The sequence below is a fragment of the Melanostigma gelatinosum genome (assembly GCF_949748355.1).
Source record: "Melanostigma gelatinosum genome assembly, chromosome: 9".
NCBI classification, from domain to species: Eukaryota; Metazoa; Chordata; class Actinopteri; order Perciformes; family Zoarcidae; genus Melanostigma; species Melanostigma gelatinosum.
This window is the reverse complement of record NC_136642.1, coordinates 24158022-24302200: the sequence shown is the minus strand read 5'-3', so window position 1 is coordinate 24302200 and position 144179 is coordinate 24158022. Positions and strand designations below refer to the sequence as shown.

The following is a 144179-nucleotide window of genomic DNA, read 5'->3' as shown; positions in this document are numbered from 1 at the left end:
GAAAAAGAACAGCAATCAACAACCGTTTCAAAACGCATGAAACCAGACTGAATGTGTCAAATAACTCGGTGACCAGACAGAATCCTATTTGTGTTTGTTAGTTCTCTGTAACTCTGAGCAGAGTATGTACTGACCCAGCATCTGCTTCTGTTCCTGAGGAGGGGCAGCAGCCAGCATGGAGGCAGTCAGGGGCTCTTGTCCTTGGACATGGACAGCAGGCTGGAGAAGGAAGGAAATATTTGAGTTTAGGGACATATTCAGACCAACTGTAAAAATGACCGAATGCAAAACTACCACTGCATAATTATCAGAATCTATTTCCACTATTTCTATGAATGACTGAAAGGTGAGTGCTGGGTATTGTGAATATTGTATTGACTTCTGTACACATTGACCATGTGCGCACACACAGTAGTCAGAAATGCAGATAGTCCAAAAGCACATTTCTTATCAAATTCCCAGTCGTTTATGAATGAAACTATGTAGACTTTCAGTGCCTTACACCAAGGCAACGATGGTCAAATCAGTACATACCTGCTGCATGGGGACCTGTGGCTGGGACGCCATGTGCTGCTGGGGGTTGCGCACACCAGCGGCATACTTGTACTGGGGCATAGCTCGCACTGGGGCGGCAGTGGCTGACGCACCGGTAGGGCGTTGGCCGAGGGCCTGGGTGGCTGAGGAGAGGAAGGTGAGAAGGGCACTTCGTCAAAGCTACGTCGGTGATTAACAGAGGAACAAAACACAGCGGTTTCTGTGCTCAGAGCTGAAATACTTACGCATGCGCTGGGACGCCATCATGCGTGGGACCTGCGCGTTGGGGGTCGCGGTGGGACGGATGGTGTTGAAGGTCTGGGGCCGGGGAGCTGATGGGCGCATGGCATTGGGCATGTTTTGGAAGTCTGAAGGAAGCGGAACAGCATTAGAGATCCATGCGAGAGTAGTCATGACTCAGCACTTTCAATGTTAATAGAGGGTGCTTGTTACCAATTCAGTGACAGCATCACGTTGGCCGTTCTGTTCACTGGATACAAAGTTTCTACTTACGTTGAGGCCGCACGCCTTGAGTGGCCCAACGAGGGCTGGGCCGAAGCTGCGCCAGCTGGTTGGCGGAGTAGTACGCGGCACGGTTCTGGGCCTGAGCCGGGAGGAGAGAAACGATTCATCATTACATGATCTGTTACAGCCACGGTACTGACACATTTACCCTCAACCAACAGAAGTGGTTAACACCAGTGTAACACAGTGCACCTGTACATTTAACTACCAACAATCAGGTATGCTTAGTTGTCAGGCACAGGGGGTGGGAGACTCACCTGAGGTATAGCCGCCATGAAATAGCCTGAGGGTGGGGCAGGCTGATATGGGTTGAGGACAGGGTTGGGCACAGCACGGACTGTGGCCATCCTCTGCATGTACTGGTTGGTTAGATGGGCTTGACGCTCCTCCTTACGCTGGGCCAGGGCCACATACAGTGGCTTTGTGGCAACAATACGTCCGTTCATTTCTGTAACGGCCTTTGTTGCCTCTTCCGGGGAAGAGAAACACACAAAGCCAAAGCCTTTGCTGCGGCCCCCCTCCATCATTACCTTAGCGCTAGTTATGGTTCCGAATGGAGAGAATTCTTTACGTAGGCGCTCGTCGTCCAGGCCATCATCCAGGTTTTTCACATACAGATTGACACCCTGGTGTATGGAAAACAAAGTAATGCATCAAGAATGAGTCAAATCAGCAGAGTCTTGTAGAGCCAGCAACCATTGTATCCAATGACAAACAAGTTAAAATTAGGTTTTAGAAGGCTACAAAACGTTACGCAACTTTAATTCTCGATCCTTTGCACCAACTTTACTGCTCATCACAATTTGAACTACTGGGCCTGTTGGTAGACACACCCCCTACATGGGTATCTTCACACTGACTGGTAGGGGGGGCATCAGGACCCAGAATGCATATTTCGGTTATTTGCTAAAATGCTAAAACCATGTAATGTGTCGAATGAAATTGCTACGCCAGAGTGGAAGGCAAACAAACCTGGTATCTCGTCATGCGATCCTGTTTCATCTGCTCAAATTTACGCTTGAGCTCATTCTGCCGCTCTCCTTTCTTCTGTGCGCGGCCCACATACACTTGTCTGCCATTAAGGTCTTTGCCGTTCATGTCGTCCACAGCCTGCAATGAAATAAGCAATAGACGTAACGGAAGATATGGTTGTATTGATTTATACTCACTCATAGCAGAGGTACAGTGACAGGTTAATTTTCCAATTATTAAAAAGATATATATTATGTCCCCTGAGAAAAGAACCACGAGTTGATCCTCACCTTTTGTGCATCCTCGTGTCTCTCGAAGCTGACAAAGCCAAATCCCTTGGATTTGCCACTCTCGTCAGTCATAACCCGGATGCTAAGGGCAGGTCCTACAACAGAATAGCCCATCAGCACATATTATAAAATTGGACCAATTAACACCGGCAACCTACTTAATTGTAAGCATGCCACTCTCTGAAACAGTATCATTGTCTTACCATATTTATTAAACATCTCCCTTAGCTTCTCGTCATCCATGTCCTCCCCAAAGTTCTTGATGTAAACATTGGTAAACTCTCTGGCGCGTGCCCCGAGCTCAGCCTCCCTCTCTTTGCGAGACTTAAAGCGGCCAACAAATCTGTTGGTTAAATGATGTAAAATATTATTATTTACATCACACATCAGTACATACCAAGACAAGACTTGGCTTAACCGCTCAATTACCATGGTTTTCAAATGACTTTGGCTGGAATATCAACGGAAAACCCAGAGCTTTTGGAAAAACTGTTCGCTGTAATAGTCTTTTTTGGCAACAAAAAGTAGTGTGGAACACCCAAAGCTCTTGTATAGCTGCAGTGTGTTTAGATCTTAAACCAGTCAAGAAGTAAAGCACTAATATTATCATTTACCCCAGGAGAGCAAAAAATGTATTATTCAGGAGGATGCATTTCAGGTTAACGGCAATGAACGACTAAACAAGTTGTAACACGGGCATTTGCACCAAGTGAACACGGTAAGCAGTGTAGACTGCAGGAAAAATGTGACAGCAATCACAGAAATCTTTCTTATGGATCAGGCTGCTTCAAACCACGCTTCCCCTGGTGTCATTTCACAAAGAAACACTATGAAATGAATTACAGAATACTAGGATTGTACACTACTTTAAAAACAAATAACTATTATTTTGGATAGTATTTCACAACTACACTTGCACAGATTTAAAGGTTCCCTGCGTCTAACACTGAAAGATGTTCAAAACTTGCCACTGCTCTTTAGGGAGATTGTCATTATTCACTTGGTTGTATGAAAACAGAAAGGTCAGTAGGCAGGATTGGAGATGGGTTTGAGGACAAGATGCAGTTATACACAAACTTGATTAGATATAAAAGTCACGTTCATACGACACTCCAAAAAATACTTATCTAAACAAGTGTAATTGTAGTCCCACTTACACTTTTCTGTCATTGAGCAACATGCCATTCATTTTCTCAATGGCCCGCTCAGCAGCCTCGTGGGTCTCAAAGTGCACAAAGCCGTAACCCTTTGAGCCATTTTCATCACAAACCACCTTGGAAAGGGGAGATTTGAGCATGTCAAAACAATCCCAAACACCATGCATTTAAAAACACCACAGACACACAGCATCAGTTTCAATCTGTAGTCATGCAAACTAGTGTTCTGTATGTAAAGCACTCAAACACAAACGCAGAGGTGGACACAGTGAATGGTGCCCTGCCTACCTTGCAGGACAGGATGTTTCCAAAGGCAGAGAAGGTGTCATAGAGGGCTTTGTTGTCAATGGACTTGTCCAGGTTCTTGATGAAGATGTTGCCCACTCCGCTCTTCCTCAAGGAGGGGTCCCGCTGAGACCACATGATGCGGAGGGGCCTGCCTTTGATCACATCAAAGTTCATGGTGTCCAGGGCTCGCTCAGCTGGAAAACAGGACACAACATTTTAAGACTGGACACTAGGTTCATATGTCTTGTCTGATCGGTTTAACTGCTATCACTTGTGTACCTCTATAGAAACTAAAAACAAGACCAATGCATGCTCATAAGATAACGACATCTGATATCATGATTACTAAAACAATTCTGCTTATTGCAACAGAGATACCAGGCCATAGCATGTCTAGTTCGTGAAAAAAATATGCAAGTCAAGATGGTGCCACATCCCATTTGCTAATATTAGCTGTGTGCTATAAAAACTTAGAGTAAACCTACCATCAGCGGGCTGCTGGAAGTTGACATAGGCATAGCCGAGCGACCGACGGGTGATCATGTCTCTGCACACCCGAATGGAGAGGATGGGCCCGGCCGGGCTGAACTTCTCGTACAGCATGGCCTCCGTAACGTCTGGGTGCAGGTCTCCCACATAGAGGGAAGCCATTGGGTAGCTCGGCGCGCTGGGATTCATGGTGGACGACGTGTGCTCGCAGGCAGTACAACTGGAAGGTTATATTAACTCGATATATTGTTGACAACAGTCAGCAAATATACGCCTCTTGTATGAAGAGATTCCTGTGCCTGGTCTCTTCAACAACGTGTTACAAATTAACAGCGCAGACACATGTACTAGCTGTCTAACCAGTTAGCAACGTGGGCTAGTTAGCTTGATTAGCAAAATGTCGGAGCGTGGCCTAACCGATATGGCTCGCGGACTTCACAATTTTGAACCGGTACTCTACCTCAGTCAGTTATACAACTTAATTATCAGTAGTAAACGAAGCAAATGTTCTCGTTTACTCGAATGACAAAGCCCTTAAAGGGAGAAATAAGCGGTTGACAATATAACTGGCTGACGGTAATCACCCACGCTTCCAACAATGAGGCTAACTGCTTGGCTTGCTAACGTTTCTTCTCGTTTTCGTCTTTCGTTCTTTTTGAAGACTTCTTCGCGTTGCTTGGGTTGGCAAATGAAATCCTGCTTCACCGATTTTTTTTTTCTTATAAAAATATGTCTGCGTGTGCTCTCTAGCTTTTGGTTTGTTTCATAATAATAAAATGTGTGCCGAGACTAGCTCCGGAGCACACCCTACGCAGACGGATTACGAGAATGAAAGGAAGGTCGGTGGAGGTTGTTTCGCGATTCTAGTCGAAACCACGACGCTTGTACCACCAAGGCTGACGTCACACTTATCGCGATATTTCACACCAGCTTTCCTTTAGCAGGCGATTTTCTATCTATTCACTTGACATGTACAGTCCCCAGCTCTATTTGGAACACGTAAGGAATGTGTCGATGGTCAGCTATTCAACAGCCTGAGCCATAACTTGTTTTTGAAACTACTCGATGCACCAATTATATTTCCCTGAGTCAGCGAAACAGTGATGCTCTGCTGTGACCCCGCTAGCTTCAGAAATAGCATAAACTGGCCATTTAATTATCTACATGTCTAGACACGCGTAAGGGGATGATATTGGACAGAGCTTGATAATTCCTTGATAATATAAATTCATCAATTTGATTATCCAGCACATTTTTAATGCTTCGGCGTCTCTCAGTATTTTTCATGTCTGAAATAAAAGTGGATGCACTTTTGGGCATCCTCCCATATACTGTACGTCCCTGGACACTCCAATGTGTTCATACTACTACTTTTAACCAGGTAATGAAATGGTTCACCTGAAGCATTTATCTCGAATTGATGCCTAATGTTCATACATTTTCATCTATTGTTGATTAACCCAACTAACTACGTATTATAGTATAAGTAAATAAATATTTGTCAACGCCCTAGAAATAAGTAGGGCAATAAAATGTCAGACAAATTTCCCTCTGCTGGGCGCGCTCCCGCGAGGGGTCACGCGCGTCTCAGCCAGTCGGCACACCTACAGGCGGCTTCAAAGAGCGAAAGCTAAAAGCTACACACAAAATGCTACATTGACAGCATTTTTTTCGTTTGCAATACTGACGATTCCGACAGGCACTACCAATAAACGCATATCCTATAGATATTTTTTGCATTACCTACAGGGTACAGTTGAATGTTACCTTGATTACTCGTGTGCAAAGTGAGCACAAACTGTTCTCCGCAGATGTGCCAACGACTATGTTTCACTCTCGGGGATGGTTGAGGAGATGGCTCTGCACTGCATCATCCCACTGCAGTGGCCTCCTCCCACATTGTCATGGCAATAAGGGCAGCAAAACCCACAGCTGTGTAATAGTAAATGGCGTTTTTGTTTCCCTTCCTTCAGCTGTGCATTCAAGCATGGCATTGAAGAAAGCTTGCTGGCTTCTTGATTTTGGAACATGACAGATGATGCTCGAACCCCATGAAATGGTTGTTCAACACTTCTGCTGCCTTTATTGATTAGCTTAGCATTTTGGAGGTTTACAGGAGTAAACCTTCTGCGTCGCCTGTCTCCAAAGGGCCAGTGTATTCAAACATGGCCCTTGTGCTTGTAGTGTAATTCTTGTATTTTCCCTTTCTAAGGAAACCTTCAGGTTCTCCCATGTTGCAGTTTGAGGACACGTCACAATGGACATTTACCACAGCAACGTTAGGAGACGCTGAATCAAACTAGTGCATAATTAGGACACTGGCTCTCCGGTCTTACAGTCTCCGTGTGACTCACTTATTCTTGCGATTCACACATGGAGCATCTCTCGTACAAAGGCGGCTGACTTTACCATCCAAATATAGCAACAGTCGTGGCTTTTGAGGCAAAATCACTCGAGACGAAAGTCATTCACGTGAGTTACAAATTACTTTAGATAACTCAAGACTACCAGTACATCACACAAGGTTGAAACTTTTAAATTATTATTTTTTTATTCCACTTACATGAAATTACACATTTCCCCCCCAAATAACATTATGCTGGGGTGTTCTGTATGAAAATTCCAAAGACATGAACAAAGCTAGCCCGCCCGACCACAACCATCCTTACATATCCACAAACTAATTCTTAACATGCAGTTGAGGCAAGTATTGAAAGAAAAAAGACAAATCAAAAAAAAAAAAAAAATCTTAATTTGATAGAGCAGTAACTAGATAAGCACATGGGATTTCTTCTTAACGGCTGTGCTCATAAAAAGCAAGCTTGTGTGCTCTTTTGTTCAATATTTTCTATACCTCGTAATCGATACATAGAAATACAAAAGCAGGTCACCTGAAAACAAACAAAAAAATAATAATAATAGAGTAGTAAGTTGAGCAACTGACAGTAAATGGAATGTAACCGGTGCTCCAAGAAAACCTCACACCTCCACCGTCTTCACCGCCGCCGCCATTCCTCCTGCCAAGCACAGACCAACAGCTGCTGTCCTACTGTGAGCAGCCAACTCCTCATTGTGAAACCAGATTTATCATCGAGACACTGTGTTAATACAGAACATGGCCGTGAACATGAATAGGACACAGTACAACTTTTTTATGACTCTAAAAGCTCAACCAAGCTGCATGTTTCATGAGCTGAGAACTTGTCCTCTTACCCACCACCTCAATAATGCAACAACCCTATTGCTCCCACACACAAAAAAAGAAAAAAAAGAAAAAGAAGAAAAGGTCAGCAGACAAGCAACCAAACACTTTATCGTTCCACATGGACCCTCCCGCCACGCAATTCAAAACTTACCCTCCCCATCCCCTTTCCCCACAGTTACTACAAAAGAAGGAATAGTAAACCGGCAGGAATGAGATGAGTGTTGAGAGAACTAAATAGAAAAGAGATGGAGAGATTTGGACGACAATGATAATAAGGTGGTCTCAGTGTTGATGGACATGTTGAAGATGAACCGGGATGATGGCAGGTAGACAGGGACGACTGTGGGGGTCTGGCTCATTCTCCGGTCTCCACTTGATCCTCTGCCTCCTGCTGGTTATCAGAGGTCCACAGCTGAGAAAAGAGGACAAGCAGGAGAAAGAGGCAGCGAGAGGGAGAAGTGGGGAAAGGAAAATAGTGCAACATCCGTTAACACCGCATCTATTCAAAATACTTTGCATGTCAAAAAAAAGAAAGGGCGGGGGGAGACTTACTGTCAAGTTGTCTCTCAGTAGCTGCATGATTAGCGTACTGTCTTTGTATGAATCTTCACTCAGTGAATCGAGCTCTGAAATGGCCTCATCAAACGCCTGAAGGATTAAAAACACTTATAACGGCTGGAACAGTGATGTGGTCTAAACAAGCTGTACGTGGGTAGAATGTAAATATCAACTTAGTTTTTACAGTTTTAGTGCAGTCTGTATTTAAACAGTTCTGCAATCCATTTCGACATGTTAAATACATCAGCACTACATTGAGAAGCTTAATATCTTCAAGTGTGAGGAGAGTTATATGGTGTTGTGAACCTACATCTTTAGCCAGCTTGCAGGCCTTGTCAGGTGAGTTGAGGATCTCATAGTAGAAAACAGAGAAATTGAGGGCAAGACCAAGACGGATTGGGTGCGTGGGCTGCATTTTGTCTTTGCTGATCTCAAAGGCGGCTTGGTAGGCGTTCTTTGAGTTCTCCATGTTGGCTGAGAGGAAAAAAAGGAACATAAGAACAACATAAGAGCCGAGGAACATACAAACTGACAATTTAATTAAACTTTGTTTCAGACTGTAGGGAAAAAAAAAAGAGTTACTGGTTTATTATGAACACCTCAATAAAACAGCCCAACAATAAATCCTACCATAAGATTTGGTTCAGTTCTCACACTATTTTGTCCTTCCCATTATAATCAATTAAAGTAAGAAAGTTATATCAACATCTCACTGAAAGTTAAAACAAAACTTACAGTAACTGATGACTAATACTATAGACGGCCACACCTCTCTGCGGCATGAACAAGGGCCTCCATTTCAGTTTGTGTGGAGTGTAGAGCACCAAGGAGACGGCTCGCTGGAAACTTCAACACAAGATTTTCTGAAGGCCCAAATAAAGTTCCCCAGAACATGTTAAAGAAAGCTAAGTTGTACATACTGTCTTATTGTGGCTAACGTGGTGGTGCTGTTGGAAGCTGGTCTTCACAGTGAAGGAGGTCTTATTAAAGCAGATGCAGGAGGTCCAAAAACAGAGACTCCTGTAATTCACGCCTTGTTTTCAGAAATCAGCAGCTTGTCAGCTTAGGTTAGCATAAAGCAGAGGTAGCCAACACTGTGCCCGCGGGCGCCTGGTTCGCCCGCGAGGACCATGCGAGTCGCCCGCGAGGCATGTTCTAAAAATAGCACATCACTGTTCTTTTTTTAATCAAAAACACTTGCATTAATGTAATATGACAATATCTAATATAACATTTTAAAAATGAAAATAGTTTATGTATATATGAACTCTGACCTTTTCTGAAGTCAAAGTTCAATATTGTGCGCATGTCAAATGGCCATCTCACTCTTTGCTGAGACAAGGAAGTGGGCACAGCTACGATGGGAAGCTACGAAGCTAGATGTGGTTCTTACCCCCCAAACTAAAGAAAACATGGCAGACAAGCGAAAGAAAACATACTACTTCCACAATGATTGGGAGGAAGAGTTCTTTTTTACGACAGTGAAAGACAAATGTGTGTCTCATTTGCGGGGCAACTGTAAAGCGGCACAATGTGGAGAGACACTTCAGTACGTGTCACAATAGCTTCCATGCTAACTACCCACCTGGCAGCGCACTACGGAAAGAAAAAGTGCGTGACTTAAGGCAGCTTTGGGCAAACAGTCTTTTTTCACGGGGCCGGTGATAAAATCACAAAAACAGAAGCTTCGTTTAGAGCTGCACATTTGTTGATGAAGAACAAGAAACCCTTTTCGGACGGGGAGGTCTTGAAAGAAGCAATGATAGTTGCAAACACTGTGCTCAAAGACGAGAAGAATGGTCCCGATGCCATCTCCGCTCTCTCTGATGTGCAACTGGGGGAGAGTACGATGGTAAGAAGAGTGTCGGCTATATCCGAAAACTTAACGGAGCAACTGGACCGGGATCTGGTTCAGTGCAGGTGGTTTAGCATCCGGTGCGACGAGTCCGTGGACAGCACCAGTACAGCTGATGATGTTCATCTGAATGGTGTTCGACAATTTCGCCACAAAAGAAGAAGTCCTGACACTTCTGCCCCTGAAGACAACGAGGGGAATTGACATCTACAACGCGGTGAAGAGTTTGTGGAGAAAAAGGTCCCGTTAGAAAAGCTGGTGTCGGTGACAACAGACTGGGCTCCCGCCATGACGGGCCGGCATGGAGGCTTCATTGCACAATGTAAAGGTGACCCAGACTTCCCAAAATGTATCCATTACCACTGCATCATTCATCCTACAGATTTGGTGATTAGTACTAATGTGATAGGATTCATTTAAAAAAGTGAAACAGTTGATTTTTTTTAATCTTACATAACCGATCATTTGTATAAACATGGGCCAGAGTTCACGATTTGTTCAAAAATGTTAGTCCTCTGACTTTCAAATGTTGAAAGAGATTAACAAATAAATGTTGCATGTTTAAATATATCGGTTTCCTACCATCCTTGTGGAAATAATTGTGAGGAATAATTAACATAAACGTGATCAGACAGTCTCTTCACATATTATTATTATTATTAAAAGGTGATCTGTGCAATTTTGTTATTCAGGAAGTTTGTATCAAACAAGTAGCCCTTCGTACTGCTCAGTACCCTTAAAGTAGCTCTCTGCTTCAAAAAGGTTGGTGACCCCTGGCATAAAGACTGGAAACAGCTAGCATGGCTCTGTACAGTAACAATGTCCAGCTACTGGCAGCTTTAAAGATCACCAATTTACACTTTGAATCCATGCACACACAAAAAAAAAGGATGCCTCTTTGAGAGATGTCAGAGTTAGACAGTGTTACTGCCTGTAGACCGTCTGATTACTACTTTGAGTTTGTAATCGGATGTACAGTGCCTTGAATTATTATTATTTATTAAACGTATGTAGTCACTTGTGTATCCTTCCGCTAAGTCCATCACTGTCGTCTCATGCGAGCCGTTTGACAACATATACCGCCGGACAACATTTTGAGTAACAAAAGGAAATTACCTTTTGTTTTTGGTAATAAATAAATTCTCGTTTTGTCGCGATAACAAAGCCTGCTTTCTCTTTTTAAGAAAACATTAAAAAACAATTTGAAACGTGTCCATTTGGAGTTTCCATAAAAGATGTAGTCATGCTCATCTAAAAGACTAAAATGAATCAACCCCCCAAAAAATCCTATGGGCTCAAGCTGGTGACCACGGACCAGTCTCTTACTGCGATACTGTTTGAGAACCAACAGTGAGGAGCCAATGTCAGAAAGCTTGTACCAAAACTAAGTGTTCATTTTAGAATATCTAATACATCTTTTTTTGACTGGGCTAGAAGTTGTACACATCAGATCTTTAGAGAGGAAAACATGGACACGCATATATAATGATAATCAAATAAATCCACCCACACACAGATGGTATAAAAGAGATTAACACAGAGCTTACTCTTCCTCTCGTCTCCTGTAGCCACCTCAGCCAAGTAGCGATAGTAGTCTCCTTTCATTTTCAAATAGAAGACTTGGCTCTCTGCTTCAACGGCGTTTACAATAAGATAAGTGTCCAAGAGAAGCTGTGGCAAGAAAAACAAACAAAACATGTATTGTAGACTGGTAGAAGGGAACAGACCACAGAAGATGTTGTCAACTAATGTACATAGTTCTTTACAAGTGGGGCTGGCAGACCCCTGAAATCAGCAGAGTTGATTTGTATACTTGGGTACAACTGCTATAAAATATGCACACAATTCATTAACAAAAAAGGCAATACACAGATTTCTACAAGGATCATTTGACCCATCACTTATCCACGGACAAAAGCAGTCATTTCATTCCATTAAAATAAATCATCACGGCCAACATTCCTCAGACCTAAATGAGGGTAGAGCTGGCTACCTCCTGCAGCCTTGGACCGTGAGCCCGAGACTTCGCCGTAGCTACATCACAGATCATGTGATGGTGGAGAGTGGGAAAGGGTGGAGGAGGATGAGTGTATGGAAGAAAGATGGTGGGGTGGAGAAAGATGGGAGAAAGCTAGGCTGCTGAACTCTTGATGAGCTTTTGCTGAGGAAGTAAGTCACTCAGAGCCAGCGTGGCTCTTCCAACACGAGCATGCCGCACTTGACAACATCTCCCTATTGCCACCCTAACCGCTAGCTGGCAGGGGGAACAGCGCACCTTATTGTCATAAGAGTGTACCATAACATGAGACCAGCTTGATAGTGTTAATCTACTATGCTAATGCACTATGGGACAAATGGGGTTAAACACTGGTTTTCCAGAAACATGAAGGAAGACGTAATTCAAAGTGCAGATTTGATCTTTTCATGGTTTAACTGTGGATTTTTAATGAAGTTTCCATGTGACCATTTTCATGTCGTTTCTCCAACCACAACAAAACGTGTGCCATAAAGAGTGATAAGAAAGCAGAAAAACAGAATTCCCCATGGCACTAAGTTATAGGTTCTTTTTACGACTTTCAGAACATCAATATATCAGAAAACAACTATTTGCTATTTAAAGACATAGTAGAGTAACGTCGTCCTGAGCAGGGAATAAAGTACCTCCCTCTGTGTAACCCGGGCTTCTCTGTGCTTTGTTTATGTGGCCGGTACGGCTGCGTATGCCAATCCCTGTTTGTGTCCGACTGGCTAGCTAATGGCTGCAGCTCTGCAGTACACTCAGTGGTTACTGCTAATAATGCTGTCGGCAAACTTTATATAATGGCCAAATGGTAAAGATAAAATGTCCTGGTCCGTCAAGTGATGGGCCCAAAAATACTTCAATAGACGGGAAATAAAGAAATCTGTAACTCAATGGATTTTTCTGGACAGAGGGCTGGGTTAACAAAAACGCCCATAATGCAGAAGATGCAGATATTCTCATCAGAGTACTAAACTCTTAAGTGACCTTTTTTTGCTCCATGTGCAACCTCCATAGGAATAAACAATGTGCTGCCTTCAATGCAGTTTACAGTTCTCTTTACACGTGCATGCTCTCTGGTATGTACAGCAACATGAACACTGATGCTAGATTACATAGCACCATACTTTTCGGACTATAAGCCGCTACTTTTTACCCCACGCTTTGAGGCGTCGTCTTATAGTCCAGTGCGATTTATATACGGATTTTTCCGTAGCTTTTCTCCGCCACAACCGTAGCGTTTCTCCGCCACAACAACCGCAACTTCCGGTTCAGGTCTAACACAACATTTACTAGCTCCCGACAGAACAGTTGCTACCAGCAACCCCTCTGCTACCAGCTGTTACTGACAGGGTCGCTACAATATGGATGAAGTACCTTTGACCAACCTCTCACTAGGACTGTTAACAAAAAAGGTTGAACTGCAAGATGCTTTTAACAGTACATGTCCGATTCGCTAGCTTCTAAGCTAATTTTAACATTACCACCAATGGGGAAATGCTAACCACGATTAGCATTAGCGAATATATAATATATCTTCGTACATCTTTTCATGCAGACATACTTGCATTGCAGACTAAGGTCTCTCACGGCTACCAAACGAAAAGCAATGAGGCAATAACTGTTGTTGCTCATAGCTCTGAATAGCTGTTGTGCTAGCAGCAACTGGCCAAGCCAGTTAGCCGTAAATGCTATGCAGAGCTACGAGCAACGTAGACACGCTGCATGAGAAGAGCAACTTTTTCTCAAGTCTGCCAGTGGATCCTAACAGCGTGGAGCAGTGTGAAAGAATCCACCATCACCAACGGGTTCCGAAAGGCTGGACTGCTGCGAGATGAGGGGGACAGCGCAATGCGGAGGACAGCGCAAGCTCAGGGGCGGATTTGCCTCGGGAGCAAAGTGACACTCAGGGTGCAGACCGGACTGAGTGCAACGAAGCAATTCTGAGGCTGTTTATTTCCGACACTGAAGAAGAGGACTTAAATGGTTTTAGTGCACAGGAGGACGATGGTGACAGCGATCAATAGCGATCCTGTGTCGATCCAGCCACTTTCCGGCTCGGATCAGAGGGATTACCGGTACCGTAAGCCACTTCCCGGCTTGGACCTGTGCGGAGCGCGTGGAGACGCCTCCTAGTTGACTTCTTACCGTTTTTTCCAGTTCTACAAAACTTGTTCAAGAGTTTTTTTTGTGTGGGTGTTTTTGAGTGAGAGAAATAAATCATCTTGGTTTGCAATATAACTGCTGTCCTGAGTCTGCATTTGGGTCCTTGAACACACCACATCATGAACCGGTAGGTATGTCTGTATGAAGCATGAAAAGATATACGGTACAAAGGTGGATACAAAGATATATTATATTCTCTAACGCTAATCGCTAATGCTAATCGCGGGTAGCATTTCGGCTTATAGTCCGATGTGGCTTATATAAGTAAATATTCAGTTTTCATCTCAAAATTAGAGGGTGGGGCCTATATACCAGTGCTACTTATAGTCCGGAAAGTATGGTAAGTTCTGTTAGCAATACAAAACATTACTTAAAAACAGCATTAAAGTGCATATTGAGTGTGTTAGTCTCCTTTGATCGGACTGTATAGCACATAGAAAAAAGTGTCAATCCATACGACCAGACTATATCACTTTCACACCAAAGCAAAAATCCAGAGAATATCCGTGTTTGCTATTGGTTTGAACCACCAACTTGCTGCAATGACGTTTGATAGGGTGATTAAGTAGGCAGGCATGGGCTCTTTTTTGTCTTCATGCAACTACTTCCAGAAGTTGCGCAACAAAGTGCTATAACATGAATACCATGGAGACTAAAGGTATGCGTTTGTTCCTTTCTATGGCAGCTGGTTTTCATGCTGCCTGTGATTATGGAATTTAAGAACAAGAACAAACATGTCTTTAGACTTGTTCAGACGACACCTTGCACGAACTAGTTTGCTTCAGGTATACCACAGCCTTATCCCTGTCCTACACTCCTCCTACTCTGCCCTATTTACCCTCATCCCGCTCTATTTCGGTCCCCATAAGGCTGCCCGGCCGTAGTGGAGGTCAGCGAGCCAGAGCGCTGGTAGCTCAGCTGCAGCCATTATAGGATTAGGACACGCTGAGTCACCAGACAGATACTTCACAAGCTGAGAGAAGAAGAGTAGCAGAGGTTGGACAGATTCATGGCTCGAAATTCCATGTGCATATGGATGGTCGTGCACGTAGAATATGAACTCTGCATGCAATTTTCAGCTCCATATGCACTAGTGCACGTAACTTGGTACAGAAAATACATTGTGCAGGGCTGTCAACTCTTACGCATTGACCGGGAGACTCTCAGAAATGACACTTCACACTTGCTCATGCCAATGAAAAATGTTTACACAATAACGAACTAATTTCTGACTGATAACATTGTGGCGCAAATAGGTGACATGCAGCACAACACAAACCCAGGGTTTTGGAGAGCGTCTCATTCGTGCTGTTGTGGTACCAGTACTTTGGAGTGGCCAAAAAGAAGAAGACTCTCGTTTCAACAATAATTTACAACAAATTATATATGAAATAAGCGGTTTCATTATTAAATTTGCTGAGAAGCTCAGTGGATTTCTTCTCAAACATTCCTATGACCATATCAAATTTGAAGTCGCCTAGTTTAACTTTACATTACTGTACATGGAACGCCATCTCAAATTATATTGTAACACTTGGAAAATGTCCTTATTTTTAACCCCAGAAATTAAATGGATACATTCCCACAGAGGTTTGCTAAAAATACCAATGTAATCCTGTTAAAGAAGACTATTTTACTGTATAGTTTTTATGAAAGTGGGAAAAGGGGATAGATACATATATACTTTATTCATCCCCAAGGGGAAATTTGTCAAATTGGCTGGTTACACTGAGGATCTTCTCTTGCATGTCAAAACTCTGATGAGACACTCCTCTTGGTGATGGCACTCATTGCTCCACAATGTTGGCTGCCTCATCTCAACTACTCATAAAAAAAGTCGACAGAACGTAGAATCTTTCAACAGCTTCTTATCAGACTACAACCTGTATTATAAAATATATAAAGAAAAGGCTACACTACTGGAACCCAAGCCTGCTGACATGTCACCAAAAAGGAACACTATGACCTTTGTAAGGAATAAATGTTATGGCAGGGTATTTACCGTACTTTTCGGACTATAAGCCGCTACTTTTTACCCCACACTTTGAGGCGTCGGCTTATAGTCCGGTGTGCTTTATATACGGATTTTTCCGTAGGTTTTCTCCGCCACAACAACCGCAACTTCCGGTTCCGGCCTAACACAACATTTACTAGCTCCCGACACAGAACAGTTGCTACCAGCAACCCCTCTGCTACCAGCTGTTACCGACAGGGTCGCTACAATATGGATGAAGTACCTTTGACCTACCCCTCACTAGGACTGTTAACAAAAAAGGTTGAACGGCAAGATGCTTTAACAGTACATGTCCGACTCGCTAGCTTCTAAGCTAATTCTAACATTACGGCCAATGGGGAAATGCTAACCGCGATTAGCATTAGCGAATATATAATATATCTTTGTACATCTTTTCATGCAGACATACTTGCATTACAGACTACGGTCTCTCACGGCTACCAAACGAAAAGCAATGAGGCAATAATCGCGGTTAGCATTTCCCCATTGGCCGTAATGTTAAAATTAGCTTAGAAGCTAGCGACATGTTATGATGTTCATAGAAGAAGACAACTTTAGTACTGTTTAAAGCATCTTGCTGTTCAACGGGGACACCTGCCGCTTATAGACTAGTGCGGCTTATCTATGTACAAATTCTTTTTTCTTTTAAAAATCAGCTGGTGCGGCCTATATACCGTGCACTCTATAGTCCGGAAAGTACGGTACACAAAATGTTCTGCATTGTGTGAACTCAAGCACTTTGTTTCTTTACTTTGTCATCTCAGGGTTATCCATTTACTGCTCAGTGCCGATCAAATTGAGGAAGTTGGTGACTTTTCAAAGGAACTGCTGATGCAGGTGAGTGAAGACCACTTGGAGCATTACCATAAGTCAGGATTAACCCACTTGTCACTTCACCTACTGCTGAATAATTTGGCAAACTCAGACTATGAATCAAATCGATACGGTAAGTACAAAATGTTCTAAAAACTTAAAGACTTTCACACCAACTGAAATACTTTCCATGCCTCAGGGAAAATGCCACGAAAAGCCAAAGTCATCACTGTTACGAGAACTAAAAAATGGAACAGTGGAGAAGAATTGCCGTAAGACTGCCAGAGGTAGAAATTAAGCACTCTGGGCGTGGCACTTCACAAGGTCTGCTGGGTCTTGACAGAAATTACACATTCAACAGTATGAGCAGTATGAGCACAGTCATGCAGAAGCATGACTGTGGAAATAGTCCCATTACTCTGTCATCCAGCACTTCTTCACATAATATGAATGTCAACGACAAAAAGCTATAACAAAACAGACAGAAATCCAATAAAATGTTACAACTCTCACCAGCACGTCCCGGCAGATCTCCTTCAGCTCATTCTCGATCTTTTCCCGGTACTGTTTGGCCATGTTCCTCTTCCCCTCGCCTTCGGCCTTCGACTCAATGCTGGACACCACGCGCCACGAGGAGCGGCGGGCACCCACCACATTCTTGTAGGCCACCGACAGCAGGTTGCGCTCCTCGTTCGTCAGATCGCTGTTTCCCTCCGTCACAGCCTTCATTGCAGCAGCCATGTCATCATACCGCTCGGCCTGCTCGGCCAGCTTGGCCTTTTGCACCTGTTCTTTCTGGACTGACTCGCTCATGACTGCTCACTGGACAAAGGAAAGCAGAGAAGAAGAGGACAGCTGGTGGTCAAATGTGTGAAGAAAAATGAATGAAGCTAATCTATCAGCAAAAGAGAAACCATCTATGTGGGTTTAACTGAAGTTGAGGCAGATCATGCACCCATTTTGAGGCTTGCTGCTCTCCTTAGGAAAAGATTCGACAACAGGGGTCTCAAACTCCCGGCCCGCTACATCATTTTATGTGGTCCGCGAATCTGCCAGCACAAAAAAAAAAGTAAAACAATTTTTTTTTTTTTTTAAAGTTAGACGAAGAATAAAAATATCCCCATAGTCGAAATTATGAGATAGAAAGTCGAAGTTATTCGATAGAAAGTCATAACTAGAAAGTCATAATTCTGAGATTGACAGTCAAAATGATGAGACTGAGATCGACAGTCAAAATGATGAGACTGAGATCGACAGTCAAAATGATGAGATTGAGATCGACAGTCAAAATGATGAGATTGAGATCGACAGTCAAAATGATGAGATTGAGATCGACAGTCAAAATGATGAGATTGACAGTCAAAATGATGAGATTGACAGTCAAAATGATGAGATTGACAGTCAAAATTATGAGATTGACAGTCAAAATTATGAGATTGACAGTCAAAATGATGAGATTGACAGTCAAAATGATGAGATTGAGATTGACAGTCAAAATTATGAGATTGAAAGTCAAAATTATGAGATTGAAAGTCAAAATTATGAGATTGAAAGTCAAAATTATGAGATTGAAAGTCAAAATTATGAGATTGATAGTCAAAATTATGAAAGAGAAAGTCAAAATTATGAGATACTTAAACAGTTAGAAGCAGCTCTTTGACTGGTTACTGTACATTTGACATTGAAATGTATTGTGAGTACATTGAAGACTACTTTAAACTGTGAATGCAGAGAGTTATTTAACAATATGTTACGAGTGGTGACATTTACAACCGGCCCTTTGTGGGCGACCATGATGCTGATGTGGCCCGGAGTGAAAATGAGTTTGAGACCCCTGTTCTACAAGGAAACACTGATTCACTCGATGACTCTGCACAGCTATGGGAGTGAAAGGGTAATTGGGGAGGGAATAATAGCAAGGGCTATCAACTTGGCAACAAGAGGACATTGGTTACATCCAAAGTCTCTTATTAGACAACTCCTCACTCCCCAACCCTCACTGGAGCAGGAAGTCATTCAGTTGAAAATCTGTGAATTGTAGGCCTGAACAACAAAAGGACCACAAACTACTTTAATGTATTAGAACAATTTGTCCTTTCATGTATCGTCTGTTATTTCCCCAATTAACTTTCATTATGGATACAATCCATGGTCGGAAAGAGCAGGAGTGTCTGACAGCAAGAAGCACCCTTTCCATAATGTATTATTTCCATTCAGCCAAGAGTGGTTGATAATTCCTAAGTGTGCGGAATTAAGTGTTGGGTTTGAAATGAGTTACATAATTAAAATTCTCTGAAACATTTAGCCAAATAATTATTATTGTGTATAAATACGGCAGATGCATTCTGCAAGTAGACATGGTTTCTTTGCCTCTAAACAGAATGCAGGTTGTTATTCAAGTGCAGGTGTTTGTTTAACAGGTAACGGGCCACAGCGAGAAAACACTGCTGCTCTGGCAGCGATAGTATCGGAGATGGTATCTACAAATGTTGTAACACTTTAGAGGAGAGGATGTCACATTTCTCTAAAAACATCTTTCCTTGTTTCTTCCCTCTCGTGGTTTCATTGAGTCTCTCCGTGCAAGGAACAGAGGCAAGTGAGAGAATTGTGGATACAATTTAAAAGACGTGGGCTGTGCTCTATATATTTAAGCAATCAGAAAATAATTCCTTGAAATGCTAAATAAATAAAAATAAAAATATGCCTGCAAGGCATGTGAGCAAAAATTATTTGAGAAATTGACAATACTACTAAGGGTGAGGGAAAAAAGAAAAATTATTCTCTTGAACAATTATGACTATGCAGAAAAACTCAATCAGAAAACGTAATACACATGCCTCTTGTTTACGCTCTATGCTAGGCTAAAAACTAGCAGAGTTTTGGTGAGGGCGGCTGAGCTTCAGCAACCGAATAAGGATACGATCAAACCGGCACCCCCGGCTTCAAAGCTAACGTATGGAAGTGAATTAACGTGGCCGAAGCAAATCAGAACCAGAGCTTTTGCACACTTTGGAACCAACGTTTTACAGACAGCGATACTCTCATTCTAAAACCTTACCAAAGCTCAGGTCATGAAATCACTGAGGGAAGCGGGTTGGATGGTAGTAACACTATGCGTGGACATTCGTTGCCACAGAATCTAGTGTCACCGTAGCTGCGTACTTTATCGGGGTTTATTTTTGTACCAGAGATGAATGCTCATTGCCTATAGCCGCAGGATTTGTTTGAAGAGAGTTCTATATTTATTAATGAATAAGAGCAGCTTTTTATGTCAAATGACAGAACACGCTTAATTATGTTTTTACTGCCATGATGATGCTACGGGCCCAATTTTATTTATTTTCTTGTTGGTTCTCTTTGCAATACTTAGAAATGTAACCCTCCAGTTGACATATCTATTATATTAGTTACTAATATTGATTTAATAAAAGATAAGTTAGTTCATCTTTTAAAAAATATATAAATTACAAATATGCAGCAATTAAAAAAGTCAGTGAGCAAAAACTAAATAAAGGACAGAAAAATGTTGATGCATCAAAATGAATCAATCGTTTTATAATCGCATCGTAGCCCTCTGAATCAAACTGAGGTGTCTAGAGAATCCCAGGCCCAAATACTACTTTTAGCCATTGTTCTATAGCACTGTATTGAGAGAAATGTAAGGTACCAGCAGATATAATGTTAATGAAGTGATTAGTAGACTTGACACGCAGGAATTTGCATTGCTAGATCAATACCCTACATCCGTTTGACCCATCCAAAATAGCCAGCGGGGTTCCACAAAATCAATCAATTTTTTTCCATTCCAGAGTTCATGTGTAGTGTGGCCGCCCAGACAGATTTGACACATTTCTAAACTCCATGCTTGGTAAGTTACAAAATGCATTTGTGTTACTTTCAGAAAAACTAAGGTGCTAAATGATCCCTTGACACATTGTTAGCTCTTGGGTGCATTTTGTTGCTCTGCCTGTTCTCCCCTCTGGTGGGCTTGGTTTGGTTCGTATGAGGCATACGCTCCATCTCCATACATGGCAGCTAGTGCTGAAAAGTAATTATAAGGACCACTGTGAAACATTTTGAGGGATTAATTGGCAGCAATGGAATACAATATTCATAACTGTTTTAATCGGTGTATAATTACCTGAAACTAAGAATCTTAGTGTTTTTGTTGCACTGCCATGTTTCTACAGCAGCCCAGAATAGACTAGCTCCAGGGAGAGCATTTGCGGTTTACGTTATTAGAAGGTATGGATGCGTTCAGAAACCTGGTTTTAACGTGCCACGGTGCTAAATTACCAGAGTATTGATAAGCCCTGATGTAACTCGTGTATTTATCAGTACTTTTACATGATTTGGTGTAATGTATTATCACGCTGCAGCACGCAGTCGCTCTGCCGGGCTTAGCGCCTCCAACTACACACACAGCGTGAGCAGATGACTTTATTTAGCGACTTTGTTGTGGTTAAAATAACGGCTGCTGCTCTATATTAAAAAAATAGATATTTATATAAAAGCTCTCTATATGTATTTAAAGGCAATTTAGTAATGTAGAAAATGATTGATAAGACTAGCTCCTAGTTGTACTAAAATCCTAAAGTTAACTCTGTACCTGAAGGCCACCGTAGTTCTCCAACACCACTGGACAGGGAGGGCTGAGCAGAGGGGTATTTAGCTGGGTGCAATTTGCAACATACCACTAGATGTCACTACATCTTACACACTGGGCGTATTAGTGTTGAAGAATAACTACCGACACCAAAACACTAAAGAATAAATATCACTTCAGTGTTTTACAGGTTTGCAAAAAGGGATTGGCGAAATTGTAACAGTTTCAGCACTGATGAGCTGGCGATGTACCCGCTGTATGATGCAACATGACCCATGGGTAATCCGGGGTGTGTATGGATTTAAACAGTAAATAGATATGCTACACAGTTCTAGTTCCGTAGTTAGTTTAAGCCACGTGTGACTGTAAGAGCACTCGTCGAAAGAACGCATGCATACAGCTATGATAACTTTGAAGAATAACTGGATTTTGTATTACTGGTTAGCCCCCCTCTTTCTGTCGTACACACAACCACCACACCCATCCCTGTACCTGTGGCTCGGCGAACATGCGAGAACACGGAAATTAAAGTGCACAATTACAGCGGGGAACTGTGATTAATATTAGAATATTTGACCGACACGAGCCCCAAAGCACTTCCATTAAATCTAACTAGTCTAGACGAGAAACACCATTAAGCGACTGAAAAGCAACTGCTACCACTAGGCCCTCGTGACCCGTTTCCAGCATGGCGCCGACTATTTCCTGAAACGAAGCCTTCCAAGCCAGGCAGCTTTTAAAATTGGCTCGGGGCTAAACCCATTGTTTTCTACCTACTCTATTCATCTCATGGTATAAAACAATGCGTCGTTGGTTGGTTTGCGAGACGCCACGCTTTACGAAAGGTGTACACTGGGTTTAACGTTAGCTGGCCGTTATGTGGCATGTGTGAATCGCACTTTGTCGCGTATTGGTAGTTTAGCTAACGTTAATGGCGTGACATACTCGACATCTAAAGTAAACAATTGAAACAACATTAACGTTACTGTAGAGCTGATGTTATTCTAACGTTACCTTGCTGGTACAGTCAACAAATGTGTAATGTAGCAAACGCTAAACTAAGATTAATTCCCGACGTATATCACGCATTTCTCGCTAACGTTACATGCGACAGTCATTACTCCTCAAATGCAATGCATCGCTGTCATTTAATTATATTCAAACAGGCAAACGAATTAGCACAACCCGACAAATTACTTCAGCAAACAGGTCAACAGAATATCAAAGCTTCAACCTTCGACCTGACCCTCCTTCCACGTCTGCCCGTCTGATGGTCCATTTTAGAACCAGCCATTAGACATGTCCCAAACTGTAGCTAAGCTAGCCATTGTTCTTTGGTCTGATGATTGTCGCCGCTCCATGCAGCCCCAGTCAATTGGAGGCTATGCGCTTCCATTACCACTATATTTTACGATAGATTAAAAGTCCTGACGCTAAATCATGCAAACGTAAACGTGAAGTTTCAAAAGTTGTAACTCCTTTCATACCTGTGTACTGGCAGATAGCAGTGATTTCGGCGTGCCAACAAGCTACAGCTGATTCTCTCAGCCCGTCTTGTGTGAATGCAGTCCACGGGGTTTCCCTCCAATCACACCAGTCCAAGGCACGGCCGGTGGGGGGGGGGGGGGGGGGGGGCATGACGTCAAACGTTACCACGGCAACCGAACACGAGACATTGTGGGAGGAGTAGTTTTCCATCTCATTACCATTATTTCCCCAGCTTTTGTAAGGTAACAAAAATATGTTGTAAATATTAGCACTTTTCGATGTTTTAATAATACATTTATATTTCAACATTGTCATACTCGTAGAGTAATCAGTGTACAGCCAACAAATGCATTACAGGGACTTCTGATTAAATTCAATGTCTAATAGTGATGCATCTGAGCATGAGAACCTCAAACCGACACAGTAACTGATACTGTGATACTGTCTTACTGCAGGTTACACATTTCAATCAGAACAGATGCAGACACAGCACATTGTGGCTAGCCCTGAATGCTGCCCATTATATGGGTAACAAAATGAGATATTGTCATTTTCCACACAGTGCGGAAATCTTGTCTGGAATTGCTGGAGATGCTGAGGGCATCACAAACTAGAACACAGGGCACAGTGCTACAGAGTATATCTTGCCTAATAGAAACTACTATTTCTGCATCCTGGTTGGATTCCAAGGGGAGAGAGTGAAGCTATTTCTGCCTTGTCACATGTTTCCCCCTTGGGCCAAAATGCCAAGCTTGTAACCTATTTAAGGGCAGATCAGATAGTGTTGGCTGTAGAAATGCACAGGCACCAGTGCAAAAAGATGTGGTCAAGGAGAGTTGTAGTGCCAAACCAGAGGGATTTCAAGTAAAGGAAACAAGTTGTAAGCTGAGTGACAGTGTAAAGTGTAAAGACGTGTAACCAGTTAGGTGAGTTCTCATTCAGTCTGTCAACCACGTCTTGAGAACTTGGACACACGCTGCTGAAGTTAAAAAATCCTAACCAGCACCAATTATTCTCCTCATAATTATCCACTGACACTAAATATCACATTATTATTTCAATAACTTTTTCTTTCAATAAATTGTTTCTTAGACAATGGCAGTACTTAGATGTTGTGACTTTGCGATTGTTTGTAATTTACTTCACAATTTAAAGGTGTACTCTATGGATTTCATAATGATGTCATCCAGGTGATCTCACCTTGGGATAGGACACCTCACATTTATAGGAGTACACCTGTATTACAAGCTCTAATGGGAGAGGTTGGACTGTTCTTGCCGGGTTTTTCAATTTGGCAAAGACGGCCAACTCTAGGAAGAGTCCTGGTGGTTCCAAACGTCTTCTATTTCCCAATATTGAGGCCACTGTGCACCTGGTAACACTCAAAGCTTTAGAAATGGTTTCATATCCTTGCCCTGATCTTTGCCTCTTTGTTTTACAGAGACGTCCCTGGACTTGGTTTTTATCCCAACATGCAGCATGAATTGTGGGACCTTATATACACATGTGCCTTTCTAAATGAGGTCCAAATAACTCATTTTGGTTTGATTTTTAATACAAAAATCAGTTTCTGTTGTGAAAATAAAGCTATCTTTCACACTTAGAGCGGATTTAAGAATGAAACAGAAGCTCTCAAGAGGCGTATAGTTATATCAAAGCAATAGATTTATTTATCAACAGAGTTATTCAGCCCAGCAATCAAACATGCATGGGTGCTAATGGTTGCACTCTCAGAGATTCACCATGAGACACACTTGGACACGGCAGTGTGAAGCTTAATATAGGGTTCCTCCCCTTGAGGCCCATTGGTTAAATTCAAAGATGCAGGCGTGGCACGTTTGTACGTGTATGACACCTGGTTGGAGGCCTGAACGTCCGTTCACATTGGCCCCTCCCAGAAGGCGTTTTCTTCTATCAGTGTGTGTGAGATGTTGCATGAGAGAGGACCTGTGAAGCAAGTTGTGAAGAGGGGAGACTACTTAGGGCGTTGTCCCTGCATCTCACTGTCTATTGTTCCTTCCTTATCTCTCTAAAGATGGCGGCCTGTTCCTTGTGGCGCAGTTAAATCAGTAATCTCCCTCCTGCTTCTCCCTGGCCCTAGCGTGTGCTGTGTGCATTGTATGAGTGGTTAATAGAGCTGCATAAGCTAATGGTTATTAAAACTACAAATATGCTAGTGATTAATTAAACTGTATATAAGCTAGTGGCTGATTAAAGCTGTATATAAGCTAATTTTATCAACATTTCACTTTGTCATTATGGATTGTTGAGTCTAGATTTGAAGCGTGTATGAAGTGAATAGTCTGAAGCCTCTGTATGTACATGGAACCAATCAAGACCAACATGAGTGTTGGTCAGTTCTTGTAACATTCCCACTGAAGCACTGATTCATTATCATCTTTTTGTTACATTTCTCGTTACAGAATTGGTTTTATCGTACATTTTGTGGATGAGCAACAAGAAAGGGTCTTGCTCACCAGGGTATAAACTGACAAGCTAATAAAACTCAGATTATCATGATTTAAGGGGTCCGGAGCAGTAACTGAAAGGACTGACAAGGTGAGGAAATGAAACGTATTGATTTCCACCTTCATCTCACAACTAATAGATATGAGTGCTCACTGTCATATGATTGATTATGATGGTTGAGGAATAACTACAGTACACAGTTACAAACAGGTGAGGTCGGAATTAGCATTACGTGACGTCAATACTCTGTCCAGTAGATGGAAACATAAAGGTCATTAAACTAACACAAACACATACTGGTAACAATAAAAAAAAAAAAACACAACTTAGTCATGATTTATACAAAAGCAACAACTTTATTAACAGGCTAGACATAACATTGTGGGGACAAATAAATGATTATTACAAAAGTAAAAACATGGTTAATGACCAGCAGGTCCAAATGTATTGAAAATAGTTATTTAGTTTAAATTAAATCTGTCTGTTACCATGCCAGGAGAAACTATAAAAATAAGACCCAAAGCTAACTCACAGTGTAACGCAGACTTTCAATGTAGGTTCAGTCTAAATACGTTGAGTGTACTTGTGCACAGATGCCATGGAGATGACAGTGAGACAGGTTGCACTGCAAAACACAATAGTGTTGAACTGAATGACTATCGTATACCACAGTGGTGCACACCATTATGCCACGTACTTATTACTATGACTAACCGGGAGGATACGAGGATATCGTTGGGAGAATCATTTACAACACCCTGTACAAACTTGTCTCTTCACCCCCCCATTTCACTCAACAGTCAGCTTCTCACGAGGTGAAGGATGATATTACTGCTTCATGCTGTACGAAAATAGGGGGGGGGAATAGTTTCATGGAAGGTTTGTGATACGAGTTGCACATGAGAAAGCTACACAGTGGTCATGAACTAGACATACATAAAAATATCAGTGTAGCACAATATATTCTCACCAAAATCCTAGATTTAAAAAATGTCCAGGCAAGGTAAAATAAATCAGTGCAGACTGGAGGTAAATGTAAATCTACTTAAAAGAACACAATATTAGTGGTTTTGAATAAGCCCTTTCCAAGCACACTATGAACTCCAGAGTCATTCTGAATGAAGTATAAATATGAGCTCAACCCCAGCACATCACAAATTCCTTTCAAAAATCCACAATGGCTTTCACAGTACGTTGGAGTTGGATGCAGATGACTTCCAATTATCATCTTAGTGTTACTACTTTGTTCATCTGTGCCAATTTGACTTTTTCTTCCAAATCCAAACCTTGTACTGAAACAGTGTGAGCCCTGAGGTGACGGAAGAGTTCATGGACAAGCTGGTCTTTTGAGCAGAATGTTTTGAAGCGATGAGACGGAAATATTGCATACAATCATAAGATAAAACAGTTATATTTTTGGCACAAGAGGGTAGCTGTCTGCTGTGTGTCTACCCTCAGTGCTGGCCCCAGATCGAATTCTCAATAGGGAGGATAGTTTTGTAAAAAAATCCCATTTGGCAAAAAGACCGCGGGAAGGCAGTTACAGTAACAACCCTACATTAAACACTCGTATATCAAGAACTAAATTCGGTAGCATGAGGAATAAGCCCCATCGGTCTTACTGGACGAGAGGTGAATCTATTACGCCTCCACACCGACCAACTCCGGGGGCATGGAGGACTCTGGAGGACTCTGGAGGTTTTCTGTCAAAGTGCTGCTAAAGGGTCTTCGGGGTCGGGCATTTGTGTCTGTGAAAGTGTGGGCAAGAAAAAAAGCAAAAAATAGAAAATATACATTTTGACAGACAAAACCCACACAAATAAAAATTGAATTGATAAACAAGATACGTTCTCATGAAATTGTATCCGTTAGCCCTGGTACACCGATCGCACCATAAGAGGTGGAAATCTGGTCTTTCGAAACAAGGTCACTTGACGGGTCAAGACGCATAGTACACCACCACAACGGCAACTTGCTCATACTCCTTCAGAGCTGCTACCTTCACAGATGATGATGCGATAGGCTGGTTGTCAGTGATCGCTGGGACAACAGATTACTTTAAAATCTGCATTTACTTACAGGTGACATACATGTAACTAGTCACCTTTCCTGGTGAGCGGTTAATCAAAAAGGATGTACTGAGGAAGTAAAGCATGAGTTAGCATATCAGCTCATATCTATCCCCGATGTAATTTAAAACGTCATCGCTTACAGAGACGAACAGTGCATTTCAGCAGTGAACACAGACAGAGGTGGAGGTAGGAATAAGAGGAACGTGCAGAAAAAGACTTCATGAAGCACGTTTTGCCCACTTTCATACCTGTGATCTGGACATTCACTGAAGAGGGTGTGACCATGAGGCGCATGAGACTCATTTGCCTGCGGTAATGGTTAAATGAAACCAAGAGCTCATAAGAGAAAACTTGTATGTTCCGTTTTTTCCGCCTAAGCACATACCCGACACACAGTGCACGTGTATACTAAAGCAGCCGCTGCCTTCTGGTCATGGCCTTTGCTCTGCTTGATGTCTGCCTGCTTTTTGGCATTCTTCTGCTGGGACCGGAACTTCTGGTGCCCACGGGTCATATCTGATGCTAGACCTGAAGAAATGATACAGGAATTTGATCACTACAGCACCATAGAGAAGGTGATGAGCCATAAACTGAGGAAGACTATAAAACCTAGAAACCCCCTGAGAAGAGGGTGGAAAGGAAAACGTGAAGCACAGAGGGGGATGAAAGACGGAGCAACTGGAAACACGAAGCAGTTACACCAGTGGAGACTTCAGATGAAGCAACCTTGACGACTATAGGATCAATAGACTTCAAAATGCAATGGTTGTGAAATATCTTTAAGAACGAGGTTAATTGCCACTTTTTTTGGGTCACAGGGATGAGGCAATTAACTTGGAAATCTCCCCAAAGAAAATCTGACTGCAGATGTCATAGCTGTAACGGATATAATACTATAACTAGGTCAGTGATATGATTGTGTAAGAAGTTTGTTTTTAACTGCTTTTGACGAGGGAGGGACTGTTACTCTGTCAAAACACTGGAGGCAGTCATAAATAACTCCAACAACGGTCTGAGAAAGGATCGAGTGGCGTTACCCATTTCCCTCTCTGCTTGTGACTTTATGTAAACTTACTCAGCAACCTTTTTGACGTGACATTCAAATGCCATCCACCCACGAGCACTGCGGGTGACGTCAGTTCAGTCTGCGCCATGCATCGCTCTCGTGCGGCTAACTAACGCTATCTCTGACTGGTTTAGCAGTGGCGTTAGCCAACTGACCATCTGGTTTTAAGAGCGACGGTTGCAAATGGATAATGTGGAAGACAAGGTCGCCTTGGGGACACACAACTCGCATATTTAAGTCCATCTGTAGAATACATATAATGTTAAAGGAAACTAACTTAATCAAGAGGCAAGCATTCTGTTAGCCGGTAGCTATCGCTCACGCTAGGTTAGGTGACGTTAACGTTAGAATAGTTTGGAGGAACACACGCAGAAAATGGAATGTTAATAGATATTAAGATGTAAAGTAGTGATGTTACGAGATGTGCCGACGCTTCGAAGCGTGTGTCGAGTAATGGAGGGGGCGTTTCCTTGAAGCGCGTATCGAGGCTTGCTTCATTTAGGGGAGGAGCCAAACATGATGACGTCCGAAGCCTCGCTGCCCGGCTGTACCACGTGACTGCTTCGGGAAGTGGTTCAGATTTTGCCGAGAGGTTTGACAGCAATATAAACCACGCAGGCTCCATTCAAAATGTGGGTTGTTGGTGGAGAGTTGTGAGTTTGGATAGTTTGGATGGCGTTTATATAGTTTGGAGAGTTTGGAGAGAGATAGTTTGGATAGTTTGGAGAGTTTAGAGAGAGAGAGTTTGGATAGCGTTTATATAGTTTGGAGAGTTTAGAGAGAGAGAGATAGTTTGGAGAGTTAGGAGAGTGAGGAGAGAAGGATCGGTGATAAGATGGAGCCAGCTAGGAAGAGGAGGATTTCTCCTGTGTGGGAACACTTTGATTTGATAACTCCTAATAAGGTAAGCTAAAGCTAACTCTATTTCAGACACATTAGGTTTGCTTATCAAGAACTGTATTTTTCACAGTTTCTTATTTTATTCAAAGGTGAGGTGTTTATTGTGCTCCAAGGAGTTGGGGTACAATAACAACACCTCATCCATGCTAAGGCATTACCGTGCCTTGCATGAGAATAAGGAGGAAACTGGAGCTTCACCTCGCCATTGTAAGTCATTACAATATTACAAATGCACCATCACAATTTTTCCCTGTTCACTTTTGTTTATTGTGCAAATAAAGACAGGTAACAGACACTGTATTTATTCTCTTTTAACCAGCCACCAGAAAACAAGAGCTGGATGAAGCCCTCGTCTCCATGATAGTGAAGGACACACAGCCCTTCAGTATTGTGGATGATGTTGGATTCAGGGCGTTTGTGTCCAAACTGGATCCCGATTTAAAGTAATAGGATTTTTCAGCCAAACAAAAGCCACCGAAGCAATAAAACGACTGACCTCCGAGTGTGCCACCATTATACGGTCAAAACAAAGCAGAGAGGAAATCCCCCAGGCTTCCACCTCTCATGATGTCACAGGAGGTAATCTATTATTTTACATTTTGAGATTGATTATTCCGATGAGAACACTTAGTAACGTGATCTGTGGTTTCCTCTTAGGTAGCAAACTGTGGCATCGTTTAGACCAGGGGTTCTTAACCTTTTTGACCTCGGGGCCCAACTTTTCAAGTACAAAGTGTCCCGGGGCCCACTCTGACTATATGCATCAAAAGTGTCAGACAACCTGTAGGTCATACAGAAACAGAGCAGTGGGCCTTCAGAGTCAGTAAAAATTTAAGATTTTTGTCCGCATAAAATAAAAAAGTATGTTTCAGTATAAATAACTGCCGGTGGCTGTATCTGTACAGGTAAAGGACAGTATAGGGCTGTAACTACACTATCAGTGAACAACTGCCTCAAATTTGAAGAAGATTGGACAAAGTATGACCATTCTACAGAGTTTCTTCCATGAAGAGATCCAGGCGGAGCTCTAAAAGGACATTTGGAGACCCAAATGGACACATGGTAACCACATGATATTCTGACACACTAAAGGTGTTTCTCCCTTTATATTTTGATATTATATTATTTTACTTTTATTATAAGCCTTTGCAAATTGCAAAAACTATGTATATATGGTCGAAGACATGGTGTGTGAGTAGCGCACTTCCTGTGCTTAATGGCTGAGACCGAGCGCACGAACGAGAATGAGAATAGCTCAGTTACGCAAACGTTGGTTGACGGGTTACGGAAGAGGAGGATAAGGTTTGTACTATAAGTACTAGCGTTTTCTGAAGGCAGGAGCTCCATGGTAACATCCGCTAGCACGTTGTCGGGTCTGTAATGTGTCTTTTTCCGTCGAAATGCTGCAAGATACGACTTGCAGCGGTTATGGCGACTTTGGACAGTGTGTGTGGGCTCCTTTTGTGGAGAAACCATAAGAAATGAAAGAAAATCGATGATTTCTTTGCAAGGATGAGGATTTTGGGCATGCTGGGATACCAAACACGGACATGTTTTGTGACGTATTTGCGCAAACAAGCCGTAGGACCGGAAGGGGAGGGGATCGAGGATGCCGGTGTTGAACAGGCAAAACCCTTGTTCAATAAATGAGATGATAGAATGTGATGATCACAAAGACATTTATTATCATGTGTATGTAAACCTGCATACACAACAAGAAGCCCAGCAGACGTTCCCATGAGCGTTGGATGTTTCGTCGCTACGTGTCGCTTTATTTCTGAACGCTTCAGTGCTTCGTTTGATAGCATTAGCTCACATTCCACACACTGAGCACTCGGCTCTGCCTCGTTGCCTCCGTTCACAAAGCCGTATTTAAGAAAGTCAGGGTTCTACTTGCGCACACATTTAGACTTTTGGGGGGTATGGCACCACTGTCGTGTTCATTTTTTCTTTTTAATAACTTATCCATAACTTTCGCTACAGGCGAGCGGCTAGCGGCTAGCTGAGTGTCTTCTTCTGCTTATTGCAGCTTGTTAAACAACAGACTGACGCATTACCGCCACCATGTGGTGGGAAGCTGTATTGTAACTGACCGTCTCATGGATAACAGTGATATCTCTGGTGTCTTCAATTGATCAATGCGGTCCCGCGGCCCTCGCGGCCCACAGGTGCAAAACTGAAAGTTTTTCGCGGCCCTCTAGGTGGCGCTCGCGGCCCAATCATGGGCCGCGGCCCTATGGTTAAGAATCACTGGTTTAGACACCAGCGTCATGGAGGCACGGAAGACTCAAAATGTAACAGCAGATGCCACTGTGGAGGTCCAGCGCTACCTTTCCGAGCCAAATATAAGCAGGCTGGAAAAGCCTCTGGAGTACTGGGAGAGGCAAAAATTCCTGTATGCAAATTTATATAGACTTGCTCTTGCGTTTTTGTGCACGCCAGCATCTTCTGTACCCTGTGAAAGGGTGTTTTCAAAGGCCGGAGAGGTTGTGTCAAAAAAAAGGAATCGTTTAAAACCAAAAACTGTTGAGAAACTGTTATTTCTGAATAAAAATGAATAAAATGTCCCGTGTCCTGTACATCACTGTCCAAGTTCCACAAGCATATTCAGTCCCCTCTTCCTAGTTCCACAAGCACTTTCACTGTCCTCTGCCTGCTTAAGCCCATGCCATTTTCCTAAAGTGACATAATAACATCATTACACAACCTGCCATATCATATGATACTACCATTTTGGGAAAATGTACACACACAGAACACATTAAAAAAATATTTTATTATGCACATATGTCATAATTTATGTACAGAAATTATTTGGTCATACATTTTTGTAATTCCGTCATTCCCAACAGCCATAACAGACACAAAAATTCAATGCATCACATTATGTGGTTCAGATACAGCTGCCTGTGATTATACACTTGGCCAGTAGGTGGTATCGTGTGCACATGAAGCTTCGAGTAATGAACCCTTTCTCGAACCAATTGGCTGAAGTGTTGCGATGCCTCATGAGGCTTCATCTCGCCATCACTAATGTAAAGGCATTACGAGTCAAATTACATATTTTTTAAATGCCTTACCAGTGAAAATAAACGTATTCCCACAAAATGAAATTCAAGAAACACCGCGCTAATGCGCCTGCCCACAACCTACACTGTGCTGCCTTCATGTGTTGTCAGTGGAACCCGAGAGAACCGTTCGGCGATGTAGGGATATGGGTTGGATGTGAACATTCCTGACAACACCCAAAGGCAGCATCAGCTCCATCCTCTCTTGCAACAGGAAAGGCTTCAAAAAACAATCACATAATACGAAATACGAATGCACCAAGTTTTATGAGCGTATATTAGCACTTAACCGATACAAAACATCTTTCTAAAATCAATGCGCATGGCCAACCACATTTGTGGAATACATATCTGAGTAACATTTTCGGTCTGCATGGTGCAAATTGAAATGCCTACCACAAGGTGTCACGGTACAGACAACAATAAGGCTAAGTTTACTCACACCAACTACTATACTTTCCTCTTGCTGCATATTAACAGCTGTACAATATCATGATGATAGAGACAATATTTGTCTGGCATATAAGCATATGTATCACAAACCTTAAACCTACAGGCACTCTTTTCCTGTTCACTATATTTATCATACATTTAACACTTAACTCTTTAAGTCTCATCATCAACTAGAGGGAGGGGTTACCAGTAAAAATCCCTTTACCTCTGATTATCTGCCACATAGTGTCCGTGGCCCAACTGAGCTTGAAGAATGCATGTTGTCACACATTACTTTGTTGCTCACGCCTCCAGAGCACAACAAAACGCTGAAACTGAATTTCAATATCGGCGTGGCCGCTTTTCACTCATTGAAGGCCACGCCCCCTCCCCTCCTCGTTCACCAATGGAGGAACGACTACGCCACCTGTGTAGAAACATCCATCCAATCAGCCATGCAATTTTCGTTTCCTTGTTTATCCTGCCTGTGCGGCTGCTGCAGATGGCAGCAGTATACATTACCAATCTCTTTAAATTACGAACTTTGCCAAACAGGATCGAAACCTTGCACGTCCAAGAAACGTAGCTTATTTTTTCTGTAGTCAGCGTAGCCTCAATTTTTACCTGACATCACAGGCATCCGAAATATACCTTAGTGCGCAAGGTTACAGAGGATTTCATTGGGTGTTTTGACTGAGAGGTTAAATAGAGCCAGCCTCTTGCACGCCTAGTTTTGTCACTCTCCCACGCAAGCTTACCTGCACTAACTAGAAAGTCCAGTTTCTCAAGCTAGTCCTAGAAAACAGCGGAGAGTCCTGTAGGCAACATGGACCTGGACAGGTGAGAACAAGTCATTATTACTGCGAGGAATAACGCTCGTCAGTTTAACTTCAATTTTTACGTGCTTAAAAATATTTCGTATATCTTTGGTTTCATAGTTGTTTTACACATAGGCATAACAGGCTTTCTCATTGAGAAACTACATCATTTCTATAGGTGCCTTCAACATCTATTTGATTTGGGTGAATTTCAGAAATATCCTAAATGAATATGCTGGTAATATCATAGTGATTGTGTAATAGGAGAACCATTACTGTAATTTAATGAGGTCTTGTTAAGCGTTACTGTTTTTGTATGCACTATTATTATTGCAAAATGTTTTGTTTCACTATAAATATCTGTGTGTGTCTGTGTGTGTGTGTGTGTGCGTGTGTAAATATTATATTGAAATATTGTTCAACGTGTGCCCTTCTTACCATCCTCTCTGAATGATGTCTCAAAAATGACATATTTAGAAATAACTCTTATGTCAGCTTTCTGACATTTTCAGAATTGAACCAGTACAGTTGAGTTATTTAAATGTGGCATACAGGAGTGAACTTACATGAACACACACGTACCGGGCAAATGAAGTTGACGTTTGGTGAGAAACCGCCTGGGGCAGACGCGGCGGCTTGGCAGACGCGGCTTCTGTTAATGACAGATTGGCTTTGCAGTAACAACATGGCTTGTCGTCTCTTCCCATTACCCCCTCGTCCTCCCAGTAAACGGCTGGTGGTGGTGGTACCCAACGACGTGCTGGTGCCCTCTCGCAGAGTGCCGAGCAGCGAGGACGAAGCCTGGAGGAGCTACCTGGAGAACCCGCTGACCGCTGCCACCAAGGCCATGATGAGCATCAACGGAGACGAAGACAGCGCAGCAGCCCTGGGACTGCTGTACGACTACTACAAGGTGTGGAAAGCTTGACATTGCAGCCAATGACATTATGATATAATAAAGACAATTCCCGCATAATGTTTTCAGATTGTTTCAGTTCAATTTTTTGTTGTTGTTGTATTTGCTATAACCTTGTCAGGTTCCCAGAGAGAGGAGATGTGCCTCAAGCGGTGTTAAACCCACAGAGCCTCCTCCGATTGGCCCTGAGAACTGCGGTAGTCTGGAGATTCTAGATTACCAACTTCACGCTCTCAGATCCATGCCCGTCAACCTCTCCCGAAACAACAACACCGCTGCAGAACATCAGGGCTCCAGGTATGGAGACCCCAGAGGAGGAGATTGTAAAGGTGGAGGTGGGGCGGCTCTGGCTCTGGTCAAGACAGAGGGCCAGACATCTGGAAGGTTGTACCGAGAGGAGCCCAGAGAGGAGATGAGGATGGCTTACGAGCAGAGCCACTATGATTTGTCCCACGCCGGGTGCTTGAAAGATGAACACAGAGGCACTCCAGACAGCACATATGAGGACGCTGTAGAAGGAGAGGTGAGACTTGTTCTACAAGAGGGGTGATGTCTTGCTTTGTATGGCGGGTTCACGTTTGCTCCATAAGTGACAGTCCTGCATTATATGTTGCATATATTTTCTTTATCAGATGTACCACAGGAGTCCCTCCTCAGGAGTTGATGAGTCCCACCACAGCCCACCAACGTAAGTTAAAAACTCACAGATGAGGGAAACCATTAAACATACATATGCTTTGGGTTTGTTTATCAGATGTTCAAGGATAAGGCTGGCAATCTTCAAAGTGTGTGTCCTTGTTGACACTTTTAAGATCAAAACCAAGTTTGTGTCTCACTTCATGACTTCCCCAGCCTTTCTGTGGCTCGCCGCCTCAAGCCCATTCCTTCCTTCTGAGCAAGAACTCTCTTAACCTGGGTCACATCAATGTAGATTCATTCTTTTAAACGAAAGCCTCAGTCTCAACATAGCTGGGCACTGGAGTTTGTTTTACTCACAGGAGTGAATGCTGTTTGTTGGGGACTATTTTCAGTTGGATTAATGCACATTTGCTGTCGTGAGAATTTACTGTAAGGCAGCAAGACTCTGTATGTCGGATAGAGTCAAAACAAAAAAAGGAAACTGTGTGAGTGTGTTCATGGTCATGAAGGAACATATGATGATGTGTTCTCTTTTTATTTCGGTCAGAGCTCTATGGCACCAAGGACTAAGATACACCACGATTTGGATACATAATACTTGTTCGTAGATACATTGATTGTTGGTTTGATCTTTTCATGGTATTTGATGACAATAAGAAACATGCAACCAGAACTATCATTTAGAAGTTGTGCTGTTGCATACTTTTGATAAATAGTTACAAGAACCAGTTTGTTTAGAGCCATTAGAACAAGTTCTTCTTCTCAAGCTCAATTTACTCAATAAAACAAATAAATAATAATAATTGTGTGTATATATGTCACTGCCACTGTGAATGAGATATTGAGATATATATATATATATATATATATATATATATATATATATATATATATATATCTCTATATATATCTCTATATATATATCTCTATATATATATATAGAGATATATATCTATATATATATATCTATATATATATATCTCTATATATATATCTATCTATCTATCTATCTATCTATCTATATCTATATCTATATCTATATATATATATATATATATATATATATATATATATATATATATATATATATATATATATATATATATATATATATATATATATATCTCACTCACAGTGGCAGCTTCCAGTACTGTCTGGAGGCCAGCATGTCGCTGCGGCCGTGGCAGGGAGAAGGACCCATGGCTTACCTGAACCGGGGCCAGTTCTATGCTCTGAGACTGTCGAAGGCCGGCTTCACATCGTCCCAACGTCAGCCCAGAGGCAAAGTGCGGGTGAGTGGACCGACCACGTCACGGGGGCCCAATGGGGGCCCGTCCCGTAATGAGCAATGCACCATGGGAGGCTCTGAGCGGCAGCGGGACAGTATTGTACAGGTGAGGGAGGGGCCGTAGTTCATGGAGAGGTAGAGGTTGAGGGTTCTACATTTAGCTTGTTGTCGGGTAGCGTGACATCTTGTTACACTCTGAAATGTAATATAGCTTTTGATTCATTTTTACTCTGCTTGGACCTGGTTATACTGTAATATATTTTGTATATCTTCGCTTCTACTTCAGAGTGTTATCATGGTCGTCTTTGGGGAAGACAAGTGCAGAGACGAGCAGCTGAAGAATTGGAAATACTGGCACTCCCGTCAGCACACTGCCAAACAGAGAGTCCTGGACATTGGTAAGATGATTATTGTCATCAAGTCTGCCTGCTACATCCATGGCCCCTGATGGGGGTTTGCAGGTGGAATAGGATCAGGCCCAGATACACACTTGGATATCGATATTTAGACACCTAAGCTCCACAAAACTACAGAGTTAAAAAAAGGAGAGAGTAAGCAGGTGGCAAACCTGCAGGAGCCTCCTGGAGGATCCTGCCACATATCCCGAGGTTAACCCCGACTCAATTTGAATAACTGTCAAGCCTGGATTCCCACAGGAGCGCTGTGAATAGACAGCCAATGGGTTTCATTTGCATAGTCGTTAACAGGAGAAATAGGCGGAGGCCTGGACTGGAGCCATATCCTGTCCCATCAGCAACAGACAGGCCTCAACCTGTGGTTGGAAACTCCATGGAATGAGGCAGAGATGTCAGACACCATGGTGGGTTTGTCTGTGGCAAGTTCATGCCAGCATCATGGTGAAATCTGTAACCTGACGTGTGTGGGTGGGAATAAACACATAAATGTGATGAGACGTTTTAGGAGGTAACAAGAGCAGTGTGGCATTGTTTTGACTAATTTGGAACTTGATTTGTTGGCAATTTGGTTACACGGGGGAAAAGTTTCCAGATTATGATGTAGACACTGTATGTGAGATAAACTTCTAAATGAATGCGTTGTAAATTAAACCAGTGGTTTCTAACCTTTTAGGCCTGTGACCCCTTTATAAGAAATATCTATGAGTGTCTGAGTTTTGAGCAGTTCCAGCAGACTCTCAGGTTTGTTTAATTAAATGAGGTGTTCAAGGTCCAATATCGTCACAAAGAAAGGCAGAAATTTGAGAAAAGTAAAAAAAATAAAAAGTACTACTAGCGGACTAAACTGCCCAAAAGTATATAAAGTAGTAGTTCCACCATGGCCAGTTACAACAATAAAATGCTAATCATGCCTGAGTGTATCCTTAGGGATTCAAAATGTTTGCTTTGTTGCTTGTAATGTTGTATTGTATTTTTGAAAAAAAAAGAATGAAATGTTAAAATTAGCGCTGACACAAAACGCCCACTGAAACGGTTTTCTCTGATCTTCACTTTGCATCTGCAGCCGACTACAAGGAGAGCTTCAACACCATCGGGAACGTGGAAGAAATTGCCTTCAACGCCGTCTCCTTCACATGGGACGTCAGCGAAGAAGCTCAGGTACAAAAGCAACAGAGGAAACGGGCGGGGCGGGGTGCTGTCTTAAGTCAAAGCAGGAAATGACAATGCCAAGTGACACAGCTCGCACTGTTTGTTCTTCTACCTTCACTGACACACCCACTCAAGCAGTCAACTCAGTTTGGTCATATTTCTTTCTTTCCTTTTGTCAGTACGAAACTCATAGCCACTTGTGGGGAAGTTTGCTCCATGAAACCACAGAATAGTTGGAGCATATGCCCCCCCCCCTTTTTGTAAAGGTGGCCAGTTGGATAAAGACAATTGGCAAACAAGGTACACACACACACACACACACACACACACAGCAGCAGCCCACCCTCAGGGTGTTTTGGGCCCAGGAGGAGGTTGTTGATGAGAACTCCACAAACAGCCTCATTGTGAGAGAGGTAATTGCAGCTTCATGGGTTTGTGGATAAATATTTAATGTTTGGCTCAAACCTTCATTCCACACTTCCTTGTTGTTAGTGTGTTCCGGTTAGAGATGCAGCGATGCTGGCTCAAATAGCTGCATCAATTCAATGCATTTATATTATTGTATTTATTTACTACATTTAGTTTTACAAAGTTAGGAAAGCAATGGTTGAGTCAAGCCTGATGTTGCCTCTCACAAAAGAACACGCTTGTTGTACACCTGCAGTTAAAACAGGAACTCTTCACACATTCCATCTTCTTCACACTGGTTGTTGCCGCTTGCTGTGTTTCACCGAGCAGCTCTCCGGTGATTAGGGGGGAGGGATCCTTTTTATGACTTTTCTTCTGGTGTCATCATATTTGGTTTTGAGTGAAATGTCTCCACAAGTATAAGATGGACTACCATCAAATTTGGCAAACAATCAAGTGAAATAGCTATGGTGACCCACTGGGCACTTTACAGGTATTTGTAACTCAATCTCATCACCCATTGGCTATTGGTCTGATGACAATTTAGCCTCTGGGGGCAAGGGCCAATATTTCTGGTGTTTCATCAGATACCCTGACCAAGACTTCCTTTCCCGTGCGGCGGCCGTTGTTTACACTCCGATTAGCAACTTGAGACGCCAGCCTGGAGTTGAGAGACGATGTCTAACTTCGGATTGTTTCACGAGTAGCCAGTTTAACAAGCACATTTTTAAACGAATAAAAAAAGCCAAATCATTGTCGGACTGTAGCCGGTGGATTCCCATATTGCATTTCAGCCAATGCACTCAGCCACTTTTGCTCTCCGCACAAACTTTTTAACCCACATTGAACCAAAGCACGCTCCAACGCGGTCGGGCAATCGGACTACAATTGGAAACTAGAACGCTTCCGATACCGAAGGCATTCATATGCCAGGATCTGTCCAAGATCATTTTGAATATTATGATATACGTAAAGCCTCACCAGAATATTCCAGTGCGAGGATTGAATGCTGGTGGCTGAGCAGGGTGAGGCTCTGGTTGTGTTGATTGTGGATGTCAGTGCTTGGCTATGCTGTCAGAAACCAGATGATGGTTATCAGCCTCGCTGCTGCACACTGCCGGTCCTCTGAGCCCCCACACAGACCCAGAGCCTGCTGGAACACATGTGGAAGAGGTGGAGACTGTTTGTCACCGAGACATTTAGGTTCTCCAAAACCTAATTGGATGTCCAATCAGGCTCTGAAGACGCTGACGTCCAAATTGTTATTTTTGGTGCAAATTATTATTATTATTATTATTTTGTTTTGGCCTGGCTCTGCTGTTGCCAAGCAACACTCCTCATCCTCATTGTAATGGGAGCGTGGAATGTGTTTGCAGGGGAGATGAGCTGCTTCCTGCTGCATGAGTGTGTTTTTTGTTGTGTTTGTTTGTTTGTTTGTGCCTGGTTGAGAGGATGGAACCGAACAGCCACTTACCGGTGCCCTCGTGAACCTTTCTCTTTTTAGGAAGGCGTTTGAAAGCTCAGTGTGGGCGCTCACACACACACACACACACACACACACACACACACACACACACACACACACACACACACACACACACACACACACACACACACACACACACACACACACACACACACACACACACACACACACACACACACACACACACACACACACACACACACACACACACACACACACACACACACACACACACACACACACACACACACACACACACACACACACACACACACACACACTAGCAGCAACACGTCCAGCGCTTCTGGAGGAAATGAAATGGCTTGGGTCTGTGGAGGTGTGGGTCTGTGGAGGTGTGTAGGAGGCTCAAGTGTGCTTCAGGCCTTTCCAGCAATCAGCCCTCACCTCTGCAGGTCCAGGCACGATGCAGCTGATGCCGTGTAGTGGGAACATTTGCTGTTGAGCCGCGGTGAGCAATCTCTACCGTTATCCGTCTCCGCCGACCTGTTGCTCAGGCGGTCGGACCTGTTCATCAGGAGTCTATGTTGGTTTAGATGTTTTGGCATCATCATCAATCATAGCAGGAGTCTGTTCCGTCATGCAGCTGAAGGTGCAAATATAACCATTAGTATCATTAAACGTGTAAACGTCATGGTTTAGATAAGTTTTGCGACTGTACTGGAACTTGGATGAAATTTTGTGAATTTCCTTTTTTCCCTCTCACAAGCTGTTAAATGATTCAGCAGCTCTGCTCCATTATTTAGCTCCGGGACGGCGTGATGTGGTAGCGAAGAGTAGTTCAGTATTTCTGCACGCCAAACACACCGTCCTCTAAATCAAGAGTTCATTGCAGTGCATTCCATTTAACAGGTGCACCACGACGTATCATCTGTCACTCAGCTTGTTGTAAGTAAACTCCAGACATTTTCTGACTTCTTTCTGCTTCCTAGGTCTTCATCTCTGCAAACTGTCTGAGCACAGACTTCTCTTCGCAGAAGGGCGTGAAGGGGATGCCTCTGATAATCCAGATCGACACCTACAGCTACAACAGCTGCAGCAGCAGGCCCATCCACAGGGCCTTCGCTCAGATCAAGGTCTTCTGTGACAAGGTGAGGATGTCCTGCTGGCACAAGTCAGTTCTCTGGTCTGCTCAGGACCACTTTGATCAACTTTTGTTGTTTTTTGCTTTACGCTGACTGTCTTTGAGCAGACTCTTGTCTTTTCTGTCCCGTCAACGCCTTTCATCTTTTTGCAGGGCGCTGAGAGGAAGCTTCGAGATGAGGAGAAGAAGCAGCTCAGGAAGAGGATGAAAGGTAAAAACATTCGTTTGGCTAAATAATGAAGTATGAATTACATATACTTCACATGTACATCACGTATAGAAATAATGTTTGTGAGCTTGATTTAAAATCAATGGAAGCCAGGGAAATGTAATCAAATCTGCACTTGGAGTGGTTGCCTGGCAACAGATGCTGAGTTCACACTCTCTCTCTGGGTTAGGGAAAAATGGCAGCACAGGGCTGACCTCTCCCTGCAGGAGGGCTGATAGCATGCTGTTCAAAACCATGATGGACCTGGACTCCCAGCCTGTCCTCTTCATTCCTGACGTCTACTTTGGAAACATGCAGAGAGCCGGGCAGGTGAGGGACCCCTCCCTGTCACACACACACACACACACACACACACACACACACACACACACACACACACACACACACACACATACACACACACACACACACACTGGTCCTGCAGTGTACCTCATGTTGCCTTTCTACTCCATCTGCAGGTGTTTGCTTTCAACACTGAAGAGGGCTCCAGAGATGGGTTAGTATCACACTGTTCTGTTCACGCCTCTGGTTTGATGATCTCCACGTCGAAAATCCACTTGTTAGAGTTCCAGTAATTTTCCCTTTAAATGTTGTTGATGATGTTGATGACGACTGTGTGTGTTTCAGAAGTGTCCTTGTGAAAAGGCCGTCATCTGCCTCTGAGGAAGACGTCCGTCCACCTCAGCCCAAGAAGTCCAAAGTGGAAGAGGAGAGCAAAGGTTGGTAAATGTTGGGTTGTCTCTCATTACAGGGTTTTGGTCTCATACAGTATTATTTAACTGAATGGATTTGAATGCCTTGTCGATTCCATTTCCTCATCAGTTCTGCTGTATGTGAGGAAGGAGAGTGATGAAGTGTTTGATGCCCTAATGCTGCGCACTCCAACCCTACAGGCATTGATGGAGGCAGTGAGTGTTGATGAGCTGCTTTACTCTGAAACAACACAAACACAAGGAATAGTAATGATACATTTAGTACCTCATGGTGCTTCAACGTGTTACAAATGCACTTGTTTTCTTCTGTGTTCCACAGATCTCAGAGAAATATGCAGTACCTATTGCAAAGATGGTCAAAATCTACCAAAAAAGCAAAAAAGGGTGAGTGAGTCAAACTATTGAGGCTGTACAGAGGCACCGTGGGGCTGAGCTAAACGCTAACGTCTAAGAGGCTTCAAAAAAGTTGTTGAGGCACAAAAGCAGAAAACCACTTCACAGCGGCAGGGGGATCGCCAGAGTCCGTAGTGGACCATGCATGTGTGTATCAAATATTCTTTTCAGGTGATTATACACTAAAGAAAACATACTTAATAATATTATATTATTACCAATACTACCCGTAAACGCTACACACTGGCCCGCTTTAAATAGTTGTTATTTTGGGCCGAAATGACCATCCGTAGATTGATGCTGGCATGGCTAAAGTGACATGCAGATCACACGCCTTCAAGTGACCCAGGCACTCGTGACTGTTGACGTGTTCGGTCTTCCTCAGGGTCCTGGTGAACATGGACGACAACATCATCCAGCACTACTCCAACGAGGACACCTTCATCCTGGCTATTGACGGCTCAGCAGAATCTTTGCGCGTCACTCTGTCAGAAATCTGACAGCTGTCGGCCACAGCGCTGTGCTCACCAGCGGGTCAGCGGTAATCCCCGGCTTCAGCCACGTGCAGCACTTGTGAACGTTGCTAGCAGTATTAGACGATGGTGCCAAAATGTGTTCCTTGAGGGCGGCCTCGGAGGAGCCTCTGTTCGGCTCCACCTTGCAAAATCCAGCTTCACCTCACCTGCTGCAGTGCCCGTTTACTACACGACCTGCTGTAGGAGGAAAACTCATGGAAGTGTCCATGATTTGGACACTTCCATGATATTTCCTGGCTAACTGCCCGCAGAAGTCTCGAGTAGCCGATTGGAGTTAACGTGTTAATACTTGCTCCTTCAAAAGAGAGGCCTTTATCCAGGTCACCGCAAAGCACCCAGCCAGCCTGCTGTGGTTTCACAGGAAGAAGACGACACGGCGCACAGCGGCCTCATTGAATTAACAGCAGGGACTGCTGCTTGCTTCCTCTGTCCCGTTAGCCCTACTCGTGGTGGAAGCTTTAAAACCACTTCATCTGATGTAAAGTTTCTTGCTTCAAAGCAAGTCAATGCAACATGTTGTGCTGGCACTCAACCTATCAAGCTGAATGGCTTATTGGTTTGTATGTATATAATAATGTTTTTAGATGTGTCTCAAACTGCAGTCATGCTTCGAAGTCAAAATGAACTTGCCCGTATCTTTCCTGGTTGTCCATCTTTGTTTCATTGATTTGCCACATGTACTGCATACTAAATGATTCCAGTGAAATACCACTTACCCCAGACCGTGACCACATGCTGAGGCACCATTATGGAAGCAGACAGTGAGTCTGCAGGATGCTGTTAAACTGTTTGGCTTCCTCTGTGTATGTGTTTATTGCCTTTCCTTCCACTGAAGAGACTGTAGACGTGAGTATAAAGGACATTAGTTCGGGACTTATGGGGCCCAACTGCTGCATCCATTTACACAATCCAATGCTTATTGCTCTTTTCTAACCTACTGCCTGTGTTTACCACATTGACAGCTTCAGCATCCTGCATTTGCTCCATGCACCATCATGTACAGTCTTTTGAATGAGTCAATAAATATAGTTTTATAAGCAGTCACTTGTCTTGCTTTTTACCACTTTCTGATAAGGCACCCTTTATAAAGGCTTGTCATTAATGGCTTTATTAACAGTTAATCAGCTACTAATATCTATAAATCATGTAAACCACTAACAAGAGCATATTTCTGGTTACCAGGTTGAAAAAAAATCATTGTGGTGGTTTTTTATCCATTCTTTTTGGTAACAAATGCAATTATAAATGCTTAATATGTTCTTCATCAGTGGATTTTGGTCCATATCCTCTGCAGCCCAACTTCTGGGTTTTTACTTTTCATAACCTGGAAACACAAAAGTTGTTCTTATTAAAGGCAATAAGGCAGATCTCTCTGAGCGTCACGCGAGCCATCCTCTGTTTCTTTCTTTAAATAGAGGTGACATTTCAGTGAAAAAACCAAGAATCCTTCTGAAAGGTGTTTATCAACGATCGCAAAAGCCTTATTTGAGAAATAGTCTTATGCCAGTTCCACATTTCATGCACTTTCAACTCTTTATCTCCTGATTCATACATTCAAACATCTTTCATACATCAGGAGTTTAACACAACTTTTAAATCATATCTATAATTCATGAAAACATTCAAAACCGCTGATTGAGATTTTTAAATGTTGACCCACATCCCCAACTCATTCATCACACAACTTCAGCTGCTCCAATGAAGGGAGGAGCCCAGGTTAGCGCCTCTCAGCAGCCAGCATTCACACAGAGTGTGAGGAGAAGTCAGTGCGTTCCTGTCAGGACCGAAGGGCTTTAGTTCAGTGTGACAGGTCAGAGATCAAACTCAACTGACTGCTAGTTTTGCAATGTTGGTGACCTTTGACCCAGACTGACATATTTCTGGACCGCTACAGGACGGATGCAATGATAATGTGTACAGATGGAGGATGAATCTTACTGACTTCGGTGGCTCCCTTACCTTTTCTTTCAGTGAAATATCTCAGTACAGACGTTCATGCTCTCTACTCTTCATGTAGCACTGTTATTAGGTCAATATGTACCAGCATGTTAGCATGCTGATGTTAGCATTTAGCTCAAAGCCCTGCTCTCAATGAGCTGCTAGCGTGTCTGTTGACTTCTGTTTCCTCCGTTACTACGAGATATCAACTGCAGCATAAAGTCAATCATGTTTATCATTGATATGACTGGTGTGCTGTTCCGAGCCATACTCTTGACTCAACAGAGCGGTTAGGCCTACTGTGGATAAACTTTACCAAATAATTAATGACCAGATTTCAGAGTTACTAAAACTAGAAGCAATAGAACCCAAACTGTGTTTTTGAGGACAATATTCATTGTCTGTCAAACATGCTTATCCTCCTCATACCTTCTGGCTTAGAATGGTCCTGAGTGGGACTTGGGTCAGTGCTCGCTCTCATTATGAACACACTGGTAACATGTATGCTCTCATATGTCTTGTTAGTTATGGGCCAACACATCCACGATACAATATATATATATGCAATAAGTTAATGGAGGCTGAACGTTATCGGCCACACTGAAGCCACAATATTACAATTAACCAGACGTCACATGAATGCTTGCACACAATAAATTGTAAATTTAATTCTTGCTTTTTAAAGTTGACCAAAATACAGAATCCTGTGATCCAAAACTGCAGTCACTAAATACAGGATACCATACAAAACCTACAAAATGCAACAATTACAAACATTTTGTTCAACAATTGTACAGTATAAATTTATACAATACTGTTTTGTTTATATTTGGCACTTGACCACAAGATGCTATTTTGTGTTTTAACAGAAATGTTACACCTGACATAACTTTTGTAATTTTGAATTATTTTTTTTTTTAAAAAGAAAGAAGAAACAAATCACAAAAATACAATAAAAGCAACACATGGTGACTGTATCATTGCAGTAGTTGTGATTCTGGGTTTGTTTGTCTGCATTATCTTTTTCCTTCACAAAAACCAGCAGTTCTTTAGTAAAACATTCAAAGCTTCTCTAATTGGAAAATGATGCAATAAGTGAAAGGGCTTCGCTCTGCCCTGGAGGGGAGAGGGGGGGGGGGGGGGGGTCACACAGGTCAGAGTTGAACTTTCTTAAAAACCTCAGGGAGAGCTGTTTCTACTCTTTTCTTTGACAGCTTAGTGAAGGAAAGGAGGCGGGAGATAATGTGAGCCCATCACTCACACTGATGCGTGACCATGAGTAGCGTGTCATGTGTTGTACGTGATACTGTAAACTGTAGATTCTAGTTGATTGGAAGTGTGCTGTAGAATCTGGATTCACTCCTCAGTGTGTGTTTGGCCCGGTTACAGACACAATTACATGGTGATGTAAATATTGAGCTCAATTGACAGAGAGAGAGAAAGCTCTCATCTGTGAGTACCCAGCATCCCCATTAAACAGCGTGTCTCTTCTGCGTATAGATTGTTGGTGGTGGTCTATTTCTAAAGCTTCTCTTTGTTCCCCTCCATGACGTTATTCAGGTGAACCGTCGGCTTTGGCAGTCCATACGCCGTCCATAACACTGACTACTGGTAGCACTAACGATGACGACACCAACGTACAGAAAGCGAGCTCGGGGCTGCACGGGCAACCGTTTAGCCACTCAAATCCATAAACACACACATGCGCATAAGTCACATGCATACGTTTTATTGAGTCGATGCACCCGGCTGTTCAACATGCAGCATTTAAAAACATTTAAAAGTGAGCGTGTCTCTGTTCTTCACACGGTAAAGGTCTGGTTTGCATGCTTGACATTCCGCAATACCATAAATAAACAAACTTTTTCTTTTTTTTTCAATCATTTCACAACATTTGTTATGAACTGAGCAATCTCAACTAGCTTTACAAATTTAGGTGCGCTTTTAAAATATCTACACTGTACTGAAATACTTGAAAGACTACTTTCCTATTCTCCTGAAGCTGGAGCGCAGTAATACACCACCACTCCAAAACTCTCCATCAACTTGTTACAGGAACAGACGGTGGGTAAAGGGATGCGCTTCATTCTTTATCACATCAGTGAGACTTCACAACAATCTAAACTACTGATCAGGGCACGTATGCACAGGAGCATAGCATCACAAGTCACATGTCATTTTGTCCCAGCACAAAATATGAAACATAGTCTATCGAGTTTGTAAGATGCACAAACACGTTCACATTCTCACAGTAGAAAAGAGGAAACGGGGGAAAAAAAGCAGTACTCGCTCTGAGTGAAGGACAAACTTCACAAGTCCTCTGCAGATAAAATGATCTCACCTACAGTATGTCCTGTTATTCAACACCATCGCGTCTCTCTCTCTCGCTCTCTCTCGTGTTGTCTCATGCACACACTCTATGATACACATTAAAGAGACTGAGGCTCTGTGTCGCCCCGGCGGGAGCCTCAAAGGGGCACAGAGAGCCAAGCAAAGACACGGATACAGAGACTCCAGTTTAAACTCTATGTACACAACCTACTGCAGACCCTTGTCTCTACTCTGACATGCCTATGGGAGGACTGAGGGATCCTGGTCAACTACAATCAGTGGGGTGTGAGGGTTTGGGAAAGCCTTCAGGTTCAGTCTTTGTTGGGGTTTGGAGGGTTTTGATAAAAAGCTGGAGAATTTGGCTCCTGTGCCCATCCTTGATGTCCTCAGTGCATGTTGAAGGCATGTCGTCTTCATCGTCAGTCTGCTCCATAGTGGAGAGTTCGGGGCATGTGGAGTCCCTCAAAAGAAGCACTGCGAGGAGACGGAGGGAGGGAGGGAGGGAGGGAGGCAGGGAGGGAGGCAGGTCAGGACAGCAGGTGCTAATGTGTCGGTCGTTGTTATCACATGATGACACGATATAGAAGAGGCATCGCATGTACAGACATCGACACACAAAACAACAACAATAACAACAACAACATGGCATATTTGTTATTACATTCATCTGTTGAACACATCAAAAGTTTTTAGTTGAAATAATTGAAAATATCAACATGTGTTATGAATAATTGTGTTCCAATTTACTGATTTCTCAAGATCTGTTCAGTCCGGGTTTGGGCAATGTGCACAACATGCTTCATACAAAGTGATTTATTCTGAAAATCTACTGAGTGAGACTGCTGATGAGTGAAGAAAACAACTGGATCCCGGACAAATAAAGGTATATTTGTAACATTTATGCGCATACAAATCGAATTGAACCATAACACAGTCATTTTCAAGCATTTGCAACATTAATGGCCTAATATAACCAGAGACTTTAAAGGGAGAGGTACCATGAGATAAAGCATATGGAATAATCTCTGACATCGATATGTCTGCACACCTCATCAAATATTTAAGCAATTATGATTTGAGCTTCCCCACAATGAAATGAACACGATCGACTGCGATAATAACGTTTTAAAATGCTTCACTCACAGAAACTCTGCATATCAATCAACTCATGCGCTTCTTAAACGAGCAGCCGGCCACCAGGGGGCGATACAGATGTTTTGGCTTCACTTATGAGGAGCTGTGATGCCGCTGCACACTCAGCCTGCAGCACAGAAGACTCATATACTGAATACAACTAGCTTTAGCTTTATGATCCATGAACCTTTCTCATCTTTCTAATGATGCTAACACCACGAGGTAGTCTCAAGATGACAAGATTCGAAACATGCTTCTTGTATCAGGGTTCTCCTGACTCCTTTCTTAAGATCAGTCACTGATGGATGTTCCACAACATGCCTATAGAGTGAGAGGTGACGTCCTTCTGGAGCTTCCAGTCGATAAAGTAAAGAAATGCTTGTTGACTTCAGGAGACGGCAAACCTCTAAATGTTTTCATCTTTAGTGAAGAGTTTAGATTTTAACACAATGCTGAGGTTCTTTACAAGACTGCCAAAGACATCACTTCAGACATTGCCAAAATCCTACACACGGGGGCTTTAAAAAGTAAGAAGCTGCGTCAGCAACTGCTCCAAAATAAGAGGCCACCTCCTACAAAGTCTCTCATGTCCGTCCATGAACTACAAATAGTCACAAAGCCAGTGGCATGGTGGATGACCTCTCCAGCATGCTGCGGTGCACGCAGCCTCTGAATAGCTTCCCTCCTGCCTGGAACAACACCAGAGCACTCTCAGGAACTCTCACCTCGATGAACTGTGTTACACTCTGCAGGTGTTAAACAAAGAGAAGAAAGAAGAGGTGTAAAGATGGCGGGTGTGAAGCCTTACAGGTTGTGTTGAAACTCTCAGGTATTAGAACTGTCCGGCACTGCTGGGGTCGCACTGCAACAGGCGGACGATGGAGGGGTCGCTCTTGGCCCCTTTGATGAACTCCTCCAGAGACAGCTTACCTGAAACACACAACACCTTTTTAATATTCTCTGCTTCATAGGCTACCTCATGCTGTGAGGAGGACCTGTCCATCGTAGTGCAATTCATTGGGGAACTGGGGGGGGGGGTGCTATTGGGTTGAACCCAGTTAAAGGTTTTGAAAGAACTTTTGTGAAATGATAGATGATTGTTCTCACAACCTCTACCGTGCATCCTAACGATGTTCCACTTCTCGCCAATGGGTGGCGGTGTTGAGGCGGCTCCTCTCTCTCGCCCCGTGAAAAGACTGGGTCTGCTGTCACTTTCTCTCTCACTTTCTCTCCCTGTCTCTTTCTCTCTCCCTCTCCTCTTGTGCCACACCTTCTCCTCCTTCCCAGCACACTAATTCATCACCCCCGTCCATCTCTCTCTGTCATCCCTCCCATCTCAGGATCACCACTGGAGTGTTGTTGCTCTATGAATGGGCTCTCTGGGTGTCTACAGTACATTTGCGTATGACTAATATTGCTGGTGGTACGTGAGCTCTGCTGTCGATGGACTGCTGCTTCAGGCTGGAGGGCTCTACAAGTGGCTCTGTGACAATGACGACAGCTAACCAGGTGGCAGTGACAAGCTGTTCCAGGGTAGGAAATTTACATATTTTTTGGGGGCAATTTTTGCCCCCGCTGACTGATATCCAGGGGCATTTTCAAAAAATTGGGGACACTTTTTGAAACTTGTGAAATAACATTTAACTTTTGTTCAAAATAATACTTATTTAGGCTTACAATATATGAGCGATTGTCATCAAATGGCAATAAGACTATTAGGCAGTGGCCTACAGATTCAAAGTGTTTTCTTAGATTTTTTAAACAAAAAACAAACATAAATCAGACAATCATATTCAATTTTATTATTATTTCTTTGTGGTTATTTATTGTTATTATTACATTTTTTTAAACAACTGTTAACAATTATTAAGTCAACGATGCCTTGATTACATATACATCAGTCATTGTATGGAATTATTGAGAAAGATATTTTTGTAGCACCTCAAATATTGTGATATTACCCATTTCTGTCCTGAACTTATGCATCAGTCATTATGTGGAATTTTTGAGAAAAACAATTTTATAGCACCTTAAAAATTAAAAAATGTGCCATTTGAAGGTACAATTCAGTTCAGAGCTTTTCCTTAGTAAAATATCTTAATTGACTGTCAGTCAGGTATTATTCATTTCCAGCAACCCTCAAATCAAAGATTAAAGACACTTTAGGTGTATTTTCCCTTTAACTCACGAGATGCAGGCAGCATGTTTTATACTGAATGTGAATATAATTCATTTAATCTAATTTCCATTATGCAATATTTATACTTTGTTGGCATCTTATTCTGAAAACCGGATGTTTCGTCTGAAGAAACCGGATGTTGTCTCACGTTAATCTCTCCGTTAACTTTTAACTTTCAAAGTCCTTCGCTCGCTCAAAATCTGCGCCGTTTGAAAGAGGGTTTTTTTGCCCCTCTCCTAGTGATATCGGGGGCAAAATTACATTTCTTAGGGGCATTTTTGCCCTCGTGTATTTCCGACGCTGAGCTGTTCAATACATTTGCAACTAAAATGCCTGCTGTGTACCATTTCACTAATACCAATAAATCCGTTTAATAGACCAAATGATATAATTTTCCTTTGTTATAATATTGATGTTTTGGTACAAGCAGCAAAAGGGAATTAAAAGCGTTGTATGTATCCAAGCATCTTCAAATACCTGCTGGTGTTTTCGGCCCAGCTGATGTTTTGGAGTTACAGTTTTCTTGACTCAGAATAGAGTTGAAGCCCCCCCCCCCCACATGAAACAGCAGCGGACGCGCTGAGCCTACCGTCTCTGTTGGTGTCCATCTGCCGGAAGATCTTCTCCGTCCTCTTCTCGGGTGTCGACTCGTCCTCGGGCATCTTCATCACAGAGGACACCATCTTATAGATGGCCTACGGAGGGGGCACAAGGGAGGAGCATCACCAACGACTGACCCGTGCATCTCTGAGCGGTTTATATTCTACACCAGCTGTAGCCTCTATCTGACTGGCTGTAACCACAGAGGACATTCTCTATATTTGAATGCTGTATGTTGAACTCAGGGCTACAGTGGATGAACCTCACTGGGGTCTAAGGAGGGAGATTCACGTGCACCGTTTCATCTTCAAAGCCGTTCTTTAGAAACTCTTTCATTGCATCTGTAAAGAGCTTCTAACAGCTGATAATCAAGACCTGTTTAGATGGATGGTTTCTGAAAACCTACTTCTTACTCAGCAATGGTAGTCCTACAGGAGCGCACTGTCCTTCCACAGTTAGTTATTACTTCACATATGAGAGGTTCTGTATTTTATCTCGTCTGTGCACTTCCAACTGTTTTCAAGTGGTGTCAGTTGAAAAAGAGATGTCACCCACTTCCGTGCAATAATCCTGATTTAGCCAAATCTGATCAAAGCAGACCCACATTAGACTCTCATAGACAGATAACAGCTGTATGACGACGTTTAAGATAAACTTACACTTCTAAATGCTGCCTTCATGAATAATGGAAGCGTTTTAAACAGTCATGCCTCTCAGATCCTCTTAGTGTGCTGCTCTCATTACAGTGCTTCTATGCCAATCTCGGAACACATCGGCGATCGGTCTGACTGCTATTTAGCCTCGAGGGGCAACGGTCAGTGTTTGTGGGGTTCCGTTGTAGCCAGGGGACATCCAGATAACGGATATCTGGGACTTCCTCTTCCACGGCCAGTCATTGTTTCCAGTCCAATAAGCAATCTGAGACGGGAGACTGGAGTTGGAGAGACAACGTCTTTGAGCGGATTGTTTCACAAGCAGCCAGTTAATTTTTTAGCGAATAAAAAAGCGAAATCATTACCAGACTCTCGTGCGCACCGTTTACCTGCTCAAACGTGATCGCTCAACACTACTCGGACTACAAGCGGAAACCAGAACACTTCTGGGACCAAACTCTTGTCCCGTTGCGTTCACATGCAGATATCCGTTTATAGAGATGACTCGTATGCACACTATGACTGCATCAGGTCCAGACTAAGGATGCACTGATCCAACGCGTTCTCCCAACAACAATTATCTGCCTGAGTCCTGATGCCGAGTACTGTCTTAGTATGTTTTCTGTTTTAAATTATTTCCCACGATTGTATGACCGGAGTGATAATACACATCTTGAATTTAAAACCTAAGCTCATTTTCCTCACATGTAAGAAACCGCTGTGAGTTTCATCTGGATCATTTCTCTGTGTTATGAGGTCAGGGATCACTCAGGCACTAAAAACTGAACCGACTGCCGACCATGACTTGTTGAATGTGACTGATACCTGAAGAACTGAAGTCGAATAGGGATCGGTCATAGCACCTCGTATCTGAGAGGTGCCTCCCTCTATAATATGTATAAAGACTAGATGTTGGATACACAATCCCTCACACACTATTTATCAGTGTTGTGTCTCCCCTGCTCTCTGGAGCATTGCAGTGTGTTTGGCAGTAAACAGTGAAATCACAGCCCACTCTCTCTGTCTCTAATAAGGAGGCGGGTTTGAGGGGAATGGGACCTGACATGTGAACAGAGGAGGGCTGATTGTGATTACGGTGCAGCGGGAGCTGTAAATAGGTGCCGGTTATGCCTCCTATTACACAGTAGCAGGGCTGCTCGGCTCCTGGGTCGACGCCGAGCGGAGGAACCAGCAGCAGCCGCGGTTAATATACGTCTTCATTGTTGGGGATTGAGCTGTTGGTCTAATCCAGAGCAACGCAGTGGAATGAGACTCAATTTCTAAATCCCCAAATTACAAGCAACCAATAAGAAGTGGAGCGACCTGCAGCTTAAAACCCTCGTATTCCTCTGTGCCATAGAGCTCCATCACCGTCCACTAACTTAAAAACACACCAGTGAGTCACACTGTTGCACTGGCTGACATGTTCCTTCATTAATGAACACACACACACACACACACGCACACGCACACACACGCACACACACACAAATAGTAATCCCACATACAGCGTCCTGCTGCCACCAGTACTCATAGAGCATCAGATGTGAGATGGTGCTACTCTACGAACTACTCTAAAGCCAATTTCACGTATTCAAAGTGGTTCCTTTCTTTAAGCTACATAACTGTGGACACTGATTCACAACACTATAGGAAGCAACCTAGTGGGGAGGATTAGTAAATGCATTTAAAAACCATGACAACCAAGATGGCTGACACTAGATCAGATGCAGAACTTCTCCTTCTATGTTAAATTGGACACAATGCATCATATTTCAACTACAAATAATTACAATTTGAATAGCCCCGTCTATTCTATCCCGTACCCCCACCCTTTTTGTGTACACAGCCGGCAGGAAGACGTCTAATCCTCTCCTCGCCGACGATTCCCGGGAGGCACGCGCCGACACGTCGCCTCAGCCGAAGTTAAATCGTCCTCTCTGCAGCGAGGACAGATCGGGTCTGCGTACTGCTCCAGAGAGAGCCACGCCACCGGGATCGAGCGTCCCTGAGGACCGTGTTACCCCCCAGTCCGCGCCAGCTCCGAAAACGCGCCGACACCAGCCCTCAACACTTGAGGACTGACCGTTTCCCATCACGGAAACGGACCGAATCCACGCCAGCGCAAACGCCGCGCCGAAAAGCAGCCCCCACCCCTCGAGGAACTGATCGTTTCCCATCACGGAAAACGGGGCCCGCCGAACGAAGCTTCTACAAGTAAGGTTCATGGTATCTGGGCGTAGTTTAGCTTAATTTAGCCTTCGTTTAGTCTAGGTTATTCCTTTATGTGTTGTCATTCCCGTATCTTGTTGTGTTAAGACACTGTCGCGTTATACAGAGGTATTACGCAATCATCACGGACCAGAGGAGCTCCGTTGTATTGTGTATTAACTGCTATGACTGTTTTGTTTGGGGATTATTTTCATTTATTTCATTTCGTTCTGTTTTATTCTCTCTTCATTAAGTCGACTCTGTGAGTGGGCATAGACCGTGGCTATCACTGCATAAGCTGTCGTCAGTTCAGAACGACAGACGGCAGACTTGTGCAGGATCAGACCAGCTGGACTTATCCTCCCTCCCACACACAGCAGAGTTTGACCCCCCCTCTCTTTTTTCTTCCTTCCTCTCCCGTAACACACACACACATAGTCAGGACCCTGGGGAAACCCCTCGCAGTCGATTGCCTCACACACGTGCTGCACCGGCACACGCGATTACATATAGCCGCCAGTTTGTCCGCCATCTTGTTTGTAGTTCTTGGCTGTAGTTCTTAGATTGCCCCTCCTCCTTTCATCACTGATGGAATAGGTTACACCCCCTCGCTCCACACACACACACACACACACACACACACACACACACACACCCACACACACACGCACACACACACACACACACACACATACATCGTCCTCCATTCTATTCATTCGACTTTAGATAGCAGACATAAAATTGTGTGATGGCGTTTGTTGGTTGCAGTATTAATTGATCTGATCATTTATTATTTTGATTGAATAAACTCTGTTATACTTTAAGGAGCAGTCGTCTGTGATTACTTGTGCATATGTGTGTAATGAAAACTGTATGTAGTAGCCTTGTGTACGAACTTAACCCTTCACTGTCACTGAATGTATAGTCATACGCAGACTATTGACATTATGAGTGACTACTAATTATGAGACTTAGTTTTTTGGTCATCGTTTGTTTATTGGTCCCTGTTCGCAGGGTGGTGCCCCGTTGTTATTAATAATCATTAATAATTGTTACATACATTAATAATTCTATTAATGTCAAGAATTCAGTTTCTTAAATGATGATAACCCAAACACGCTCCTTTACGTTCCCAACACCGCGTTGCAGATAAAGAGGTAGACAGAGGTTAGATATCAACTATTGGTGAGCGGATCAGATAATCTCATCTGAAGAAGATGAGCCGGGCTGGCTGCCATCCATCTCATTCAATTACTCCCACAGCAAGGCTAATTATGAGCATCACCAGCATTTACATACTCTCTGCAGGAGAGACCATTAGCTGCAGTGAGCCGCAGCTCTCAGTCACTACGGCAAATGGAGGTTTGTGAGTAGAAAACATGGAGACCACTGTGGGGGGGGGGGGGGGGGGCGGTAGTAAAGCATTTGCAATTGACAATAATACTGTTGTGGGGCACACTATATCTTACAGAGAAAAAAGTTGGGTAACATGCAGTTAAATCATGGATAAAATAGCTATCTGACATCTCTAAAGATCTGCCAATGACAGATGAGGACGGGGACGCACACCTGCACCTGCAGATGTGTTCCAAGTGTGTGTACTACAAAACAAGATGGCGACCTCACAAAAGGTCTAGGTGCAGTGATGCTTTGAGATAAATGCTAACGTTAAAAAATCGAACTTGCTCACAACGACAATACTAAGGAGGTGATATTTAGCAGATACAGTTTATTGTGTTAGCATGCTAACATTGGCTAATTATCACTGAACACAAAGTGCAACTGAGGCAATGTCAATGCCAAAGCATTTACCTGAATATTATGAGATTCATTTGGCAATTATGTTGATCATAGGAATCATAACATCGACACAGTTGACTCAAAACCACTAATAGGGTTCAGTAGGGTTCATCTGCTGGGGAGCATGCATGTCTGTACACATTTCACAGCTGTTGAGAGACTTCAGTCTCAGCCAAAGTGGTGGAGACATTGACTGAAATTTCCATGCTCATACTGTGTTTAAATTAGCATAAAGGTCAACAATGTGGAACAGGAAAGTCCACTGACCACTTGTTTCTCACTTCCCTCGGCCTAAACTGAACGTGTGCTACATCATTAACCCCACTAAAGCTTGTGAATATGAGGTTGGCTTTCAGGGGATGACGTTGGTTCGTCTGGGCTTCTGGTACCCAGATACGCACCAGAAAATGGATGGATTGAGCTTCATGAGATCCACCTGCCAATGTGCCCTCTGACATCGCTGAAAGCAGATACTGTGATCACACTAAGCTGCAGACTTTACTCAAAGACTCTGAGCTCAGGCATCATTTTAACTCCAGCAGTCACTTTGCAAAAGTCAGCGCTACCTGAAAACTTTTCTCTTAAGCCTGCTTCCTCTCTGCAGAGGTGGGTGGCTTTGAAGCAGGGGAGTGAGCCAGCCTAATGCAGTAGATGTGCTTCTGTGTCTCAGCCAGAGAGATGGCCCTGGGCTGTCTAAACTGCACTTCAGCCATGATGAATGCCACCGTCTAATTGAATGAGTGAAAACACTACAGAGCTCCTGCTTCTGCATTTCAAAAGCCACAAACTAACTCAAATCAACGATGCTGCTTTTTGTACGCATGATGGAAGTGGACAACATTTCTGAGCCCTCACTAAACTGCAGCTACTTACTGCACACAAAGAAATACAAACGCACACGGCCAGACATGAGCCTTTGAGTCATTGCTTTTCTTTCATCTGCCCATCCGTGGGAACAGCAGCACCCTTTAATGCAAAGTGGGCCGAGGGTTTGTGTGATCTGGTGACAGGCTGAAGTCTGAATCACTGCGGTCTTGAGGTGGGGAGGCCAATGTAACCTCGCTACTATGACAAGTGGGCACATGTGAGGCATTGTGGATTCATATTTGCTGGGATTGGCCGTGGCTACCATCAAGAGTTGGCTTGTTAAACTAAACTGTATAGACCATGGCAATGGAATTGCATTGCTAGGCAACAGAAAAGAGGACCCAAGGGGACACATACCCATCCTGTGCTGAACCGAAATGAAATACATAAATGCGTATTTTCAAACATACGGAAGAGGAGCAGAGCCAGCATACATCAGCTGTTTGCTGCCTTGATTCAGTTACACCGAGGACAACATTTCAATAACACGGTATATTGTGTGATTACAACACAAAACAATACAAACAGAGCCTCAAGTATGCATCGAGGCGACCGTGTCCCATAAGCTGCAGATGTTTGTGACGATAAACAAAGGTTACTGTGATATACTCGTATGTTGCCCAGGGAGACTCGCCGGGCTCCCTTCAGAGAGCCTCAAGTCTGTTTGATCTGTTGAGTTACTTCATCACACTCCGTGTACAATGAATGATTCGTTCTTCTGCTTTCAAATGGATTTGACATTAAATATTCTGGATTATCTTATTTTATACTGTAAACATAAAGTACAACTGCTATACGTTCCACAGATTTAATCCTGTTTAAATCTAAAAATATACTAGAAATCTCATTTCAAAATGAGCAGGCTTTCTCAAATTGCTTCTTTTTTTTCCTCCTGGAAACTCCATGTTGGTTAGAATGTCTGAAAGCCCACAGAGCCCGCTGGACTGTCAGTTGACATTCACCTTCATTATCTTAATGAATAACAACAGGTTAGCATGCAGGGCTTTTAACTCTGACAGGGAATGAATGTAAAACGTCCTTCCTCGTGTTTCCAGCTTGAGGCTGCTTTTGGCAACGATAAAAGAAAGCAAGTAGGCTTTACAAAGCAGGTTAATACAGAGTACAAGCTAAGCTTTGGAGAAACACTAAAGAGAACCGAGGAGCATATACGGCAGGTGTTTTAAAGACAATCATCAGGCTAGGATTTAGTTCCGTTTGTGGAAGTAAGAAGGTGAAGAGCAGATGGAAAATCCATTATTTTTCTTTCCAGTTAAAAGACACATTTAAGAGGGAGTCAAGCTAATTACTGTTTCCAAAACTGCTTTCATAAAATGAATCTTAATATCTAAATGCTTTTAAGTACACTGACATTTCAATGCTGGCAATAAATGAAGGTCTCATAAATCATGTGCGGAGGCACATCCAGCTCCGTATCTGTGAGAGATTCCTCCTGTTCTTAAAGTGCCAGCACTGGTTCTCCTGGTCTCATAAAGAGTGGGTTATGGATACAGTGGCCGCACGGCTAATATAAATGTTTAACAATCACTGCTTTGGCTGATGTTACAGTTTGTGTGAGTGTGTTTGTGTCTGTGTCCTTCCATGCGCACTCACCTGCACAATCTCCAGCATCTCAGCTTTGCTGATGTACCCGTTCCCGTCCAGGTCGTACATGCTGAAAGCCCATTTCAACTTCTGCTCCAGCTTGCCACGCGACGTCACGCTCAGCGCGATGATGAACTCCCGAAAGTCTATTGTTCCGTCGCCGTTGGCATCGAACGTGCGGAAGACGTGCTCTGCGAACTTGGAGGCATCTCCGTAGGGGAAGAAGTTACCGTAGATCTTCTTGAACTCCTCCATGGAGAGGTTCCCGCTGGGGCAGTCCCTCAGGAAGCCCTTGTACCACTCCTGGATCTCATGCTCGGTGAAGTCGGTGCTCTCCAGGAGGTCCTGCATCACCTCAGGGCGGAGCTTGCTGTTCTGCTTCCCCATGTCTGTCGGTCCGGTCGGTCACTCGGCTCACAGCTGAGAGACAGAGGGAGGCGAGAGGTTGTTGTTTTTTAGGATGGAATAAACACAATTTACACTGCAATATAGTGCTCTATTGATTTCTTGGGTAACGGACAGAGATGAGAAGAAGAAAACCTGCTCATCACACACATGATGCAAATGTATAGATCTTTGACGCAATAACTACTAGCTGAATGGGATCCACTCATTGTATTCTATAGATATCTTTCAGAGTGATGTCATCCTGACATGACAGAAACAAACAGAAACGACTTTTTGTACCATATGCAAAAAAAAGAAAGAAAGCTCAGATTGCAGAATTAGCATGAGGAGCATGTATCCGCTGAGAGTCCTGGATTTGAATAAGTTTAAACGTAAGACATTACAAAGTGTGTCAGGCCCAACGATCCATGCTTATGTGGTCAGTTTTGCACACATGGAGAGTTGCAGTATGCGACCAGTGACAGCTGATCGAGACTCATGGATGGAAAAGTGCTTTATGTTGTTGTCATCATACAATATTTCTGAGGAATGAAATCACAAACATGTGTGCTGAGCCTCTCTCCACGATTCCCTGCAGAGAATGTTGGCCCTGATATCATTTCATTCATTGTGTGGTTATAACTCATTAGCAGTCGGTCCTTTAAAAAGTATGTTTTGCGTTATAATATGCTTATTAAATGCACCTTTACTTTGAAAGTTCAGTAATTGGTTCCACCACTTGGAATCCGATGAACGCTTCAGTGAAGTAACCTCTGCTGCTGTGTCCGCAAGTGGCTTTACCCACTTCTGTTCCAGACGTTATGCTTATCAGGACTAAAATCCCTCCCTTTTTACAAACTATAGGAACTTTCCATGGAAAACAGCAGTGTGTACTCCGAGTACACACAACGGCATAAGCCCAGCATGGCTTTAATTGGTCTATAAAATCTCTCTCCACACAGACACGCACGCACGCACACACACACGCGCACACACACACACACAGAGTTTAGCTGCACTGGAGGGAAAAGGCGGTGCCAAATGATATTGAGCCTCTCAACAACCGACATTCAGACGTCACACAATCTCTGAACTCTCTTCCTGGAACTTGCGTCTGAGTGTTTGTCGTGTGGATCTTTATGAGCAGGATAAAGCTTTATAATCCATGTTTGCAGTCGATTTCAATGTTCATGTAATAAAACACCTCAATGAAAGTACATTGAGTTTACTGCCTTCACATGTTCCGAATAAATTCACCTGTTTGACCAGAAACTAGTAAATGTATGATAGATCCACTGTTCTACTTTGTTGATGTCACTGTGTTAAAGGTTTATTCAGATCACGTTAATCTCATCTTCTTATGGTTCTAGAAGTAACAAGTAAAGCCTGATATTCCCCCCACAGTTGTCACTTCACAAAGTCCCCCCCCTATTCATAGTGCCACTTTTCATCACAACGTCTTCATTAATCGGCTGCTGCTCCAGACTGGATCAGTGACCAGCTGGTCGTGAGAGAAATGCTAACGTGAAAGACAAAATGGTTTCCAAAAAGTTTGAAATGATACATTTTGAAATGAAGCGTAGCTTATGTAAAGAAAACAGGATGAAATATATGATATAAATATTAAATATTTCATAGTAAAATCATATGTTGCGTCAGAGTTAGACAGGGAAATCGAGGCAGACGAGAGCCACAGTGGAGGAGTGTCTGCTTTGTATCTGCCCTTTTGGTGACACAAACAGGAAGTGCCTGCTCCTGGTCTCAGTGAGATTGTGCCCTCACTACAGTGAGCATGCTCGTTCTGTGTACATGTCAGCATGCACATGCTCATGTTTTAGCATGTGTTATCATAAGCCTTTATGTATTCAAAATTGAGCAATGATAAGAACCACACATGTTTGAAATGACCTCAGCACCTGCAGGTATTTCCCTAACAGACTTTATCTCTATGTGTCCAGTATCACAGCCTCGACGTGGCCGTCACTCTGAAAAGTCTCCGGATGTGAGTCGCTTGTGTACTGAAAACCAAAGGTCCTTGAATATAACTGCTGAAAGTGTCTTCCTCACATCCGTGGGAGCAGGTCATCTACGGTGTCTAGTTGACGACGACAATCTCATAGAGAGAAATGAGAAAACTAGTTATAACACAGACATTTTACCAACATCAAGGCATCCTGCACTCAAGGTTCAACCGGGGCTTCCACTGTGTAGCAATGACACAATGTAAGCAGTGATATTTGAGAGGCGATAACTTATCAGAGTGTTGAATTATCCACTCAGAGTCAGATGGAAAAGCTTGAGTGCCCTAAAGGACTGTAAAATAACCAGCCAGGCAGTTAATGCTGTTTGGCAAACATGAGGATGATGACGGCTCTGGTGTCAGAATCATAACAGAGGGGAGCAATCGCTGCAGTGGCACACAAATAAATGGAAGTTGACTGATTTTTGTAGGGAATTATGTTTGCACTCCCTTTTTTTTTTACCTCTATCACAGACCTTTGTTTGCACAGCAGAAAAAAAAGAGCCGAGCATTTCAACAGCAGCATGTTGAAAAACGTGGGCAAGAGGAGATAACGCGGGTGTAGGTGGCAAAATTGAAAACGCTGCACTTCTATCAATAAAAAACAGATAACCTGGAGACAGAAAACCAGAGTAACAGAAGGGAAAACAGATTCTCTCAATGCCATGTGGAAGTTAAACCAGATAAGAAAATACTACACATGGGAAGATGTTTCCTGTAACCCTGAAGTAAATCCATAGACTGTATATAAGAAAGGGTCAAGGTGAACCACCCATTAGTTTGGTATATGGCCGTTTTGAAGCCTCAAGTTTGGAATTCGGCCGTCGCCATCTTGGTTATTGGCCGTCGCCATCTTGTTTTTTTGCAACCAGAAGTGGCGTGGGGGGGTGGAGCTAAGCACGGACCACTGAATAAAACATGTTTTTGGCTACCAAATTACACAATTAACTGTGATGAAATGAAAACACTGAAAGGGTTCAAGTTCTAAGACGAAAACACGGACAACTCTGTGGTAGCAACCTGTCAATCACAGTAAGCCCCGCCCTAAAGCATACTTTAAAGCAGACTTTATGGTCTGTTTGACTCTAAATGGAGCATCATTTACGAAATGAACATCATGCTGTATTGAAGAAGACTTGAAACTAGAGATTGAGACCATAAACTAATAAAGTAATAAATCAAGAGAGAAGTAGTCATTTTCTCATAGACTTCTATACAACCAGACTTCTCTGTGCAACCAGAAGAGTTGCCCCCGATGGCCACCATGGGATCTAAGTTATTGCAACTCATCTTGAGGGGAACATGAATGTCTGAACCAAATTTCCTGGCAATCCATCCACTAGTTGGTTGCGATTTGTTGTTTTGTTTGAATGCGGTGGACCGATCGACTGTCATCAGAGCCATGCAGCTCACGTGGCTAAAAGGCAAACCTAAATGTGATCGCAAAGCCTGTTGAGAATAAGAAACAATGAGTTCTCTACACCAGCAGCAATTTTGAATGCAATTCAGACAGATTGAATTTGTTGTTACCTGTGTTCTCTAGAGTGCAACCTGTTTCTACACTTTCCTGTTAGTCTTCTTTCACTAAATGCTTTGAAAATGCAAAACACAAACAAAAGAAGTAGGCGAATAACAACATGTAAGGCCTTCAACATTAAGTTAGGAAAGAGCATCAAAGATTTAACGTACCAGGCTTTTAAAATTGGAGTTAATGAATTGACAGACCTTCGGGGTGAGATATTTTGAGGGATCCATCGACCTGACTTTTTCACCGATACCAACAGCGATACCGGGCCTTTGGCCGAGTCCGACTATCCATCCGATACCAGTGTTTAATGAATAAACTGTGTGCCTCGCTGTGTGGAGACCGGATCATTCTTTTAAGTGTAAGGCAACATCAAGCTTGACTTACACATTCCTTTCTTGACTTTTTAAAACTAAATATAACAAATAAATACACAGATATACATTTATTGAATTCTTATTTATTATTAAAATAATAAATTGCACACTAACATCTTTAAAATTAACAGGAATTTAGCTGTGAAACTTGAATGCAGCAACAGATTGGTCAAAACAACTTCATCAGAAAATAGTGACAAATGGCCATCCCAGTTTCTCAAAGTCTTTACATACCGGTATCTTGTTTTGTCAGTCCAAATTGCGATCATAATGCTGTCGGTGCATCCCTAGTTTTCTTTTGGCACAAGTCCTCTATCCTGTGATGGAAGGTGGACCGTCATAACGGCAGGGTTGACTTTACAACCCTAAAATGGGATAAATGTAGGCATGAAACACTGACTGAAATATTAAGATGTGTGTGTTAAAAAGAAAACAGGAGCTTGCGTATGTACTGTACTATATATTTGACAGCTGACTCTAAAATGAGTAGGCACTGGTGAGTGACAGAAAACGCTTGTGTACCTCTCAGGGCTGCTGTTCACAATGCCAGATAGCGTTGTCGGGCTGCTTTGGGTGAGGCGTGGTGGATCTAAACATTTACGTAGCTCAGCTCAGCAGGAGCTAAACTGTTTTACCGTCGCCTATTAGGAACCTTATACCAGGCCGTGCCTGTATAGTGTGACGGTGAAATATATTTATTTGTTACGATAGTTGTATAAACTATACAATCGTTTATAATTGAATGACTATTGGAGAATTAAAGAAACCATAACCCATCCCCAATTAACATTTACCAATAAGCACTAAAACAAAAGTGCTGCAAAGGAGAAAATCAAGAGACCTTAAGGTTTCAGACTGAGACTACATGGAGTTATTAAAGAGGAATTTGTACGACTACATGTTCATAATGCCGGACCAGTTTTTTGAAGCTATAGCTGAGAAAAAGGGTAGGACCAACTTGGCTGTGCAACATATTTGGGCCGACATTTGGTGCACGATTGTTTGATTGAAGCGAGGCAGAAGCTCCCGTCTCTCATCCACTCGTTTCCTCTCTTGAAGCCAGCTGCAGAGACATTTGGACGCAGATTGTCATTCAAATCGGGCAGGCGAACAGAAGCGGATAGTGGTGATTCAGATTCAAATAGAGCCCGGCAAGAACTGGTTCCATGGCTCGGATTCACATTCAGTTTATAAGAACCTAAGCACGTCACACACAAACCCACACACACACACGAAAGGTGTTAATGCTGTGTATGAATCCCCTTATGAGGCGGCTCTCATGCGCTGATAGGTGAGAGGAGACTGAAGCAGTAAGAGAGACATGGAGCAGGATGTTGTTGTTCTTTAATTCCCTCCAGCACATTTCATCTGTTCCCGTCTTCAGCTGTCCTCAATCCATCCCTCTCACTCCGTTTGATCCCATTCATAAACTCTTCCACCTTGCCTGTGCCTCATTTCCATACTCTTCATCCTATTTCATCCTACACATGGACAATTCTTATGAAGGGATTTCACTGCAGTTACCATAGTTTCACTAGCTTAGGCCCCCACCTCGGCCGGAGCGAGCCTTCGTCGGTTGTTTGGGGTGTTGAGGAATGGTTGATGGAGATTTGGCCTGATGCGGTTTGGGGGAGGCTTAGCTGAGGATCCACTGCGGCTCCCGGGCCTTGCAGACCCCCCGATCTCCATGGGATAGGAGCATGATGACTATGGGGGGAGATAACCATGAACAAGAGGGAGGGAGGGTGGGGTGCAGAAAACGCGAGTGTGCCGAGGCTTAGAGTGGGTAGGTAGTTATAGGAGTGTAGCCGGAAGTGGGCGAGTGGCTGAGGTGTGGTCCTGCTCCTGAAATTCAGCTAAGTTTTATCTCCAATTCACTAGCTTAGGCCCCCACCTCGGCCAGAGCGAGCCTTTGTCGGTTGTTTGGGGTGTTGAGGAATGGTTGATGGAGATTTGGCCTGATGCGGTTTGGGGGAGGCTTAGCTGAGGATCCACTGCGGCTCCCGGGCCTTGCAGACCCCCAAAATAAGCCTGTGCGCTGGTCGGCAAGATCGAGTGAGGATTTGTGGGTCTAAAGACGGCGTTGGATATGGCCGAACCGATGTTGGACGGGTGTCTGCAGGAGGGCTGAACTCCTGGAATGGGAAACGAGAAAGCCATGGCATTGCAGTGGCCCGGACGTGAGCTGCATCGAGGACGCACCCTTGGCGGACGGGTGTCGCAGCGTGATTTGATGATTGGGTAGCCGACTGCTAGGTTGTCCGGAGTTTAAGGGATGGATTTGCTGGGCCATCCGCAGCCCCACGTGATGGCTGTGGCTACTATTGGTCCGATTTCGTAGCATGAGGGTAAACTACTTGGCATCTGCTTGCAAGATCCGAGGCTGGTCTACGGCAAACGTCGTCCGTCGTGGAAAACCCCCCAAAAGACGGCAGAGGGAGCGGCATCGTTGTTGGCCAATAGTGTGGGTCCATCGCTGGAAGTGGGCGGGGTGGGGGCACTGGCATCCCGGTGCCCGGTGTCCCGGCAAGTTGCTGGAAGTAGGTGGCCGGGGGGCGCTGGCGTCCTGCATTCCGTTGTTGCTTTGCGTTCCGTGCTTGCTGCGTCCTGTTGCCTCTCTCTCTCTCTCCTTTCTCTTCCTTCTCTCTTTTTCTCTTCTTTCTCGCTTGCTTTTCCTTCCTTTCTTCTCATTTATTTTTCCTCTCTTCTCTCGCTCTCTTTCTTCTTCTTTCTTTCTTTTTCTTCTCTTTTCTTCTCTACTTTTCTGTCTTTTCTTTCTCTCTCTCTTCTTTTCTCTCTCTTTCTTATTTCCTCTCTTTTCCTCTCTCTCTGCGATTCGTTGTTGCTTGCTGCAGTTCGTTGTTGCTTGCTGTGTTCAGTGGTTGCGTTGTTGCGTTCCGTGGCTGCGTTCCGTGGCTGCGTTGCGCTTAGAGAGGGGGACAGAGGAAAGAAGACCTGGCAACCCGGTGCCAGGAATCTGCGTAGTGGGAAGAGCGTGCGTAGTAGGAAAAGCGGGATGGGGACAGAGGAGAGGGAACCTGGCAACCTGGTGCCAGGAATCTGCATAGTGGCAAGAGCATGCGTAGTAGGAAAAGCGGGATGGGGGAGGGGGACAGGGGAGAGGGAACCTGGCAACACGGTGCCTGGGTACGTGCAGAATAAAGGTGGTGTAAGAGAACAGTGAAGGGACAGCTTAGAGGGGGGGGGGCGGCTTAGAAAGGGGGACAGAGGAAAGAAGACCTGGCAAAACCGGTGCCTGGGTACGGGCAGAAGAAAGGTGGTGTAAGAGAACAGTGAAGGGACAGCTTAGCGGGGGGGCGGCTTAGAAAGGGGGACAGAGGAAAGAAGACCTGGCAACCCGATGCCTGGGTACGGGCAGAAGAAAGGTGGTGTAAGAGAACAGTGAAGGGACAGCTTAGAGGGGGGGGCGGCTTAGAAAGGGGGACAGAGGAAAGAAGACCTGGCAACCCAGTGCCTGGGTACGGCAGAAGAAAGGTGGTGTGAGGGAACAGTGAAGGGACAGCTTAGAGGGGGGGGGGGACAGCTTAGAAAGAGGGACGGAGGAAAGAAGACCTGGCAACCCGGTGCCTAGGTACGGCAGAAGAAAGGTGGTGTAAGAGAACAGTAAAGGGACAGCTTAGAGGGGGGGACAGCTTAGAAAGGGGGACAGAGGAAAGAAGACCTGGCAACCTGGAACTTTGTGGGTTGGGGGGCGGAGTTTCGGGGTGCGTGGTGGCGTCACGGTCGTTGCCGTTACCCCGGTGTGTTGTGGATGTAGGTACGTTTGTTTTTTTTTCCTAACGTGACTTTGGGAAAGTTTGTGAGGAGTTGGCAGTTTGCTTTGTTGCGTCGATGCTCTTAGCAGGCGGACTGTGGTCCAGTTGGAGATATCAGCTGGTGCGTCTTCGATGGGGGAGCTGGCTGGAGCGTGGAGGGGTGGCGGCGTCTTTGAGCACTGTGTGCCGGGTAGCCAGAGTCGTCGGAGGCTCGTTCCCAGCTGGGTCTGGAGCGAGCGAAGAAGGAGAGAGCTGGATTTACGTTTCCGTTGTCTACGTCTGGAGGTAGCGGGTCTCCCTCTGCCACCGAGATGTGAGTTAAAGGAGGACGGCCGTGAGTCCGACTCTTCGTATTGTCAGATTCTGCCGGTGGATGCAGCTGGTCGGCGAGGTGGAGATCGCGGGTTTGGCTGCCCGGACCCTCTAGATGGCGGTTGGCGGCGTCCTCTGCGTGGTGTTCCGGTTGCGAGTGCTGAAAACGCGAGTGTGCCGAGGCTTAGAGTGGGTAGGTAGTTATAGGAGTGTGGCCGGAAGTGGGCGAGTGGCTGAGGTGTGGTCCTGCTCCTGAAATTCAGCTAAGTTTTATCTCCAAAACATTTGGCGAAATCTCACAGCCATTGACGAGCTTCCTGGCTGAGTGTGCTGCTCATACACATACGCACGGGTACACGGACCACTGAAATCCACAGAATCTGACTGGTGGATGTGTGTGTGTCTATGCGGTTGTGTGGGTGCAGGTATATGAGGTGAGTAGACTGTATACTGTTGTAAAAGTAGCAACAAGTAGCCAGCTGTTGTATGAACTCAAAGTCATTAAAAATCCTTTCTATAAGGCAGTGTGTCAAATCATTCAGTTATATAATGGTCCACCATTACAGCAGTCTAATCTGCATGCGTCCTTCATTTGAAGCAGCTGCTCCAGACCATTCTCTTTACATCGATACATTATAGTCATTAGTACGTGAACTGCCACGGAGCTACACCAATCAATAAGTTATTTTTGGGTATCTTATATTTGAATGAAAGTTAATAATTCCTTTGTCTTTTGTAGACGTAGTTTGTTGTTAAGGAAAGAAAATAGATTAAAATCGTAAATGGGATGAGTACAACATGCAAAAAATAAAGAAGAAAATCTCTAATCAAGGGATGTGTTGAACCCAGGTCACTGGATACATCTTATTCACATTTCTTCAACCAAAATAACCACTCTGCTCTCTTTCACAAGGAAGCACGCACTAGATGACCAGCCCTCCTAAAATACACTGCACACAAGATTACAGGTTTCTAAAAAACAACTCCACAAGAACACAACAAATGAGCCAAACTTCTCAGATAATGCCCTTTTTAGCCTCGGCTGTCCCACTTTCCCAGCAGCTGTTTCAGAGGGTGAAAAGGGCTTACGGTCCAGCTGCAGTCCATTCCTGCAGAGAAGGAATTTCACATGGAGAAGAGCAAAAAACTACTGTGGATGTCTGAGTTGTTGGTTTTAAAGTGTTAACAATCCAGTTAACTAAAAATGTAATTAGGAAAAGGAAGAGACCACCATTTCTAACACTGGGAACTTCATGAAAACTTTAGAACAAACAATAACAAACAACAACCCACAAAATTCATGGGCCGAGTCCGTTGAGCTCTGCATTTGTAAGGCAAGGTAAGTTTATTTGTATAGCACATTTCAACAACAAGGTAATTCAAAGTGCTTCACATGAAACCATTAAAAGCATAAAGGCAAAAGTAAAGGAGATTTAAAACATACATTGAAACAATAATCGATGTCTCCCTGAGACATTACGCTGCACGCAATCAACCATACACTGCCGCAATTCTGAAATTACTCGCACACAAACCACGTCTGGAAAAGATCTCTGCCGATCTGCGTTTTATCGTGTATGCCTTGCACGAACTCGGTCCCGGAGGAAATGGCGATATTTTGTGCACTTTCTAAATTTGAATCGATGTCTCCCTGAGACATTGCGCTGCACGCAATCAACCATACACTGCCGCAATTCTGCAATTACTCGCACACAAACCACGTCTGGAAAAGATCTCTGCCGATCTGCGTTTTATAGTGTACGCCTTGCACGAACTCGGTCCCGGAGGAAATGGCGATATATTGTGCAGTTCTTTTAAAACCATTAAAAGCATCAAAACATAAGGCAAAAGAAAAGGAGATTTCACAGCAATTAAGAACAGTGTAAGAAATAAAATACAGTAGTAAAATGCAGAAATGCAGGAAATTGATTAATATATTAATTGAATGTGGTTAAGGCAGCATTGTAGGCAGCATTGTAGATGCAGATCTGTTCAAAGGTTCCTTTCAAGTGTTCCAGTTACTCAAATGTTTATTTGATCTTGTGTTTGGAGGATGCCTTTCTCATTCAGCCACCCTGTAATGTCACAAACACTACATTGTCCCTCACCGTCCTGGACATCTGACGCTTCTTTTCTTCCTCACCACGGACGGCCAAGAGCTCCAGCATCTCTGAGTCTTGCCACACATCCATATTGCTCAAATAGTCGTAGATGTAGATGGGATATAAGTAGAGCTCTTCACTATAGAAAGCTCCCCTTGACTTCCAGGAGTACTTTGCATAACAGGTTGCTAATTTATAATTGGGTGTGTGCCTCTGCTTTGTCTAGTTGAGCCAAAGCATCCAAGTAATGAGAACATATATATGCATAAACGTAACAGTAATTCAACTTTACTTGATTTACTCACTGCAAATAGTTCTTAATAGAAACCCAAATGGTTATGCTAAATATGCAATGGAAAACCCAAAGCGGTTTGGGATGAAACCCTAGAATAACATGACCACACAAAGGGAATAATGTGCAACCACAAGAAAAATGGGAAGGGGGAGCGTCTGATTTTTTGGTTGCTAAGAAACATCTGTACAATTGTTTTTTCTTAGAGCTTGTGTCTCCACAACAATAGACAAGCAGCAACAACAGAGATGGGAGTTGAGGTGAGACAGAGAACAATGAAGACACACATGGCGAAATAGAAATTTAAAAGAAGCCTAAATCTGCCCACTTCCTGTCCCAGCAGGAAAACCCTAAGACAAATCAAGCCATTTAACAACAATTCATGACTCAAGTCTAAACTTTATACTTTTTTTCTGCTTAGAGTACAGTCTGACTGACACACAATAAAGGCTTTCTACCCATCAAAATGTTGAGCTAAAGTCTGCGATGTGTATTGGTTCCAAAGAGGCGTCCAAAAGGACAAAACCTCTCCCCTCAAACTTCCTGACAATGCTCTGGCGCTGGGACAACACAGAGACAGGCACTGGCAGACGGCCAGGCAGTAGCTGGATAGAGGGCGACCCAAGAGGGGGGCAGATGAGTTTGTACCACTTGGACTGAAGCCAACTTTTCCAGGCTCTGACTCCTTCATTCTTCCCTTTTCTTTTGCAGCAAAGCTGACAACACTCTTACAAGCACATCAACACCACACCTGAGACGGCAGACGCACAGCATTTGAAGCCTTGTCGGATTGACTGCGGGTCGCTAGCTGGTTAGCTTGACGCTGCCCACAGTCGATATTTTCAACCCTTTTACTTTTAAATGACCTCCTTAGCCTTCATTAGGTTGCTATGGCAACAGACTTGATGGGGGGGTGGGGCAACCACACATTGTGCCTGTTGATTCAGGGGGATAAGTGAACCAATGAGGCGCACAAGATGTCACACTTACTCGAGTCTTTTTCAGAATCAACTTCAGGGGTTATGTAATTTCATCTGTGTGGCCACAGTCACTGTTGTCACTGTGCCTGCACAACTGCGCATTATTAAAAACACGATTACATAACATCTTTTCTGTTTATTCTGGCTTGTGTGCGAGCATTTGATGTATAAATGTGTAAAGATCCAGGACAACTGTATATCGAGCAACATTCTCAGCTGAGTCAAATTTGACAATAATTTTGGTGCACTGTTGTGAGAATCAGATTGGGTTGAATGCCTGCAAGGGCTCTCTTCTTCTTCACTTCCTCTTTGTCCAACAGAAAAGGACCCCTGCCTTGTATGCGGAGATCATATCTAATTTGTTGTGCTCCCTGTCTGTGGTGACCTAAATGGAGGTCTCTGTCGGCCTGGTATTGGACCTGGCGAATTGTTGGGATGACAAACTCATGGGGTCCAACAGGGGAAACAGAGATGTCCGTCTGTCTGTTACTGTAGTTGTTATGGTTTTGTAATCCAGTCTGCTGGCTTTAAGAGCTTTGGTATAAAGCCTGCCCAGTCTGACTACTGCTAAAATGCATGCGTTGGACTGTTTGCTCAGCCCAACCCCCATTATTGCATTGTTGCTGTACCAATGCAGTTTACAATACTAAATGTTAAATTACCACTCAAAATGATTTTGTCATTTAGTAAAGAGGTAGGCAAAACTGAAGTCTGATTTTGAGCCAGCATATAGGTCATGTTTGTCAGCTAAAAAGGACAACTGCCGCTAGCAGAATTTACTAGCTACAATACACTAAATGGTCGGTAGAGAGAATGCTAGTTTTAAGACACTTCCTTGTTGGCTTCACTTGGCAGAACCGGAGGTTAAGTGACTTAAATTTTGCGTGCTAATTACGCAAAATTTAAGTTCATAGGTTGGTTGAAAACCCGGTGTCTGGCTGACTAATGTTTTCTTCTGACATGTTTTAAAACAAGTACCCAGTAAAAGGTCTGAGGCTTAAGTTGCTTGTCACATGCAAAAAGTCAGCATCCTCACCAGCAGATATATATTTAGAAAGTAACCTGTAAGCACACATGATAATAATGTATGAAATACCCCTGGACTTGGAAGTGACGCTGGGTTACTTCTGCAGGTAGCTAGCTAGTTAGCCAGACATGCTAATATTTGCGGCTTACTTTTGAGCAGACGAACACATTGTTTAATTCATTCCTTACACTTTTGTTCTTGATGTTTTTTGTTAGGTTTTGGAGGTAAAAAGAAGAACTACTATCCAACCACTTTATACACTATGTTTCAGTCTAACTACAGCTCCGTGCACATCCCTTCAACATCTGGAGACATCTCACGTTTGACAAATCTGCCGTGTCTCGTTACAGTTGCTACGCTATGACTGGAATATTTACGTTCGGGGGAGGGGTTTAGCGAACAGGCAGTTGATTGATCGACTGCCATCTGGGTATTGAACAAATCTGAGGTAAATATCAAACTCCAGGCAGAATGAAGAAAACAGAATTAGCAACTCAAAACTTCTTCATTACCTTACATGTTAACTGCACCTACTGCTGCTTGTTTTTGGTTTGATTCATTCAAAGTGAATTTTCCATAAAACGGATGAGTGATGATTAAAAAAAGAACTGCCTCCCACTCAATCACACCCGCTGGACACAAATTGCCTTCAGCATTGTGAGAGATGATGCGGGATGGCTGTAAAATGTGCCACAGCTGAACTAAACATCGAACAAAAAGTTCGGAAATTAGTGTTTGGTAGATTATTTCTCTGTTGTAACAATGCTTCTTGGCAATGGATTTTATACCGTTGGAAAGCCTGTTTATTTACCTTCCAAACGGTGCCCCATTTGTAAGGAACATGCATTTGTGGGATGAGCAGTACAGCTGAGTATGTGGGTTGCACCCATGATATATTTGCCAAATCTGCTCTGCCAATGACAAACAGCTTATTCTGCTGTTGCTGTTGACCATCAGGCCCGTTTGCGCTGGTGTCTGCAACACCTGCACTGGAACCTGAACATGTGGAGGAACCTTATGTTCAGCGATGAGTCCAGATTCTCCACTTGTGGGATCAGCTTGGGCTTGCTGTTCGTGCCAGAGTGACCAACACAACCACGTTGGCTGACTTGCGACAAATCCTGCTTGAGGAGTGGAATGCCATCCCACAGCAGTGTGTGACCCACATACTCAGCTGTGCTGGTCATCCCACAAATGCATGTTCCTTACAAATGGGGCACCGTTTGAAAGGTAAATAAACAGGCTTTCCAACGGTATAACATTTACTGCCAAGAAACATTGTTACAATAGAGAAATAATCTACCAAACACACATTTCCGAACTTTTTGTTCGATGTTTATAACTGATACAAGATGTTTGCAGAGCAACTATGAGAGCAGCTGTAGAATGTATGGTTGTTACATAATAAGGACAAGGTCCATGGTGTCTTAACAGTGGTCGCATTATGAAAGACCCGGCGGTGAGGGTGAAAACAAGAGAGAGAGAAAGACAAAATTTGAATCAGGCAGAGATTGAGCCTGGAGATGGTTCTGATTGAAGAACGCCCCTGGGGATGCAACAAAGCTCGTTCTACTTCCTGTGGTCGAAGAAAAATATAGAAACAGGATATGACATCACGGAAAATAACAAACAGAGTGGAAGCTACGTCACAGCGGAGGTCAGGGGTCAGGATGAACCCAAGGACATGGGATCTGATCAGTAGTGCAAATGTTCCCCTACAGACACATTTCAAAGTATGTAGGAATATTCTGCTATGATTCATGTTTTGTTCTTCGCTATTTTCCCACATTAAAAAACTCTGTTAGAAGCACAGTGTAACGTTTACATGCACCAAATATTCCAGTTCTCTGCCGTTATTCCAAAAAAGACAATAATCCTACAAAGCTGGGAACATCGATAATGAATAAAAATTTATATTGCACGAATATCTTTCATTCCTTCAAACACCTGCTTGAAAAAGTCAAACCTAATCAGGAATATCCAAACAAAATTTGCTGTTAACATGACCCAGGTCAAATTCTGAATATTGTCATATTCAGAATAACAATATTAGTCGCAATATTAGTGTGCATGTAAAAGGCTTTTCAAGATGGCTAGCGTCAGAGCAAACATCGGAGAGAATCAGCCGTACATGCAGGAACCTCAGTCAGACCCAGACTCAGATAAGGAGCAACTAGCAGATGCATCAGAATGGTTAAGGGTAGTCTGAATCTTTTACTTGTTTATGCTGTTTGTTAGCTTGTTAGCTTGTGAGTAACACAGCGTCAGTGGTTGTAAAACATACAGTAATATCTAATGGGATTTATGTTGGTAGACAGTGGAAGGAAGCTCCAGGGTTGGGTTTATATCCCCAAACTGCACAATCTACCATGTCAGCTGCCAAATCTTTCACTCTGCGAATGCAAACTCTCGACCCTTGTGCTAAGTCTGCTCTGCGCTGGAGGGTTTCAGGTTTCCTGTATTTGCATATTAGACAGCGATTGGCTTCTTAATCCGTGACGTACCTCATCTAGATTTCCCAGGGTACATTTGAATCTCTGATTTTAGTGCATGAACATCTCCCTCTTCTGTAGAGGAAGTCATTATCGTCAAGGCCACATATTTTAGTGGACATAAACATAAGAAAAACACATTTATGAGTGGAGGGGATCTTTAAGGTGTCTGAATTTATAGGCTGGAAGACAGTTGTGAATGAGTCATTTCATGTGTTGTGCAAAGGAAAGTAAGAACTTGCATGGGATTGAAGGAAGTGTAATTAGTTTTAGAATCAGAATATAATTAGTTTTGCTGCTATCATCAGAGCTTAATGCCATATAACTGTAATGTGATCATGTACAGCTTGAAGTGTGTATTACTTTATTGTGAAAATCATCAGCACAGTGATGTTTCATGTTGTAAAAAATGAAACCTGTTAATAATGCACACAAGATAATATCATGTACATAAATCATTTTATATACACAGTTATGATTACCTAATAATAATTACATACTACCTCCTTACACCACCTGTCAAAAAGAGAAAAACACACAATAATCGTGCAGTGGGAATCAGATTTTGTGACATCCTCAGCACGGATTTTGGAGTCTTTGAGAGTAAGGAGGATACCCTTAAGATTGAGAAAGAAAACTCAACAGACTGGTTAGTACTGACTGACGTTCTGGAGGTAGACGATCCTACAAATCCTGTGAGAATGCAAACTGTTGCAATTTCTTGTACCAAAAAATAAACCTGGATGGCAACCAGCAGCGTGTAAGCTGTATAACTGACAGTGAAAAAGTAAAAAAAGGAGGAAAGAGACCCTGGATGGAGAGGCTTGTTTAACTGTATAGTCCACATGCAGTATGTTTCTGGCAATTGGTAATATGCACAAATGATAGTCAGCCAAAATGCGTTTAGATGCGGCTCATAAGTAGCATTACCGCATGTGGTAGCTTACATCCATGTCCGTCCAAAATGTCCCTTTATAATTTTACATTTGTGTGACATTGTAATAATTAGCATATGAATTCTGAGATATAGCGTTTACCGGAATGGGACGGACCCAAGTACAATGCCAAATCATCGCTCCCGCCAGCACGGAGGCATAATACCAGAAAAACAAAGTTCCTTTAAAGCTGCGGTGATCAAGATTTTCTCCATAAAATTAATTAAATGATATACATCATCTTTGATACAATAAGACAATTTGCTCTACCATTTCCACCAACGTAGCTATCCCCTATAATGTCACAACGTGGGCAATGTTGCAAATTAATGATCATGGCACTTTATAGCTAAATTCAATTTATGGTATTTAGGTTGGATTAACCAAAAACAGTGCCATCGGGTTATTCCAGCAATAGTTTCTGAATGATATTTGCAATTGACTATATAAGCGTTTGAAGGACAGCAGAGGACCCTCTTTCTTTACACAGTCAGAGCTAACACACACTGTAGAATGACTAAAGAGGAAGTCTCAGTAACTGTGTAGATAACTAATCACAGAGTAGGAAAGTGTTCTATAAACAGTGAAGGAAAGTCCTAACACAGCATTTGTCACATGTGTGCCAAAGATATTCAAGAACCAGTGAGGCACTAAGTTGTGTGTGCTTGTACAGCATCTCAGAGAACAGCTGCCACAACAACACCCGGGCGTACAATACAATATCCCCTCTCAACGACAGCATCTTCGTGTCTGACAGCTGGCGATAAATTCACAGCTTCAGAAAGCAATCTCCAAGCAGATATTGCCTCAGTATGGAAGCGACAATTCAGCGGCTCTCCTCCTTTCGCCCTCACATACCCCGGTGAGATCTCTGCAGGCACTGAGCAATTCGGAGTGGTCTTATATCTGGAGATCTGTCACCGCCGAGCTGACACACTGTCATTTGCGACGGTACCCTTCTGGAAATAATTCACAGGCTATGAATCGTGCATAATTCAAGATCTTCCATATTGGCTGAGAGCTGCTTCTGGGCTCCGTGTGAAAGGGTAGAAACAGCTACCTTCTAAATAACATCAACAATGATTGGATATCATTTCTCTTCATGAGTAGCAACAGACAGTGATCATGGACTGGGTCTGAATGAGTACACAGCCTTGAAGAAGTGGTTTTGGAAGGAGGATTCATTAAATCAGATCAAGAGCCAAAAACATTTCTGCAAAACAAACCTGGCTAAACCTGCTGCAGCACAATGTGACGTCATCTGGCAACATTTTATTTTTCTTAACTAAGCAACCTTTAATAAATGCTAAATGGACTTGCGTTCATATGGCACCTTTCTAGTCTTCGGACCACTTAAAGCGCTGTGCACAACATGTCAACATTCACCCATTGACACGCACACATTCATTCAGTGATGGCAGAGGCTGCCATGCAAGGTGCTACCTACCAATCAGGAGCTGTACCAATGCACATTCATTCATTCATACACCAATGGAGTTCAGTATTGTGCATAGGGACACTCCAACACGCGGCCCGGGGGAGCCAGAGATTGAACCACCCACCTTCTGATTGAAGGACGACCCGCTTTACCGCTACCTCATGTAATGAATGCCATTACATTACGGTTCTGTCACGATAGCTAGTCAACCTCATCCTTCTACTTTTTGTCAAGTTTTAGTTTCCTAAAAGTCAGGGCGTTTTAGTCTTATCAAAGAAAACCAAAATATCTTCACCTATGTCATGTTGCTGGTGTAGTCCTAATATGGCGCACACAGCACAAGAAACAGATCTGCATTGAAAAACGAAAACTAAAAAACAACTCCTCTTCGTCAAGAAAATAAAGGGATTTTGGTTTTAAAACTACTTTTCAGTCGATTCTTTTTTTGTCAACACTACTGCATGTCGGCAGTTGGCGTTGAATGACGTTAGTGGCTTCTGTTCTCAGTCATAGAAGAAAAAGGTTGTTGACGAACATATTCAGTCATAGTTTTCTAACGGAATTAAAACTGGACTAAGTTTGGTTGTGTTTTTGACAAATAGATTTAAAACACAAATCTAAAATCAAAATGTAAATTTCAACAACAAGGTAATTCAAAGTGCTTCACATAAAACCATTAAAAGCATCAAAACACAAGGCAAAAGAGGCTGATACTGAAATCAGATGATGTCGTCTTCCTGCTTCCTCTCAGACTTTCAGAGAAGTTAATGTTCTCTCATTTCCAAAACACATTAGCTACTGACATATGTTGTATCACTCACTTACTAGCAAACAGCAGAGAAGCAGAGACAGCAACAAATGAAAGTTGCATCTCAGGGCTGATTTCTTTTATTTTGTTGAAAAGATTTAATATCCAGCTTCCTTTTATCTGTGTAGCTGAGTAAAAATAAATACATTATTGACTACGATGCATCTACCTGATCTTAAATGTCCGTCAACATTATCACAAGTGGATGAACCATAACTATGAAGGTTCTAAACGCACACTAATTATGATGATCTTTTGATTCACTGACTGACTAGTGACGTGTGGTGTAGTGACTCACATCCTCAGTAACAGCAGCGGGGGAGTTTTGTCCCACCAACAAGTAAAATCTAGAAAGCGACAGCTCACTCTTTTGTCTCGTGTCCAACGCAACATGACAATGTGTGTGAATTCCTCTCTGTGGCTATAAATAGGACATCTGTTTCCCATAGTTTCCCTCAACCAATGCATGGGAGCTTATGGTCCAAGATTACCCTTTAGCTGGGGTCCATCTCTCACCAGCACTCTGCACCTCATTGGGGCTGCGTGACCTATGACCCCCTTCATAAAAGAGGCCTATTGGAGAGGGACGAGGGCACGGCTGACCAGCTGTCCCTCGAAGCCACCACTAACATGCGTCTGTCTGCAAGCTCTCACTCAACTTTGTGCATAACAGAGATGAATACTTTCACAGGGGATGGAGAGTGAAATAATTAATGTGGCGCTGCTCTGGGAAACACTTGCTTAAATTGATTGATATTCCAAGATTCTATCATGTCCAGTTTCAGCTCTCGGTCAAACGCAGCCCTGAAAAAATGGTTGAAACGCCATCTCCAAATTCCTCTTTCTTTTCTGTAAATCTTCTCCATCATAAACCCAACTGTAAAGAACGCTGCAGGCTGAGGACTGACACTAGGGAGCACTGCAGTTTGTCAAACAGCCAGTGAATTGTTTAAAGTTTCCATAAGTATGCCTGATGTCACATTTCTAAAAGTGATTTTTCCTCTTCCAACAATCGCTTATGAGTCCCCGGCCACAGCAAGTCACTGATGCTGGAGGCCACAGGCTCATTGCCCTCTACGTGCTCATGAAAACACCCTAACAGTGACATTGCGTGTGTGAAGTTCAAATATGAAAGAGAAGTTCTGTAAATAAATAAAACTGAATTGAGATGTTTGAAACGTTGAGTAAAGGGTGGATTCTGCAGCACCACAGTGTTCACACACCCTCCTAAAAAATGTAGCCGGTGCTAATTTGATATTCAGAGCAATTAAATCACATCAAAACAATATTTGCAATGTAAAGATGTAGCGGAGCATGGCTGCAGCTAACAGATATTTGAATTGTCAATTCATCTGTTAAATACTTTCTCGATTAGTCGATTCGGTCTTTTGTCTATAAAAGTGTCTTAGTGACTTTTCTTATATGCTACATGCTTTGTTTACGTAGCTGGGCTGGCTGCGCATGCATTTCAGTGCACTTTAGTTCACTGTGTTGTGCCCCTCTGGCTAGCTGATTGCCGCCGCCATGCACAGCGCTCATACGGCAGCGTACTGCAAAATCAACGATTGGTCAGCATGAGCTGCTGCTCATCCCATGTCTCCACTTCAGCGGGTGTTTTTTGGATTGATCACATGGTGCAGGTTGAAGACAGGCAAAGTCATGTTGTCCTTTACAACAATGGAAGACAACATCCCATGACTCATCCAGCTAGCGGTGCTATGAGTGTCAGCGAGTAACTCCATCCACCACAACACCTGGCCTGAGAGGTGTAAGTGTGCTGTGTTGGTTGCCTCTTCTCTTTTTGTCCCGACCTTTACGGTGAGTGCAGATAAAGTAGTGAACGATGTCGCAGCCCTCTGAGCACTGAGCACAGTAACCTCAGTCACCACATTTACACAATTCAGTCAAATGAGCGTGTCAGTGACGCTGGGAACTCACGCTGCGAACTCACGCTGCGCAAACATTTTGAAATTTTAGTGTAACATACCCTCTGACATAGTCATCTAACAGAGGGCCATTGCTGTCGTTGAGTATACATTAATCCACAACCGCACTGGAGGTCTTACAGAGTTCTCCCATACCCAGTGAGTCAAGTAGCTTTTGCCCATTCGAGACCAGGAGCTCAAACTTGAATGCTGCTCTCTTTGAGTGTCGGTGTTCATGTGCGAGAGAGCACACATCCTAAAACCTCTTCCATCTGCTACACAAAGCTGTAAATTACACCATGAAACTTTATTTCCCCTCCATTAAACGAACTCTAATGAAGTATGAATGAATAGAGAATGTCAGTAGTCTGTTGCCTTTGACAGACATTGAACTGGGCATCAGAAACAATCAGAAACAATCTCTTTCACTGAATAATAATCAAAGACAGAGCCCGACGCTCCTTTATACCATCTCCTTAGAGCCGCCATTATTAAACACCTGATAAAAGACTGGGAGAGGAATCCAGGCAGGAAAAACATCCAACTGCCTCCCCGAGTATCTGTCTCTTCTCTTATCTCCGGACATCTTTCTCACTTAAAACTTTCCATTTCTCTCTGTTTCTGTCTCCCTCTCCGGCTCTGCTCGTAAATCAACAGTTACATAAACTGCCTTCAAGTTGGTTTCCACCAGTGTTACATGAGACTCCCCTCAGTACAAAACAGGATGTTATAGAACCCTGCGTGGTTCAGACGCTTCAGCTGAGCTTGTGTGCAGCTGTATCAAACTGTTTTCTCCAGGTCTCTCTTTTGTTTTAAACCGATGTGGGCTCAAGTAAAATGGTCTCTATAGCAGAGGAAGGAGGCAGTCAAGTCACCTTTCTCCATGATACGACTATTTTAATTCAATTTAGACAAAGCAACACTGGCTTCCCATTTGTTCCACACGGAAACTCGCGTTTACACTCACCTGACACGCAGAAAACGTTCACATTCACACGTGTAGAACAGACACACACTTAGTGTTATTCATGCAACTAACTGCCACTCTACTTTCACACACACCTGCAACTACAGAGACACATACTGCAAGCTCACAAACACACAAATATACTCGAGTAGCACGGATGATCTATGTGCAAAGCTCTATAAGTGCATCTCTCGTGCTGCCGTAATGTTGCCATTTTTATGAGGACATTAATGAGCTCAGCCCTGCAGGATGCCATTCAGAGGTGTAACAGGAAGAAAGTAGCACTTGATGTTGATAAACATGCTCAATATCAGTCGTGTGGTTATGCCACCTTTAGATAGAGTACATAAGATGAACCATCCAGAGAGAAAAGCCCGGTGTGTGGTCTGTGTGAATGAAAGCCAGCCAACAAAATGAGAAAATACCATGGTAACCAACATGTCGCCCCACTCAGCCATCCATTACCTCAGTGTGTGCCCAGTTAGTGTGAAACCAACCAGTCGCTTTGAAGAACCAAATACAATTTCACACGACTTATTCAAATAACACGACGTATTCAAATAACATGTTCAATGCTTAGATCCAACACTACTGCAGTGTGTGTGTGTGTGTGTGTGTGCCTCAGGGTTTTCACCTCAGGTTACCTTTCTCACGTCTTAAGATGGTTTCATACACAGGTTTGGCATCACACACACACACACACACACACACACACACACACAGACACACACACACACACACACACACACACACACACACACACACACACACACACACACACACACACACACAAATCCTTCAAGTAACAGTAGATTCATACATCGCCGGTGGACATAAACTAAACATGCCATCTTCTCAATCCAGCAACTTGTAACAATTTAGGTCATTTTATATTTGGCCACCCGATGCTGCTCTGTGAAAGACTTGCTGGAAAACATTCAACAGCACGCACACACACAACTGCGTGCACACACACACGCACACACACACACACACACACACACACACACACACACACACACACACACACACACACACAACACACACACACACACACACAAACATTAGATGACAGTATGCTCATGCATAAACACAAAGTATTATTGAGCTGGATGGACATGAAGAGAGACCCTTTTCTGTCTCTGAACTCAAAATGGCTTCTTGTGGTATTCACGCAGCTCATTTCACAACAGGAAGGGGCACTTCTGAAAGACGATGCACCCTCAGGCTTACAGGACATTTGGAACTGCTTGACGCAGACAACATGCACTGAAGGAAGAGCTTCTCAACCAGTATTTCCCAAACAGACTTCTCTGGGGACCCGTTTTTTAATTCTTTTACACTCTAATAGGTGATATTTATAAATCGTGATCATGTTGCTGACCATCTTTACTGCCATCTGCACATCACCGTGTAACATTTTGAAAAGGTAAACCAACCATTTGGAAGACATGTATGTTTGATAAATGACAACTTCATTTTTTGCATGTGTTGTTGAAAACGATACACATAAATGTTCTGTAAAATATTTAAATGAGACCAAATAAATGTATTTAACAGGCATAGTCTTTCCTCTCAAACAGACTGTAGGCTATCCTTTCATATTAGATTCAATGTTATAAGTAGGCTACAATTATCACAACAATACCAGCATTCAGGTTCCCTCATGTGGCTCACAAATATAAATGTTAAGTTAAAAGACTGTGGAAGTAATCCTTTGGAAATGACTGCTTTAAACTATTGCTTGCGTCACTTTCAGTCTGCTTCGGGGATCACTTCTGTCATTCTCAGAAAAGGAAAAAAGATCCCGATGAAACATTTACGATACGTCATGAAAGCAAGAGTCTTCGCCATTTAGGGTAGATGAGTGCAAGATCACTACTGCACAGCTCCTTAAAGTCCATTGTGTATTTGTCTGGAACTGACCTGATGCTATCCACTGATGGCTGCAATCAAATAGGCCATGGGAGGTATTATGTCACAACAACCTCCAAACCAAACCAGTAAATCCAGTCTAATCGGCACGCCAAATGCAAATTGGTGTCCTAATCTGAGCATTTAATTGGATGAAGTCGGTAAATATCTGCGAGTGGAATACTTCAGATGGTGACAAAGACCTGTTACATGCTCTTGGCTCATCTCCATTTCATTAAGTTGGGGGAGGGACGAGAAAGAGGGATGAAGTCTCACAGCAGATGAGTTGCAGAGAAGTAGAGAGAGAGAGAGAGAGAGAGAGAGAGAGAGAGAGAGAGAAAGAGAGGAGGAGAGAGCGCGAGACACAGAGGAGGAGAGAGAGAGAGACACAAACGAGGAGAGAGAGAGACACAGAGGAGGAGAGAGAGAGACACAGAGGAGGAGAGAGAGAGACACAGAGGAGGAGAGAGAGAGACACAAACGAGGAGAGAGAGACACACAGAGGAGGAGAGAGAGAGAGACACAAACGAGGAGAGAGAGAGACACAGAGGAGGGGAGAGAGAGAGAGACACAGAGGAGGAGAGAGAGAGAGAGACACAGAGGAGGAGAGAGAGAGAGACACAGAGGAGGAGAGAGAGAGAGAGAGACACACAAACGAGGAGAGAGAGAGACACAGAGGAGGAGAGAGAGAGAGAGAGAGACACAAACGAGGAGAGAGAGAGACACAGAGGAGGAGAGAGAGAGACACAGAGGAGGAGAGAGAGAGAGAGAGACACAGAGGAGGAGAGAGAGAGAGAGACACAGAGGAGGAGAGAGAGAGAGACACAGAGGAGGAGAGAGAGAGAGAGAGAGACACAAACGAGGAGAGAGAGAGACACAGAGGAGGAGAGAGAGAGGTAGAAAGTGTGGAGCATCATAGGGGAGCGCCAACCACTTGTTATGCATATTTCCCTTTTCTTTCCACCCTATTTGGGCTAAATGTGGGCTGGCATGCTATTGTGTGAGGCACGCAGGGAGGTGTGTGTGAGTGCAGGGGGGGGGGTTCTCAAGCTAAACAATCGTCAAGAAGATTCCTAAAGAAAAACTCCTTTGGAAAAAAACCTTATCTTACCCCATTACTGAATTTCTTCAGAAAAAACAACAACCTTGAGAATACAAAAGTTACCCCCCCCCCCCGCAACACCCCCCTTCAGAGGGGGGCAGGTGGCAGCTGCTATGCCCCCACCCCGACCCCCTCCCTACCTCTGACTCACTGGCAGACAGAGCCAGCAGCTCCGGCCCAAACTGCTGCCTCTAACATTAGCAAAGCTCACTTCCAACTGCACAGTCCATAACACACACTGGCCCATGATCATACAACTCTCTTCTCTCTCTCTCTCTCTCTCTCTCTCTCTCTCTCTCTCTCTATCATACACTCACTTCCTAAAAACAGATCTGGCTGAGTGTGCTCTGAGAAAAGCAACTCGTCTTTGAGATCACATCCTGATCAGAAATCTCCTGCCAAAACCTCAAACATCACACTACGTTTTCTGCAATTCTTTGACTCTGAAGTTTAGCCAAATAATGAAAAAGTGTTTCCCAACAGTCACTCTCTGTCAGGGAATTCATCTAAAAGACAACTTCCCTTCTGCGCACCTCAATGTCGTCTCCTCACACCAGGCTTCGACTTGACTGAACAGTCCCTCTGGAAGCAACCGCTGGCCGCTAATGCACACAATTCACGCACAAAGAGAAAACACAGGAAGCTCACCTCACTCTGTAGCGTTCAGCAGTCCATCACCCAGCACTTTCTCTCAAGACAAGTTTGTGGAAGCCGGCGGTAGCAGCACAGAAAGAAGCAATGGGTGAAGAGTAGCAGAAAGAAACAAAGATGAGAGCGAGAGAGGGGGTGTGAAAGAACAGCGGAGGAGGGGGAGGAGGAGAAGACGGACTGAGTGACTGAGACGGAGCTAACGGTGGCTGACAGACTCCCAGAGACTCCCGGTCTGAGCTGAAGCGCACAAACTAACTGGCCCCTCTGCCTGCCTGCCTCTCCAGCTTGACGTCAGTGCAGTCACATGACCTCGTTCTGGTGTGGAGGGGAAATGAAAGAAGGGGGGGGGGGGTAGCGAGAGAGACGGAGAAGCCTGTGTTGCCGTGGTAACAGGCACACTGCACAGAAATGATTTTCAATAGGTCATCCGACATGCACGCACACGCAGACAGATTCTTGGAGTGGTAGAACCAGAGAACCAGAGGAGCCGGTAGCAGACACACTAATGTGGACAAGGTGAGCGGAGGGAAGATTAGAAGCTGATATAAAGATGGTTCACATTTCCATTTCTTTTTTTGACAGAAACAAAATGAGCACGAGACAAACTGCACTTTTGAACCTGTGCTCGGCCTCCTTGAACCCAGATAAGCAACATGTTCTTCTCTTTACACCAATTCAATACCACGGTGAAAAACCAACAAAAAAACAATTAATCCTATGCTCTTCAAGATTAACTCCTTAATTACCATTTGCAAACACTTTTTTTGCGAATTTATTATTAATCTCTGATGACACTTATTTCTACTGAATAGAGCTTGGATGCTTTATAATGTAACTCAATGCAACCTCCGTACGTTAGCAGTTGGCTCCGTTATCACACCGGCTGCTAACAGCGGTTAGCGTAACGTTTCTAGCCCTCCTGCTGATTTCAACGCGGATTTGATTCACATTGTAGCAGTATCAGGGACACTTTCCATCTTCCCCATGGTGACTGGACACCTTTTGTCTGAGCCCTGATCCACGGTACCTACAATGTGTGGAGATTTCTTGATTCTATGATACATAATGATGCGGACAACTCTGTATCGATGCAGTGACATCTCTTCTTCTCTGATCTCTGTTTCAGTGAGGGCGGAGCTTAAACAAACTCCTTGCACGCGGAGCTGAGATGGTCACTAGGCAGTCCTTGGCAGACCTTGTTGCTGCCTACAATGATGTCAAGAAATTTAGCCAGAGGGACATAAACAAACAGCTTCCATTCACATGATGGGTACCAAATTAAGCACTCTATTGGTGTTAGTATCACTTTAAGGGTACTTTTGTTAGTACTGGCATCGTAATGTATTAAAAAGTACCCAGCCCTAATAGAAAGGGCCGGTTTTTTAAGGTCTTTCTCAGTTTATATATACAGGTTTTTCAGGAACAAAACTACATATATTTTTCATGATTTGATTCAAAGGGTAGAAGAGCTTATGTCGTCAGAAGACAACTTTAATCATTAGAAATGGGCCGTCTCTCTATGGCCGAGACATCATTTATTCCTTCAGGACTCCAGCAATTTGTTCAACACATGACTAATAAAAGAAACTATATCTGCACAAACTAGCAGGAGGAAGAAGAAACGAATAAGAAAGTAAATAACCTTCATTACTTCAGGGAAGTGGGGAATACAGTGGCTGCAGTTTCAATTGTTTTTATTGCGTTTTTATTTCATTTATATATTAATACAGTGAGGCAAGTTGACGTGGCACACCTCAACACAGAGATCAGATATCAGTAGAACACTACGACTAACAGTCAGTCGACAGCGGGGATATGGGTATGATTACGTCTTCATGTCTCATTAGCAGAGTAGAGACTAAAGGCCTAGTCCACACTACTCCAGTTTTACTCCATCTTTGCTACGTTTACACTGAGCAGCCACACTACGCCGGAGTTTTGGAGCACCCTAAACGGAGGAGCCTGAAAACTCCGCTGAGGTTGGAGGTATTTGAAAACTCCGGGGTTTTGGTTGAGTGTAGACGGTTGGACACGAATGTGCTGAGAAAAAATGACGCCCACACCCGTGTTCGCTACTGGATTGGTTCTTGGCAACCATGACGTCTCTGTCCCTGATTCGTCATACTCACTATCACGTGACCCGTACCCGGAAGAAAACAAACTGGGCTACCAGCGATTCATTTCAACATGGATAGCTAGCAGCAGCTAGCAGCTGTTGTGCAGTAAAAGTCTGCATTTCTGTGGAGGAAGCAGCTGTTATTGGAGTGATTAGCGAGCGGCGTGACCAGCATCAGCCCTATGGAGCAGCTCGTTGCTTGTATACTGTGGTGTTGGTACAGTAAGTGAGTAATTAGTCGGTATTCTTAGATTAGAGACTCATTTTCTTTGCTAAACTAAGTTATTGGGCTGTTGCCGGTTGCGTATTTCTTAAAATGTCAAACTATTCCTTTAACAAATAGAATGACGGATATAAAGTTCTATTTTAGATCATTCCAGTTTGACTATAACGAATGTCAGTTATAAGATAAACTGATTCAAGGCTTTCTATCTACAGGTTTATACATGAGGGGGTGCAACATCAGATTACCTGAAGGGCTGTTTGAAATGTGTCCAATTAACTAATTGCATTGTTGATTATCACAGTAAATATTGTGGTACTGGTATGTGTTGCAGCTCGAGTAAAACATCACGTCTTTAGTGTTTGTTCTTTGAGATCTATAAATCATTTATATTTTTCAAGTTAAATAGGAGCAGAGGACCGTCTTGATGCACGCATGTGCGCGTTTACATACAGCAACTCGGTATTCCTCTGGTGGAGAAATGTGCTGTGCATTGTGTGAAGCTGATTTGGGGCAGGGCTTGTGCAATGGCACAAAGGCCGAGGGTGTGCAGTGTGGGAAGGCCAACCAAAGAACCTCCTTACCCCCTTCCTCCGCTGACCCCAGCTTTGAGCTGATTACGTTCTTCTGAATAGCATCTGCTGGCCAGTTGAATGGAGCGCCGTGGGGCCCAGATTAGGGTGGGGCAGTGCGGAGGGTCAGCCGAGTGAAAACCACCCCCCACTGGACTGCTGTTAGTAAGGGTATGTACGGCTGAGTGAGAGGCACATGGATAGAGACACGAGATGAAACACCACACGGGGCAGAGAGAATCAACACAGTGCAGGGAAAAGTCATTTAATAAAGCCCGCAGCTATATATATATATATATATTTATATATATATGACTGTAACGACACTGCTGGGGAGTAAAGCAGAGGCAACAGTGAAGAGAACAGCAAAGCACAAAGAGATTAGATGATGTAAGACACTGAAATGAGAGTCTGCCAGGTGAGTACATTGGTTGAGGGATAAATTATTTAGACCAAAGCCCGAGTTCGGGGGATTAGTGGGCTGACTGGTCGTGCCTTTAGGTTAATACATGGTTTATAAAATAAAGCTGGTTGAAAAAGACAAGTTGTATCGGTGTATCTTGTTTATATGGACGGCATTTGAAGGTGGGCTGAGATGCTGATCATCATAACGAAGTGACCAGCACTATAGTTGCTACAGAGATAAAAAAGCAGCAGAAAGGCGGACACATTATTGCATTTACACGTCATTCTTCTGCACTGCATGCTTCATATTTTGAACCTCACGCATGCCTGGTCAATCACTGTGGAAGGTGGGCTGGACTACAAGATGTTCAATTTTGGATAAAACGCCCACAAACATTTGGTACTACCATAGATTGTATATATAAAGTGGACTTAACCGACGTAACGTCACCCATTGGTTCGTGGGCTACGGTCTTGAAGCCTCGAGTTCATCACTTTGGCCGTCGCCATCTTGGTTTTTTGGAACCAGAAGCGACATGAGAGGGAAGAGCCAAGTACAACCGAACGATGAAACAATAAAGTTTCATGAACTGAAAACACGCCATGAAACAGTTTATGTTGTAAGACCACAACAATAAGAACAAACTCCCAAACCGGACAAACGCTGTGGCAGCGACCTGTCAATCACAGTAAGCCCGCCCTAAAGCATCCCCTGCTTTATGGTCTGTTTGACTCTAAATGGACCATAATCTACGAAATGAGCATCATGCTGTATTGAAGAAGACTTGAAACTAGAGATTGAGACATAAACTCATGTTTACAATGTTTACTGAGGGAATAAATCAAGAGAGAAGTAGAGTCATTTTCTCATAGACTTCTATACAACCAGAGGAGTCGCCCCCTGATGGACATTAGAGAGAATGCAGGTTTAAGGCACTTCACTTTCACTTTTCGACCTGCAGGTTTCCGGTTGGGTACAAAAGGACCACCTTATCTAACCTCTTGAAACGGCCTTTTCACTACTTTTAGACACTCTGCACAACACTAGAAAGTTGTGACCACACTCTTTGTGTTTGTGTAGGTGTGTGTGTCTGTGTGTGTGACTTAGGATGTAGGGTGGGTAAGCGGCACTAGAGGGAATTCCTTCCTCCTGATGACTCAGGAAGCAACTGCATGGGCGGAAGAGAAAACAACGTCTCTTTCCAAGGCAAACCCTTTAGAAGTCGTTCCGTTCGGAAAGGAAACTTTCCCCACCCCGTGTCACCGCTCAAAGCTCACTTCTAAATAACTCCATGTATTGTCTGCTGCAACAAATCAGCTGAGGGCAGGACAGGTTCAAGTACGAAACAACAGACTGCAATTCCTGAAATTGCAAATCAACCCCAAAAAAGCAATACTGAGAGATGACAAATGTACGCTCATGGCAATACTGTACAAGAATGAAAATGGTTATTGGCCAGTGAGACTTAAAAGCTGAAGGCTGGACCTGCATCAGAGAGCCGTCATGTTAATCTCAGCAGCTGGGCTGGAGCTATTAGATAACAACAGATTAGCAAGTGGATAATCAGCTGTTGGGCGGGGGGGAGGTTTGAGGTTTGAGTGTCTTATCCAACAAGTTAGCGAACACATGCACACATCCACACATCCACACTCAGATGACAGTGGATGGCATTGGTGTTTCATTATTCATCACAATGAATTTCAAAGCAGTATTTTGAGAAAAGCACTGCTGGATGGGTTTGTAAAAGGCTCAGCTTAAAGGGAAACTTCTGTTTATTTTCAACCTGGACTCGATATTCCCATGTTTTTTGTGTCTCGGTGACTAATGTGGGACAGTCATTTTTGAAATTGGTTCAGTATCGAGGGAGAACCGGCAGCCGCTAAATGGGCTGCAATGTAATCGCCCGGGGCAAAAGTGCTTGTTTCTGCCGCTGACAGGCTCAGATTGGAACTTTAAGTGTCTGACAACATTATGGAAAGAACCCCACAGATGGTAATAGAAGAAATCCTTTTATTGGAGGCGGATTGGAGATTTCAGTTACTTGTTTCTTATATAATGAATACAATTTGTGTTGTTTTCTTGTTCTCTCGTCATATTTGAGTGTTCTAAAAAGTAGAATCTTTCAAGGTTGTGTCTCCCTCTGTTGTGCTCACCTACAATTAACCCCGCCTGTGTACACTGATTGCGAAATTGCCTGAATATATGTGAAATGTCTGTGTGGCAATTTCCTTTTTTATCATGTACAATTCAGGTCCAATTCAATTGAATTTTCTTTATCTTTTGTTGATCTGTTTGTTAATGTGTCGTTCTATTTCATCCTTACTGACCGCCAGAGGCAGTGCTTAACACTGGATGTATCCCGTCTCGCGCATGCGCAGGTCGAATATTTATATCAACAAAGTCACGTGTGACCTCGGATGACCACCGTCATCTATAAGTTCCGGTGTCATCCTGAGCTCAGTCCTTTTTTTCTTCTCGCGTCGCAGGTTAGCTACCATGGTAGCTTAAACAAGGATGTGTCTACGATCAAGACATATTAGAGCTCGTCGCTGTAGCCTTGTGACTACCGGTCGGAGTTGCGGTTCTCTCGCCCTCCAAAGGCTGCGACGAGCTGTCCCTCTTCGGAGGGAACGGTGTGTTCGCCGTTCGGACATCGAGCCCCGGACTGGTGGACGCCTCTATCATCGGTCGTCACCAGTCTGATAAGGGTCAGCTAAGTCGTGATGTCAGCAATCGGTAAGATCGATTAAACATTGTTTTCTATAACAGTTGTTTGTTCCACGGTTGGCAGAGCGCTTCCGCTCTAGTAATCGAGTGGCGCGCTAACGAGAGCGTAGAATTACGCTGTCGGCCCGCCCTTCACAGTGTTACGGCTATCACAGTTAGCAGAGTGTTCCTGCTCAGGCAAACTTTGTGAGACACTAGTCCGCATTGGCGTTGTGTACATGGAGATTTAATCTTTACATCTGACGTAATTCGCAGTTAGCAGTGTCTTCACTCAGGCTAACTTGGATGCTAGCTGGGACTGCGTCCATCAACTTTGTAAACCTTACGGCTGTCACAGTTAACAGAGCGTCCTCGCTCAGGTCAACTCAGTGGGGAAACTAGCTAAACAAAGCTGATACTGGGGCTGTAGCCATCAACTTTGTATCCTTACAGCTGTCACAGTTAACAGAGCGTCCCCGCTCAGGTTAACTCAGTGGAAAACTAGCTAAACAAAGCTGATACTGGGGCTGTAGCCATCAACTTTGTATCCTTACAGCTGTCACAGTTAACAGAGCGTCCTCGCTCAGGTTAACTCAGTGGGAAACTAGCTAAACAAAAGCTGATACTGGGACTGCGTCCATCAACTTTGTATCCTGACGGCTGTCACAGTTAACAGAGCTGTCACAGTTAACAGAGCGTCCTCGCTCAGGTTAACTCAGTGGGAAACTAGCTAAACAAAGCTGGTACTGGGGCTGTGGCCATCAACTTTGTAGCATTACAACGATCACAGTTAGCGGAATGTGCTCGCTCAGGCTAACTCGGTGAATGCTAGTTATACTAAATCAACATTGAGGTTGTGCCCATTGATGGTTTTTACGCATTACGGCTGTCGAGTTCGCTCCGGCTAACTAGACTAAGCTAATACTCGGTGTGTCCATTGATTGTTGTAAACATTATGGACATATCGGTAGCGGATATCAGTTAGCAGAGTGCTCTCGCTCAAGCTAACTGGTGGGACACCAATATCTGCAGCAGCTGTCTTAGTGAAGAGTGTCCTCGCTCCCCTCTCACTGTAAGGACTGTGTTCTTTTTGTCAGTTTTTCACAGTAGCAGAGTGCTCTCGCTCAAGCTAACTGGTGGGACACCAATATCTGCAGCAACTAGCTTAGTGAAGAGTGTCCTCGCTCCCCTCTCACTATAAGGACTTGCCTGGCCTGTTTCCACAGTGGCAGAGTGCTCTCGCTCAAGCTAACTGGTGGGACACCAATATCTGCAGCAATTAGTTTAGTGAAGAGTGTCCTCGCCCCTCTCACTATAAGGACTTTGCCTGACCTGTTTCCACAGTGGCAGAGTGCTCTCGCTCAAGCTAACTGGTGGGACACCAATATCGGCAGCAACTATCTTAGTGAAGAGTGGCCTCGCTCCCCTCTCACTGTACGGACTGTGTTCTGTTTTGTCCGTTTTTTACGGTAACAGAGTGCTCTCGCTCAAGCTAACTGGGGGGACACTAATATCTGCAGCAACTATCTTAGTGAAGAGAGTGGGCTTAGAGAGTGCCCTCGCCCCTCTCACTATAAGGACTTTGCCTGACCTGTTTCCACAGTTGCAGAGTGCTCTCGCTCAGGCTAACTGGTGGGTCACCAATATCTGCAGCGGCTGGCTAAGGGAAGAGTGTCCGAAGGATCACTCGCCACTGACTGCCCCCTGCCTGTTCTCTTAACATTCAGCAGAGCGCTCCCGCTCGGACTGATTTGGAATTCCGCATAAACTAGTGGGACAAGGGTTCCACCAGAATCGCGGCCATGTTAAACTCTCCCGGCTGTAGGACCTGTATAGCTCATCTTCAGCCGGAGGACGGCCCTGACCTCTTGCCCTAGCAGGGAGAACCCAGGCAGGACCTGCGGCATCACGCCTTGAGCAGTAAGGTCTGCTAGGCTGGCCGAAGTGGAACACCTGATGCGGGAGGGCTACCTCCCCCTGTCAGGGCAGCTGAATCCAGACCAACCTACCCTGGTCATTTGTATGGCGCTTGCACGCCGGGCATACACAGCAGCTGGAACATCCACCTGTGAGTGCCTTCTTCAGGCACCTTCCCGCCCTCACCACCTTTTCTGTTCCTCCCTCCGAGGAATATCTGAGGGAGTTGCGTGCATGGTGGAGACACCAGGGCTCTCTCCCGCCTTACATCAGACCATGCAGGAGGTGGCAAATCTGGCCTTGCACGTATGCCAGCCAGTTAGACGACTATGGCGTCCATCAGTTTCCCCTGAGGAGACTCTGAGGCCCGATGCCAGGTGCCCTCGACCCAATGTCGGGTCAAAGATGACCTGCTATCCAGGGCTTGGGACACAGCAGCGCTGTGCACCGTATCGACAACTCCCTCTCCCACCTCATGCTTTCCCTCGCAGATTCTCTGCAGCGGGCTACTTCGACGCTTCTGCTCAGTGATGCTTCATTGCAGGCGTTTGCGCTCATATCCAGGGAACATGGATGTATGATGTCCACCCTGGTTCAGACTCGCCGCCAGGTTTGGCTGGCGCAGTCACCCCTATCTGAGACATGTAGGAGGACCCTCCATACTGTCCCAGTGGAGCCTGGTGAGCTGTTCGAGTCAGCTGCTGTACAGGCGCTTCAGCGGACTGTTAGAGCTAGCCAGACCTGGCAGCAGTTCTCTGGTCTTTGCAGGGACCTGCCTGCACCCCCAGACCTAGGGGTCCCATTTTTGGCCCACAAGGCCGTTTCTCAGCCTCCAGCTTACCCTAGTAGCGCAACAGGCCTCGGCGTCCTGCTGAGAGGCCGGACCGCTATCTATACAACCCAACTTACGTCCCCGTCCCCCCCGGCAGGGGTGCCAGGAGATGTCTCCAGGCCGGCTGTCGGGGTTCTTTCTCCCATCAGCGGATTTCCAAGGGAGAGTGGGTCACGTCTATCGACGCCTGTTCCCATGGTGCATCACCACAACTTTCAGTCCTGGGTGCTTCCATTCGGACTCTCCCATCTCCCCATGGGTGTCCACAGTGTGTTACTGCTGTCCTTTCCCCCTGCAATCGCAGGGCGTGAACATACTGCCGTACTTAGACGACTGGCTGACCTAGGCGCCGTCCCGGCTTCAGGCGCCACAGGACACTGCTCGCCTTCTCTCACGTGGCCCGGTAGGCCTCAAGGTGAACATGGAGAGGAGCTACCTGAGCCCTTCTCAGAGCATAACCTTCATTAGGGTGGCCCTATGAGGGCCTGTCTGTCGCCCCAGTGCGGATGGCTGAACAGCCTTCACTTGGATGCCAAGTGGCACAGATACAGGGCAATAATATTATCGAAACAGTGTCTATTCATCTATTCACTATCCCCATGGAGGGAGTGCATATCTGGCGAACAGTGTCCCAGGAACCGAGCCCCAGGGGCTCGGTTCCATTCCACCAGGAGATTGTCACAACAGTTACCTGCCTCTCAAGGCGGGTGCAGGGTGACAGAACGGGACAGCCTGGGGGCAGTTGTCTGCTGAAAGACCGCAGGTCCAGGTTCTAGAGCTAGCGCTCGAGCACTCCCTTCCATGTTTGAAGGGAAAGCATGTGCTTGTCCGGTGGACAGCACCTCTGCTGTGATTTCCCATGAACTATCGATGGGGCACCAGATCTGCAGAAGTTGCTACGGGGATCACCGTGGCCTTCTGACTTGGGAGGCCCCTTGCCTGACCAGCCTGTGGGCAATGTACCCACCAGGAGAATGGAACAAGGTTGTGGTTTTCCTGTTCCGTTACAAGCCTCCACCGGGAGAGTGGCGGCTGCATCCAGACGTGTCGACCCACTGCCCCCACTGGGTCTCCCTGACGGAGAGGACCAGCCCTCTGGGTCAAGATGCCCTGGCTCACACGTGGCCAGAGGATCTTCTTTATGCCTTTCCACCAGTCCCTCTGCTTTTGCTATAAGCTTGTCAGAGTTCTTCCCCGACAGGAGGGATCTCCTGTCGCAACTAGAGGGTCGGATTTGGCATTCCAATCCCTGCCGCCTTCAATTAGGGGTCACGGGAGGGCCCGACCGGATGCTGAGTGGCTGCATAGAACCAGTCTGATGGACTATTCTGAATGCCAGTGCGCGGTCTACCTGCCTGCAGTACAAGAAACAGGTGGAAGCTGTTCTCCGACTAGTGTGCGGCTCAGAACAAGGTCCCAGTACAGCGCCCCGTGCCTGCTGTACTGAGTTTCTACAGTCCCTCCTGGATAAGGGCCGGTCTCCCCTGCATGGGACCTACCCTTGGTACTGGACAGCTTATGCTTGTCCTTTTGAACCCCTGGCACAGGCGGAGCCTAGATGGCTATCAGCAAGACGGTTTTCTCCTTGCTGTCAATTCAGCTCAATGTGGGGGCGAGCTGCATGCCCTATCAGTGGAAGAATCATGTCTGAGGTGGAACTCAGATGGCTTGGGTGTCACTTTCTGGCCTAAGGCAGTGTTTCTCCCAAGGGGGTGGATACGTTCACATATAAACCGGCCTATCCAGCTGGCAAAGTTGACCCCCCCCCCTCCCCCATCGGGAGAGGAGAGGTCAAGGCTGCTGTGCCCAGTGTGGGCCCTCAGAGCTTATATGGAAGCCACCGCCTGCATAGTCAGTTATGGTGAGCCTAAGAAGGGCTGTGCTCCTTTTTAAGAAAAAAAAGGAAAAACGGCACCTGTCCCACTGGATAGTGGAGGCCATTGCCGATACATACAAGGCGAGCGGCTGCGCTCGGCCATCCGGGGTGAAGGGTCACTACCAAGAGTGTCTCCACACCGAGGGCAAGCCTGAGTGGTGTGCCTGTGGGGGATACATGTGCGGCGGCCTCATGGGCATCACCGAGCACATTCACCAAACACTACAGAGTTAACGTTGCCACCCCTCACCCACTGGGGAGGGTTCTTGGCCAATTTTCTCTGCCGGAGCTATAAGGGGTAGTTACTGTGCTTCCTCGTGACTCTTTTGGTATAAGTCATCCAGTGTTAAGCACTGCCTCTGGCGGTCAGTAAGGATGAAATAGAACGAAAGTTACGAACGTAACTACGGTTCTATGAATCCTGGATGACCGCCAGAGTTCTTGGTCACTCGGAATCCAGTGAACTCGCGAGAAGATTCCATAGGACTGAGCTCAGGATGACACCGGAACTTATAGATGACGGTGGTCATCCGAGGTCACACGTGACTTTGTTGATATAAATATTCGACCTGCGCATGCGCGAGACGGGATACATCCAGTGTTAAGCACTGCCTCTGGCGGTCATCCAGGATTCATAGAACCGTAGTTACGTTCGTAACTTTCGAACTCAGGTTCCCTCAATAAGAAGTATTTTTCTGAATACTCACGAGACAGTTAAGCCTCACCCACATTGTCGAAATTGGCTAAACAGTCAGCCATTGCACCTCGTCGTTCGTCGCTCCAACTCTCACTCACGTTCCCCTTCTTGTCTCGTTGCGAAAAAGGCACCTCACAAGTTTTCAGATCGAGACTTTGCCTTGAGCGAGACTTAGTGAGACACAATGACAAAAAGACCGGATCAAGCTAAATGTGTGCTTCTATCTCATAAGATGTTGTCAGACACTTATAACAACAATCTGAGCCTATTAGTGGTATTCTTGAGACCCAATTGGGGTACTATACCCAAGCAACTGTGATTGAAGGTTGTCATACAAGCATGATGTGAGTGGTTTTAACGTGACCCAAACTGATTCATTTTGAAGGAGGACACTCCCCAACACCTGTGACCAAAGCTTCAATTTGTGTTCAAATGCACTTGTTGGTTACCCTGCATGTCCTGTGCTCTTTTAGAGTTAGGGGCACTCAAGTCCATGAACAGCTGGGGCAGTATATCAGACCTCAGAACAGCCGACGACAACAACTGGAGTACATTTTTAAAGAGGAACTTTCTATGAAAATACCGGGGTGACGCTGCCACTTTTTCTGCTGTGATATCAACAGACAAGGTAATTATGTCTACATCCAATATTAAGTTCTCTAGGAAGATATTCCAGCGTAGGGGAAGATGAATGGGCCCTGAGCTGCCCGAATACGTTATAATCCTCCATGCAGACAAGTGTGTGGACAATGCCTTATGTGCCACAGCTGCTTGTCTATGCATATATAGACGCAATTGGAGAATTGGCTGTGTAGAAACTCATTTCAGAGTCTGGTGTGACGGTCAACGAGCGCAGATGCACAGGAGGTCTAAGAACGTTCTGCTGCTTTAGAGGAACTCTTTGGACGATTGAGCATTTCTGTCAACACAGAAACAAGGGACAGATGCAGCATGCGGTGACCGCAATGATGCAGAGAATGTGGCGTTGCGTAATTCAAGTGTACTGCCAATTACAACACATACAGGAATCAGCAGAAACCTGGCGGGCAGACAGGGAAGTGAATTCATCTCCCACACGCCATATGGTTACAAATATAACAATGCACTGTCCTGAGAGCAGAGAGAGAGGGGAGGACATCCAGATACCCCCCCCCCCCCCACCACCATGTTAATGTGCATGGATAAACCCCTCATACTGTAGGGAACCTTGATTAAAGAAGATGCACTATGCAACACAGTCAGCGAAACTACTTGTGACGACACGCTGCTTTATCCAGCTCCAGTCAGGGCGTGTTCTACGAGCAGCAGCTGTTCTCGTAGCTTTACAGTCTGTGTGTCTGGATAGCAGTACAGTAGGATTAATTGACAGCTCGCCGAAATGAGCAGACAAGGTTGTTGAAAAGCCCGTCTCCTCCTCGTGCGTTATGTAACTGCAGTACAGGAGGCGGGCGAGCTGAGCAGGCTAATCCAATGCACCGCACCACTTGCCAAAAATTATAAAAGCATCTTTTTGTTGTGTAGTAACACTGGTTCTGATTACATTTAGGACCCCCCCCCCCCCCCCTCATTTCCGTTTTTCAATTAAGTGGGCAATAATTTATAGGAAGAAAAAACATTGAATGTTTTAAGGCTGACCTTCAAAGTTTTGACGGTTGCCTTTGGAACGTTGGAGCATCTCTTTTTTATTTCTTAATAAGGCTATGCATGACCACAAACATCACAAATAGCCCATGAAGTAGGCTAAAGTAATCCAACATTATTTACCAGGCATCAACTCCAACTCGTTTTGCTCAGCTGGATGACGCTGTCCCGGATGCTGAGACAGGTCTTCTGTTTTACATGTTGCCATAGGCTACAGTTCATTCATTTGTTTAGAGGCATACATACGAGCAAATTTGTTTTCATGGGCTCCCGCTGTGATATATTTGATGTAAATATTGCAGATTTCGGAGCCGTTTTCATCCCAATAAAAACAAAATGAATTTCTCATTGCTCCAGACAATAATAGCAAAGCAAAGCACAATATCGGTTGATGAAGTTTGACAGCTCGTGTTGTTGTCGTCGCCGCTTTACAGTTATCAACGAAAATGAGATCTGTTCACAGAGAACGAATTCATCTTCTAAACTCCTATACACAGAACGAATGTATACTGATGTACCCGACCGGGGGAAAGAGATGACGGAGATCACACTGAATTCATGTTAAAATGCATGCTCACATTGTGAAACCTCAAACAACTTGCTTTGGCAATTTGTGGCAATTGAACTCAGTAACGTTGATGCCAAGACATAGAAAAATGATTTAGAATCAAGAGAGAGAGAGTGTGTAGATACATTGCAGACTGTCCTCCTCCATCTCTCGCATCAGACTTGTTCTGCGTCTTCCTGGTTAGACAACCTGATATATTGAAGGAACTAGTCCAAGTTGTCAGAGCTCTCGGCAGTTGGAAGAGTTTTTTAACGCTGAAAGTGGCGACTGCGACATTTTGAATGATGGGATTTTTTTTGGGAAGTGAGTAGTTGAGGAGCTCTGCTAGAGTAAAAGTGGTTAATGCCGGAGAAAAAAGGCAAATAATTAGAAATATGATTGTTTAATGGAAGAAATGAAGCATCGGCAATGTATTTCGAACATTCCAAATACATCATAACATCTGCCTTCATGCAATTAAACAACAGGTTGACCGTGATTAGAGCGGCGTCACTCGGCAACCACGGAAACGTGTACAGTAGCGGTGCTGGGAGGCTAAACCTACGCAGCGGTGCTTCAAGCTGCCGTCGACATGTTCACATGCAGATATTTAGCATGTTCACTGTCTTAGTTTAGCATGTTAGCATTCTACGGCTCTCTCATCCCTTTTGATAGTCGTACGAATTATATATTATTGCATATGACTCAATCTTGGATGTGTCTTCATAATCCAGAATGGTGAGAAGAGCATTCGTTACCTACTTAATCCCATTTTTAGCTGAGGAGGTGGGCCGTGAAGAAACAGAAAATTGCAGATTGTATAACAAAGAAACCTTTTTTTTTCTCCTTGCACGCCAAAGTGTCTCAAGAGTTACTCAACGGCATTACCACCCACTCCATCCTCTGTGATTCAGACGCTATAAACGGAAGCCAGAGGGAAAGGACGGACGACCAGTCGGGGCCATCTATTCTTCTTGATGGCGGACGGCAGGCTGGATGCAGGGAGAGGACTAACCACAGCCCAGCCACTGTGTCAGTCTCTCTCTTATCAGAAAGCAGCAGGTTGGGAGTCGGGAGCGAGAGAAAGACACATCACCACCACCACCTCCCCTATGAGTCACGCTCTGGTCCTCTGCTCACTATTCCTGATACGCACAGACTCCACACACACACACACACACACACACACACACACACACACACACACACACACACACACACACACACACACACACACACACACACACACACACACACACACACACACACACACTCCTACACATGCATCAATAACATTCATACAGAAATAGAGCCGTTGTCTTTGCATATTGATGACTGTCTACTGGCATGGAGGGGATGGGCAGATGGAGCGCGCCCATCAAATGTCAGCCCCAACTAGATTCACAGCAGCAGCCGTGACATTTTGATTTTTTTTACTGGCCAACCACTTCCTGTGAGTCACAGTTTTTGTCAACTTTGGAGAAACCCTTTCGCCTGTGACATGAATACAAAAAGAAGCATTAAGTAATATTAGAGTAGCTGATTGGAGTTCACATGGGACCATGCATGATCACGTTATGGAGGTGAAACCATTTGTCGACTCATCCATTGGTTGATCAACAGAAAAATACTCTGCAACTATTATTTTCTTGTCGCTGCTTTGCTGGGTATTTTGGGTTTTGAAATGTAAGGAACAAACACCCATTTTCAGTGCAAATAATAGTATGTAATACTTTATATAATAATTATACTATGGATGCCTGCTTCTGTTGATTTAGATTGGCTCTCAGGAATAACATAATAAGTGTTAACCCTCAGAACATTTGTATCAGTCACATCAGTCTAAAAGGTGTTGTAAAGTTAAAGTCTAAAATAGACTTTTCTCCACTAACTCCACCAGAGCATCTCATTAAAACACAAACAGTAAGACGAGCAGCTTTTCCTGCTCAGCGGGAGAGGCTGTGACAGCGTTTAACCTGACCTCTGGGAGAGAACAGCTTATGCTTCTCATAGGCATCTAAACAGTCTTAAGTATCGATTAGAAATGAATCACCAGATAGTAAGATGGAAATAGTGTGGAAAGATGGAAATTCTCTAAAAAGATCCATTTGCCAGGTGCAGCAGCTTTACCATACTGCTACCAGTTGATTCATCAACATTTGATAAAACAAACAAACAAACATCAGAAACAGAAGAAATGAGAATATAAGACACAAGACTAACGTCTTACCCAGGGGTGAAAGTGGCCAGAACAGAATGGAAGAGGGAACAGTTGCTGACTGACAAAACTTACAGAGAAAAACCAACAGCCCAAACCCATCTGTTAACGTTAAGTCTACATAGCAACAGTTAGTTAGTACGGTATGTCTTTAGTACTGAAAGAAAAGTAGCCGTATTAACTAATCGTTACCGTGGTTTCATCGTTTCAGAAGGAAACTGAGTGACGTTCCTTATTTCAAGAGAGCTCAGAGTTAAGTGGATGTGAGGAAGTTCAAAGGTTCCGTTGAATGCAAGTGACCTGAGGTGTGAGTGTATGAGGCAGAGTTGAAGTTGGCTCTTGTTTTATGCAGCGGACCTCTCAACTGGACAAGCTGCAGCTGTCCCTTAGACTGTGTGTGTGTGTGTGTTCATGGTTGACAACTCAGAGGCAGTATGTGTGTATCAAAGAGCAAAGGATGTTCATGCCATTTATCTCTTTTAATGCCAGTAACACTAACAGACGCACACACATACTTGTCCCTGATTAACGAGTGTGTCAGTGCGTATGTGAGATGGCCTGTGTTGGGTGGGAGGGGGGGGGGGGGTCTGGGGGCCTGGGAACTGTGTGGAAATCACATTAGGCTTCCTCTGGCTCATCTCAAGAGTCATGGGAAACAACACACTGACCAAAAACAACAGGGATTGTGCACGCTGCAGCCTGACCACCCGACATCGCACACCGACTTCTGAGAGAGGAGTGTGTCCTTCAAAGTAACCTGTAGCTTTACCTCATTTTCTGCTTTTTACCTGCCGGTAGGAAATATGAACAAAATCAGACTTGATAATTATGAGAGCATCATTTCACAACATGATATCATTAAACTCATGTTTGCCCCTGAGCGTGCCCAAGCCAAATATTTGTGTGTGTTTAACTAGAACTAAATGTGAAATGTCCACCCTCTGGTTCCCCTGAGGACTGTTAGCTCTGTCAGCACCTTTGCCATTACTTGCACTGTTAGCGCGGTTAGCTGCGAGCCACCGACTCAGCCGTCGCCACGTCGAGAGCTGCGTGGCGGCAATAGGCATTCGCTGAATTTTGCATTGAAGACCTTTAATGTTGTAAATGTGAGTTCCAAGGCAGATAGATGAAAATATGGATTTACTCCTTTTTCTGGGCTCACAAGGCAAATTCTGCCGTTTCAGCCTGCAATGAATCAGATCTGTAAAAACAATACATTTCAAATGTGAAACAAGACTCTACAGCCATGTTAAAAGATCTGTGAGGCTGTACTTTGGCACATCAGTGCTTGGAGCACAATGCTAACATCAGCATGCTAAGGGCAGGGCTATGCAAAAAAATGACTTGTTCGTACGATATATTGTCCGACTTTGTCGACGTCAAATGTGTTATAGCCGTACTGAGCAGCTATACTGAAGTTACAGAGACGTTTGTGAAGCTATTCAACCATTCGACTAGCAGATAGCATTCACACTAGCGCCTCAACATACTCAAATCAGCCAGTGCTGATGTTTAGAAGGTCTAATAGCTACGTTGTTAAACATCCTAGCATCTTACATGCTGATCAGCACTAAACACAACGGACAGCTGAGGCTCATTACGTTTTCAGGTATTTTGTCCCAAACCAAAATATTGGACAAATAAAGATTTTGACCAGAATGATGACGCGAGCTGAAAAGTCCTCTGAGTGAGGTTATATGAGGCTGTACTTACTCATTTGTTGACTGAATAAGCTGTACACCAACATGCTTTTTTTAGGCTGACCAGCTGACCAACATTGCATTCCACAGCCATGCCACTCGTATGGATAAAAAGCTGTTGCCATGTGAGTGATGATTTCCCAGTCTGCTGCGAAACATAGCTACTGCACGTTTTTACAGAGAAATGACCTACCGTACTTTTCGGACAATAAGCCGCTACTTTTTACCCCACGCTTTGAGGCGTCGGCTTATAGTCCGGTGTGCTTTATGTACAGATTTCTCCGTAGCTTTTCTCCGCCACAACAACAACCGCAACTTCCGGTTACGGTCTAACGCAACATTGACTAGCTCCCGACACAGAACAGTTGCTACCAGCAACCCCTCTGCTACCAGCTGTTACTGACAGGGTCGCTACAATATGGATGAAGTACCTTTGACCTGCCTCTCACTAGGACTGTTAACAAAAAAGGTTGAACGGCAAGATGCTTTAACAGTACATGTCCGACTCGCTAGCTTCTAAGCTAATTTTAACATTACGGCCAATGGGGAAATGCTAACCGCGATTAGCATTAGCGAATATATAATATATCTTCGTACATCTTTTCATGCAGACATACTTGCATTGCAGACTAAGGTCTCTCACGGATACCAAACGAAAAGCAATAACTGTTGTTGCTCATAGCTCTGAATAGCTGTTGTGCTAGCAGCAACTGGCCAAGCCAGTTAGCCGTAAATGCTATTCAGAGCTATGAGCATAAAAGATCAGCTTTTTCTCAAGTCTGCCAGTGGATCCTAACAGCCCGGAACAGTGTGAAAGAATCCACCATCACCAACGGGTTCCGAAAGGCTGGGATACTATGAGATTAAGGGGACAGCGCAATGAGGACGACAACGCAAGCTCAAGGGCGGATTTGCCCCGGTCCTTGAACACACCACATCATGAACCGGGGCAAATCCGCCCTTGAGCTTGCGTTGTCGTCCTCATTGCGCTGTCCCCTTAATCTCATAGTATCCCAGCCTTTCGGAACCCGTTGGTGAAGGTGGATTCTTTCACACTGTTCCGCACTGTTAGGATCCACTGGCAGACTTGAGAAAAAACTGATCTTCTCTGCTCATAGCTCTGAATAGCATTTACGGCTAACTGGTGCTGGTTAGCGGCTGTGTGGTCAGTGCGGCTGGTTGTGCTGCTAGCACAACAGCTATTCAGAGCTATGAGCAACAACAGTTATTGCCTCATTGTTTTTCGTTTGGTGGCTGTGAGAGACCTAATGCTGCGTTCACACCGGTCGCGTTGAATTTTTGACGCACTGCAAAATCGCGTCCAACACGCCGCCGGTCGTGTTCACACCAAACGCGGCAAAATCTCGTAGCGCCGGAGAGGGGGCGTGGTTTATCGTCCTGGAAGCCGTTCACCTGGCCGCCATTTCTTTCCGCTGTCAACCATGAAAGGAATAAGGACAATTGCTGCTTTGTACGTGTTGTGTAAGTCCCTCAAACATCGGAATGCCAAACGCCGTCATGTCTGGTTCATAATATTGTTCAGAGGAGCTCCGTGGATTGTATCGAGCTGTATTCACTGTCTAGCAAGCCACCGGTCGCTGTTTACTACAGCTGTAGGAACACAAAATAAACTGATTTGGCTGTGATTCAACGGCAATAAACCGACAAAAAGGGACTCCGAAATAACTACGTAATGATGCCGATTTGTACTTGTCTTCTCCGACAAAAAGGGACTCCGAAATAACTACGTAACGATGCCGATTTGTAGGTTACTGGTCTTCTCAATGGAGCTCTGATGAATCGGTGCTAGGCTATGCTAACATCGTAGCAGCTCCACCAGCACTCAATAACGTCACGTAGACGTAAATACGGCAGCGTCTATTCATTGTTTGTACCGTATGGTTTACACACACTCATGTATACACATAGTTTGGTCCGGTCTCTATTGATATGAGGTATCGTAGAGCTCTGGGTGAACACAGACGGCTACAGGATTTATTTCCTGATTCAACAACGGCAGGAAGCCAGTGATGACAGGGGGAGCAACTCAACGCTGATAGGCTATCGCGCCACAGCGTCACGCGATTATTTCTCAGAAGTTGAAAAATTTCAACTCGCGCGTTGGCGATTTTGCGGCGTCCAACGCGTCCACCGCACTGCAATAACGCGTCCAACGCGCCGCGCCATCGCAAAATCGCGCCGCGCCAGTCTCATCGCGTCTGTGCATAGACTTTGTATGTAATCTCGACGCGCGTCAAAAAATCAACGCGACCGGTGTGAACGCAGCATTAGTCTGTAATACAAGTATGTCTGCATGAAAAGATGTACAAAGATATATTATATATTCGCTAATGCTATTCCCCATTGGCGGTAATGTTAAAATTAGCTTCGAAGCTAGCGACATGTTATGATGTTCATAGACGAAGACAACTTTAGTACTGTTAAAAGCATCTTGCTGTTCAACGGGGACACCTGCGGCTTATAGACCAGTGCGGCTTATCTGTGTACAAATTCTTTTTTCTTTTAAAAATCAGCTGGTGCGGCCTATATACCGGTACGCTCTATAGTCCGGAAAGTACGGTAATTAACCAGGAATTACTGGAATTAAGCATGGTCCTTGAGTCCTCGATATTTAGATCAGAGTAGGAGAGAGAGAGAGCGACAGAGAGAGCGAGAGTTGGAAAGTAAGCAAAGCACAAATCTCATTTTAGGCCAAAACAAATGCCTCCTAAACTTAAAAAAGTACAGGCCAGCTGAGTGCTAAAAACAGCTCAATCCCTGTGCTGTTTGTTCTGTTGTAAAGCAAATAGACAAAAGACTAAAGTGTGCTTTACATGTATTATAAAACATGAATACAGAGTATATCATGTGATATCTACTGACATGGTTAGAACAGAGAACACAATTAAAAAGTGTGTCTAGACGAGTAAGAAAATTCAAAGAGGTCAGTGATGATCAAGAAAGGAAAAGATTCATGAAGTGGAATTCAAAGGGCTTGTGTTTGTCCAGTGAGAGGAGATTTAAAAATAATGGAAGTCGGTTTTATTAAAGCGCCGGGATCAAAACGATAGCTATAGCCAATGACTGAATATGACATGCGCTGTGGAGTGAATGAAGGCTGACAAAAATCACAATGTTTCATCTATTCAAGGATTTCAGTTAATTATTGTGCTTTTTTACCGCAGAGTTGAGTCATTTCACAGTAATTACCCTTCAACTATGGGTAGTCTTTTCAAACACCGAGCTACGTGACCTGCTCTTTGCAAGTGCGCCGTGTTTGTCTCTAAAGCTTTTTCCTGTTGGGTGCCTGGAGAACAGGGAAAGTATGAGGAAAGCTATACCTTGCCCTCCTCTCACTTCCCCCCAGCTCGCTCAAAAGACACAACTTGATAAGCACAAACTCTGCGGGCAAACTAAAAACCTGTGTGTGTGAGACAGGGAGTTTGTGTGTTTAAGTGCAACAACACCATTATACAACATTTTGCTTGCAGTTAAGAAAAAAAGTAGTTACAGTTAAATGTAATCTTACACAAAGAGGAAGGATCAGTACCAAACAGCTGTAACTGTGACAGATGTTTTAACAAGACAGAGCTGACACTTCCAGCAATAATAGTACGACCCTTGTGATAACTATACTGAGTTGCTAAATATGAAGTCCGTTAAACTCCCTGAGACAACAGTAAACAGCTGGCTGCAGCAGCAATGCTTGAGGTGAGTCGTTGTTAAAGGATAAGGGGTAAAGGGATCGGTTGGCCCTGACTGAAATATCTCATGGTTCCCAGAGGATGAACCCTGCTGACGTTGGAGATCTCTTCATGTTTCCCCTGCTGTCACACCAGCGGGTTAAAGTTTTCACTTCCTCCAATATATATCAAAAAATCTGCCAGATGCATTGCCGCAACATATTGTACCAACATAGGGATGGCCGATATGGCCAAAATCTTCAATCATGGATGTGCAATTCTACATCACAGTAACGCAGTGGTGTACAGTAACGAAGTAGAAATACTTCGTTACTGTACTTAAGTCGTTTTTTTGGATATCTCTACTTTACTTTACTATTTATATGTACTTTATATGTATTATACTGTGGTGGAACACAGACTGCAAGCAAGCAGGTTTGGTGAATCAGTGGTGCTAGCAGCAAGTTAAATCATTGGTTAATCACGTTAATGCACAATTGCAAACAAGTGCTCTCAAAGCCGCGGTGTTGTGATTCCCAGTGATGCCCAGGATGCTACATGCTATAGCTAGCGAGCGACAACATGAGTAGCATTCCACTCAGGACGGTGGGATGAGGAGAGGTGGATGGTCAAACAAACACTGTTTCCTCCAGGAGGCCGCAGTTTGTGCCGTGTGTGAAACGAGAAGCCAATGTTGATTTATTTGTGACGTGACTTCCGTACTTAAGCAACGCCACTTCTGTCGATATTTTAACGCAAACCACGACCTTTTCCTAAACCGAACTAAGTAGTTTCATCGCCTAAACCGTAGTTGTTTCCTGTGAAGATGGAAGTTTATTTTGGAAAGACAGTATGCATGTAACAAGTGAAAACAGACTCATGTTGCTGGACTTTTGCAGGAAAAACGCACAAAAAATGAGGAGTAACTTTTCGTAAGATATCAATAAAATGGGGATGAATTTATATCATTGTATAAAGAGAGTGACATGAGAAGATCAATCTCATGTCTGTAAGTTAAATCAGCTATAATCACTCTTTTAAAGTGATTATAGCTGATTTAACTTACAGACATGAGAATATCAATCTCATGTCTGTAAGTTAAATCAGCTATAATCACTCTTAAAGTGATTAGTGACTCGTCTAAAACATTTAAAAAAGGAATAACTTCAATAGAATCATTCTATACACTGTAGCTTCTTTACATTCTGTAAAGACGTTACATTGTATTAGAATGTAAAGAAGTTACATTCTAATACAATGTAACTTCTTTACATTCTGTAAAGAAGTTACATTGTATTAGAATGTAAAGAAGTTACATTCTAATACAATGTAACTTGTTTACATTGTATTAGAATATAAAGAAGTTATTCTAATACAATGTAACTTCTTTACATTATATTAGAATGTAAAGAAGTTACATTCTATTACAATGTAGCTTCTTTACTTTTACTCAAGTATGGCTTTTGGGTACTTTATACACCACTGCAAAAACGTTATATAATCACGACACAGTTATTGTTTCTGGGAATTCAAGTAAGAAATGCTAAATATAAAATAACCGGGTACTTCAACACATTTTTTATTTTCTTCTTTTACTTGGAACTGCCTCACATGATGCAATACTTGAATTACTTGAATTAAAAACTAAACTCAGATTCTTTCAAAATGGAGCTTTGTGGTCCCTGAGAACAATCATTCGGTAATAAAGTCCCTGAGGCTAACCGGTGCAAATACACACACAAAGCCACCACCATTTAGAAAGCACACGCATTTGTATTTCACAGTATATAAAACGGAATGAGACTTCTATCCATTTTCATCCGACAGGATTTGCTAATCTTCACTTAAAATAATTGACAAACAAATATAAGCTGCAGTGTGCAAATGTCTGGTAATCATGTAGCCGAAGTAAAGTTCTTTCTCATCGTGGAATTAATAGTTCGACCTCACCTTGGGCTGGTTGGGATGCCTCTAGCTGCTCCGTATCTGCTGACTTTTCACGCATATTTCGACCGTTGCGTGGCATATCATATCATAGCTTCTTCATAGCTTCCATTAGTGAAAGCACTGTGTACATTCACGGCCTGCTCTCATATCGCCCAACATTTCTGATTCAACCAATCCAATGGTGCCCCTAGCTGTGACAGGTAGATGCTAATTTGTAGGGTTGGTTGGTTAGTTTGTCCACTCAGGTTACTTCAATGCATACTTTCTATTCTATTTTAAACTGTTATTTATGAATGATTATAATGACGTAGCAGCAGAGCTTCATCCCTGCCGAGGCCTCCGTAACAGCTCCAACTATACCTCATGAGGTGTTGCTGCTGTGGCTTTCCCACAATAATTACTCAGTGGGAAGGTTTCTGCACTCTGGAAGATGAATAGACACTCATTATTTTCATGTGATAACACCACTTGTTAGCACTGGGCAATCATTTTAGGGAGCTTCTCCATAAATATTTTACAACAAGTTTCCCGATATGGAGCAAATATTTCTCTTGCCTTTTCAGCGATAAAATATTCAACTTTACTTCAGCACCTTGCATCCAAACACTGAGGCGGGAGATATTGCTGCCTGAGTTAAAAGCTAGGATTTGTACCATGGATAATAGTCAATCCATCAAAATACCTTCCAACAACATTTCCCTCAATCCACTGATGCCTTCAAATAAAGAGGGTATTACTTCCTCTGCTTGTGTTGGCGCTGGTTTGGCTCAGGACGATCTTAATAGTCCCATTAGTGAAAGCACTGTGTACATTCACGGCCTGCTCTCTCACACACACACACACACACATTTATACGTGAGCAGCAGACACCACACAGATTGTCCCGGGCATCGAGCATATTTCACACACCATTTGTGAAACTAGACACGCTGACCCAGAAGTTGGCCTCTGACGACCGTATATGGAACGCCACTTCTGGCTCAATGAGAAAATGACTGAGTAACTTTGATGTTACAGCACAGGGAGGAGGAGGAACGAGCTCAAAGGGAAACTAAAAATAGAACTTGTCTGGAAAATCCATGGAGTTCAACTTTTGTTTGAGATCGTGTTCAACGCGATTACATCACCTCAAAGCCGGTCAAGCAGGCCAATAGCGAGGAAATAGTATTAGTACGGTAAGAGGTTATCATTGTAATCAGACAACATGGTCTTGAAACCATAACAGCGTGGCTTTTTCATTTCTTACATTTTGTTTTTTGGGAAGATGATGTCATTTTTTACAGTTTCTAAAAATGTCTGAAAGGAAGTGGTCCGCTCTCCTGTGGAGACAGATGGTTTCAGTCTCAGGGTAGAGGAGAGAGCGCCGTGATATAAATGAATGTAACGGAGAGACAGAAGAGGATAAGGAGAGCTCAGGTTGTCTTTGAACAAAATGTGACAACAGGGCGACTTCAGCCTTTTCCTTGATGCCATGGCAACATGCTCCGTGCGTTCGGAAAAGCAGCTGGACTCACGGTAGCTCACACTGCGGTGCGACACAGGGATCCCAACAGTATGTCAATTTGGCAGGTGGTGTACTTTATGAAAATCAATAAAGACATTTTTTACCATGAATAAAATGACCAATTTCCGCCCCAGTAGTGACTCTGCTTACACATGCAGGTCCCTGTTTTGGACAGAGCGAGAGAGACAGAGAGAGAGAGAGAGAGAATACAACATATTCGTCTAAAACTCTCCATCGAGATCTGTCGTCCTGAATGTGAGGGGCTTTGGCAATGATCAGAGTTAAAAATGTCCTTTTTGAAAAATATCTCTCTCTGTGAAAATCCAGAGTGCCTCCAGAAGATGTTATGAACCCAAGAAAGGATGGTGTTTGGTTTCCCCGAACGCTGCTGCTGGAGTCCTCACTGAGACCAAGACAGTGTTTAAGTCTTCACGCCGGCCTCCTGTCGGTTAAAGAATTGACTACTGTTGGTTTATAAAGCACCGAATGGTTTATTTCTGATCTTCTGCTACATTAGGAACAATCCAGACGTCTCAGGTTGTCTGGTGCAGGTCTGCTTTCTGTCAAAGCCAAACATGGAGAAGCAGCGTTCAGTGTTTATGCTCCATATATCTGGAACACACTTATTTTGAATCGAGGCTGAAAACTTTTACTAAACCGTTTCTAAACTTTTATTCTATTTTGGCTTGTTTTAATTTTCCATTCTTAGATTTTGTAGTTTTTAAATTGCATTTAAATGTCCTTCGTGTTTCTTTTGCACTTTGTCTCCGAGCTTTTCATGTTTTATGTGAAGCGCTTTGTAAATAAACACAAGTGCACCACACTAGCTGGCCCTGCATCCCCAGCGGTGTGGTCGGGGTATATTCAATTAATCTGGACTACACTTTGCAGCAACACAAAGAGACAGTCTTGTCTGTCACATAGGAATAGAACGGAGGGATTTCACCAAAGGCCAAAGTAATATGGATGTGGAATGGATGGATACCAAAATGGTGCGAAGCATTAAAAACAACCGAAAGCGCAGAAAGAAACGCAGAGAAAGACCCTTTGGACACCAGCCCAGGCAGTGTGGGTGTATGTACGAGACACGCTTGCTTATTCGCTCATCTGCTCCACAACAAAATAAACCTGGGTTGTGGCTACACCGTGTTGCCTTCCTACCATACTTGCTGTGGCGTATACTCCTACAAGTAGCCCCCTCCTCGTATTCTCCCCCCTCCTTGCAGCATACCGGCTGTCACGGTTTCCAGCCCCCTCATTACCGATCCTCTCTCATGTAACTGTCGCTCCAAGAAGCTTTCATCCTACCTCTCTTCTACCGCACACTGGGTGGCAAACTGGGACATTACATAAAGACAATGTGGGCCCAGCTCATGTGTGTGCGCGTGTGTGTGTGTTTGTAGGGTGTTTGTGTATTCACCTGCAACAGATAAAGAGGTTTATGAATGTAATATATCAATTATGATCATAAATGTGGCTTAAATAGAACAAACTATATGAACAAGAACAAATGGATGAAGTTTTGTGTTTGGTAACAACCTACAAAAAGTGAAATATCCAGTAGGTTTTCTGTCCGAGTTGTTTTGCTGCAGAGGGCTCAGAGAAGATGTTATTATAGCTCCTGAAGAGGCTCCCACCTCCGTGACATCAATCCTACTCAGAAGGGTCTCTCACAGGCTCACAAACTATTAATGCCAAGATACTTTTTAATCAAGGCAAATATTTAAATAAAAACACAATAATTGACTTCATCTAAATTGTGTGTCTTTATGCAAATAACCATTATAGATTACTATAACAAAGCAAAGATGGCTGAAATGATTTGCCAATAATCGGTGGTGAAAGAAACTTGGTCGAGCTTTGCTGTCAATTTGTTTCTATTCGTGGGTCAGACAATATTCGCCACTACTTTTGAGACTGACGTCTCTCCATAAGATTCTTAACGCTGCTCTGTCTGTACCTCTCTATCAGGACAGCGTGATTTATTACTGCCACTTATTAATATGCTTTCAAGCCTGCTAGAACCATGTGTTCAACCAAGATACGACAAAGGTCTTCAGTGAATGTTTGCCGATGGCTTTACCGACACCCAGGAGTTCATACTTATAATAACAGCCGTTCTAGGTCCCGAAAAGAAATCCCTCTGAAGTCAAATGCACATGCACGTCTTCCCACGTGTGCCGGGCGTTCCAGCCACGACACAGCATTCTCACATAGCGGGGAAAGCCCTGTGTAATTCAGGGCACGCCGAGGTGTGAAGCCGAAGCCTGTCAGTGGAGCTTAGCAACTCATCTCCCCCCCCCCTTCTGACAATCCCCTGGCCTTGGTTGTTGCTGTGTAACTGGAGAGGTAATGGAGTGTGTGGGTTAAGGGTGCTACAGTGCATACACCTTTTAGCACTTCAGATTTAAAATGTTTGAGAAAGAAGGAAAGAATACAGTATGCACTTTATTTTCAAACGACGTTGTGAGAAGTGCATTTTAGTAAGCGTGCTCAGTGACACAATAAGAATATAATATGTACTTTATTTTCATCGAATTTTTTCAGTTCAGTGTGTTCACTGCTCAGTGACTATGTGCAATGCAAATACTTTTTGAAGTCGTATATAGTAGATTTATCTTCTGTGCATTCTGTTTCTTCTTTGTTGTCTATGTACGGTATGGAGACCAAGTAGGCCTCAGAGTGATACTCAGCAGCTGTTTTAGAAGATCACGCACACGCACGCACACACACGCACACACACACACACACAATGTTAGCAACGGCAACGAGGGAAAACAAGCAGTTAACTTTACTCTGCCACTGATCGTTTATGATGGAGGAAAATATCAAAGTGCATTTCATAGAGGCAGATTGTTTCACGTCTAGTAACGAGGAACAACGTCTCCTCACTGTGGGGACAGCGAGCCGGGGCTGGGCTAATTCTATTATAACCCCGGTTTGGACACAATTGACTTTCGGTCAATCTTTGGCTATATTTTCATTTTTTGAACGTGAACCCCACACTGTGCCATGCTGTAGATATCCGCTTGAAGCCACATATGGAGCAGGCAAAGGGACATGCAGAGACAAAGAGAGATCACTGTGAAATGCCACAGCTGCTGCTAGGGCTGGGCGATATGGCCTAAAAAAAAAATCTCCGATTTTTTTACAAAAAATCCGATTCACGATTTAAATCGATTTTTTCCCACACAAATTTTTGCAGATGACAGAAGCTGTTGAAAACAATTTTTTATTTTATTTTGTGATGATTTTCCCTCGTAGGTTGATAAAAATAAAGTGCAAACAAAACCTGAACATTGTAGAAAGGTGCCTGTAGTATACAAAAAGTATTTGGTCACTCTTTTGTTTCCCTGGATGATTTAAATATAAAATTAAATTAAACATAACATTAAATGGCATTAAATAGTAGCCTTCCATTGTAAACAACTGTGCAAATGTAACTTTTTACAGTAAGCTTTTCTAACTGAATACACTGATACAAACACAGCATGAAATAAAATGTATGTGACCCTTTACCATTCACATTTTCAAAAGTCCAACATCTGATCTAACATCAACATAACATATTTTGCACAGTAAATAAGTGCATGTAAACAAAAGCAAGTGCATTCACAACATAACCAACAGTATTAAACAGTAGTGCATGTTTTTTCTAAATATTTTTTGCCAGGAAGACAGCGTCGCTTGTGCTCCCGCGGTCCTGCTCCCTCCTCAGGGTGCTACACTTCTCCCACTCGGCGGCATGCCTCTGTTTGAGGCTGTTTGTTCTGTGTCAGATGACACGAACCCGAACTATTTCCAGACCACCGAAGACACATTCTTCCCTCTCTTAAGAACGAGAGCTTCACTGCTGGCCGCCATTGTTTTCGTTTGTAAACAATGCGCGCGCACTCAACTACGGGAACCCAACGGGGGGGGAAGGGTAGGGGCGATTTTCTCGATTTTCAATAAAACACATCGCCTTAAAGCACACATTCGAATTAATCGATTAAATCGATTTATCGCCCAGCCCTAGCTGCTGCCCATTAAGGCAGTTCATACATGGATGCACCGTGGTATGTTGCCCACTAGTGGTGTCACGGATCACGGATCGATCCGTGATCAGTTCGGATCAGCCCTCACGGTTCGGATCACTCGTGAACCGCGGATCAAAAGAGTTTTTTTAAATTTTATTTTTACAGTGTAATCATCATAGTGTGTAATAAAGTTCTACTGCTGCTGTTCAAGTAACAAGTCCCCGAATATCAATGCAGAGTGTCAGTGAACAGATATAAAGCAGTAGTGTGTTCACGTGAACGGAGCAGTTTAGAAGCATTTAACGGTGAAGTCATGGCGAGCGGAGGAACGTCAGAAGCCGCGGCGTCATTTAAGTCGCAAGTTTGGGAACATTTTGTCTTCCCTGTAACGTATAATGACGGATGAGGGTGGTGGACAAACCGTTACGGTATGTAGGCGTTATTTAAAGAGAGACACACGACAACGGCAAAACATCGGGCATGTCCACACATATGAAGAGACACCATCCGGTCTGTCAGCGACGGGGACACTCCGGTGTAGAAAACAAAGGATTTCTAAATCTGGTTAAAATGCTTGAGCCACGCTACGAAATCCACTCACGCACCCACTTCAGTATGAAGCTGTTCCAGACCTCTATGAGAAGGAAAAGACTGCAGAGACTGCTTTCACCATGGCGGAGTGATTCTTAGTCCGGTGCTGTAGACACGCCCCCTCTGTGAGAGTCACACACACACACACACATGGGGCAGGTGCTGTAGACACGCCCCCTCTGTGAGAGTCATACACACACACACCTGGGGCAGGTGCTGTAGACATGCCCCCTCTGTGAGAGTCACACACACACACACACATGGGGCAGGTGCTGTAGACACGCCCCCTCTGTGAGAGTCTCACACACACACACACCTGGGGCAGGTGCTGTAGACATGCCCCCTCTGTGAGAGTCACACACACACACACACATGGGGCAGGTGCTGTAGACACGCCCCCTCTGTGAGAGTCACACACACACACACACACATGGGGCAGGTGCTGTAGACACGCCCCCTCTGTGAGAGTCACACACACACACACCTGGGGCAGGTGCTGTAGACACGCCCCCTCTGTGAGAGTCACACACACACACACCTGGGGCAGGTGCTGTAGACACGCCCCCTCTGTGAGAGTCACACAGACACACACCTGGGGCAGGTGCTGACATCAGAGTGAAGCTAGACAGGCCCAATAATATTCCAGTCACCACAGAAAGGTCGACCCTCTCCCCAGACAATGGAGATATTCTCATCTTTTTGAAATAATGTCACAGTAATGTAACATTATTGTGTATTTGAATGGCATAACCTGACAGGAAGTAAACAGACCTAAGTTGTTGCTGAGCAGTTCGGTTCAGTGTAAACAGTGGAAGCTAGCTCACTGGCTGTTTCTTTCTTTCAGTATTGATGAAAGGACGAGGATATCAACATACCTCATGTTGCACTTAAACTTAACAGAATTCTTGAATGTATTATTTTTATTTATTGATTTCATTTTGTTTCAAATTGGACATCTTCAATATTTTTGTTTTCATGTAAGACTATCGCCCAAAGTTCTTTGCTTTAAGTGTTCTTGAAGTTCTTTCATAAATGGAAAGCAAAGTTATATTTGTCTCCTCCCCTTTTCTTTGTTGATCCGAAATATGATCCGAACCGTGACTCCTGAACCGTGATCCGAACCGAACCGTGAGGTTTGTGATCCGTGACACCCCTATTGCCCACTGGGGTAGATGTTCCACACTGACTTGCAGCACCTGGGTGATGTTAACAGAAGACGATTTCCACTTGTATTTGACAACATCATTTACTTTGACCTCTGACTGTATACAAAGTGTATCTGTAGGATGCCGGCGCCCCCTTTCTAAAAAGAGGGTGCTTTCTCACAGATCCCAAATCACGCTATCGTCACATTTCACAAATGATTGTCTTGCGAGTCCCACAGGTCCTCTCACATGTTTAAGCATGGGTTGCAAATACATCGGTCGTTTCAATTAGTTAAACGTGTCAAAATGAATGCGATGATATGTTGGAGGTTTTAGCTTGCATCTTGTTGCAAATTTGGTGAAACAGGCCGAAGATGTGAGCTCTTTAGATCTGAATTCTATAGCTGATTTTCACAAAGCCAAATAAAAGACATTTGCTTTTAGAAACCCGCAATAACAGGTTTTTTTGGGCCATTTGGAGGCAGTGAAAACAAGCTGTAAACACGACACTGACATACAAGCTGATATGACGAAGGCAAACGGTTGCATCTAAACAAGAGTCTTGTCCTGTGTGTGTTTGACGTACGTCCAACATTCTCTCTCCTTTTAGCTGTTTAACTTCTGGAACATATCGGACTCTTTATCTGCTAAACAGCGACGGTTCTAGGAATCTTTAACTGGGGTGGCCCAGTTTTCCACTGAAAAGCTGTGTCCTGCTCAAGTGCTTGCATGTGTTTGTGTTGTGGCAGAGTGGAGTTTTGTTCCTTTAAAAGGAAAAGCAGCATTGCACAGCATTAACCACACAGCACTTAAATGCTTCTGATGTGTTTATTAATGTTTGCTGGTGTAACGGACCGATGCCGATCTGTAGTCCGTACGGATCCCCCTTGTTGTGGTCAATAAAGTTTTACTGACGATCGTTATCGACCGATATTCAGTAAAACTATACGATCAGGACATCTACGGTATTTGCAGAGCCCTGATAATGTTACGTTGTGAATATGAAATCTGTGTTATAATTGACTGGAGGGCCCTGAAGCCCACCACCAGATTGTTAGTCACTGGCAGTTAGTCTCTGTCTTTCTATCTGATCTCCATTGATGGAAGTCATGCCAGACAGACAGACACAGAGTTATAACAACCATCTGGTGCGTACAGCTGACGTATGAATGAGAGGCTGCAGAGGGATGTGGCTCACCAGGCTTATCAACACATGGGTGTCCTTTAAAAGAAATATGATCAGCTGTAAGAAGATGATTCTCACAAAAAAAAAAAAACTCACAACAGAGCCGTGATACTTCGGTCTACATGAATCCGTAGAGCGGATAGGAGGCTTAACTTCACTGTCCAGGCAATTCATTAGCACTTCATTGTGACTGTTACTGCCAACAGGGTACAACTGTACTCTGTTGAGTCACGCCACAAAGACAGACAGACTGGTGTAACACTTGCACTCAGCGACTGCCTTTCATTTCTCCCTGTGGTGCCCTTAAATAAAATAATTAGAAAAAGGCTAAGTCAATTTATAATTATATACAAATACATTTGTTTAAGAGAGAGACTCTCTTATTTCACACTGAAGAATATTGAAGAGAGGTGAAAAAGGCTGAGGTGTGTGTTGTACTCTTCACCACAATGATACAAATACATAGTTCAAGTCCCCAGAGCCCGTGTGTGTTGCAGACTGCACAGGTTTCAGTTAAGTTAATGTCAGCCATTGTTGGGATCTGATACACCAGACAGGCTGATGTGTACAGCTGTGATGACTCACAGGTCAGAGAAAGGCATCCGACCAGTCACGTGGCCAGATGTCCTCAGTCAGTCATGTGTGGACAGCAGGCCCGCTGTGACTCGCCCGACATGACGGGCAGGTAATCCCTCCATACACGATCGGGGCTCGGAGCCCTGGTGCTCCCTACTGAACAAATTAGGAGCAGGGATCACCACTTAATCCATCCTAAATGTTCCAGGTTAACTGCATAGCTGATAAAGCTGAAATTACAAAGTGATGTTTTGTTTTCAAGGAAATGAAAGGGAAGTAGTACTTTGAGAGAACTGAAATCACTGCTGTATTCCACCGCCAACATGTCCCGTTACAGTTCACATCCATGTCTGGTCAGAATACCATCACTTCATCACTTTATCCTGTTAGACATGTGTGTGATATTGTCACAATTAGCATGTGAATTCTTGAGTTAAGGCCAAAATGGTGTTTGGAGAGGTCACAGTGACCTTTGACCACCAACATCTAATCAGTTCAGCCTTGATTCCAGGCGGACCTTTGTGCCACATTCCTGAGATATCACCTTCAAGAGTGGACGACCTCAGTGGACAAACATAATGGCTCAGGCTCCGAGGCATACAAACAATCCTCAACTACTTAAAGTAATGACCATAAGCGTAATAAAAAATTTACTTTTTGGTAAATAAAACTGGACCAACTGTGAAGGATGAAAATGACAAATGAAATGAAAATGTGACAAAATCTGAATAAAGACGCCAAAATAAAGAGGATTTGTTCACTAAATCAAATGGACTGGTCAGGGACAGTGTACAACAAGATTGCTGCCCTACTAGAGCCGTATACGCCGTCTCTGCGTCACTCCTCCGAATTTCAAATATGGCCACTTCCGTTCATTGGTTTTTTCGCAACATGGCAACGGCCGTAATCCAAGATGACGAGGCTTCTAAACGTCAGTCCACAAAGCAATGGGTGACGTCACGATGACTACGCCCACTTCTTATATTCACAGTCTACAGTACTGAGGGTGGGGGGGCTGCTGGGATATTTGTCTCTGCGCTGGTGCTTTAAGGATATTTCATGCAGGGCATGCCTCCATATTTAATGTTAAAGTGGGATATTTGTCTTCTTCACGGGACATCATGGAAAATTTCAGCAAGAGGGGGCACATACTGTATCATGTGACCGTGACATCGTAGGTTCAGATCTGATGTTGTCCCCCCTCAGCCTCTCCAGTCTCGAGGTTTAAGATGAACATCACAAAATGAATAATATCAGCCAGTGATTTGATTTGTTGGACGTTCGTATAACGAACAGGGGGCTGGGTTAGCAGTGACATACGTAGATGTGTCCTTGGTTTCGATGAGGAATGCCAACAATTCGTTCTATCCATCCTGGGAAAACTGAAGGACAAGCGTGGACAGTGGTTCCCACACCACGTCCCTGTTTGATAAGGAAGAGGAGCCCAAGAAAAGCAAACAACCAACCAAAGTGATGCCACGCTGTCGGCCCCGGCTGAATTCCTTCATGTCCGCTGTGCCGTTACAGCGCCTCTACTGCTCTCATCCTGCTTACCGACGACATCTTTTGCCTTTCACATCAGCAGGGTGAGAGGAGCCTAGAAGAATCTTGTGTGATGTCGTGGATATTTATTTAATCGTTTTTTATTTATCTATCCTTCATTTATGCAGTGGGACCTGATAATGATCATGTTTAGGATTATTGGATTGTTTGATTTTTACTAAAAAGGATATTTGTTTCTTGATAAAAATGTAAGTTTGAAGCACATTTTGATGATTATTGAGATAGTATCATGAATCACAATGACTTTGACCAGGATTATCGTTACATAAAGTTATGATGACATGCCTACTCTTGATCCCAGCACGATTAAATTGTATCATAACCTCCCCTGATATGGACAAGGTTTTGTAATTGACTTTATTTTAAGACAAGTTCAAATCCAGTATCCAAAATGAAACTGACTAAACCACTGGAGAAATGTAGACACAGTACATCTATTCCTATACTGTCAAATCTAGTGGAACTGGTCCTGAGCTGATGTAAACCAGCGTCTTAAACAGCAGTTAACTAAGTAGTAGTGAGGCAGTCAGAACAATCTCCTCTACAATCTAACAAGCAGTGAATTAGAAAGCTTTTCCAACCCATAATCTGAGACCACAGTGTTGACAAAGCTTTCACTAACAAATACACTGTGTCATGATAAGTGTGCGCTCACAGAAACAGCAACGTGATGAAATGGGCACAATCGATGTAATTGTTGACAGTCCGCTCAGTTGAGCTCAAACATTAATCTACATTGAGGCGGAGACACCGGACCGATTTGTGGTTAACCTAGGTGTGTACGTCCGCGGACAGACAGACAGATGCACGCATGCACTCACACGTATAAACACATATTCTGCTGCCAGGCGTAACAACCACTATCATTGTTGTAGTTCTGTCACTCACCAGGTGGAGCAGCCCAGGTGAGTGGTTTCAGACTGTTGGGTCACTCCGTCTAGAGTTCGGCTTCACGGCGTCCTTCCTTGTCCACCAATGACCTGAAAGTTAACAGCACCTGCTGAAAGATCAAAAGACACATTTTTTGGCTGACTCCCATCATAATCCCCTCTTGGTAGAATTTGACCAAATGTACCATTAAGCCCCAGCTCCTCCTCCTCCTCCTCCTCCTCCTCTCCGGCCCGCTGACTGCAGCTGTCAGGAATAGCTGCCTGACGATGTGTGCCCCAGATGTGGGCTCATCTGGCTCCCTGTGCATGTGATAACCTGGTGAGAAATCAGCCATCGGGGGAGTGCTACCGCTGACTTCTTGTCATTGATCTCCAGCAAAAAACACCTTCTTAACACTGTGACCAGACGTTCTACACGTATTTAGCATGTCAGTCACGTGTTCACATTTTTAGAGACGTGCTGAAAAACTGTTTGTGACAGTTGAGGGAAATTGATGGTCATAACCTGAGCATGTTAAACCACAACACTACGCTCCCCTTGTCCATAGTGGTGTAGGCAGTATCCTCAGTAAATGATCATACACATACATAAAAGGAGAGGCTGAGTAATATTCCCACCACATCTATAATACTGACTGTAACTTCCATCTGCCAGAGGTGTAAACATGCACTTCAGTTGTTTGTACATCATTAACAGTGCTGAAACAATGACTCAACCCATTGACTGGTTGGCTGATAGAAAACAAATTAACTGATTTTGATATTTCCAAGTGAAAAAGACAAATGTTTGCATCTCAGAACTGAAGATTGCTGCTGACCTTGTATCTTATCTCACATCATCAACTGAATAATTGTGTCATTGTGTGCTCAACGAACTTGAAACAAGCTTTTTAAAAATATATATATTTATGGATGTTTTATTGGCCAATTAATTAATGAATTGAGCAATTAATAAACAGATTATTTGATCACGAAAATACTCATCAGATGCTAAAATGATATTAAAAATACTTAAACCTAACGTTTTCCCTTCATAGACTCCCCACGTAGCCTTAATGTGTGACAATAGCCCAACCAATACTGGATTTTAGAGGAGTTAAAAATCCAATACAACATAAACAAACATTCCTGATCCTTTCGATTTTTAAGAATTGTGACCAAGTTACATAATAAGCGGGACATTTTACAGTTGCTATCTGGTGGACAAACAATATAATGGCGAGGCATCTCTGTAATGCAGTGATTTGCAAAATCTCTGAAAGGGCTGTATTTACCCAGACTGCACTTCAGCTTACATGTGGTTATGAAAATGGGTCCATGGTCCTGATGCTCTGCAGCAAAATGATGATTGTTTACTTGCTTTAAGTTATAACATGAGGACAAGGATGGCTCATCTCAGCTTTCACTGCCCAACCGTTATCTCGCCAGCGCACAGCTGTGATTGTGACACATCTTTACAGACATGTCTCTGTGTGGTCTCATGAGAAACATCTCTCTGCTTTTCTCATGGAAACAAATACATAAACAATACATCTCCAACTCAACCTGAATTCCTCTGAGCTGTCTGCCTGAGGCACAGTAAACAACTTTGTGTGGTAACATGTTCTGTTGCGTTAGTTTGTATCCGCCCCGAAGCACAACCCGCGGAAATCTTCAGCGTATTTTGTAAATACGCAACAATGAGAGCGTAATAATATGGTGATAAGCGTGGCACGCGGTAACAAACGCACGCGGAACATCGGAAACCTTGTGGCATCCACACGGAGCCAAAGAAAGAAGAGTGTATCTAGCGTTACTACACAAAGCTCAACTAGCATAGCAAGCTAACATGCTATGGTCTTTTGGACGCGTCGAGGCAAAGCAACACTCGGCATACTGAGTGTACTAAAAAGAGGTAACGTTGGCGTTAGCTAGCTAAACGTCTTAGAAATGCTAGTATACGTGTAAGTATGTTTTACGAGACTTCTTTCATTTGAACAAGGTAAAGAAGATGTAGTAACGTCACGTTACCAAGCCAATAAAGAGCTTTAAACGGTGTAACTTACTAACCTCAAACAGGAGACGTACCACTTAGGTTAGAAATGTCACCGAAGGTATCCTCTTCTTTATCTGCCGGTAACTCGGTGAAGTGCAGAGCGACTCTCGGGAACACATGTATCTCCAACAAGTGTCAGCGAGAACAGAGCTTTAGAGAGTCAAAGATGTCGTAAAGTGAAGATGTGCTGCGTGAGAGGGAAACTGGCTCATCTTCCGGCTCTACGAAATAACGCATGCGCCATCGGACAAGACAAAAGGTTTGCCATTAGACATTTAAAAAGAAAACACGACACGAATGGTAGTTGATTTCAACAAAAAATTACATTTTCATTGATTCTCCATCCTGGAAGCAACATGTGAAATCCACGTATGCGTACATTTGTGGTATCCGAAAAAAGAGCAGAGTGAGAGTTTTGTCTTAATCTCTTATCTTGTCACATCGAGAGTAATTTAATTACAATTTCTTTATGGGACTCTGCCGCCATCTAGCGGACAACCAGAGAAGGGTCGCCTACAGTGAGTTCATCTCTTTTGACTGAATTGCAGTTGCATTAATCACAAACGCTACAAAACTGTAACTTGTCATTTTAGTCAGTTCTCAGAAATCACAAGTAAATATAAAAAAAATGCCATATGTCATACATAGGAAAACAAGAGGACTCACACATAGTTAAAAATGACCATCGAGTTGAATTAACACTTCTGACTGAGTCTAATCAAAACCCCAATATTCACCAAAAAAATACAGGATTTTGTGATGTGTTTCTGTTATTCAGCATTGAACATGTTTTTTATCTGGAAACCACTCCCAGCTATGGTTAGATTACTGGGCCTGCAGGCACAGGCCCAGAGGCCCAAGGGCCCTGTCACAGAGCTCAGTAAAAAAACGGGTTTGTCCTGCTCATGTTATTTTGCTGCTGAGTCTTAATGATATTGAGTAACTAATTCAATGTTATATTTAATTTATTAATTCATTTTTCATTTCATCAGCTTGGGGGAGGGGGGGGGGGGGCTTTTACATTTACTTTATTGTATTTGCACACAAAACCCCCATACAATCCAGATAATTATTCCTCTAACTAAGGAGGGAAAACAAACAACAATAAAAAAGGGAGGAAAAAATCAAACTATGCAAATATAATTAAGAAAAATACAACAAAAAATAAACAACATCAGGGAGCACACAAATTGTCCGTCTGTTCATCTTCAAAGTGAAACTTACCTTTTGATCACCAGAAGTGATGTTATTATACGTACAAACACATCTTTTCTTTCAACAGGTGAAGCATGATGATCATTTCTGGGCTTTTACCGCCAGATGTGCCGAGAGCTTCACTTCTCTCCAGCTGTCACGGTGTTGTGCTTTACACCAGCAGGTGGGGATCAAGTGCTGTGCTTTACGGTACGTCCCCATTTACATGCCACTTCATCTCATGCAGGTTAAACCTGCCACCAGAAGACTGACTCCCTTCATTGGTTTGCATCCGTCCTGTTCTGCAGACATGTCTCTGTGCATACAGTCAGTTAAAAGCTAAAAGGTGTGTGTGCGTGTGTGTGTGTGAGTGTGTGTGTGTGTGCGTGTGTGTGTGTGTGTGTGAGAGTGTGTGTGTGTATATTAGAGGCGTTTTGGTCCTCAGATATGTGGCTGTGTTTTTATTTTGGTAAATGCAGGTTACCCCGCGTAACCCCTGCCTCTGTTTAGATCAAAATAATGATGCTTATTAATCTTCTGGCACTTTTTAAAACCTCAGCCACACTGCACTGGATCTCACGTATACATTTGTCACCCACCCACCCCCACCCACCCCCACACTTCCTCACCCATGCATCAGTCAGATCTGTCTATAAATCTGCTCTCACTTTAATGAGTAGAGAGTTAATCAACAAGAAGTGATGCCAGGCGTGGCAATAAATTCTGCAGGAATGCTAATTGGGGTTTTGAAGGGTCAGAGGCCTGTGCCCGAGACATAAAGCACCCTGTCACATGCTTCTCTCACAATGTGCTTTTCATCTCACGCACCAGTGTTTGTTCCATTAGGGCACTGAATCAATCAACAGTAATAGATTTTAGCATAAAAAAACCATATATTCTTTGACATAAATCTTTTTTTGTTTGTTTAAAGGCTGCTTGTATTTTAATATCTGATCGTATCCTTTATTCTTATAGAAAGCATAACAAATAGTTATCATGGAACATATCTGTGCTGCTTAATGCTTTAATTGAAACATTGAGACAATGTGGAGAAACAGTCTGTCGGGTGTGGTGGAAGAAATGTAAAGATTTCATCATCCATTGTGCCGGGCCACAACAAATCCACCTTTTGTTCGGCTGAATCTTAATTACTGTTAATCACAATTAACCAGCCAATAAAGTAGATGGAATTAATGGACAATCGGGGGTCCAAATGACCATTGTTTACCCGAACAAAAAGCCAAAGAATGGAGGCAGAGAGAGTTCTATAATAAGCAGGGCTTGGTGATCAGAGTAGAGCCTCGAAATGGCCCCCCCAAAAAACAAAAGAAATGTGTCCGGAGGGGAGGATTACATTTATCGGGGCTGCAGACGGAGACGGGATCACAGAGGGATAACTCACAGAGAGCAGGCGTGGCGGAAAGGGAGAGAAAGCCGAGGCAATCCGAAGAATCAAAAGAGCAAATGCATGAATTAGGACAAAAAAATATTATTTTTTAATTATTATTATTTCCGGTTGTATTTTGGAACATGAAATTGCTAATTATGTCAACAATGATTCCGTAAAATTGTTATCTCCAGAAAAGGGGCTTTTTTTTGTCTTTCTTTTTTACTGCGTGCAGCATTTTAAAATGAATTAATTAGGCGATCACTGCAATTACTGTTTATATTGTTGTTAATGAGCCCAAAGGCAAGCGAGCTGCACTCATCCAAATTACACTCACGAGGCACGGAGCCAAGAAAAGGTCTAACGCTGCCGTGTTCAACATTCCCAGAGTCCTGGTTGAGCGAACCCGGAGCACACGGGAACCTTCCGTTTCCTCTTCAGAACACAGCTTTCCCATTCATCTCAATACAACAGCTTCTAAACTTCTTGTCTTAAATGTTGTCAGTCCACCACAGCACCGCTGATCTGCCTCACAGTTTAATATGCGTATAAATCTCAGACCTCAGATCACAATCATGTGTCAGTTTGCTCATTTTTACCATTTCACGTTCCACTTTGTCAGGCATCTATCTATCTCAGCTTTATTCCCCCCGTCTGCCAAAACCGGTCTGGCATTTACTGCCTGCATCCGGGGAAGCACAATAGCTGAGCGCTATAATGGAAAGGTCTTATTGTAAATATGATAATTCCATCAGGTGCTGTAATCGGGTTTCTGAGTGAGTGACACGCACGGATCCCTGCTGCCGGAGAGATGCCCGTCCTTTTGTTTATTGTTGGGGAAAATGTCAAAGCTGTGGAGTTAAACAGTGCAGTGGTATCAGAGAGTGTGTATCTGCAAGCAGGTCGGAGCACTTTCACCCCACAGTCACACACATTAACACAGACAGTGTGGACGAACGGATAATGCTTCTTTCTTTCCTTCTTTCCTTCTTTCTTTCTTTCCTTCTTTCCTTCTTTATTTCTTTCCTTCTTTCTTTCTTACATCACTCTAATAGTGTAAATAGGTATGAAATGACCTTCTGGTAACACTTTCTATGTCTATAATGCATTATAAACATCCTTACAATGAATTATTATGTACAATTACAGTTAGAAGCACCCATAAGTGTGCATAATACTTTATAACAACAATCATAACACATTATAAAACATCGTGTGACAACTTATAAGGTCAAAGATCAAAATATTTTATGTAATTGCTGGTCGCCCATCAAGGACCACAGTGTGTTATTATATTATAATTCCCCTAGTTGTAACATATTCTCATATTCTACATTCTAATATTTTTTATAATGTATTAGAGCCACTGTCATAATGCCCGATAATGTGAAACTATAAAGAGGCCGTTGTTTGCGTTCAGTATTGTGAAAGAAATGTCATCAAATCGATGAATAACACAAAACATCGTAAACTTATTTGTGTGCGTGTGTGTGTGTGTGTGCGTGTGTGTGCGTGAGCGTGTGTGTGTGCGTGTGTGTGCGTGAGCGTGTGTGTGTGCGTGTGTGTGCGTGTGTGTGTGCGTGAGCGTGTGTGTGTGTGTGTGCGTGTGTGTGCGTGAGCGTGTGTGTGTGCGTGTGTGTGTGTGTGTGTGTGTGCGAGACAGAGAGACAATGAGAAGGAGAATATGTTACACTTGTGTTTCTTCATGCAGACTTGATGAAGTCGTCCTGCTTCCTGCTGTGAAAGAACAACAGCAAGAAGAAGAGACGTACGGGGAAAAGATCTTTCCGTCGCCTTGGTAACCACCATGCAACCCCCTGCTTCACACAACACAGACTACACACACACAGACACACAAAAGAACACAACTTGTCTGTATAGTGACGGCCGCTCTGAGGTTGACTGAAGTGTTGTAAAAAACATGCACGAAGCAACAATTCAAAAGCATGACACTGCACAAAGCACACACCTGATACCTGTTGCACAGTCAGCGGCTGAGTGAGAGGCAGAAGAACAAAACAAACGCTTGGATGTTGACGGCTACGCGCTACTTAGTTTGTGCTCTAGCTGAAGACAAGAAGGAACAATGGCCACCATTGTTTTAATCCAGTAAACAGAAAATTCCCACTTTCACTCTCATAGTTACAACTTACACTCATGTGTGCTCAAGTCATGGTAAATACAATGCATATGAATGTAGAAAGGTTAACTATACCAGTGTGTGTGTGTGTGTGTGTGAGCAGAAGCTTCAATTGTTAAGACTGAAGTTTATTTCTGTAACATGAACATTGTTGATTTTTTTTCTCTCATTTGTTCCATTTTGTGCCCCGTAAAGAATCCCCAGCATGCACTGCGAGAGGTTTCTGGTTGTCGGAAATGATGGCACACATGAAGCAGAGTGTGTGCTGCTTTCAGCCGGCAGCGCGAGAAGAAGGCGGCGAGCGGAGCTGATCCCGGCCCCGTGTGTTCAGGGTGGGGCTGAGGGCCGGGCAGCTGCAGCACCGACACCAATCAGCAGCTCTGATTGAGACGCTGACCCGAAGCCGCTCTGACTGGGACCAGATGGAGCACGCAGCCCTATATGCACGCAGCAGAGGGTCACGCATGCAATGCATGTACGAACTCCTGCAGTCTGCACCAAACATACACACCTAGGACAGGAAAGAAAGAGATCTGTGGCTCTCTCAATTAACATCATCATTATTCATCCATGCCCAACCGGCTGTGGGGGTGTGTGTGTGTGTGTGTGTGTGTGTGTTTCACACGGTTTAAGTGACTGAGTGAAAATACTGCACTGCAAGCAGGATTTCAAATCACAGGAAATACTGCACGTGTGGCAAAATGACATTACTGGTGACAATAATAAGATAAAGACACTCCAAGCTCACCAAGCTCGTGCAAACAGGAAACACATAAGCGGGAAAAACCTCACATTTCCGGCCACAGAGTGACGAGGAAATCGTGAAAGGAAAATGCATCTGTGAAATGCAGAGGTGCCATTTCATTGTGTGCAATTATTTTCATATTGCATATTAATACATTTCCTTACACTCAGCCCACCCCCCTCGTCCTCTCAGACGTTGATCTAAATAGATGCTCTCTAATTACTGTCTGGCGGCCTTATTATGCTTTGAGGGTGATATTTTCCTGTGATGAAAGGCGGAGAAGGTCAATCTCAACAGAGGGCCCATGGGAGAGAGCAGGATGAGCAGAGGCTGTGTTTGTGTTTACCTGTGTGCCATGTGCACGACACTGCAGTGATAGGAGTTAAAGGGACAGTGCACACCTAAATCAGAAAGGCACATTCTTCCTCTTACCGGTGGAGCTGTTTATCAATCTAGCAGTACGGAGTATAGATGCATGCTTCGTTCTGCGTAGTGATACAGTTGGCGGGTGTAGTTCGGGAGAAAGAAAATAGTCCCAACATGAAACTGCTCACAACCAGGACTGTGGATTACCTTGAGTAAGCGGGTCATGATTCCTGGAAAGAGACATTGCTGTTTTTCAAATGTATTCTTTATGGCGCTTTAAGCACCACAAGCTGAGTTCCATCTCGTCCCATTGTGTCGGAGAGAAGGCAGACGTCTCTACGGCTAATATCACTTGAGTTAGGCAACTCACACCAAACATATCTCTTGACAAATAGCGCCACAGTAAAGAGGAAAAATGATGGATTGAAACTCGAGACCGCTTGAAAGCCTCTATTGCAAAAAATGTAGGGGTCTCTAAAATCATAAGACAATTATTTGTTACTTGCAATTGTCACTGAAATGAATACTTCGATTCTTTTACAGGAAGTTAAAGCTGATTCATCTTCAATAAGTCAAGTGTCCTCCAGAAAAGAATGTGAACGTGGTTCCTTTGAGTGCGAGGAAGTGATGCACATCTATAGGCTATATAGATGAAATAAGGGGAGTTGCCACATCATTCCACATCCTCTGCCCTGTGCATGAAAGGAATTGTTTTTGTTCGTATCTTAACAGATTAGATAACAGATAAGTACACAAGCATCTGCTGTGTGGGAAGAATAGCTGTGAATTCAGTCTGTTACAATCACACATTTAGTCGTTATGCTTCCACTTTAAGAACGTCAGCATTAAAGAAATAATTAGCTCCATATTTAGAGTTGAAATGTTATCGTTGAACCCTCTGCTTCGGCTTTGAACAACCCAGTCATGACATTGTGAAACATGGCAGAGCCGAGACACATTATGAAATTAGAATCACAAAAATGCCAAGAAACCTATTTCTGCTCTGAAGATGATCCCTCAGGAGAACCTCAACGTGTGGATTCTGTGCATATTTCTGCAGTGTACATGTTTTTGTTCATGCTTTCATTGAATGGTCATGCAATTCCTTTTCAGAACAAAGTGCAACGTGGAGCAGATTCTTATCGCCTATTTTCATGATTTCTTTTGTTTGGGATTTCATATTGCGAGTGGATGAATCTGTGTGGGAAGAACATGTGAAGAGAGCACAGTTGCTGTAGCTTTAGCTCATTGTTCTGCAGAGCTTTGTGGGAAATACAGCCTGCTTTCTGTTCCCTTTTGGCTAACAGAACAGTAATTATTCAGTGGTTGCTCTCGTGACAGACAGCCGTAAAGTCATACGAAACCAAATTAAGCTGAAATGAACAAAAATATTTGTTGTATGGCTGAGGCAGCAGGGTGGCGTGGCCCTGGGGGTGCGCGAGCTGCCTCTAGGGGGTGCGCGAGAGGAAAAATGTAATGGTGGTCTCATGGTGCAGTCCTGTCTCCTAAAAATAACGTTCCCCCAAAACTAAAATGCATTCTCAATTACGTTTTACCATGAACGTATTTTCTCCCTGATTACGTTTGTGTTTGACGTATTACAAATACGTTTGTCATCAGCATATCTTTGTCACACTCTAGTCTTTATTATTTTTCTGTGATCTGCCTCGCCTCCACGCGGCCTGTTCCGAGGGCTGACAGACCTGACGATCGGGTGCCTCGCGGCGGGGGCGGCTGGAGACCTCGCGTCCCGGCGCCAACGGGTGAGCGCCGCCACTCGGAACCATAAAACCAAGTCCCGGATTTCACCCGGGGGACATTCTGGAGGTATTGTGACCGGGTGATGTGCCTCGTTGCTGGGGAGGTATGAGCCGAGAGTGGCGGGGTGTTATGGAGGTATATATTACAACTCGGTGTTGTTCCCGTGCGTGGATGAGCGCATTTCTGCCGGAGACAGGCGCCGTGTTGTGGTAGTATTCTGACCACGTAATAGGGAGAAGGAGAGGCGGTGGTGGAGAGGGAAAAATGTTAAAGAGATGGTGGAATGTATGATGACGGTCGCGTGAAGAAGAGTGAGTTTTACTCTCTGCAAGTAGACGAGCCTACAGATGTGGCCAATCTGGCCAATCTTCTGGTGTACGTCTGCTCTGTCGGTTTTTTTTTTTTTTAAGGTGTGTGTGTGTGGGGGGGGGGGGGGGGGGGTTGGGGGTGCGTGACCCCGGTCGGGATGTAGAAGGGGGTGCGTGGCCTAAAAAGTTTGGGAACCGCTGCTCTAAAGTAAAGCAGTGTCTGTATAACATCAAGCTTCTTGTCAACATTCTCCACAAAGCTGCTGCAGAGTTCCATATAGTGAGAAAATAGGACCTTATATTTGGTTTAAGCCTTCTGGATTCGAAGACCAAATGATTTCAGTGTTTAAATACCCAATATATGTCACGTGTTATAAACATATGCAGCTCTAAGATAGAGACAAAAATCAAAGTTGTAGGTACTGCATGTTCAAAAGAGCCTTTGAACTTTGAAAGATGCCCTTTATTCAGAGACCATTAAATATCACACATTAACTTCAGTCTCAATGTAATCCTGGAGCAGAGCTTCTCACCGTTCCTCAGTCCAGATGGGACCGGCCGAAGACAAGGGGGTGGTCGGGAGGATCTTTCCCGTAGTCCAGGACAACCTGTACATTGACTTTGGCTGGAAGTTTGAGTGTGTAAAAGCCGGCGGACGAAGAGAAGCTGCAGCAGGGCAGCAGGGTCCGTCTGCGGCAGCAGGGACCTGGAGCCCACCGCCCACATCCTGGAAGCCAACACTGAAACCACGCTGGCTGGAGGTCCAGGCCATAGTGCTGGGCCCGCTGGACGGAAGGGAGGCACGGTAGAACCAGAACCATGAGCGGGGGCAGACTGTCAGACACCTGCAGTAAAATGTTTGAAGTTTTCTGAAGCGAGTCTGGCAGCTGCAGATCATTATGCAGCGGTGTACATGGAAACACAACCACAAGAGGTGCTACATTAAACACCAAATGAAAGTTCCTTGTACTAGCTTCATAGAACGTATTCAAGAAGTGGACGTAGTCATCGCGACGTCACCCATTGGTTTGTGGACTGCCGTTTTGAAGCCTCGAGTTTGGCGTTTTGGCCATCGCCATCTTTGCTTTTTCGCCACCAATGAACAGAAGTGACCATATTTGGACTGTGGAGGAGTGACGTAGAGACTGCGTACCCGGCCTTGGTAGGGTAGTAACCTGTCAATCAAACGGTAGCCCCGCCCTAAAGCATCCCCTGCTTTATGGTCTGTTTGACTCTAAATGGACCATAATCTACTAAATGAACATCATGCTGCATTGAAGAAGACTTGAAACTAGAGATTGAGACCATAAACTCATGTTTACAATGTTTACTGAGGTAATACATCAAGAGAGAAGTAGAGTAATTTTCTCATAGACTTCTATACAACCAGAGGAGTCGCCCCCTGCTGGACAGTAGAGAGAATGCAGGTTTAAGACACTTCCGTGTTGGCTTCACTCTTCAGAACCTGAGTAGCTATAAGATGTCACGCAACGTCATCTATCATGACTCTGCTATATTTATTTCGACATGAGGCGGAGTAGTACAAGACAACCTTTTCATTTAGAGGTTACACAGTACACTGCCACCCTAGCAGCTGAAAGGGTGCTGTTGTGAAGCTGGCCTGACCTCTGACCCCTCCGCTGATGTACATCATCAGGGAACCGTCCAATGAGGGTCAACAAAATACCTCATGATCACGATCGGGGTCAGATATACCAGTCAAGCCCGCTGATCCCCAGAGCACCTGCATGCCCTCGCATTCGCACTATATGTGTTCTGCAGTTACTCCTCGCTGCTCACCCCTGAAGATGCCGTGATAGTGGAAAAGCTGAAACCTGCAATAATGAGAACTGCAATTAACACTGGCCAATCAATGGTGTAATTGCAGAGCAATGGTGGACTGCGAGGGGAAAGGAGGGGTTCGCTGGCGGCACCATATCGATTTCCCTCAAACCAATTAGTTGCTTTCCACCACTTTGGAGTGTTGGTCCCCAGCCATCTGCTTCTGTAATACAGAGAGGAGAAAACATACCGTTCTTTAGAGTGTACGCGGCACAGATCCACTTCCTATCTGTGTTTGCGTGGCTGCTGATAGAATCCACATTAGGATCTTCGTCCGTAAACACAGTTTTATCTATTTTGTGAGAAGCACATACTTTGTAGAGAAGTGAGTGGACTGGAGGGGCCGAGGATCTAAGCGCAGATCTTCCGATTAAATGACGACCCGCTCTACCTCTGAGCCACGGCCGTCCTGGAAAATGTAACTAACTAATGTCATTGCCGGTGTGCTCCTTGCTCGGAAGTAACGCTCATTTTCTTTCATGGGTAGCAAGCTAGTTAGCCGGACAGTTAGCAGCTTGTGCTAAAGCAGACGCTTATAAGTTTGCTCTTGTTTTGGAAAGACCAAAAAGCGAAAAAGAAACACCACCATAGAAATGGAATGAGAGTAGGGCATTCCCAGGTCAGAGTGGCGGACATTTTTCTTTGTAACATTGCCATTTCAAAGATTTGTGACAGTTGTAGTGGGTTAACTCATTCTATTGATATGGTTGATGCACGGTGCAATAGTTAGAGAACAGCTGTTTGGGGGAACAACCAATTAATCTAAAGAAAAATAAGAGGACCTCTACTTTGAAATTGGTTTGGTTGTTATCCAGGCCACCATGGTAACAAAGCTATATATATATATCCTCACGTGTGTTACTAGCAATCTTAGCAAGACTTGATAAGCTGGACTCAGCAGCTCTATAATCATTTTTCCTGAAATTACATGTGAAGATTTCTTTTTTTTCCCACATGGGCACAGCTACTTCCACTCCCGATGAAGAAATCCTCTGCTCATTATCCTCTGTTCACCGAGGTGAGCACACAGACACGTGCAGGCCTGGTATTGATTTGGAGAGCTATTTCCGAGATGTCCTTTTCCATTCATGCGCCAGTAATGTGCGAAAGGCCGGTCTCTCCCCCCAAGTCAAGCCATTAATGCATGCAACCTGTCCACCCAACCACAATAATAGAGCCACTTGAGATCAGCACGACAGCCTTCTTCTTCTTCTTCTTCTTCTTCTTCTTCTTCTTCTTCTTCTTCTTCTTCTTCTACTTCTTCCAGGGAGCACAATCACAAAAAAAGTCTTTTCTGCCTTTTCACAGAAAAGCTAAATGGATCTCTAATTATAATGACCTTCTGTGAAAAGGTTGGGCCGTAATTGGAAAGCAGCCCTGGAGTACAGGACATCTTCTGCAGGAGTGGCTGCGGTGGTAAAGAGAGAGCGATGGAGAGGGAGAGAGATGGAGAGAGGAGGTATTTGTGAGGTGGATCAGTCCTGGCATCAACATGCTGAAAGACACAAGAAGAACCTTTTATTTTCCTTTTATAGTGTCTGTTTCTTTTGGGGGTAAAAACAAGTTATTTATTCAAATACGCAGACGGGCACGGTGCTGATGGAACAGAAAAGGTGGCAAATGATGATGATGATGATGAATGGTTGATTTAACAATAAATATTTCACTGAGATTTAGCTTGTGTGCTGCTATACTTTTCAAAAATGCAAAGGCCTAATACTCACCTTTGAGATATATAATATATCATTTGGCAAACTTTGCCTCTGGCTGATGTGTGTGTTGGCTGCTGTCTTTTCAGTTAAATCTAATTTAAAGTATTTCCCAGTGATAGAGAAACCAGACAGATCTCCAAGGGAAGAGATAGAAAAAGGGAAAAGGATGGTAATTGCTGCAGAAAATTAAAAATCTCCTTTTTAGATGAGTTTTGCAGCATTTTTCCCCCCTGCTTGCTTTCCCTCCCTCCCTTATTTCTGCAGCCAAATTAACATAGGGTGACTGTTTCCACGCTTTTCATTACCAAACTAATAGATTTGAATCTATTGTTCTATGCGTTGGTTTTCTCCGACTCATCAGAACGTGACACACACACACACACACTATGCTGTCTGTCTGCAGCGTGCACCACCCATCTTTCTCTCTTTTCTGCCTCTTTCAGAAGCCCTCACAATGGAGCTGCTACAGCTAGAAAAGAAAAACTGCTTCCTCAAGCACACTCTCTCCTTTCCTTTATTGTCTTCAACAAAGCCAGTTTATTAATCCAAAGGGAAAGAGAAAAGAGGAAGGGCAAGAGAGGGAGAAGGGGGAGGGGGGGAGAAAAAAGAAGAGGAGAGAGGGAGAGTGGGGTTGAACAGAAAAGGCAAGTCAAAGCAGTTTTGAGTTTCATCTCATTTTCCTTTAAGGAACTGAGGGGCGGGGAAAAAAAATCAATTATGGAGCACACCTGAATATTATTTCGAGCACCCTGCCACCCACTCGCATGCCCGTCCCCTAGAAAACCAAATTACTCAGCAAACTTATCGCTTGCTGTAGCAGGTCCGGGATTAAAGAAAACAATCAAGCGGGCCTGGATTAATCTCTGACAGGCGCCTTATCTTTAACTTGCACCTTTGTTATTTTCTGATGAGCTGCTCTTTTTTTTTTTTTTTTTTTGCCACATTGTACCATACCTCACTGCATCCTTTCATTTTCTCTATGGGCCACGGCGGAGGACCTTTCAGTTTATTAAAAACCCCTTTATTTGTGAAGAACAAAGAGGAGGCAAAGGCAAACAATAAGGTCAGGCAATCTCCTTTCTGCCAGCAGTCGCTCACCTGTTATTCTGGAGTGTTATCAGTGCTGGGGAGGGATTCGCTGTAGGTGAGAGAGACGGACAGGACGGCAGACTGCTCCTGCTGCTGCGCTGCTGGAAAAAGGCTGATTGACATATATCAGCCTCCAGCCAAAGACCTTTTGGCTGCTCTTCATATCAAAGAAAAGAGGCCTCTGGCCACTGCACACCTCTGCTGGATTGTTATACAGGAAGTAGAGATTCAGAGGGCAACGCTCCAGAGCGCGCGCACACACACACAAACACACATATTTAACATACACATACATGCAACCTATAAATGTGTGTAAAGATATAACCCCCCCCCCCCCCCCCCCCACAACCAGGCATGCATTAAAAACAGCTACAGTACCTTTTCGACGTATGCTCGGTCAGCCCTGGTTGCCAGAGTTACGGCAGCCTCATTTAGCCGGCGGCTGATAGAGCTGAATGGAGCGGAGATGCCTCGCAGATTGCTCTTCATTACTTACTGACGCTCCCGTCTCCCCACCATTTGTCCTTGACAGCCCAAACACAGAAAACACCTGCTATAAGTGGACACGGCCACACGTCTGAAACACAACTGCGCCGGGGTCGGGATGACGGACAGGTATTGATTGCAGGAATGAAATGCGGGCATGCATAACAATGGTGTATGTATATAAAAGACGGTGTGATGAAAAGACCGTGACATGGCAACAGAGGGCTTTGCAGCTACGACTGAAATTTAGATGTTTTAATGTTTAAATAGAGACGGAAAACAGCCCTGCTGTAAGGATGACTCACACTTCAGTTGAAAATATTACAAAAAGGCAGAATAAGCAGACAAGTTAAAATGTTTTATATACCTTTTATGCGTTTCATTGGGAGTCCTCACATCATGACAATAGATACTTTGTTCCATCCTGGATACAGAGCTGTTTAACGCAACACTACCTCCCACCCGAGAGAGGTCCCAGCTCCTTTTCCACTCATCTCATTCCTTCCTTGATTCCATTACGTTCCACTCGTCCCAATCTGAAGGGTTAAGGTTGGTGACAAGTGTAGCTGCTCACCCGCTCCCTCTTATCTCCCTCCTTCCACAGAGCCTTTCCCTCTTCCTTTGCTCTCTCACTCGTTCTTATCTCCCTCCTTCACCTCCTGGAATCTTCCATGATGGAGAGAAGAAGCAAACAGACGCAAACATACTCGCCCGAGCACAAGCGCACATAATGCAGATGATGCACAATTTAAACATGGAAATAAGAGATAATACAACTTCAGTCATCTACATATCGATAATGTAAGTGAACAAAGGGCAGGTACATAGAAACACATGAGACATGTCTTAAGTCAGTCCTATAGTTGCATTGTTTAAGCAGACAGTGGGGGATGTAAATTGCTCGAATTGCACCTAAAGTGCTATTGCTTAAATTTTGTTTAATTTTTTTTATGTTAAATTGATGAACTGACATTTCTGGTTTCTGAAAATTGTTTTCTGAAAAAGCCAATAAAAATGAATAGTAAAAAACTTCTTAACTTACAATTCCCCCAATGATTTGTATGGCAGCTCATGGAGGACTTTATTAAAATGATGATGTAAACTAGAAAATTTAAATATAATTCCGCATTACAATTGTACACGTGTTTTGTGTCATTTTATTACATTATGTTCACACTTGTGTAGGCATTTAATCATAATCATTAAAATAGGAATGGAAAAGTGGTGCAATGCTGTACAGCAGAAAATGTTCACATGTTAATTCAAACTTGAAAATTAAAATGCAATATTAAGAATGTAACCTGACAATTATGTATAGGCAATATATAAGTAAAAATCATTTTCAAAGATTCAACCTGCTGTACAGTGGACACTATTCAAATGTCTAATCAGATTAGAAAATTAGAGTAAAATATAAAGATTTGATTCTATTTAAGTCACAGTTAAAATCCAAAATGCTACGTTGTAACCATTTGAAATTGAAAATGAAAACAGAATTTGATATTTAATTTTCAAAGTCTTAACCTGCTGTGACAATATTCAAATCCAAAAGCAAATAAGCAAATCAGCGCCCCCAGTCTACTGCATGTCACCATGCTTTTTTGGTGTCAACATGGAAATGCAACCTGTCAGTCCTCTCATTAATGCAGTCATTACATTTTCCAGTTTACATGATCATTTTATTAAAGACCCCTATGAGCTTCTATACATAGATGTCTTCTTATGCTCAACATTCCTGCAGTTCTTCAGCATTGCAACCGTGGAACTTTCATTGTTGCGCATGAAAATTAATCACATCAGGGGGAAACAATGAATCATGGCATCCTAATTGGGTCTCGACAGCTGATTGGCCAATGAGCTTTGGCTTGCAACAACTTTAACGAGCAAACAGACACGCCAGTTGATCGGTCCGCGAGTCATTTGGCTCATTACTGTAACACTGTTCCATGAAAAATGTCTACTTTAGGTGAGAGACTGATCCGATGTGACACATAATGAAAAAGCTGCAGAATTTTTAATTCTTCTTGCCAAACCTCGACGTGCTGGAAACCAGTAAATGCAAACACCGGAGCTGTTGGATCTCTTCTATCCCTTCAGGTTCCTTACAAATCAACAAATGGCTCATCCTCATTTATCATTTTAATCCAAACTTCTCTTGACAAACGGATTTAGTTGCGGCGGTTTTTCCACTTTAGACTCACAAAGGAAGGATTCAATTTGCATACATTTACACGCACACACACACACACACACACACACACACACACACACACACACACACACACACACACACACACACACACACACACACACACACACACACGCACACACTTTTCTGCTTTCATTTGGAAGAAGAATGGTGCAGATTGGTTTCCAAACTGCGGCAGAAAAAAAATAAAGACGTATTGAAGAGCTCAGTTGTTGGCTGAGGCGGCTCTTCCTGGCTTGGCTGTGCTCTAATGGAGACCTGCAGTGGACACCACAGTCTCCTCACAGTGATTCACAGCACTCACGCTTTCTACTGTGCTGGGTGAAGGAGGGCTCTTTCTCTCTCTCTCTCTCCTCCATTCACTCTTTATCTCCCGGCCTCCACCTCTCCTCCCTTGCAGTCATTGTGGCCCCTGTGTGCGCATTGTTTGATCTCGTTCTCCGAGTAAATAGACGAGGCAAACACTTGACACAGTTGTTAAACAGAGAGCATCTAAATGTCTCCTAACTTGACATCAAACGCTATGCTAATGTCTGTTGCATTAGTGATGGGGCGAGGAGGGACGCGTGCGCCGCTCGACACGGCGCCGAACAACGCACCCCGGTGCACCACAGAAGAAGATAATGAACACAGAGCAGTGGCATGAAGAGGCTCTTCCTTCATGCTCGCTGTGTGTTTGGAGAGGTTTGGCCCGCTGATGAGAACAGCAACGCTGCTGCCACCGGTGATACGGAAAAAAGAGCTCCATATGGAACGAGTGGGCTCACTTCATCTTCGTATTTGACGGAGCTGATTGGTGCACCCAGTGGGCTATTTGTTCAGACAGGGTGATAATTAGATCGCTGATCCCTCTGTGAAGTAGTTACCAAAGAAGATGTATTCACTGCAATAACAAGAATTGTTCTATTGCAACAGTGACGCACCAACTATTCTGGGTTTTGCCCTGAGACAATATTAATAATAAAGTTTTTACTTGCTGATGAAAATGAATATTCCACTAATATTCCTGTTTACATACAGCCGTGCATATTACGATTAACCTAGAACGACCCCATGACACCCCCTCATCACCGGGGACCAGAGAAACCCACGTCAGCGTCATCTACTGTTTGACGGGTCGACATGTCGTTTATCACGTCAAACTATAGAAAAGAGGAACGGCAAGTTCTTGTTGGACCTTGTGAACACAGCCTCCCTCTTTCATTCCTTCAACCACCTTCTTGAAAAGGTTCCAAAAACCTGTTCATATCCAGGTCTTTCATAATGTTTCAAAGTGGGTTTTTGTTTCTCCTTCCAACCAGAAATGTGGGCTTTTCCTTTGGGCATCTCTACTCCAGATTTACAAACTATTGGCTTGTTTTGTTTGTGTTCACCGCACAGAGCTTGTCGAAAGCAGGAAAGACGGCGTGTGTCGCAAAGCGCCTTAAAAACCCCTATTGAGACGCATATTGTGAATGCGCTGTAAGCATGGCCAAAGAGCGCTACTAAAACCCAAATAATATCAACATATCCCACATGTCTTCATTGGAAAATGGTAGCTTAGTAATAAGGCCTAATTCAGAATAACCAAACGGAATATGATTTTTACATGAGCCATATCAAATTTGTAAATTGTCCTATTCAGAATACTAGTGGAATATGAGTGTGTATGTCAGTCAATGTCTCCTATATAACACATGTATATACTACGTATTACAGTGTACACACAGGGTTGTCCCTTCAGTGTTTTGCCTGCATGGCGACCAAGGTTTGTTGAAAGTAAAGTTTTGTTTACTACATTGTGTCCAACAACCTCTGCTGACCCCGGTGTTTTCTCCTCCATTCACTCGTGTTTTCCTCAGACAGGTCCCACTGTGCCATCTGCTTTGATGCCTGTATGTGTGTGTGTGTGTGTGAGAGAGAATTTCTGACATTTGGAGTGATGGGCTGACATGTGGTATATCTCACAGGGCTGCTGCTTTCAGACCCTGCTGTCATCCTCCAGTCCACCTTTTTTCTCTTCAGAGGAAAGAGGAGTGTGGACCCTCCACCTCCCGCCTTCCCTCCCTCCCTCCCTCCTTTTTTTCTCCCTGTCTGTGTACTTTCTTGACGGAAAGAAGAGGGAGAAACAATACCTAAAGAGAAACTAAATGGATAAAGTGACTGAAAGTCTCTTGACTGCTATACTAAGCTTTATATTTACAGTTCTAATTACAGTCTTTGATGGAAATAAGGTTGGTTCAGTTCACCCAAATAATAATTAAATCAACTAATGTTAATGCTATTAATTCCCAGTAAGTCCTCACACCATTTACCACATTATTACTCTGCTGTTAATATATCCTTATATGTGTTGAAGACAGCGTCATGACTTATTTATAAATCAGAACTCCAAGTTTAGGACTTAGAACTTGACTCTGGACTTGTCAGCATTTAGTTGGGACTTGACTCTGGACTTGTCAGTCTTTAGTTGGGACTTGACTCTGGACTTGTCAGTCTTGAGTTGGGACTTGACTCAGGACTTGTCAGTCTTTAGTTGGGACTTGACTCAGGACTTGTCAGTCTTTAGTTGGGACCTGACTCTGGACTTGTCAGTCTTTAGTTGGGACTTGACTCAGGACTTGTCAGTCTTTAGTTGGGACTTGACTCAGGACTTGTCAGTCTTTAGTTGGGACTTGACTCAGGACTTGTCAGTCTTTAGTTGGGACCTGACTCTGGACTTGTCAGTCTTTAGTTGGGACTTGACTCAGGACTTGTCAGTCTTTAGTTGGGACTTGACTCAGGACTTGTCAGTCTTTAGTTGGGACCTGACTCTGGACTTGTCAGTCTTTAGTTGGGACCTGACTCTGGACTTGTCAGTCTTTAGTTGGGACTTGACTCTGGACTTGTCAGTCTTGAGTTGGGACTTGACTCTGGACTTGTTAGTCTTTAGTTGGGACTTGACTCAGGACTTGTCAGTCTTTAGTTGGGACTTGACTCTGGACTTGTCAGTCTTTAGTTGGGACCTGACTCTGGACTTGTCAGTCTTTAGTTGGGACTTGACTCTGGACTTGTCAGTCTTTAGTTGGGACCTGACTCTGGACTTGTCAGCATTTAGTTGGGACTTGACTCAGGACTTGTCAGTCTTTAGTTGGGACCTGACTCTGGACTTGTCAGTCTTTAGTTGGGACTTGACTCTGGACTTGTCAGTCTTGAGTTGGGACTTGACTCTGGACTTGTCAGTCTTTAGTTGGGACTTGACTCAGGACTTGTCAGTCTTTAGTTGGGACTTGACTCTGGACTTGTCAGCCTTCAGTTGGGACTTGACTCTGGACTTGTCAGTTTTTAGTTGGGACTTGACTCTGGACATTTTCAGTCTTTAGTTGGGACTTGACTCAGGACTTGTCAGTCTTGAGTTGGGACTTGACTCTGGACTTGTCACTTTTTAGTTGGGACTTGACTCTGGACTTGTCAGTCTTGAGTTGGGACTTGACTCTGGACTTGTCAGTCTTTAGTTGGGACTTGACTCTGGACTTGTCAGCCTTCAGTTGGGACTTGACTCTGGACTTGTCAGTTTTTAGTTGGGACTTGACTCTGGACATTTTCAGTCTTTAGTTGGGACTTGACTCAGGACTTGTCAGTCTTGAGTTGGGACTTGACTCTGGACTTGTCACTTTTTAGTTGGGACTTGACTCTGGACTTGTCAGTCTTGAGTTGGGACTTGACTCTGGACTTGTCAGTTTTTAGTTGGGACTTGACTCTGGACATTTTCAGTCTTTAGTTGGGACTTGACTCAGGACTTGTCAGTCTTTAGTTGGGACCTGACTCTGGACTTGTCAGTCTTTAGTTGGGACTTGACTCTGGACTTGTCAGTCTTGAGTTGGGACTTGACTCTGGACTTGTCAGTCTTTAGTTGGGACTTGACTCAGGACTTGTCAGTCTTTAGTTGGGACTTGACTCAGGACTTGTCAGTCTTTAGTTGGGACTTGACTCAGGACTTGTCAGCCTTCAGTTGGGACTTGACTCTGGACTTGTCAGTCTTTAGTTGGGACTTGACTCTGGACTTGTCAGTCTTTAGTTGGGACTTGACTCAGGACTTGTCAGTCTTTAGTTGGGACTTGACTCAGGACTTGTCAGTCTTTAGTTGGGACTTGACTCAGGACTTGTCAGTCTTTAGTTGGGACTTGACTCAGGACTTGTCAGTCTTTAGTTGGGACTTGACTCAGGACTTGTCAGCCTTCAGTTGGGACTTGACTCTGGACTTGTCAGTCTTTAGTTGGGACTTGACTCTGGACTTGTCAGTCTTTAGTTGGGACTTGACTCTGGACTTGTCAGTCTTTAGTTGGGACTTAACTCTGGACTTGTCAGTCTTTAGTTGGGACTTGACTCAGGACTTGTCAGTCTTTAGTTGGGACTTGTCAGTCTTTAGTTGGGACTTGACTCTGGACTTGTCAGTCTTTAGTTGGGACCTGACTCTCACTTTTAATTGTGAAGGAGTATTTCTATACCAAGGTAGTACTACTTTTACTATAAGTAAATAATCTGAATGCTCCTTCATGACACAGAGTTTGAAGTAACACTGATGAAGTCTATTTGTTTTGTTGTTGTTCTCTGCCTATGATAAACCCCTCATCAACAAACAAACAAACTGAACCAACCAATCTGAAGAAGCAGCCTCTCTTCTGTTTCCTGTATATGAATGAAGCTCAGCAGGAGTCTGTTAGCTGTCTGTCACCTCCTCTTTACAACCCACCCTGCATCCCCCTCCTCCTCCCCCTCCTCCTCCTCTTCCTCCCCCTCCTCCTCCTCCTCGTCTTCCTCCCCCTCCTCCTCCCCCCCGTAGATTACAGTAACAGGAACATTTTTCATCTAATCAGGAGCAAAGTTGCATCTCGGACCAGTTTGTTTCAGACTTGACCTACAGAAGTGCACTAAACAGCTTCACTGCGTGAATACAATGAAATAATACAGACTTGTATTTTAGCACACAAGAAAAGCATTATCCTAAATCTAAACATGACCCACTAATAATTCATTTCATGAACTTCTTCATTGTCACAATATCATACATGATATATGACTAGGTCAACATCGTTAACGTAGCCAATTTTCCAAATACAAATATGCACACATAGAAGAAGCTTGTGGATTACTATATGAATTCAAACGTGTTGTTGTTGTGTGCAGATCTTTAACATGCTGCTGCTTGTGTCGTACAATTCACATGTTGAGGTCGACGTTGTTTCTCTTTAACTGAACACAAATGTCTCAAAGACACATTTTTCATTTTTAAAAATGATTCCTCTCAACTTCACTTCCATTTTTCCTTCAGACTTGAGAATTTGTGTGTAACTTTGGATAAAATCTAGTCTGGTTGCAGCTGTAAGGCTATAAGTGCTCTGAGCTGAGTGACTAAAATCTGGTCCCCCAATAATGTTCAAAATTAAAAAATGACATATATAAAAATGTAGGCCAGGCAGAGATGGGAGAATGAAACAGATTGTGTGAGAGAGACAAAATCAAAACAAGATAACGTATGCAGAGCCGAAGAACGCCGTCGAGACTGTGTGATGTTTCGGCCGACAAACGGGCAGACGGAGAGGCGAGAGGTGAGACGGATGGACAAAGCAGGGGGGCAAAGGAGAGAGGCAGCTGGTGGGAGAGGCCAAGCAGACACACAGAGAGACTTATTACAACCGCAGACTAATTACAACGTGCTCACCAACTCTAACAGGGACGCGTCTCGGCAACAGCGGCCACACCTGAGACCCGCAATTGGCCGAAAAGGAGGGCTAATTCAGCCCTGCAGAGAACCATTAATAAGTAACGATGCCCCTGGATTCAGACGTGTGCACCTGCGCCAATTAACAGGTCGCTAATTGGCCAGTACGAAGCAGGGTATGACAAAGATGTCCGTTTGCCTCAGCAGACTGATTGATCCACAGGGGAAGCGTGTGCTGTGTTACGGTGTGTTGTGCGTTAGTGCGTCAGTAAACCAAAGTAGACAGTCATTGTTGCTTATATTTCAGGTATTGAGCAGGAAGCAATAGTTTGACATTTTGTGAACTTTGCTTGCTTGCTTTCTTTCTCAGAAGTTAAGGCCTTGACACGTGACGCATGGATGACGCGTAAATGCGAAATATTTAAAAACTATTCGACACTATGAAAAATGACATGAATGTAAACATACAATCAGAAAAACCCAGATTTTGCCCCTGAAATAAGGTCCGTAGTTTACACAAGCTTAAGAGATTTTAATGTTTTGTCCTACGACATAAAATAATATAAAATAGTCAGCAAATACCCCTTGTGATGGGCTACAAGTCCGCCATCACAGCCTTGTTGCTTATAGTCCAGGGGTGTAGTTCGTTTATAGCATTGGCGATTGCATTCCCGCTTCAAAAAGCCTAAATGTGGCGTTCATTTGTGAGGGTTAGCTCGCTGAACAAAAAGCGTAAGTATCATAAACGTTTGTTTGCGACAGAGCTTATTTTCTGCAATAATTCAAGATCCAGTGGAAAAATCCCATTGGCTTTTTGTAAATGGAACCTTCTTGGTTGGCCTAAGTCATCCCTGCACCACGCTATTCCATTGATGGATTTGCTTGATATGATGGTGGTACACAGTGGTTTGCAGTGGTGGTTTTAAGAAGAACAACTTCTCAGAAAGATGCTTGAGATCCTTAAAGCCTGTTCTTGACCAGGTACCATCCCCTCCGAATAACAAAACAAACAAAAAATAGTGTCTTCTTTGAAGAGCTAGCAGTTAACCGTTTCTTTCCCATGGAGAACCTCGTCACGTTAAATCTGATTACTTTTACCAGTAGATTGGTTAATAACATTATCCCGTGGCTGATGGGCTCCGAGGTGTTTAACCTCAAGTTTGTTCTACTTGAGGTACTGTTCTACTGCGAGCTCTGTTTCAAGATGTCTCTGTTGTGTATTCCTAGCCTGCTACAGTAGCCAATGCTCACCCCGCACTGAATCTCTCCTGTCCATCCCCCTCCCCGTCCTCATCCCCGCATCTCTCATTCTGAATCTGTCCTCTTATTCTCTGCATCTCCAGAACGTCTTCCCCATATTTCTCTCCTGTTTCAGTTCTTTATCTATCTATCTATCTATCTATCTATCTATCTGTCTGTCTGTCTGTCTGTCTGTCTATCAGTCAGTCAGTCAGTCAGTCAGTCAGTCAGTCTGTCTGTCTGTCTGTCTGTCTGTCTGTCTGTCTGTCTGTCTGTCTGTCTGTCTGTCTGTCTATCTATCTATCTATCTATCTATCTATCTATCTATCTATCTATCTATCTATCTATCTATCTATCTATCTATCTATCTATCTATCTATCTATCTATCTGTCTGTCTATCTATCTATCTATCTATCTATCTGTCTGTCTGTCTTCTCCCTCCTTCACTCTCCCCGACACTCCTTTTTTTTGCTCACCACCCCAAACTCTCTCTCTCTCTCGCTCCCTCTCTCTCTCGCTCTCTCTCGTCCTTGTCTTTCTCTCTGCAGCTGCACACTTAAAGACCCTCGCCGCATTATCCTTTTAATAAAAGCCTGGGCAGGAAGCAGGGTGGCAGAGGACGGAGACAAAGACAAGGCCGCCGCTGCCAGAGCAGCCTTCAAACCTCATTAACTTTTGTCTTGTTGTGGCAGTCACACACACACACACACACACACACACACACACACACACACACACACACACACACACACACACATACATGTACTCTCAAACATACATGCACGCGAATGCCCAGCCGCCCACTCCTTTACTGTACATGCAATTACAGACAAATTCATTGTGTTGGCTGACACAAACACACAAACACACACACACACACACACACACACACACACACACACACACACACACACACACACACACGGCTCTTGTTATCCTGCTGTCCATCTTTGGCGGTTCTCTCCAACCAATTTATATGATAAACCCCGTGCAGTATGGGTGCCTCAAACGTTTGCTTTGATTGCCATTGGGATCATTATTTAGATTTTTTACCTTACTATCTTACTTCATTGTCAAATCAAAACAATAAATAAATTCAGTAATATCAACAATGCAGAATGCTGTCTACTCACTCGCGACACGGGGATTCGTGCAATCAGCAACAGGCCAGTTTTGCTTGTTAACACACATTTTGGGGCTACAACAGTTGTCGTCCTGCTACCTTGGCAGCGATCTCACTGCCGGATGGCTTTCCTCTAACAAATGGGCGTAATCAATCACAGAGTCACATTGTTGGATTGATGCAGGTCACTGAGCACTGCATACTGCGTGGATTTGCAGCTCAGGTGCAATAAGAGACACACATGAACTCAACATAAAATCCTAATATACTCCTTGAGGCGGCTTGAACATCAGTCCAAAAAGGATGAAAAATGAGACAAGAGTGAATGTTGTGATCAGCCATGAAGTGCCCACATTGCCTCGAGCATTGATTCTGAATTCCAGTTTGTTTTATTTTTTGGCGACATGAAAAATCCTTACACAGTTCTTCCAACAAAAGTCTCTCTGTCTTTATAGTAGTCATCCGGGTGTAGACTACGCAAGGTCATTCCTTCTCGAGTTCGGTTGCCGACTCGGCTGAGACTCGGGATGAATTACGCGCCAGAATCGAGGGACGTCACAACAGTTACAAAGCCAACTAGGGTGGGCGGAGGGGGTCCGGAGAAGGGGTGACTGGATCTGACCGGCCACGGCAGAAGGCTCCGGACACAGTTGCTCCGGCGGACGGCCGGACTGCCGAACTTGCTCTGGACACGGGTGCTCAGGCAGGCCGGCCTCGGACTCTTGGAGTCGGGGCTCCGGGGAACAGGATGCTGGCCCAGCGGCGGCAGGAACTGGAGGTCGCTGAAATTAAAGAAGGTATTTATGATTTGAGTAAAATATTTTGTTATACAATTTGGAAGGAGAGACAAGTGAGGAGTCACAGAGAAAGGACAGGCAGTGG

General features: G+C 43.8%; 4 protein-coding genes across 8 annotated transcripts in view; 1 reads left to right on the top strand and 3 right to left on the bottom strand.

The window, feature by feature from the left end:
- LOC306782269 (polyadenylate-binding protein 1A) overlaps window positions 1–5096 on the bottom strand; it is a 5928-nt gene extending 832 nt beyond the window's left edge. The window contains exons 1-11 of the mRNA XM_079275553.1: window positions 4252–5096; window positions 3767–3960; window positions 3479–3594; window positions 2525–2664; window positions 2322–2416; window positions 2032–2169; window positions 1317–1685; window positions 1048–1138; window positions 780–902; window positions 535–677; window positions 135–219 (exon numbers count right to left, since the gene is read on the bottom strand). Coding sequence (XP_079131679.1) covers window positions 135–219; window positions 535–677; window positions 780–902; window positions 1048–1138; window positions 1317–1685; window positions 2032–2169; window positions 2322–2416; window positions 2525–2664; window positions 3479–3594; window positions 3767–3960; window positions 4252–4444 — 1687 coding nt within the window. The 5' untranslated portion in view covers window positions 4445–5096. The remainder of the gene's footprint in view (window positions 1–134; window positions 220–534; window positions 678–779; window positions 903–1047; window positions 1139–1316; window positions 1686–2031; window positions 2170–2321; window positions 2417–2524; window positions 2665–3478; window positions 3595–3766; window positions 3961–4251) is intronic.
- A 1688-nt stretch (window positions 5097–6784) lies between these two features.
- LOC306782375 (14-3-3 protein beta/alpha-B-like) lies at window positions 6785–23077 on the bottom strand. The gene is made up of 6 exons (XM_079275706.1): window positions 22980–23077; window positions 17400–17708; window positions 11421–11544; window positions 8329–8492; window positions 8013–8108; window positions 6785–7872 (listed from the first exon to the last, which is right to left on the bottom strand). The coding sequence occupies exons 2-6, from the start codon at window positions 17697–17699 to the stop codon at window positions 7816–7818; spliced, it is 741 nt and encodes a 246-aa protein (XP_079131832.1). The 5' UTR covers window positions 17700–17708; window positions 22980–23077; the 3' UTR covers window positions 6785–7815.
- Window positions 23078–33667: 10590 nt separating this feature from the next.
- LOC306781787 (grainyhead-like protein 2 homolog) lies at window positions 33668–44090 on the top strand. Of its 3 annotated transcripts, none has more exons than XM_079274809.1 (15): window positions 33668–33827; window positions 34532–34718; window positions 34843–35244; window positions 35354–35409; window positions 36496–36652; window positions 36935–37046; window positions 38128–38222; window positions 41058–41216; window positions 41363–41420; window positions 41608–41747; window positions 41897–41934; window positions 42066–42157; window positions 42261–42346; window positions 42471–42535; window positions 42930–44090. In XM_079274809.1, the coding sequence occupies exons 1-15, from the start codon at window positions 33814–33816 to the stop codon at window positions 43042–43044; spliced, it is 1776 nt and encodes a 591-aa protein (XP_079130935.1). In that variant the 5' UTR covers window positions 33668–33813; the 3' UTR covers window positions 43045–44090. The 3 variants fall into 3 exon arrangements, with proteins under 3 accessions (XP_079130935.1, XP_079130934.1, XP_079130933.1); XM_079274808.1 differs by having other exon boundaries at window positions 36496–36754; window positions 42069–42157; XM_079274807.1 differs by having other exon boundaries at window positions 36496–36754.
- A 1568-nt stretch (window positions 44091–45658) lies between these two features.
- On the bottom strand, window positions 45659–120156 carry ncalda (neurocalcin delta a). 3 transcript variants are annotated; one of them, XM_079275188.1, is made up of 6 exons: window positions 120030–120156; window positions 117979–118090; window positions 58405–58815; window positions 51252–51357; window positions 49292–49413; window positions 45659–47823 (listed from the first exon to the last, which is right to left on the bottom strand). In XM_079275188.1, the coding sequence occupies exons 3-5, from the start codon at window positions 58780–58782 to the stop codon at window positions 49316–49318; spliced, it is 582 nt and encodes a 193-aa protein (XP_079131314.1). In that variant the 5' UTR covers window positions 58783–58815; window positions 117979–118090; window positions 120030–120156; the 3' UTR covers window positions 45659–47823; window positions 49292–49315. The 3 variants fall into 3 exon arrangements, with proteins under 3 accessions (XP_079131314.1, XP_079131315.1, XP_079131316.1); XM_079275189.1 differs by having other exon boundaries at window positions 117979–118087; window positions 120030–120135; XM_079275190.1 differs by lacking the exons at window positions 117979–118090; window positions 120030–120156 and adding an exon at window positions 83423–83637.
- Between the last annotated feature and the right edge of the window lie 24023 nt (window positions 120157–144179).

Bases quoted from the DNA above. Each gene is read 5' to 3' on its own strand.
- ncalda (XM_079275188.1), bottom strand. From the start codon at position 58,782: ATGGGGAAGCAGAACAGCAAGCTCCGCCCTGAGGTGATGCAGGACCTC. The intron at 51,358-58,404 runs GTGAGTGCGCAT...CCCCCTCCGTAG, and splicing joins AGATGCTGGAGATTGTGCAG to GCCATCTATAAGATGGTGTC. The intron at 49,414-51,251 runs GTAGGCTCAGCG...TGTGTGTTTCAG, and splicing joins GATGGACACCAACAGAGACG to GTAAGCTGTCTCTGGAGGAG.
- LOC306782375 (XM_079275706.1), bottom strand. From the start codon at position 17,699: ATGAGCGAGTCAGTCCAGAAAGAACAGGTGCAAAAGGCCAAGCTGGCC. The intron at 8,493-11,420 runs GTAAGCTCTGTG...TTTTCCTCTCAG, and splicing joins TACAGGAGACGAGAGGAAGA to CCAACATGGAGAACTCAAAG. The intron at 8,109-8,328 runs GTAGGTTCACAA...TTAATCCTTCAG, and splicing joins CCTGCAAGCTGGCTAAAGAT to GCGTTTGATGAGGCCATTTC.
- LOC306781787 (XM_079274807.1), top strand. The intron at 42,158-42,260 runs GTTGGTAAATGT...TTTCCTCATCAG, and splicing joins AGTGGAAGAGGAGAGCAAAG to TTCTGCTGTATGTGAGGAAG. The intron at 42,347-42,470 runs GTGAGTGTTGAT...TGTGTTCCACAG, and splicing joins TACAGGCATTGATGGAGGCA to ATCTCAGAGAAATATGCAGT.